The sequence below is a fragment of the Excalfactoria chinensis genome, chromosome 25 (assembly GCF_039878825.1).
Source record: "Excalfactoria chinensis isolate bCotChi1 chromosome 25, bCotChi1.hap2, whole genome shotgun sequence".
Taxonomy (NCBI): Eukaryota; Metazoa; Chordata; class Aves; order Galliformes; family Phasianidae; genus Excalfactoria; species Excalfactoria chinensis.
Window position 1 is genome coordinate 1,092,658 of NC_092849.1, and position 144,179 is coordinate 1,236,836.

The 144,179-nt window shown below is 41.6% G+C and overlaps 1 protein-coding gene across 4 annotated transcripts; it reads right to left on the reverse strand.

Annotated features, from left to right (window-relative positions):
• Nucleotides 1-3,754: 3,754 nt before the first annotated feature.
• On the reverse strand, nucleotides 3,755-96,199 carry UNC5D (unc-5 netrin receptor D). Of its 4 annotated transcripts, none has more exons than XM_072357004.1 (17): nucleotides 96,049-96,199; nucleotides 51,345-51,563; nucleotides 45,669-45,812; nucleotides 45,492-45,595; nucleotides 30,812-30,992; nucleotides 30,323-30,490; nucleotides 29,208-29,372; nucleotides 26,595-26,627; nucleotides 22,525-22,710; nucleotides 20,598-20,975; nucleotides 19,899-19,983; nucleotides 17,760-17,928; nucleotides 16,506-16,733; nucleotides 15,094-15,243; nucleotides 13,634-13,798; nucleotides 12,178-12,356; nucleotides 3,755-10,875 (listed from the first exon to the last, which is right to left on the reverse strand). In XM_072357004.1, exons 2-17 carry the CDS (start codon nucleotides 51,496-51,498, stop codon nucleotides 10,671-10,673), a joined length of 2,694 nt encoding a protein of 897 aa, XP_072213105.1. In that variant the 5' UTR covers nucleotides 51,499-51,563; nucleotides 96,049-96,199; the 3' UTR covers nucleotides 3,755-10,670. The 4 variants fall into 4 exon arrangements, with proteins under 4 accessions (XP_072213105.1, XP_072213102.1, XP_072213104.1 ...); XM_072357001.1 differs by lacking the exon at nucleotides 96,049-96,199 and adding an exon at nucleotides 95,786-95,996; XM_072357003.1 differs by lacking the exon at nucleotides 96,049-96,199 and adding an exon at nucleotides 95,449-95,550.
• Between the last annotated feature and the right edge of the window lie 47,980 nt (nucleotides 96,200-144,179).

Below are 144,179 nucleotides of genomic sequence, written 5' to 3' on the forward strand. Positions count from 1 at the left end.
AGGAATAAGAAGGAGGGAGAAGGCAGGTGAAGAATGGCGGAGTAAATCTCCAGATCTGTCACTTCATAATAAAATAACCTTCATGTTAAGATTTAATGAGCTGGTTCTCCACTAAAGAGGGATTAAAATGCTGTCATCCTGCGTATCCCAGGGATTTTTGATACAGTTTGCATCTGCATCCCAAGGCAAAATGGGGGTGTTGGGGGGCTGATATATGTCCAATTCCCAGTGTACAGCCCCTGTTTGTGTGATCAGCCTGGAACAGAAATGTGGTGTCTGCAGGCAGAGCAGAGCTCACGCTCTCCTTACGCTAATGGAGTAAGACTAGAAGACCTCAGTAAATGATGTTTTGTTTTTACATAATGCCACAAACCAGTGTTACATTTTTTTTCCCCTTATCATGAGAACTTCTCAGCTGCTGCATTCATGTCATTAATTACCACTCAGCCACCCTTCTCATTAATTCTGCAAAGTGGTGCTTGTAATGGGCATGAGTGAGAAGTGAGGGACAGCTCTCTGGATTTCTGGGGCAGTGGTGCTTCCAAAAGCACAAAGTTCCTGAAAGCTTTAATTAAAATGGGCTAAAGTGTATGGAAACAATGCCTTCCCCTCGTGCTGGGGGAGGAATGATGGCACACAGGCACCAACTCCAGCAGCATGGCAGTAGCTGGGGCTGCTTCCTTGTGGTTTTCTTCTCCATGAACAAAGATTTCTTTGGGACTGAGGCTTTGACCACTACTTGTGTTTGAGTCTGATAGTGGCTGCTGTTACTTATTAAAGCTGACAGGGGCAGGGGGGGAAAAGAACAAAAATATACTATGAGAAGATAGCCTTGAAGCTGAGGTTAATATTAGAGAGAGCCTCGACTCCATAAAATCAAACATCTTGCCAGGGAGAAGAGGGGGGAAAAATAACCAACCCACCCAAAAGCACAAGGCTGCTCAGCAGAGGACAGATTGGGATTTATTCTGTTCAGTTTCAATCAGCCCATGATGTTTGTCACCAGCAGTTCTCTCCATTGCTGCCTCCTGTTGCAACAGAAGGGTTTGAGGATTTGAGCAAGCAGCCAAATGGCCTTAAAACTAAACAAAAACATGCAGGGAGAGAACTCATTTCTCTCAGTTGTTTTTTTTCTCTATCCATCCAAAAGCTGCTCCTCCTGCAGTGGGTTTTGTATGAGCTCTGTTAGAGCTGTGAGAACATCTGCTGTGTGCGGAGGGATGTCACTGAGTGTGACCCATTCAGGTCTCTGTGCTGCTCCTTGCAGGTCCTGTTCTTGTTCCTAGTTCTGAGACAGAACGGGACTGAACTTGAGACAACTGTACAGAGTGTGCATTGAGCTGAATTGTGCTCCCATTCCTCAGGTGAGCTCTTGTTTGTTAGAAGGCCAGATGCTGGTCGTACTGTGTGCCCACCCCTCAAATAGCCTTTGTTCTATAGGAGGGTGTGAAAAGGGAAAGGAAGTCACAGTTGCTGGGTGTTTGTATTTCAGTTCAGACCTCCAGCTTCCTCCATCAATGCTTTTATACTTGAGCTTGTGAGCTGACATCCCACCCATGTTCTAAACAGGTATCTGTGAGCAGCACGTGTTTTAATAAGCCCTAGTCCTACAAAAATCCCCACTTATGTACCAGATGAGGGTGAATGAGAGTAATTATTTAACTCTAATTGCATCAGTTAAGATTACCTGTTAAGAAGACTCTGGCAGGTGGGAGATAGCAACTCTTGCTGGGTTCACAAGCCGGCTGTTCAGAAAAGTAGGAATTAGTTTCAGTCTGATAACAGATTTACCCAGTAACACTGAGGTTCTTTGCTAATCTGGCTTTGTCTGGAAGCAACAGGGGAGTGCTTGCACTTGCACAGTGTCCAAGGAAGCCACTTGTAGAAATATGAAGATCTGTGTGTGTATCTGTATATAAAATGAGGGCTCTGCACTGAAGGCTTTGTGCTGTAGGTGTAGATGGTGGGGGGGGATGGGAGGAAGGGAAAGCAGGCAGAGGAAAGCTATTTAGGCACTGTGCAGATAGGGGAGACAGGAGCATTTTTGGATACTGCCTCCAGCCTATATTCAATGTTTGGCAGTCAAGTTTCATTTGTAGAATGGGGCAGTAGGGGCAGTGCTTTAGGAACACGCAGCAGTTGATCCCTTGTATTCTTGTTCCTTCTCCCTCTATATTCTTTTTGGATGAAGCACCTCGCATGTCTCATGTTGTTGTGCTCAATAACCCAGGTCTTCTTTTCATGGATTGTTTAACAATGAGTATGGGAGTATCTGCAGCTCCATCAAACCAAGCGTGTCTGTTATTGACCCCACGGGTGCTACTGTAACTAACTGAATTTTCAACCTCATTAGAAAATGAAGGCACGAGAAGCAGAGTTTCTATCACGCCCTAAGAACCATTCTTTCTAGGTGCAATAGGCACTGGATTTAATTGTGAACAAAAGGTACCTGCAGAGCTCTCTTGCCAAAACCTTTCTATTTAGAAGTTGAGATGCAAAAAGGCTTTGGGTGTTATGAGGTGAACTTCACACAGTAACACACATCATTTCTCTGCAAACATAATTGATTTTGAGTAATTTTACAATGAACGTCTAAGGCAGTTAATAGGAGAGATGTAGTTTTCATAAAGGTGACCATTAGATTGTATGGTGTAGGTTGTCCCAAGGGATAAACAAAATGACTGTGATGGATTGTTTCAAATGTGTCTTGATTTGTAAAAGCTTGTCATAGCATTTCATGATGGTAAATATGTAGTAATGATATCTTTTATAACACTGCACTTAAGGTTTGTGCTGCATCCACATTCTCATTTTGTCAGGCTAATGTATTTGTAGATGATACTTAACTGTATGTGTTAATGTGGCAGCCATAGCTGGAGAGTGGATGGAATCAATCTAGAAGATAAGTTTACATTGCACCAAACACAATGCTGAGTTTTGTTTCTCCTTTTTGACTTCATGTAAACACAGCATCTGGTTACAATGACTGCAATAAGAACTGTAAGAGGGTACCTTCATTGCTGAGGCAATGAAGTAAAGCCAGCAGTGCCCAGCAATGCAGATGTCATGGTGGTTCAGTCTGAGGTTTTCACCTGGCAGGACCCAGTGCTGTTTTCCAACCATTTCCAGTCTTCCAAGATATCTAAAGTTATGAGTCTGTATAAGAAGGATTAATTGAGAAATGAGTTACCAGCTGGTGCTTCTCAGTGAAGGGCATTACAAACCAAAAGGTTACACTGACATAATAAACGGATGAGAACTCGTTGCTTTGTTTCCAGTGAGATGGGATTCGAGGCACAGTCACTGGTTGGGAGTAACAAAGGAGCATCTGTGTTTTGGAGGTTCTCCTATCCTGCACAAAACAGAATAGATGTTGGTTTTGGGTTGCCAAGGACAAAAACTTCCTTGCCCTGGATTAGAATGTGTGATTTAAGATAATCTGCTGCAACGCCTTCTTTAGTTGTCTGCACATATGCACAAGTTTGAAGTCAGAATGTAGTTTTGAGTTGTTTGGGTTGCAGCTCAGATGGATGTGAAAGCAAAAAGATGTTGTTGAATTGGTTCATTGCTGACAGCAGAGGGTAAACTTCAGTTCTAGTTGCACTCCTTGCAGTTTCTCTGGGCAGTGGTGCACAGCACCCAGCTTTCCATTGTAAGCTCCCATATGAAGCTCATTTACCAAACCAGTGATGCTCTTATGTCAGAACATCTTGTTTTATCACAGGAATCAATGCGCCACTCGGACCCTCATCTGAGATATCAGTAAAAGACTCTTTATTCATAAATAACTGATATGCAGTAATTTATGTCTGTACATTTATTTCCAAAAGGCCAAAGCCATACAATTTTTGCAAACTCTACATAAAACATCCAAACTGTCCATTATTACTTCTTCAGTACAATATAACACAGCTGTTTGGCATTACCAAATATATATATGTATATATATTTATATATGTACATGTGCTGAAAAAAGAAGCCAGTGCAGCCTTTTCCTAGGAGTCTTTCCCAAGTATTTTACTGTACAACATTCAGAATTTACATCGATAGAACAAGGCACAGAAAGTGTGGTATGAAGCCAAGGCCATGCTTTGTATTTAATGTTTTCTGTCTCTTTCCTACTCCTTCAGCTTCATACTAAAGAAAGCGTTCAAACCTCTGCTCCTTTTTCAGTTCTAAACACACTTAAACCATGGGGAGAAGTGGGGGAGGGAAGGATGCTCAGCAGACTGAGCGAAAGCCAACGTTTCAGAACCTGTTTGTCACAAAAATAGGGGAGCAGAAGAGAAAAGGGGTCTCATTACAGAGGAATATTATTAATACTGATGTATGTATTGATGCGGTTTGTGTTTGGGTCAAAGCATTTGCCCCTCATTTTGCCAGAAGGCTGGTCAGTAATTCTGGAAGTTGGAAATGCAATGGAAGATGCTGGGTTAGCTCTGGTCGTGTATCAGTCTCTACACACTGACCAGCATTCTGTTTTGCCTCCTCCAAATTAACAAACGGTTTGCTTTTGAAGCTCTTGTACCCATTTATAAACTGAGTTCAGCATTGCAGTGGGGTTGGATTTGAGTAGGAGGTGGGAGGAGGCAGCTGCATTTCCACAATCACGAGTTGTGTGATGGTGGTTGGCTGTTCCCAAATAGACACAAGTAGATGGATGCTGCATGCCCAGCGAGGCTCCTTGTTCTGCTTACTGATGTGCTGGGAGATGTCTGAGGGTCAGTAATGGCATCTATCTGCTTTGTAGATTGAAAGGGGAAAGGATGCATATGGATATATTCCTCCCAACCCCCCATAACTTCAGTGCACAAATGGGGGGAAACTGAAAGAACTGTTTGCAAAGATAATCACTGTAATTACAGTAACATTCCAAGTTTCATTAAGGGAATTACCAGGTCTTCTGATTTTAAACTGCAAAAACAAAGCTTCAGGCAGTTCTAAGTGAGGATTTGTTAGGAATCTCTCCTGTTCTCTGTATCAGGCACACCTGCTGTTAGATCCATGTCATCCCCCTCCTGCTGGATCAGAAAAAAACTTACACCAGGCTTGGTGCACAGCACCCTTAACTTCCTATTGTGCTACACGTTTCCCTTTGGGATTAGACAATAAGATTTATATACAGAGACCGGATAACACGGGGTGGGGGTTGACATCTGAAATCTGTAGAAGTACATTCTCAACCAAGGTTATCACACCGGGGCAGACAAACTAAGCAGCTGCTGACGAAACCACGGTTCTACGGTAGGTGAGTGGCTAATCTCATTAATTACAGGACACTACATTACAGATCAGGGATGGGCCGTCTAATCTCCCTATCCCTTAGCTACATTTTCACAAGTGAATTCAGCTCTAGTTACCCTGTAAGGCAAGAAGGCTGCCCATTGAACCCCGGCTCACCTGGATTCCCTTGTAAAGCACAAACCAGTTAGTCAACACAACTCGACAGCTTATTTAAAAGCAGCTCTGCAATAGCTTGAAAATTACAACACACCCCTACCCACCCGAGCCCCAGACAAGAAGCACTAGTAAAGTTTGTACTATTCACCTCTAATACAAAAAATAAGTGTCAAATTATTCCTAAAACACCTGTTTAACTTTTAGACAGAACAGTGAAAGTGGAGCCCAATAGGGTTTTCTCCTTGCAGCCATGAGTAAAACATTGGTTCTGTTGTCTGCATTGTGGGCACTGTTACTATCCAATGATTCTGTGAGTGATCCTTTAGTCTTACAGAGGTTGTTCTATTTGCCCGTGGTGGGAAAGAGATTTTTGGTACTGTATATGTAGGTAATGGGAGAGAAGGGCGAGGCTGTGATAGCAGAAAATGCTTTGTGGTCTTTGTCAGTGGATTGAGGGTTTCTGTTGTTGTTGCTGCAGTTCTTCCATACCTGTGCTATACTCCCACTGTTTATAGTACTGTGTTCATCCAGGAGCCCTGTAAGTTCTTGGCAGTTTTAGCTAGGCAATGATTATCTATGCAGGAGAGGATATCTGTGCGTTTTGCACACTGCTGTGGAACAGCTGCCAGCCTCTCCCCAGGCAGGAATGGTGCCAAGGGAATAATTTCCCCATATCACAGATGAACAACCCACAGAAAACACTTTTTCAGCAGGTTTACCACAAAAGAAGCTCTTGGCCAATAGCATCAACCATCTCTACTGCTGTGTAAGATGTGAGGGTTTCCTGCATAGAGCTCAGCATAGTAAAGGCTGGAAGGACAGACCTGCAGCTCATTCACAGTTGTTTAAGGACTTGGATATGGTTCCATTTTCATTCAGTCAATTACCATCTGAGATGGAATGCAGTCATTTACTTCAAGTCTGTGTTTCACAGGCTGAAATAAACTCAAACCCAGAGGATGATGAGAACTGCCCCAATGGTTTGTTGCTCATTTTTGCTTCACTGTATCCACACAATTTTTTCTAGAGGGAAATAATAGCTGGAATGTTTTAAAACCTACTCACAGAGATGTCTTCCAAGTGGCATGAAAGGAATGGACTGCAGGGCAGTGTTAAGGGGTGGGCTGGCCAGGAGCCCCTCCTTGTGTTCACAGCCTGCAAGACCTGGGGGGGGAGCAGCTGTTGCCAGGGATAAAAATAACAGCAATACTTCTCTGTACTTGAAGAGAATAGCATTGATATCTTTCCATCTGTTATAAAATGCCCAATAACAACATTTTTGTAGGAGTGCATGGTGGTTTTATGGCACTTGCTCTAGTAAGTGAAGTTAGGATGTCAACCCACAGAGTCTTGACTTTTTTCCTTTGTGGCTTAACGTATCTTAATGTAAACCACAGGGCTGCAAAAGTGCTGCAAAGCTGGAAACGAGCTTTGGGAAAGTGGAAAAAAACTGTTTAAAGTCATTAAAAATATATATAACTATTAGTCTTAAAGGGGTCACAGCATGGAAGTGTCTGGGAAGGCAATAAATAGAGCAGGTTGGTGCTGTGAAGCCAGCAGGGCTGTGTCACCATGGAAGCTCAGTGGCACCTCCAGTGTGCAGCACTACAGCTCTCTCTGCTGCCTTTTGGGTTGCAAGGAGGCTTCTGTTATTTTTCAGAGGTCATAATTTCTAAAATAGAGGAAAAGAATCAAATTTGGATTTTTGGAGGTTAAAAATACATTCCTGGAACATTAAGATTGTGAATCCTTGTCAACAAATCTATTTATATAACATTTGCATACTAACTTATTCTGAGGGAATACTGTATTGCAGAGCATCCTTGCAGCAGCCCTTGGTGGGGAGAAAAGCTTTGTTTTAGTGTAAAATAGAGAAAGCAAAGCACCATTTAACATCTCCTGTTGTATTGCTTCACTGTCTGTTAATGGTAACAAAACCCATTTGCAGCTGCCTTGTTTAAATGGTATCAGAGCCATTTCCCTTCAAATGTTAACTTTTCTCTCTCTCTAAAACTGGGACAGCACAGGAAGAAGGGAGGAGAACTGGTGCAAACTCTCTATAATTAAAGTGCTAAGTTTTATTAATATCATCCCATGACGCTAACATAAAACAACAGAAAGGGAGCATCTGAAAACAGCCATATCTGCAGCAGATATCTAAGATAGAAGAAATGCAAAGTTCCCAGGAGTGGGAGAAAAGGGAACAGAGAGCTCTAAAGTCTGACTTAAATACTTGTTGTCTGATTGCTGCCCACTACGACCAGCGTCATCAGGGAGAACAATTTCCTCTTTATGGGAAATGTTGGTGGTATGACATGCTTTTTGCCACCTCTTATGCTTATCTTTAAGCTACATGGGTTTTTCCTCACCATTCTATTTTCTGCATGTTCAGGCAATTGCATCCTCTCTGATGATGCATTAGCTGGAGTGATTGGCACAGCAAAGTCAGTTACTGTATCCCAGGAGTGCTGCACTCTCTTTGCAGGCGTTTCTTGTGGCTTTATGCTCCAGCAAGATCCTCATCCTCTGTGATTGATACCAAGTGTATGAATGGTGAGAAATGGAGGGTTTGAGGCTGCTCGCCTATCAGGTAGCAGCAGTGGAGTGACTGAAGAAGTCCTTTAATACTGAGCTCATTACTTAGACCACTTCCCTAAACTTTCAGCCCTGATCACAACTAGAGATACTATAAGATTAAAAGGATGTTTTGTATGATATAGTATGGTGGATCTATACAACACAGCAGTGCAGCCAGATCAATACAAAGTTAGAAGTGTAGGCTGGAAGTCCAGCTCCTGTTTCGAATTCCTTTCCAATGAGATAAATATTATTCTAGCATTTCTAGTCCATTTAAACAACTAAAGGTCATGAAAACAATACTAGGTTACAAGTCAGTTCTCAGTGTGTAGATTCACAAAAGGAAGATCAGCAGCAAAGAAGCTGCTTTGGCATAACTGAACAAAAGCCAGGAAACAGAACAACAGCTCTCTGTTGAGCAAAGCAAAATTGAAATCTTACCTTGGGGCCCAAAACTGAACAGCTTTTGTTCCAGCATTGTAAAAATGTGACATTTATTCCTTTCAGTACATAACTCAGAGGGGAGACTTTGTTGGGGTTGGATGTGGATTTTGGTATACAACCCTGATCCCTTCCATCTGCAGGTTGGAAGAAATCAGCCTGGACAAGTCTGGCGTCTCCCTGCTGTATAAGTACAGGACAGGCAGAGCTGGGTGGTTTCTCACATCTACCCCAGTCCAAGATGCAAGCATTGCATGTTTACTGAGTGATGCTATAAGGGCTGAGCTCTGCAGTGTTTGACCCCCATGTGTGGCTCAGCAGACTGGGACAGCAAGAGCAGGATCCACACAGAGCCCTGCAGAACACCACAGCATGCTGTGGCACTGCCAGGGGATGCACAGGGACTTTGCTGGGGTAGCAAGTGGGAGTTAGATTGAAAAAGCAGCAACCAAATTCAAACAGCATCTGAGGAGAAGCTGAGAACAAATTAACTGCTGGAGAGAGACTGTAGTGGGTTTCCCAGACAACTGCAGCTCACTAAAATTCCATTGCTTTTCTATGGATGCCATTCTCTATTTATTTATTTTTTTTATTCATGATGTTTTGTCCAATGAAAAATAAGTTTCTGGGGAGGAGGAATGGAAGTCACTACAAATATAATTCAAAGACAGAGCCGTGTGCTGCTGAGGGAAGTGACAGCTTGCTGCCAGCTTAGCTGGTATTTTTGTCTCAGTCTTACATATGCTTGCAGCAGTTATGGGTTCACATTGCAAACAGGAGCGCTGATGTCAGACTGCATGAAATCCTAACGTTAAAAAATGGTTGGGAAAGTCCAAGTGTTTGTAAGTCTGACTGCTCAGCCTGCCAAGCTGGGAAAGCCATGAAATTGGCCATTGAGGTCTATTGATTGTACTGATTTTGATTTATTGATTGTAATGATTTTGGATAACTATGGATTTCTCCACTAAGTACGTGCCCCGTTGTGCTGCTCGCAGCCTAATACAAGTACCATGGGTAATTCTCAAAGACTACATGAGTGCAAACACTGGTTGTATTTGGTTTGGTACCAGTTCTGCCGGGATGCTGACTCACAGTGACAGCTCTGTTTTGGTTCAGTTGAAGTAATAAATCATATTTGCATGAGATGGGTAAAAAGGGATGAGAATTCACCAGCTTTGTTCTGGATGTGGTGGTAAATAGGCCAAAAGTTATGCAGCCAGCTCTATCTCCTGCACAACATGCTATACATTAAATGAGGCCAATTTCTGGCAGCAATAGGTGGAGGTTATTCTGTTGGTCTGAACCTAAACCAGAATTAAGCTGTGCAGATTGAATTCGCCTCCAGCTTTCAGTTCAGTGTAAGCCTGCTAAAGCAGGGCTGGCAATCTCCTGCATTCTATTTGGTTGTTTAAGTCCACCCCCAAAGAAACAAGTTTTGACCTAGTGAAATTCTGCAAATGGAGAATTTTAGGGCATTGGTTACATGTTCTCACAAACATGGATTGCACAGAGAAGGGCTTCGTTCTGCTTTTGTTAACAGAACAGGCAGGAGAATCTGCAGCAAGGCTACATTCATTGAGTGACCGAGCTGGTAAAAGAAATTGTTTGGGTGACAACTGATATCTGTTAAATAGTTATACAAATCTATTCATTCCTCAAATCTCTGAACACGAGAAGGTCAGATTTTCAGCTGTCCTTTAGCTAAGTTATAGCAAATGCACAGAGACAACACAATGCTAGCAAATGGCATTTACATCCACTTTTCAGGTGTGTTAAGTTGGAAACACAGCACAAAGGGGACTCAGGGCCCCAAGAACACAAACCCTTACACCAAGATTAACCTCTAGTGGCTCTAAATATCCACTGCTTAGCACTAGGCATTGCATTTTAGTAGGCACTGTATTCTTCTTTAGCATCACTGTTTCCTAAATAGAGGATGTCATAATATTTACCTTGCACAGCTCTGTACCTCGCTCCTTCTTGCCCCTGGGAATGATTGATGTGCAGTCTTGTTTTTGAATCTGAACCATGAATTTTAAATGAAAGAGGGCTGTAGCACAGGGACAGCTTGTTTTCCTTATTACGGAGATGATTTTTAATAGGGCTTCTTCTGCTCCTCCGACTGAAAACGGCACTGTGGAGACATGTCTGCTTCCTTGGGCAGTGTGCAGAAACCCTTATTTCCTCCCTGCCAAAGAGATTTTCAGGTATGAAAGTCAGCTGGCCATCGGTTCTTCAGTGGAAAGGAAGGACTAAAGTCCATTCTGTCTGCTGTAGTTGAAGTCAGGCTCCTCCATCTCAGTTTCTGTTATGTCTGAGATTTTAGAGTGTGTCCTTCCTATTTCTTCCAGGGCACAGGCGAGGGAGTCGAGGTCGCCATCGTGTTGGTGTCGAGCTTCCCAGAGGTCCAGAATGACTGCAGATGGGCTGCTTTGTGTGGCAAAATAGGAGAGATTCCTGAGCGGGGTAGGGAAAGGTGGAACAGACTGGTTAGAATAAGAAACCTGCAGCAAGATCTAATTGGATGAATAGAGGGAATCCTAGTGGACAGCTGATGCGTGTGTGTGTGCAGTACAAGTCTAGCTTTGTAGAAGTCACTTATAGCTCCTGCCACTTTCAGAACTATGAAAGAATGAGGACTTAAAGCCAGAATGTCACTCCTGTCAAGTCAACAGAACAACAACTGTGGCAATAGCCCATTTTTTGATTATTATTCTTAAATAGATGGGGGAAAGATGATGATGATGATGTTAATAAATTGCGGGTAGATGAAAATTAGTCCAGTCATCATTTTTGCTCTACCCTCTAAATTTTATCCCTATCATTTCAGGTTAAACTGCTCGAGAATGTTCATTTTCTACCTCTGAATTTGATTTATAGAAATGCATGCTGCATCAACCAGCTGCAACCAAGGGAGAATCAGAAGTTAAAGAACTGTCATAAGCTCAGTCTTGCACAAACTGTTGTAATCTCTATTCTGCACTGTCCTTCAGTTTCCTGAGAAAGCAAAAACTCCTCAGGATTGAAAAGCATGACGGTGCATAGCAAACACTGGTAGATAAAGCACAGTGCTGTGACTCACTGCTGCCTGCCTGTAACTTATATTCTCTTCTTTGGTTCAGTTTTGGTTTATTGACAAGCCTGTGAAAAGGAATTTGTCAATAGGAAGTTGTTTTGCTTCATCCTCTGCACTCCTGGGCACACGCTTATGGAGATGGTGATAATCAGAACATCTTTCTGAGTCAAATGCCTTCCCCGATTCCATTTAGCCGAGTGGAAAATGCAAAGTAAGCAGTAAATGAGTTTTTATAGTGCCTTTCAGTTTTAATAATCATAACGTTATTGCTCCTAAGAGCGGAGCGTAACTTTCTTTGAAACATGCCTTTTCCTTAGAAAAATCTAACCCATGATTCAGTTTGGAGTGGAGCATCGGGGATGGCAGCCACACAACAGCTGCTCAGCTGCTGTGTTCACAAGTCCTGCACTGACCAACCCCCACTATTGTGGGTTCCAACCTGAGCTTAGGAGATGACAGCAGGTGGGATGGGTTTATTCAGAGTGGAAGGCAGGTCCTGTTTTCAGTCACTAGTAGGATATAAAAGAACGTACGAACTACAGCTTATCCTTGAGAGTAAGAAAGGCAATTACTATTTACGCATCCTTAATACCAGCAAATTAAAAAAGCCCCATAACAAAATAGCAGCAGATTATTCTTGTCGTGTATGTAAATGTTCACCTTTTAAAACTGCTTCCCATTACCTGCTGATGCTGTTTTTCTGTGCTAGCATCTGCCAGTCTTTGCCTTTGGCATTGGGTGTGTCGAATGTTGCGCAGATTCTTTGTCTGATGGAGTATGGGATTTTGAATGCTTTTGCACCCATCTGTGCGGGGAAGTTGCTGTCATCATGTGCAAAGAAAGCAATGGTTTCTCTTTCATTCTACACAGAAGATAAAAGCAGAGCAGTTTAGTGCAGCACTGGGTTCTGTGCTGATCTGGAGGTCTACAGGCAGCTCTCCATTGCAGAAACAGTACCATCAATGGTCCTGTTCAGGAGCCTGGAACTCAGACATGAGTTTTGCATGGCCCCTTAAGTACCAGAGTACTAGGAATGCATTCTTATGCAGGGATCAGCCTGCAAACAAGGCACGTCTACATAATATACATGTCTACATACATGTGCTGCTGCACCAAAGGCTGCGGAGAGAGAACACATCAAGCTGTGTCTGAGGTTCCACTGATAGCCTACATAAGCCTACAACACAGACACTTAAATTCTTTTAATTTTACTGCTTTTTCCACATCAAAAAGCTCTGTAGAATCCAGGTCCTTTTTGTAGACTGGGCCTGTTCTGTTCCTATGAAATTATACCAAGTCTTGTGTAACAGTCCCATTTCCATGCATTACTTGTTTCAGTGCAACGTGGCATAAATATTAAATAACAGTGATGCTATAGTCTCTTCATATAACATTTATGACACATTCCAAAAGTCATCCACGCACAGTAATAGTAGTGCTGCAGATATATCACAATGCCTGACTGTTCAAATTAAACCTGCAGAACAATGGTAGGTTTCATACCCTGCACTTGTGAGATAAGCTGCTGCTACCTGGTTAGTTTGCTGCAGTGAACTACTTGAATACTCAGTTGCTGATTATATGTATTTACAGTCTAATTATCCTCACTCCTTCCCTTGCTTTTTCAGAGCCATAGGAAAGCTCTCTGTGTCTGGCTGAGGATACAACTGTGACACTAAGGCCATGTGGAAAGGTAGGTCCCTCTGTTTTTACCTGAATTATCTTTGAGGTTAATTAAGATCTAAATTCAAGCAATCAGCAAAGATGCTCGCTAGCCCAAGAAAGGTAGCTGAAGTTCTTCTTACCATTGGAGGCATTGCCTGCTTGAACACCATTGCTATGGCTGTGGCCAAACAGCATCCAAGCAAGCTGCCCTTTATTTAAACTCTCAAGACACTCAAAAACTTTCCACAAGAAAAATATCAGCATCATCTCACATACAAATTATTTTTAGTGCTCTAGAATCTCAGTAAATGCTTCCTTTGATTTCTGCTAGAAATAGAACTGAATGCTCTGTGCTTGTTGCAGCATTAAACAAGGCATGAGAAATGCCAATGAGGTAGAAGGGGCAAAAACAGGGCACAGTTTGCCTCGTGCTACACAGCTTGAGGAAAAAATGAAAAGGAAAGGATGCTTCACCTCGAGGATGGATGTCTGGATCTGTAGGATTTGCTCGTGCCCCTTGACTTGCCGGACGCAGATCTTGCAGGACAGCTGTGTGGTTGCAGGAGTGTAACGCTCCAGGGAGAAGGCACAGTGCAGCGGCTTCTGGTTACTGCACCACACACGGGAGAACGGGACCTCCTGGGAGAGAAACAGCCCACCAGAATGGAGGAATAGGAGTGAGTTGTTGGATCCTCCAATAGGTGAAGATGCCAGAAAAACAGCTGCTGTTAACCCTGGGCAGTGCCTTTGGTCCTCACCATGCTCACCCCAAGCCCCTTCCTGCTCTACCAGCCCAGTTCTTAAGGGCTCCCCCTACTTGCAAACAAAGGCACTAACAATTTCTGTGGGCTTTGCCACCTGCCATGAACTTCTTTAATGCTGCACTTTTACATGTTGCTGATTTGTGTCTTCAGGCTTTGAAATGGATTTTGCTAATCTGAGAAATGATTAACATAAATCTTTCCTCATCGTAGTGCCTGACAATGGTTTCATTGCATCAGCAATTTCAGTTGTTCCAGACAACCCAAACTTAAAGTGGTGGTAAGTGGGAAAGAAATGAGTAAACACTGCAAGAAACCACAGCAAAAAAACATTTCACTGAGCCAGTACAAGCTGGCCAGCAGTTTCTGTTAAGAAACCATCATCTTCCTCAGCTGTCATTCAGATGATACTCGATTTTATAATGCAGATGTTTATTAGGCTTCAGTATCAGCATTGTGGCATTGTTCTGCTGGCAGTGAATCTGCACACCCTTCTCAGAAACCTCAAGTCCTTGCTGTGGCCAAAGCCTTCCTTAAAGCAAACGAGGCCCCAAAGCATTCACGGACTGAACAACAAATCAAAAGGCAGTGAAATACGGGGCTGTTTTTATAATATGACTTGAGGCAAAACCTGATTTGTTGCATTAATGGAAACCTTCCACGTCACTACATTGAAGATTTGTTTTTGCTAAAATTCAAGATGAAAGACATCTGTATTTTAAAACACCAGCTCACTCTATTTGCCAGCACTTGGCTTATAGGTTCCAGTAACCAATACATTCAGAAATTCATCTTATGTTTTTACTTATACTTTTCCACCTTCAACAGCCTCTCTAATTAACGTCTTACAGGAAAAACAATTTGCTCTTCATCAGATCTAAGAAAGTGCATGCTGTAATTGGAACTCATGACATTTAAATACTGACATATATCCTCTCATTTTCAGCCATATATTCCTAGTCGTATTGAAATTGGAATGACAAAGATATCAAGAACATTTTCAGTAGCAACAAATTATAACAAGCATATAGGCCTTCCTTAGGAAGTAATTTAAATAAGGAAAAGCACAAGCTTGCTTTCCATTAGAAGATACATGTTAAATATTCTTCATTTGAAATGTTTCATCCTGTTTTTGACAAAATCATAACACAATGCAATAAAATGGGCAACTACCTGACAGGCAGTGAATGGTTTGATCCTCCAAAGGAAAGGAGGGATATCAAGGACAGATATCTGGAGACTGAAGGTATTCCCTTTGAAATGCAGAAGTTTGGGTTCGTCCAGTAATTGTCCTCCTTGGATCCTTTCATCCAACACCACTTCCTGCAATGGCAGAGGAGAAAAGAATTCTTTACTATTAGAAACAAATACCAAATGTGCTGAAAATTCATCTTTGTGAAAGGAGCCGAGTCCATTTACAGCAGTGGAGTGTTTCTGTCACACAATGGGCACTGCCATTTGTGTTCCACCACAGGAGGTCCAGGGATGCCAAGGGCTCTATTGCTGTCCTTGATGCTACACCGGATTACTTTCTTGACTCCCTCAGTATCAATAACAACACACCTTCCCTAGGACTGCAGTAATTGAGGAGGAAACCACAGGGGTATTGCAGCTCATTAATGCTTGCCTTCATACTTCAGAGTTTCAAGTTGAGGGTGGGCTTTTCCACTGCAAGTAACTCTGATGGTTCTACTGAACGTCACAATAGTTTGAGAAACAAGATGATTTTTATCCAGCTCCAGAAATTGTAGAACATTATAAAATCATACACTAAACATTAACTAAAACCAAATCAAAACATAAAAATTATACTTCTTAGAATTTCATTTTTATGAAATGCTATAAAAATGCTACAGAATACTAAATGATTGCAGCTAGGGCTTATTCATAACTGATGCTGAGTCACTGAACTGTGAACATATGAGCCAGAGTTCCTTTTATACACTCAACAAATACCCGAAGAAGGAATTTGGGCCTCTGAACTTCAGGCAGGCACATCCAGGAAAATACTTCTAGCCCATGAATTGTGTGAATGATACAAAGGATATAGTTATAAAGCTATAGCAAATCTTTAACCATCCTTTCAGTGCCTTTGCTTTTATTAGAGCACAAAGATGTTAGCGTGTGCTCCGTTAAGATCTGTCTTCATTCTGCACAATAGGAAGAGGAAGCAAGAATTTGGTTACAACAGTCTCCATTTCAGCTCTCAAAAGAAAAACACTTTGTTAAAGCTTCTTGATTCACCATGGCTACAACAGCTCATGAATCTTATTGTTTTGCCTTGGAATGCCATGCAGCAAAGTGACACTAATTGAAATTTACACTTGGGGATTATTTATTTATTTTACTTTTTTAAAGGAGAAATGCACAATTATAACTAATTATAACTTAATTCTTATAAAAAATAAAAAGAGAACAATACAATCTCTTCCTTCTTGCTCATATTGTAAGAAGTGACTAATGACAGCTAAGGGTAATGACCATGATACGGACCGAACAGTTCTGAACTGTTGCTGTAGCCCTAGGAATAAAGGAATGTGAATATTCTGTGAGGAAAAAGAATCAAAACCAAGATAGCCACGTACCTGAAATGCACAAGGTGTGTTATCCATGCAATACACTCTCAGATTGTAATCCAGAGAATTGCAAGATAGGCAGCCAAAAACCGCTACTTTCAGCTGTCGGACGGCACACTCAGAAATGGGTTCTCCAATAAGTGCATAAGTTCCAAAGCTGTTTAAGAGAATGTGACAGGCATAAGGATCCAGCAGGCAGTAGCAGGAAGTAGTTTCCTCTTCCACAGACATCACTTCCTGCAAAATGAAATTCAAGTTAAAAAAACAACAACAAAACAAACACCAAAAAACAGACCTTGATAATAAGGTGTCATTTGTTTATTTATATTCAACTGGAATGCAAAGTCACTCCCAAGAGCCAGCTCCACATCCTTAAAACTCACATTGATCTCAGAATGAGGAAAGACTTGCATAGACTACCTATGCAAGTGAATAGTCTCTTATTGACTCAAGGCTAAATGGAGGTTTTCTAGCAATGCATTGTACAGAATTCAGTGCATACAGCATATAATAACAATAACAATGCCTAGGCAATTTTAGCTTCTTTTTTCAAGTGTTCTTGACTTTCTATCTAATTTTTTCCCAATGTCAAAGTAAGAAATTACTTTTGAAGATTGAAGTCAATAAGCAAACCTTAAACAATAGTAGGTATTTGACATCCTTTCAGAACATCCATTACAGTTGTTTGCCTTCATCAAAAAAACTACCTAACCCACTCTTTCGTATTTCATGCTTAGTTCTGCATTACAGCATCATTATAGATGAGGTATCTGAGCAATCTACAGCCTGGTGTTACACTCCTCATTAATTCTGGGCTGCTTGTAACTGACGCTGATGGAGCTGACAGCATACTGAATGAATTTTATGAGGAAAATGAAACTGAATTTGAAATGGTTTCAACAAGAGCCACAGCAATATGGTGGTTTACAGGAGAAAAAGGATAAAGTCAAGGTATCCACAAGTGTTTTAGCGACTGTTTGTTTTCTTTGCAATGCAAGGAATCAAACAGTTCCACCAGCAGCAGCACAATGAAGCGTTGACCCTTTTCTCTATCTTTTAGTTTAGCACTTGAACAGAGTTCAGCTACTTCAGAACAAAATGCAAAATCTGTTTGATTTCTGACTAGAGAAAAGATGTTTCCTTTGAAATGCCTGATTGTTCTGTCCCTTGTACCATCTTCAACCAACACTTGCATAATTAACAGCAATCATGTTTTCATTTAGTGTATATAACCTGTAAGTGGAAGCAGAAGCACGAACGTACCTCCCATTTTCCTTGCTGTGTCCTTTTCTTTAAGTGGATATTCCAGTGCTCTGAATTAACTTCTGCACAGTGCGGTATAGTCAAGGCAAACGGAGAGCTGACGGAGACATCCGAAGGGCCACAAGTCACTTCTGGTCCTAGGAGGACATCTGGGCTTTCTGGCTGTAGGCTGTAGGTAAATAATAACATCTTAGAACCTTTTTAATGAGTGAAAACGTATTCACTCTAATTGCAATACAAAGTTTAAATGTTTTAGTTAAAAATCCAAATAAGTGCTTTGTTCATCTGTTACAGAAAAGATGAGCAAGCCAACTAGAACACTAATTTTCATAAGGATTTGGTAGTAGGAAGTGAAACAGAACTATTGGGCCACATGTACTTAAATCATTGGCTGGCATTTTGGGTTCTGGTCTTTAAAATACATTTTGATTTGCTTCAACAAAATGAAATGCTGGAAACTACTCTATGCAAGTAAGTCTTGTGTTGTGCCCCAGCTGGTAGCGCTACCATCTAATTCTGCCTGCAGAGAATGTCATTAACAATATTTTCACAGTAGTGGAGACAATATTTCCCTATAGGAGATGTGAATACAGAGTTTTGGTTAAGTTGTGCCATTGGTGACAATTCCTATCAAAAACAGCACCAATTTTTCAAGGCTCAGGAATGAAATAAAACACTGCAGATATAAACAGCTCCCCCCATCACCTCTTCTCCTATCATTACACTGTTCAACATATATCTCATACCAAACTACTTCAACATCTGAACAAAGATTAGAATAAATGACAACTAAACCACTCCCAAATAACCTAAATCAGAACAACATGATCCTTGTTCTCTCCAACACATTCCATAGTGGCCTCAAATCCTTACAAGAAACATAGAAATCTCCATTCTTGTATGCTACTGTATTTTTAATGGTTATACATCTTCTGCTGGTGGGGTACAACACAGCTGTTCTCTCCCTCAGTTCAGATGGGCAAAAGATGTATCAAACATTGCCTCAACTGGAAGCAAAACAGTCTCCCTGTGATAATTTTCAGTTGGGTTTCCTACCTCCGTTTCTGCCCACGACAAAAAGGAAAGCAGTAGGCAAAATTTGCTGCTTGTATTTAATTAACCTATTTTAACTCACTTCTGCAGAACCATTGAAGATAAAACAGCTGTGGGTTTGGGGTTGTTTTTTTTTCCCCCTACTTCTTCCTTTCCTTTCACATATCTTAATATTCCACTGGGAGTGATAAAAAACCTATAGCAGCAGATGGGGACGGAATAGGAAAGTTCTCACAAAGGAACTCTGATATCAGAAGGAAGAAAAATTAAAATAGATTAAGTTTTGGAAAAGAGTTCCAAGCTTTAAAATTCATAGGCAGCTCTGGATGATTCACTTTGCTTTCTTCAATTGCATTTCTTAAAGTTTACCTCAAAACAAAACCAAACCAACACCAAAAAGCCACTACAAAACTAAAGCTGCACCACATCTAAAAATGAAGACCGTGTTCCACCAATCCTGGCAGCTAAGAGCCACTGGGATGTCAACATTTTTTTGTGGGAATGACTATCAAAAACCCCTAAAATAATCTGCTTCTTTGACGGTGCTTTTTCATAAAAGAAAAGGATTCATTCCCAAGTGTTTGATTTGGGGCCAAAATCCCTCAGCCTCCTAACACAGAATGAAGGCCACTGAAGTGATTGAAGCAGAATTGATGAAAACACTCACAGCTGCTGCTGGCAAGAGAATTTAAAGCCACGTATCTAACGGAGTACCTACTTGTAAGGGTATCTGGAAAGCAGCTAGCTTTCTTTTGTACGAATGACATTTACCACACACTTGAAGCACCAACAAAAATAAAATGGCCTGCATTCATCAAAAACCCATTTCTTCTTGTATTTGTTTTCTTTTCTCCTTCTTCTCTTTGAAGTACATACATACAATAGAGCTGAAGTGTGGAGAACCTTGGGAAGCCACCTCCATCAATGACATGAGCACACGGTATGTCATGGCAGAGAGGCCATACCAGCTCCACTGAAGACAGATATGCCATTCTTTTAGATAATCTTAACATGAAATCCATGAAATGAGCCACACTTCCACACATTCTGTGTGCTATTAATGTGGGCTTTTTACATATGTCTTACCTGGACTCTCTTGAGTTGATGGCAAGATAAATTTCCCATGAACTCTCTTCAGGAATTGCCCCATGTGGCACCAACAGACTGACTCCTACAACACAGCAAAGGCAGAACTTACCTGGATGTAAAGCTGAGTTTAAAGGGAACCCTGAATAAAGATTACTATCAGAATCTGTCAAACTGCTCATCTCAAGGCAAGAGTAAACCAGAAAGCCAGGAGCACAGTAATGAAACCCATGCTAGAGTTTTCCTATTTCTCCTGAGACACCTTAATTGTTACGAGCTGGAGACTTCAATCGTATTATTAAGTCTGACAGTGTTAACACAGTCAGGTGCTGATGTACGTAGACTGCTTTGAATTTGACCCCGTTATCTGAGACCCTGATCCAATAGCCATTTCCTTTCCAGGGAATGCTTCATTTGGATCAGGATCCAAGTGAGCTACAGCTTTGATTAATATAACTTTCATGCTTAAAGGCATCAAGAGAGGTGGTAATTTGTAGCAGTTCAAATAGGCATAATACCTCTTTACTCCTAATCCTAAGCTTTGTTTTGATCATAGTCACCCCTCCTGCGTGGGCAAGATGCTCTACTTCCCAGTATTTGCATTACAGAAACTCCTACTTTTTATGTATTTAATTTATAGTCAAGCAAAATGAGTTTCATGTAAAATTATGTTTCATTAATAAAAAAGGATCTACTCACCTGTGTTTGGAACCACTAAACGACCTCCCAGGTGTCCAAAGATGGCGGTCGTCTTCAGCTCATTTCTTGTTGAAATAGAAGACAGGTTCTGAATATACGCAGCCTTGTTTCTAGCCTGTATTGTTCCAAAGCCTCTCGCATTCCCATGGGGAAAAGTTCCAGAATGTGCCTTTCCGTGATATTCAGCCCTCTCTGTCACCCCTAAGGAAACCATGAACGAACTCTGAACTTTGACTTTGATGTCTGACAGCGGGTTAAACAGTGAAGACTCTGTCATTAGCTCCTTGTCCATTGGATCCTGCAGGCAGATTGGTCCACTGTATGTTCTGCTCACTGTCAAGTCAGGCTGCATGGATGAATTCAAAAGCAGGGAGTTACCTGGTGAAATGAAGTGGATCAGGCAGTTAGTTACTGTATTGTAGAGTGTGCAGTGAGGCTGAATAATGCACCTAGATAACACATCGCTGAAGAAATGATACTGTGGATAGGGAGCATTCCATCCGACTTACGTGGATCTTCATAAAGCACAGAGAAGTGCTTTATGAATTTGGAATCCTGGACTGCATTCCTAATCATGCAGTAATTCGAGTTACAATCCTGAAATGAATAAATCTCTTTGATTTTAACTATGTCCTTAGGTTACAAGAGCTGCATTTACATTGAGAAATGAAAAATAATAGATGTATGGGTTTAAGTATTCTAAGATCCATGACTCACATCTGATTCATGTATCGTGATTGGTGGTGTTGTGTTTTCTTTATTAAACAACACTGGAGCTGTTTACCTACTGTATGATAATCCATGCACACCTGTCTCAGTGCCCAATTAGCCCAGACCAAGTTCCAGCCTGCACTGTGCCACTAAGCATGCTGCAGCTAATTCCTCCCTCCTTAGTAATGTCTGGAGCTTAAATCACTCTGCACTCGAGAGCTGCCTGCAAATAAAAAGCCAGGCCTGTATTTCACTGTCACTTTCAGTGAACCATTAGATGCATTTGTAAATCCTAAACAGTACTCAGCTGCACTTTGATTTCCCCATCTATAAATTGGAGCTAGACAGGTAAGACTTAAGAGATCTAGCCAATGTGGATCTAATGCTAACTTGTTTGATGTACTCAGCACATACTGCAGCTCTGGGAAAAATAATTGTATATGGAGAGTAAAAGCTCTCCTCGCTCTATTCTATGCAATAGAAAAGTACTGAAGTAAGCACTGGAAATTTACATAACTGAGCTTTAATGCCTTGCATCAGACATCTCTTCTTGACCTCGCCAACATTTCCTTTTTGATTTGCTCTTCTTCCCTGGCAGCCTCATGCCTTAAAATCAAAGAGGGTGATGTTGAGACCCAGATGAAACTGTGCAGAAGATCTATCAGGACCTCAATCGCTGTATTTTGTACTTCAGGCAATTCCAACATGCATAAATCTATGAAAGAACTTCTGTTTTGTTTTGGATTTGGTTCTGTGTGCAGGCTTTTGTTTTTAATTACAACCCATAGGGTAGAACTTTTTGGTGAGCTTGCAGAAAAGGACAGCTTTGTGCTTGAAGGAAGGCTGGTTGAAAGTGGGACAAGACTAATACAGGGAGAAATATCACAGCTGTCCATCTAGGAGCATTCAAGCTCAAAAACTTCCTATAAGTCACAAACATTAGCACAGAATCTAATGACAGTATTTCTGAAGCGCTTAGAGCATGGTCAAGAAAGATTATATGCCCAAGTTGCTGTGACAAATCAGTAGCAGAGACTACATCACGGTTCAATCCCCCGATCCCACTCCATGTAGCAGATCTGCCCTTCCCTGGCTCCAGATGTGTCTGCTTAGCATTAGGCTGGAGTGCCCTCCTGCAGCCAGTCATCACATATGAGCTTAGTATCTCTTTGTAGCAGGGACTCTGGAGAGAAGAAAATGAAATCACAACACTAACCTTGTCTGACTGTTTTAAAATTAAATGTCTGGAAGCCTCCTGTCAGTGCAGATGAATCAATCACATCCACGCCGTACTCACTCTGACTCCGTCTGTAAAGGGTAACACCAACCACCAGCACAGCTACAGCAATGACTGCTGCTCCCAGGCCAGAGTACAGGGCAATGTCACTGGCTGTCTCTATATCTGAAGGAGAAAAAGCAGATACCGAGTCAGAAACACTCATGAAAATGCCTGGAGTGTTCCCAGCAGCGAGGATTGTATGCAGCCACAGACACATGGCCAGAGGAGTAAAGCTCAAGGCATAAACTTGGGACAGATCACAGCAGGATAGAATACTGAGGAGGTAAGCATTTGAAAGCATGAACAGATTTCCTGGTGCCTCATTCCATGTGGTAAGCTTATATTGATTTAGGAGTTGCATCGTGGTATTTGAGGTTTTCTTGAAGTGGGATAGTTGGACTCGTAGCAGCCAGAAGCAGAGTGCTTACTACTAAATACCTTCTCTCCTTAGCACACACTGCTAGCTCGGGCTGTGCACTCAGGTATGCCGTCCTCTCCCATTCTTGCCCAGTGGAGATCATTAAAGTATGGTAATGCAGCCCTTAGAGGGGAGAACGTGGAAGAACTGAAGCCGGGGAGAGTTGTTTTATGTACTGCAGGATTCTCATTCACTGATGGCTTCCAGGGACACGTAAGTTTCTTGTTTTCAATTCTAGAACTAATCCAGGATGTCATAAATCCTCTGAAAAAAACCCTTAGTGGAGATTTTCCCTCTTTATTTTTTGTGTGAGCTTTAGCTTAAGAGGGAACAATCCACTCTCTCAAAGCTTGGAGAATGGCTGACAATACCCTGCATATCTTGGTGGAATCCTGCTGTTGGAAATGAGCTGGAACCCAAAGCCTTTCCTCTGACCACATCCACACTTAAAGCTTACAGCCAACTTTCCTAAGACTTCAAACTTTTTACAGCAAAGAAGAGGGATTTCTTTATTTAAAAGAATGAATCCAAATAAAACCTGCAATATTATGCAATTGAATTATCCAGTCCTGCTGTTCTAGATCTACAGGGATTTAGGACCATGTACCATGAAATTAAACTACTTGGAAGTGTACATAGTGGGTCCTTCAACAGCTCCCTTAATGCCAAACTCCAGCTTAGAGGAAGAGATAATGTTGTACATTCACCCTGTGCATCACCTGCTATCTCATTCCACGTTGCTTCCTGCTATCAGGTGAGGTGCATGTTGGTACAAAACATGCATTTATAACAAATGACAGAGACAAAAAACAACCAGGAAAAACAGACTATTCAGTACCAGTGAATATATATGGCAGGAAGTCAAATTTAACATACGTAAATAATTAGTGAAACTGCTTAATAAATGGGAGGAGCCTTCTGTTGTGCATCCTTTTCTCTAGGAGTCAGAGAACTTTATTTTAGCTCAACTTTTAAAATGAACATGAAACCACAAACCACTGAAGTGAAGGAAATTATGACCTATGGGCAGCACTTGAAAAGCCGGTGTTTGTGGCTCACCAGTTTCCTACATAAACTACATGGCTGACAACAACGCAAAGCTGAACTTCCTGGGAAGGCACAGCAGCTGCCAAATGCAATCATCAAGTTCAACTGTACTCTAACACAAGTAAAAATGCCATATGAATTGCAGCAGCAAGGAAACCGAGTAGGAAAACACTGCTCTAAGTAGGCTGAGGCACATAGAGATGTGCTGTTCTCAAATAACCTTGTACTGAAAAACGTTCCAATTTTTAACATATTTGCAATCTGCTGAAAAGGAAAACGACAACAAAAAACATCACTGAGCTTTAGTTTGTGCAAATATCAGCTTCCAGGAGACATCCATCCACTGCGGCCTCTCACGACAAGTAATCACAACTGAGAAACCTTGGAAGTAAACAGCTCAGATCCAAATTCACAATTACAACACGCTTCTTTCCTAATGAATTACTGGGAAAAAGATATCTTTGTTTTTCCCCGCAGCATTTTGCACTTTTTAAATTGCAGAAAGTAAGCTTTTAGCTGGCAATGGAAACGTATCAGACTAACAAAGGGAGTTGCCTCTACTCTCTTATTTCAGATGGAAAATGTAAACGCAAGAAGAGCAGGACACAAAGGGAGACCCTGGAAATACCTCAAACCAAGACTACTTGAATCCCAATCCAGTGCTTCAGTCACACAGTGCTTTACCTCCATTTTATTCTCTAGCATCACGCACAGAAATTATTTATGTTTCTATCCCTCCAACTTTCTATTACCAATCTATTTTGTTGTTACAGGGAATTAACTGCGATACTCCACCACCAACTTGACCAATGATGGGTTAAAGAACTGCATCCTCCCAGCCCCGAGGAGGTGGTGACTGCTGCAAAGGGCTTCAACTTTCACACATTTCAGTTACAGGGCACATGTTTGTGGTAATCGCAGCCTATATTTCACTCCACCTCCTGACACTGTTAGACAACATTTATTGAAAGCACATTTGATGGTAATGAAGTTTCTATTAACTATGATTAAGTTTCCTACAGCACCTGAAGATAATTTAAGATGTGCAGGAGCAGAAAATGAAACATTTGGTTTAGTACATTAGGAAATGTAATTGATTAAATTATCTCATTTACAATAAGTGCTTTCCAGGAGATATGCAAAGCATGTATTTCCCCCGGTCTCCCATTAGAGTTTGCTAGGAGATGGGAAAGATTCTTTTGGCTTCCTATCCTCCCTTATTTTCCACCTCTCTTACTTTGGATGCCCCTTAGCAACTTGAAATCCATTGCTTCACACAGCTAGACCCTGAGAGTAAGAACCAAAAGTCAGAGCATAATGTAAAGGCTAGTTAGTAGAACAGGTTGTTTCTCAATTATCTTCATAATTGACTTTGATTTTGCATCAGCGATGATTCATGTAGTCTTAAATGAAGTTCCTGTTTCACTGAATAGCAGCAAGCTGTACGACATGTTTCTAACCCCACAGCTAAAGAAACCATTTAATTCTCCAAGGAACCTTATGTGCTAAAATCAATGCCATTAAGGTTCTGTTTTTTTTTAAATAAATCAGAAATTAAAGCAATTTAACTAATGCTCTTTCAAGATTCTCTAATTAAATGGGAACAGCACGGATATACAAAAATGTGTCAGTTGCATTCAACAGATGGGTTGGTGCGACCCAGCAGGAGGCAGCTCCAGGAACACAGACATGGGATGCACCTCTGATGAAATCCCAAATAATGGGATCCCTGTAGCAAACAAACAACTCATATACATCATAGAAGGATCTCTCTTTAAAGAACATGCAAACAATTGAACCCACTACATTGGATGCACAGGAGAAATGAGATTCTTCCACTAAGACCTTCAAAGGAGTAAAGCAAAAAATGTATTTATTAACCTATTTATTTACTAGTCAAAATTCAAAGCAATCTGGTTGAAAATTAAGCAGTGAGTAATCCTCAAAACGTTGTGTAAGGTTTATAAGAGAAAAGAAACAGCTTTAAAAGAGGACAGGCCTCATGGAGGTTGTGGCTTTGATGGAAGGGCGCCTTCTCTTTTAATGAAATCTTTCAATTAATCAATCCAAATCAAAGGCACAACTCTTATTTTAACTAAAATTCCACTGAAATTAATGGAAAACTGAGAAACAACGCAGGATAGGAGCTCCTGAAAAGCATTATACAAATGATAAGTAGTAAAGCACACAAACACCCTTCACCAGTGATAAATTGAGTGAGCAGAGCTAGTAGTGGAGACAGACTGGAACCAAGAAGGCCAAACTCCTATATTACCTTATTAGTTTCCCCCTAATCACAAGACCTCAAGAGATTGATGTGAAGATACGCAGGGCTCAGCAAGACACAAAATTACTGAAGAACAGTCACTCCTTTTATAGTTAGCCCAAAAGCTATGATCACCAGGCTGCTAAAAAGATGCTTTCAGTAGATATGAAAGCCTTTCATATAACCTTCAGCTGTATTCAGTTTCTAAACAAATAAAACAGAATGGCAGAGAAGATGAGAAAAATCATATTTACAAGAGGAAAGAAAATAACTTACTTTGGGATTTTATTTCATGAAGAGGTTTTTTATCTAGAGAAAGAAAGAGACAGAGAGAGAAAGAGAGAGAGAGAAAGTTGCACTTAATAAATTTACATGGAGCATATCTATTTCCTGCATCGCGTCTGTCTGGCTCTATAAATGAAACATTTTCTCTGTGTTAGCTGACAATATGAATATTTTACACTGTCCATATTTTTTTTCCCTTCATCTTCTTTTTCTAAATCTCTTGCAGGAAGTCCTTTTGCAGTCATTTCTCACTTGGTTAATTTGAGTATTTGTTAGCTTTTTTTTTTTTGGATGCTCTTATTTAGAACACAACGCGTCCAACAAGGAAGTTCAATACATGGAAATGGATCACTTGACAGTTCAGTTATGATTTCTTTGTATGCTTGATATATTAAAAAGTTAGTGGCATTTTGAAAATGTATTATCCTCAATACATCCAATATACTCATATTTGTGTCTCTATTAAATACACAAAACTATTGACCCCTACACGTGTATAAAAATAACACACAGAACCAATGCACTACTTGAATGTGTAAGCATGTATTTACAGATGTTAAATTAACTTTATCAAGCTGAGGTTTTACACCAGTAAAATGTGGACTGAGCTATCTGGATCCATCCATGACCAATCAAAAACCAAAGCAAGAATCAGGAAAAAAGCAACATTCCTGGGACTGAAAGGATGCCTTCTTTCTGTTACTCCCAGCCTCTCTGGCCAGGGACTGAAGAAGGGATAACCTGAGAATGCAGAGCCCCCAGTTTATGGCTGTTTCATTCATTGACTCCAGGTCAGAAAATTCATGCTGGGGATTAGAACTGAACTGTTCTGCATGTTCCGTACAGGGCCACATATCTCCAGCATCTTATGTTCTTCCCTTTACTTTCATTAGACTTCATCCTCGTTAACCAGAGGAATGTTTCATTTCTATTTTTGCCTCATGAAAGGAACAAAGTTAACAAGTTGTGCCTGATAAATAACCTCCCAGAGATTAGTTATCTGAAGCACTGCACTGCATTTCCTTTGCAATTCCCAGTGGGATGAAAAGCAGAGAAGGAAAGAAACGTATCGGAAGATGAGCAGGGGAAAAGAATTCAAAAAATAGGGTAATTGCATCAATTCCTATTAGCTGAGAAAGCAATTATGCTCCTAAAAATAATTTGACACCAGTATATGTATACAGCACGACCCATAAAGGAGGAATGGTATCATGCTCTAAGATGAAAGAAATGAGACATTTAATACTTCAATCTAATTGAATGCACATGGAAATTTCAGAGCCAGCTCGTTCTCTCTGCTACTGCCCAGCAAAAGGAGGAGCAACAGCTTCTGTGTCACAGGGCTTTGGCTTCCTCTTATGCTGTTCAAATCCCAGTGAAAGTCTGATGTGTATAAATACTGAGAAGGTTCTCAACACCAAATTACTGTGGATTGGTACCAGGCTTGTGAGTGGAACTCCAAGCACTATGTCCTTTTTCCTCTACCTGCAGTAACACGGATAGAGATTTGACCAGTGCGTGAAACCTTTGTTCACTCAAAAAGCTTCAGAGACTTTTGTCCTAAAATACTTGCTGAAAATTCACTTCTGAATCAGCATTAAATAGAAGAGCTGGTCCTTGAAAGAGAGCTGCCTAGCATAGCGCAGACCCACTGCACTTCTGTAACATCAGAGAGCAACTGGAGCTGATACTGAAGTTATAACACTGCAGAGGCTGACAGAGGGGCATTCCAAACCTGCCTGGATGAGCTCAGAAGCAGAGAAGCTGAGCTGGAGAAGCTGTCAGGAAAAGCCTGTGTTTCTGATACCATAGCAGTGCCCAGAGGCCTGGTCTGTATCTGAAACAAACTGTGCTACAAGGACTCAGGGAGTTTCAGTGACTGCTGCCACAGAATGAAGCCTGCTCTGTCAGGTAAAATGTAAATCATCCATCTCAGTGCTTAACAAGCATGGCTTTTCCTCAGGCCATATGCTCCTTTCAGGTTACCAGAATGAGCATAATGCCATATTTGTTCCTTTGCCCCTAAAGCATAAGCACAGCATAGCACAGGAACGCAGAATTGACATGCAACCACACAACATGCAAGGATATCACCCCCAAAGAAGAACAGGTGGTCTTCACCACCTTGCAGCATCATTAAGTCCTTCCTTGGAAGCATGACCTAAACAGGACCTCCTTTGATTAATGAGATGCCTTCCATAAACTTAAGAAGGGCAAATCCTGTTCCAGGGAATGAAGTAGCTGTGAAGTAGGTTTGCCTTTGTTTATTACTTGCAAGATACTGGAAGTCAACTTTGACCCAAACCAGCAGCTCTTGCACCAAAGCACATTCACACTGGTGCTTTGCCAATTTCCTTGCATGAACAAGTAGGGAGCTCAGGAGTACTTTCTATGAAATATGTTGCAGCAGATGGTCATAATTACACATCGCAGAAAACCTTTACTTGTATTTTCAGTCATCTGGTAATGAATAGGTAAAGTACATGCTACAAAATACAGCGAAACCACCCACAGGAGCTCTGCTGACACAGATGTGAGGCAGATCCACCACAGTACCCTCATTTTCTAACCGCGTTGGGCCACGGAGCACAAACTGTTACCCACCTTGAATGCAAAGCCCTTCGGTGCAGTTCTCTGACTCCTGGCTCAGGCCCTCGCAGTACTTTCCTCCATTTCGTGGAGCTGGTGCAATACATTCCCGAACCCTCAAATGCTCACACTCCGGGCTGCACACAGACCATTCACTCCACACCTCCCAGTTTCCATCCACTGAATGGAGAGGGGGGAAAAAAAAAGGCAAATGTTATTGCTTACCAAAGTGGTGTAGTCCCGACTTCCCTACAAAGAAAACTTGTTTTATATCTCCCCTCAGGTCACACCAAGTAGAACACAAGGCTGTATTTATTTCTCAAGAGTTGTACAGCATCAGATGTGAAGTTAAAATGCAGCATTACAGCAGTGTACCGCCTTGAACGGGCAATGTAGAAGCTTTTAGAATAGCACCAGTGTGCAATACTCTGCAAATGTAGTCAATTAAAACTGCAGGAGGAAACGTTTCTGGTGCCACCTACCTATTAGCTTCTAACGCTTCAATGCCAATTCTGCCTTAAAACAGGCGGATGCAAAGAGGTTGCACATTAACCTACCAGAGAAACGATGCTGACATTGACACAAAAAGCACAGCCAGCCTTGCACATCTCCAACTAAAACCCTGTGCAACATGATGGATCAGTGTGGTGCTTTGCTGGCCGATATGTGGCTGTGCCTGACCCTGTCTCTAAAGAGAAGAGATTCCAGAGTCTCCATTTTTTCCTCATGCAGAAGATTGAAGAAAACTCAAATTAACACAGAGACAAGTATAGAAAATATCATTATTTTAAATGCCAATTCAGAACACGTAACAGAAACTCCAAAGCTAGAAGGGAGATTTGCTAAAAGCCAAAGGGGCTGCTGCTATGACCAAAGGCAAACAAGATCTTCAAACCTGAATGCATACAATCCTACTAAATTTCCTTAGCAACACTTGTGAAGCAGAGATGCCAAAATTAGGTAAAGGCAGCTCTGTTCACTTGCAACAAATGCAAGTGTCTCTTTTTGTTTTGTTTCTTTTAACCTCAGTAGGCTTGTAAAAGCACAACAGTCTACCAAGCAGAAGGAAAAAAGGTCTAGCTGAAGTGTGCAATTTAAAGTGATTCCTTACAGGACTCTGCATGTCTCACCAGGGCAAAGAGAAGTGCAGGTGATCTTCTGCACAGACATTCCTTCGCAGAACGCCCCTCCATTGAGCGGGGCAGGGTTGGTGCAGGTCCGTGATCGCTTCTGCCAGCCCCGACCGCACCGTGCGTTGCAGTTGGACCACTCGGTCCATGATGACCAGCCGCCGTTAACTGTAACATAGAACTGTGGTTGAGGTGCTGCAAGGTGCTCTAAGAGACACTAAACAACAAATCTGCTCAGATCACTTCATTCATAAGCAGAATTAGCTCATTGGTATATGGGATGAGGACTCTTAGTACTGACTGGGAACCTTCCATCACAAACAGGAAAGTCATCATTCCAACCACTGTAACAAATAAATACAAGAGGAGTGAGATCAGCCATTTGATTTAGAACCAGTTGTGCGTTAAAAATACAACTGCAGGATGTAAAAGTACAGACTTCAAGATTTTCCATAATTATCAATATATGATGATTGCATTTCCACCAACCATAAACCACAACTGTAGCAGACATGCTCCTCCTCTTGGCAACAATGTTGGCAGCCATGCAGGTATAGTTCCCAGAGTCGGACAGACGCGCCTGACGGATGATCAGGTTGTGGTCTGCTCTGGTGTCAATGTTCTCATCCAGGTTGGAATCTATGGGCTCCTCATTCTTCAGCCATTCCACCTGGAAAGGGAGGGAGGGAGGTAGAAAACATAACGTGATGTATGAAAATATGGAAGCAGGAAGTCCACAAAGTTATTTTTCAATGACTTCATTAATAAATGGTACTTTACTCTTTATCATAAACAGCGGAATAGAAGTAAGGTAGGATGAGATTCCCAACAAGGCAGGCATTCACAAGGTCAAGGAAAGAAAACAGTCCTTAACTGAAGAGCCTGGAGCTAATTAGGAAAGACGCAGCAATTGAAATGCTGAATTGACAAATAAAGAAAGAGCAAAAAGAAAATGGCAGAGAGCTGGTTTAGACTCTTAAGGACATGGGTTATAAAGAAAAAGATACTATGTCTGTTCTACGTGGAAAAAAGGAAGGAAAGATGAGGAAGAAGAGGATGGGGAAAGAAGAGAACAGTTAATCACAGTTACCTTGCAGAACACAGCACTTCACATGTTCAATCCATTGGACAGTGATCAGTTAAACTTCATACTACATAAGCTCGATATCAATCTAAGCAGTGACATTCACCATTCAAATAATTCACAATTAAAGCTCACAAACTGCAAACACACTGACTCAATTTAAATAAACACTACTAAGAGAACATTAGCGTTTGTTTTCAAGGCACATAAATACCATGAAACACTGTGTACAATATACTGCAGCACATCTCTAGTTCACTAACCAGCACATTTCTGAGCAGACTCAGAACTGTCCACAAGGCATTGCTTTATTTGAAACATCTGAACCAAATATTGAAGGTAAGGTAAGCTGCTGTAACACAACTGAAAAATTAAAATAGAAGCAGAATCTACTGGAAGACTGAACAAATGTGACTCACTTCCATAGCTATTCCAGACCTGAAGGAGTTATGGCCGTACCCTGAAGTTGAATAAAAACACCCTTCAGATGAATAAATTCATTTGGGAACTTGCAGAAGGACCTGTAACTTTGTGGTAACGAGCTTACGGATTTGCTAGCTACAGACGTTCATTAGCACACTGTTCTGTGCAGATGGCCTCCAATTTGTAGACTGTCCCATTTATAAACAAATCAGCAAAAGCTGACCATCAAAGCCAATTAGAATTCAAGCCAGACAGCAGGTTTCCCTTCCAGTAGCATCAGCCATTTGGTAGCTGGGACCTGTCCACTGCTTCTCACATCTGGGGCAGCTCACATTGGGGGCTTCCCTTGACATGAGCTGGGCTTTGTGGTACTGTTGCCTTACACAGTGACACTGGGAGTAAATAAAGGGATTATTTTACTCACCTGTCAAAAGAAGCATGAGCTGAGTATGAGGCGTGTTACACATTTCAGGCAGAAAGCAGATTTTTGCTCAATATACTCTTTTCTCAACGTGCAATTAGGCAAAAAACACAACAAAACCAGAAAACTACCATCAGAGCTTCCAGTAAGCATGTAAGATGTTTGTTTCCAGTTCTATGTTCTTATAGAGCTTTTCCAGGAGAGAATGAATCCTGATCCATTCTGCAACGCTTGGTGGATGAAAAATGTTTACGTTAACGTAAAGCATTTAAAAGAATGATGTTAACCGTGAAGGGAGAACATTAAACAGACAGAATATAAACGTGGAGGCGTTGAGAGATGTGCGATCAAAAGCAATCTGTAAACAGGGGCATGCATTGCCTTTTGCTTCTTATCTGGAGGCCTGATGACACTGTGAATACACATCTCTAATTCCAGCACTCAAAAAGAAAAAGAGTGCTTCGACCTCAGCAGATGAATGCCTTCAAAGATGGAAAACCAAGAGATGAGAAAAATCTGATAACTGTAAAGGCCTGACGATGCCAGCAGGTTGCTGATACTTGCAGTGGTGCAGCCATTTCATCACACAAACATATGCAGAACCAACACACAAAATAATCAAGCAAAATAAAGGCAACAAAGGAAGTTACTGCATCTTCGTATTGAAATGAGGTACGTGGGCTGAACTACCAACCTGTCATCTCTGAACTGCAGACTTGGAACCCATTGGTATTTAACTTGCCTCAATTTTCCACCAGTGGAGGTCATACAGTTGCTCATAACATTCCAAAATACATTTCTTTCTAAGCATTAGCCTGTCTCGGGGCCTTACGTGTTTATATCTTGAACTAGACTTCAGGTGCCTGTCTATAACTGCTTATAAAAACATCTCTTTTTCTTTTTGCCTCCTGAAATAGATCTGCTCAGAACTCAAACACTGTCATCAATTAGTAACAAAGGCTAATCATGTAATGATCTACTGAAGAAGTGCAGGGGCAGATATGGATTAATTCAGCTACTGCGTATTGGGTGGCAGCAGATGAATTAGCATAATCATAAATTATTCTAATTACAGAAAGCAATTATCAAAGACCAGCTTACAGTCCTATAAAAATGAAATCAGTTAAGTACACCAAATCCCAGGTAGGTTACCATGGGAGTTAATGAAACCTTTCTTATTCCTGTATTTTTTCAAAAGTTAAGCTGATCACAACTCATCTGTATTTCTCTCTATTGCAGAGAGTACATAAAAGCCTGATAGCTCCACATCACAGGAACACTCAGGTTGCTGCAGGTGATGGGAGTCTTACTGCGCTATATGAAATATAAACACAGAATGTATATCATCCTCATTGATAGATATATCCGTACAGCTTCTATGGGAACACCTCTTTCCAGCTGCCTCCTAGCAAGTCCCAATGCTCTGGGGGTATCCATGAAACTATTGGTGGGAGCAGAACCACAGCTGAGTTTGAGACTGTAGGTTGCTCGCTCCTTTAAAGCTGCCCATCAGTGGGCTACAGCTGTGGCTTCTATGGGAGTATAACATTACACAGTTCTTATTTACATTAATAGAAACTGCTTGCTTTTGTTGTTGTTTCTAATACCCAACTTAACAGTTAAACCTTGGAGAAAAGGCAGTAGATGAGAAGCATCTCATGGCATGATTTGGTGCCTTAAGGCTTCTTCATCACCTGCTGCAATTGAAGCATCCCAAGAGCCAGCTGGCTGCCCATCACTGCATCTTCTCTTCTTTTTAGGGTATCTTGCTTGGGAATACAAAGAGACTTAACACCCAGAAGAAGCAATACAACTCAGGGATCTTTGGGCACACACGATAATTTTATAGGTCAGAAGACGAAAAACCTAAGTATTCCTGCCTGCAGATTATACTATCCTGCCCTTTAAACACAACATCTGACTTTCTCATGTGGTCAATAACCTGAGTACACATATATCAGACATAATATAGTTAGAATGTCAGCTCCTCTTGAAGAGAGAATCAATTGCTTTCTGTATGCTAGATAAATGCTTCATGATTTTAAGATGGGAAAAGGTCAACACCTGACTAAAGGCAGCACAAATGTTTTTTAGAGTGTAGACAGTTTACAGCTTTTCTTCAACAGGAGAATATAATGTGTTAGAAGTAAAGATGAATTCTTCTTTCCAAATAATTTTCTTTTAATAAAAAAGGTTTGCAATAGGTTCTCCTGCACATCAAGGTGAAGGGAAGGCCTGGAAGGCTTCCAACACTTTTCTTTGCTGACTCCAGAGCACACCTTGGGAGACTGCAGCACTAAGCTAGCATTGCTGTGGGTGAATATTCCTCCCCACAGTGATCAGCTCAGGCCTGTAGCTAGAAAAAACACTTTCTAACTTATCACTGATTTAGGTCTCATATTCCCAAACCTTTAAGAGCCTTACTAAAAATGGCTTTTACTGTGACCTTCAGTGTTTTATGGAAGGCAGTGAAATCCATTCCCTTCAAGACCGAGCTTGATCTAGCATGAAATTTATACTGCTAAAAATGCAAGTGTCTACCTTAGAAAACCTTCCTTGGCACTACAGTGAGAATGGATGAGGATAGACAGGGCAGTTTCTCTGCTAACAGTGATGCACTAAGATGGCAACAGATCTTTGATCTAGTTTGTTTTGCTTTCTACTTTAAAACTCACATAGATACAAAGGAGAAACCTCCCATCAGCATAAGCCATTGTGGGAGATTAATAACCACAAAAGCCCATTTGCAGGATCCAAGCAATTCACATCTACCTTCACGACCACATTCTATTTTATCAACACAATCAAAAAGCATTGATCTTCCTTGCAAGGAGCCTACCTGCAGAAACACACAGGCAGCAGCAGGTCAACTACCTGCTGAAGGTTTTTAAATTAATCCACCAAGAGAACACTGTTACCGGATCATTTAATCACAGTGCTGTCATGCTGTTCTGGTAAGCATATTTTTCCTTCATTAGGTTGAATATATAATCTCGTTACATGAATCTGACACACCGACCAACTCATAAATCAGCTTGCACTCTTGTTGGTAATGTGGCAACAGCACAGGAACCTTCTCTTTGAAGAGATGCTCTCAGTGGTTGCAAGAAACCTCAAGGGCAGTGTGCTGCTAATGCATTTCCTTTTGGCCTGTTTTGCTCCAGGTGCCTTGCAAAGAGGGTAAGCCTCAAACAAGCAAATGAAGTCCAGGGAGGCTGTCCTCCCATGCAGGCCAGACACCACTGCTGTCTTCTCTTGTGGAACCCACCCCCAGAGCCACATCTAATCTGCAATGAAGCAAACATTTCTCTTTGTGTGATTACAACCTCAACCAAAAACTGATATTGGTGAATAATCCAGGAGGGGGAAAAGGGCTCATGTGTCAGGGGGAGGTAAGAAAATAAACATCTATTTCATGTACGCTCTTGTGTAACTGTGATGCTAAAAATAACCAGCTTGTATGTGCTTCTCTACTTGTATTGCTAAAGACAAAGGTGAGCAATAGGTTGACTCAGACATGCTATTTTAAACCACTGTTAAGAACATACGTTGCTGAATGTACCATTGCTAATGATATCTTGTTTGATGGTTCAAAATAAAAGAATCAGAACTAGTAAGGCCAAAGCTTTTCTTTTTTCTAGATAACACAAAATCTAAGGACATATAGCAATCCACAGATGTTGTTTTACAAGCGTGATGCACAAAGTACGCGTTCCTCAGTGCTGTGATGTGGGATGCTTAAAAGGAAACAAAGAGCCCACAGCACTGATGCTGTGTTCACAATCACACTAAGCTTTTTTACCAGTCATTTTTGTAAGAGGTACCCTTCAGATACAACAACTTCCAGAATGTGATAACTGTGAGATATCTCTAAGAGAAACCCCTTTTTATCCACTAGTGAGCCCTCCTGGTTCTACAAGCTAAAGAACATATCTAAAACCCAACTCTCTCTATATGAAGAAATACCATTGTTAACAAACATGCTACTCATGCTGTGTCACTAAGCACAGCCAAGCAGACCTGCAACACAACTTACTATGTTAAATATACACCTATATGTTCAGAGTGGTAAAACATCGCTGGGACCTGTGATGTTATACAATATCAGTCTCACAATACTTCAGTGATACTCATTTCAGATGATAAAGTGACTAGCATGAGTATATTGCACCAGCAGAACCTGAATGGAGAGAACAATCGTTAGCTTAGACAAAAAGGTGTGTTGTGAGAAAGAAACACAACTAGAAAGCACAGTAACAAATGCAGCTGCTACTTTGAAGTCGTAAACCATTCAAGATACCTGCCAGGGGGAATTTTCTCATACCAGCTTAGCTGGATAGGTTGAATGTTTCAGCCTGCTAACAATCTTTTCACCTCTGAAACAGCACAACGTTCTGAGTACAGTAGCACGCAACATCTTATAGTCACTGTGTTGTTCTGCTTTCCTTTGATCTCATTGTGATAGACATCAAGGCTCAACTGCACTGGAACTACACACATCAACACATAACAAAAGGAAAACAATGTGTTTGCATTAGGACTGCATTCAGCACGTGTGTTAAGTGATGAGATTCAAGGAATAGAAATGCCTGGAAATACACAATTAGGAGATTTAGACAGAAACAGGGGAATGATCATTGGGGAACACACACATCTCCTTTGCTTGTGGAAGATGGATCAAAATATATGGGGGTTCCTGACTGCGGAGGGGAAGAGCTTCCTTTGATGTAAAAGGAAAATTCAGTTGCACAGTAGTCACAAAAAATAGGAAGGAAGAGCATCAGAGGCAGTGAAAACACTGCATGCACATGGGTTACACTTCATCACAAGACACGTTCTAGCAGATGATTTTTGAATCTGCACTGAAATGCAGTAGATATGGAAATATTCCACTCCAGAGGAATCTCACATTTTGCCTGCCCACCTCCCCCTTCCAATTACAGCACTAGTCACAACTGACAATAAACCAGCTGCTCTTGCTATGATTTTGAGAGTGCAATTTACCAAAATGGGCATTAATGTGAGTGGACGGAAAATTGCAAGTGCAGTCTGTTGTACTTCATGCAAGCTGTATCCACAACAGCATTATGTCCTAAATTCTAAGACAAGTTCTTGCAGCTATACCTCTTACCTGTTTCTGTAAGCATAAGAAGGTCTGGGAGACGCCCTCCTTCCAAGGGGCTCTTCCCTTCCCTGCTCTTCCTTTCACAGACATCCACTCCCTGAGCAAGAGATGCCATGCGAGTCCCAGTTGTCCATGTGAGATGGTCTTATCTTTGTAGATGTAGGTAAATAAAACACCAGTCGGGGGCAATAAGCATAGAAACAGGAGGGGGAATGGCTGTTTACAAGTGATAGGACGAGGGGGAATGGTTTTAAACTGAGACAGGGGAGGTTGAGGTTGGATCTTAGGAGGAGGTTGTTCACCCAGAGGGTAGTGACGCACTGGAACAGGTTGCCCAAGGAGGTTGTGGATGCCCCATCCCTGCAGGCTTTCAAGGCCAGGCTGGATGTGGCTCTGGGCAGCCTGGGCTGCTGGTTGGTGATGCAGCACATAGCAGAGGGTTTGAACAAGATGAGCATCGTGGCCCTTTTCAACCCAGGACATCCTATGATGATTCTAATAAGTCTTTTACCAAACAGGTCTGATCTTTCTGCTCACAGAAACATGCACTGTACTCAAGTTTCAAAATCCTTGTTAGGAATCTTTCAGACAGTTTTACCATTTATGATTATAAACATAATGATACAGCCTTATGTTCACGTCTAAACATTCAAATTGAACACATTTCTGAAAACAGTACCAGAAATATATTTACTGCTGCAAAACATTACCTCAAAAAAGAAAAGCCCCAGAGCGAAGGTCTTTAGAAAAAGGAATTACCTATTCAGAGGAACTCAATTCTGTTCAGGTCCTCTCACATTTCCCCCCCTCGTTCTAACATCTGTTTGCTTCAGCATTTCTGTTTCATGACCTCTGCCTGTTGCTCGTGGGCACACTGACATACTTAGAACACAAGTCAGACCTCAGAAGGAAAGAAAGCATGTTTTCTACAGGAGGAAAACACAGTACCAGCTCAGCTGCTTGCTTGAAATCCAGCACAGATACTCATTTTGGACAGCTATGAGAGCCTATAGAGATAAGCAGATCTTTTATGACAAGTAGCAATGCTCAACACATGAAAAGCATTCAGAGTTTCCCTACAAGAAGCTCAATTTTCTCTTAAGACTCAAGAGAAATGCTATTAACTCTGGTGCTTACAACAGAAGATGGTCAAAATCTCAAACCACACTGTATATGCAGAGGCCCAGCAGCCATCTCTGTGCAGCCCACACAGCACAGCCCCATCCGTTCCCTGGGCTACACCTTAACAGGATGCTGATCTGCGGGGTCAGCTGTGTGGAGCAGAAAAGTGGATAAGCATCAGAGGACAACAAGGCAAATGTTAGCAAAACGATTGAGTTAACAGTGTGGCTTCTCCATAACGTTTCAGGAGTTTGCAGTGTTCAAATAACATCCATTCCAACATTGAACTCAGTGACAAAACCTTTAAAAATGGAATTGTAACAAAGTAAATTGTGACTGACCTTTAAGTGTGGCTTCTCAGCCCTTCAGCCCCTCCAATTCCATCATTCTATGATTTGCAAACCCCAAAGGCTGCGATGCACTGAAACATCCACAGCCAACAAACCCCTCTATAACGTTTGCAATGGATTGAAGGAAAACCACCAGTATGCAAAACCACATCCTTTTTAATTCCCCACTTTTACAGAATAACAGTGAAATGTAAGGCTTTTCATTTTTACATACTGAGCAATAGCATTAAAGTGGTTCTTACAAGCGCTGATAATCAGAAGCCTTTTTTGCTTTTGAAAACTATCCTTTGTTTGAACATGGAAAGAGTGTGACTCCAGGCTCTGTGCATTACAACTGCTGTTGTAATACCTCAATCCATGATCTAGGTTACAGAATAATAATAATAATAATAAAAAAATCAACGTTCAGAGCATTGAAGATGAAGTGCTTCAGGGAAGAAAAAAGAAACACACCAAAAACTAGCAGAAAGATAACAAGGCAGCACTTGGCTCGCAGAGGTTGGGTGCTAAAGGGAAGGAATGAATACGGGACTTGAGCAAAGATGAAACAGCATATTAGGCAAACAGACCCTTTATTCTGTTTTTGTGTTGTCCGTGCATCTGTGGAACACAAAGGCTTAGAGAAGAGACTTTAATTGAGCAAGTGTTGTATAGAATAAGGGCCTGCAGTAGGAGGCCTATGAAGGACTGAACACAGATCAGTGTGCCGTGCATCACCCCCACTAACAGCACAGGTTTCCATCTCTGCCACAAGTAAAGTGCCATCCTAAAAACGTTGTTTTCTAAAACTTCCCCCTCCCATCTCCTGAAATTTATCAGCATTTTATGGTATAATTCATAAGCAGAAATTCCAGAGGGTATCTGTACCAAAACAAATCCTCCATTCAGAATCTGAAGGTCTCGCATCGATCAGCTGGCTTTGCAAACAAATTAGCAATAGGTTACATACACCTCATGGTATGTGTAGCATCTCGGAAGACCCTATTAGTGATTTGACTATCTTCCCTCCCTAGTTTGGAGTTCTGCTTCAGCCTGAAGATCTAAAGCTGAGACATCCATCCTGCAGAGCAGCAGTACGTGGGATGCACCCACTGAACCCTGTGTGTGTGTGTGTGTGTCTCCAGCACCTGCAGGGAAACACTCAGGAGCTCCGAAGTGTTGAAATCTATTTGTCACTGCTCACATTAAGAAATCAGGAATTTGCATAATTCCTTCATAAAGCAAAAAGAATTTGTTTCACCATTCTGAATACAACCATGCGTAATTTTGTCACGCCTAAGTTAAGTACTGAATTTCCTACTGCTCCCCATCATTTGATGATTTTAAGGAAATGGATGTTGGCAGTAGTTGCTGAAGTGAAATCAGTCTTTAAGAAGAGATGAATAATCACTGAGACACATCACGCATGTTGTGCTCAGTCTTAAACGTGAAACGTTTTTGGAGTCAAATGAAATGCACGTTTTGTTATTTGTAACCAACATGCCTTAAAAGAAAAGATTGATCTCTCAGACACAGGGTCGAAGATCTATAACAAACTACACGACGCGTGCTGTTTGCATTTAGTAATCATACTCTGTTCTGTGTAACTAGAAACAAGATTCATTGAAGACAATAATTCAGCAGCCTTTTTTGCCATAGTGTTTTACTACAATCCCATTATCCTGCCATATTACGTTTTACAGTATGCGTGCAAGTCCCATAAATACACAAAGCCTATGTAAAATAGGCAGCAATGACTCTCGCTGCTTTCTGAACTCTACAGCTTGTGAATTTGATGTGGGTTTCGCATTTGGTTGATGTGTTTGCAGCAGGACAGATGCTGCCCAGAAGAGATATTATTTTATATTTCCATTAAAAGCTCTAGCAGTAAATAAGCCATCAGAACTCATGCAGATATTCACTGGAACTTCTACAGCAGTCCATTAAAGTGTCAAAATCTGCGTTAAAAATTTGAAGAACTATCTGGATACAGCCCCATTTAAACCTTAAATATACATTTGGATATAAATGGTAAAGATATTGTAGAGTATTCTGCAGATCTCTGCAGGGCTCTCAAGACGAGTTCACACTCATCACCAACAGTTCAGCACAACAACAGATGCAGAAGGATCTGCAAGTCGTTGATACCCAAATATGAACTATTCAGAGATTTAATCTCACAAAGTATTCGCTTACTATAAAAGAGATTCGGAATAAATCTCAAGGCCAAATTCTGCTCCAATTGACTTTATCAGAGCTCCCCATCCAGCACTTCCAGTTGGGACTTGGCTCCCCAAGCTAACACCATATGCAACACAGAACCACAGCTCTGCCAGTTAGCAGCATAAGCACTGCAGCAATGCTCTGGCAAAGGTGAGCAGAATCCAGAAAGCAAAAGGGTTTGTTTGGTTTTCTTTATGTGAAAGCCTGCTGTTTAGAAATGCTGATCTCTAGTATCATGTTGGAAGACTCATTACTATTGTGCCCACACCCCAACACAGCCCCCTGACCATAACAGTGAAGAGAACTTAAAAACAGATGCCTGGAATGATTACTAGCAAAAACCAGCTACAAAGATATGTTTTAATTTGTTCCCACGCCCCAAATCCCACTCTCTTATGCACTGAGAAAGTAAAACATACAGAACAGAGATTTATCCTAAACTTCACTAAATGCATATTGACCAAGTCTTTTCCAGGCTCCAGTTCAACGACCATCACGGAGTGCAATGTCACCACCATCAAGAAGCAGACAGGAAAGAAATGCCATCAATGAACCAGAGAGGAGGCTGTAATTTATTCTGTTTGCTGACTCCAGGATCCTGTGGAAAGCACCAGAATCTATTAGTAATATTGATTCCAGATGCAGCCCAACTGGTACAGTCTTGCACAGAAGGACAGAATCAAGTTGTTCAATTCTTCATTATTTCACTTCTAAAGTAAATGAATGTGCTACTGGGAGGCACTGAGTCCAATGCTCAGTATGTTCTTAAAATTAATGAAAGAATATGGCAAGAGAAGAGGAAAACATTCAGGAATGACAGTTATGGATACTGACCAGCCAACATTATGGATGTGAAACCTTATCCAAGTTGCTTTATATAGTCACAACAGTAGGTATAAACAGATCACGTTAATAGTGTGGCTGTAATACACAGAAAGGAGCAGTAAACACGTTCTTCTTGAGGATGAGGGCTTAGCATCCATTTCAGAAACCTGCCTCTCCTTTGCTTTGCACTGATCTAAAGCCAAGACTTGTAAAACGAGAGCAATGGGGCTTAGGGACCTGGGTTTAACTCCTTTACATCTTCATAAACACACAAAGGGTTCTTTCTCACCAAACGTGGCAGCAGAGACCTGAGGCTGAGGTGGGTACCTGGCAGCTCCCAGAAACCACCAGCAGATGTGGGTTCATCAGCCTATCCAACTCCTGTGCTGCACCACAACTGCAGCACTGCACACACCCTGAGCTAAATGGAACCTCTGTTGCAGACAATTAATAAACACATCTATGGGGAGAATCTCTTGTGGGGATTGTGAGCCAGAGCTGTCTCTTCTCTGGGCCAACACTGCATCAATTGTGAAAGAAATGGCTCCGGTCCCATCCAGTCCGTGCCAGCAGAGATTGTTACATTTAAACCAACATTTGCCACAGCAGGGAACTATCAGATGCTCTACTTGAAAGGCCGGATTTTCTTTTTTTGTTTTGTTATTTAACTTGTAAATAAATAAATAAATGAGGTATTTATTTGGGTTGGTTGCTGATGCCTGCAAGCACAGCTGCTCACCAGCTCTGTTTTGCTTGCTATGCAAATGCATGAGAAGATGATTTCAAACCTTTCTGCAATATGCCTGGTGTCAGGATTTGGGTTTTCTTACTCATACTGCTGTGGCAATGTGCACAGAAGGCTGCACACTGCACTCAGCAACCTCCCAAAGCAGAACTTCCTTACGTTCCTCTACTTAAAAAGGAGCAAACTCTAGAGGTGAGCAACCTAGAAAAGGCAGCAGAGGCAGAAATACAGGCTGGTCTGTGGGGCTGACAGCAGCTACTTCTTGGGCCTGCACACTAACAGAAAGGTTGAGCATCCTAGTAGCAAGGTGCACTGATCTGGGTGCTCTAAAGAGCACAGAATGTGGTATTAATGCATGAATGTGCCTCCTGTGGCGCAGCGGTAGAATTCCCGTTTGCAACACCAGGGGGCCCGGGTTCGAATCCCCCCCTGTGGAGCAGGGGGTAGAAGTGCCGCTCTGCTACACAGAGGGCTCGAATCCCGGGAGTTGGACTCGATGATCTCTAAGGTCCCTTCCAACTCGCACAATACTATGATACTATGAATGTCCGTTAGTAGAAACAGTTGGGCACCTTCAATAGCAGTTCCATGCACGAGAGATGAACTTTGGCTCCATGAAGACAGTAATCACATTCTTGGAAAGAGAAAGCAGATTTAGTGAGATCCCTTTCTATATGTCTTTTACTTCAGACCCAGCTGACACAAGCAACTGCAATTTGCTGCTAAATGAGTCAAGACAGCACAGAGCATTTCTAAGCAGCATTAAATCCGGAGCTTGCCTCAGCAGGATTTGGAGCTCTTGATTCGTGCCTGTGTGACATTAAAGCTGAATTAGAATACTGCAATTCCTTATTTGTAATCCTCCTTGCTTGTTTGTTTTCCCTAATGTGTTATCTGTCTTAAAGACCATTTACAAGTGAACCGTGTGAACACACAGCATTGACGACGTTACATTGGCTCCTGTTAATAGTAAATTAATAAATAAGCCAGGTCTTATGTCATGTATAGTTTGGATACATTACAACCATAGAACCAAATCTTTAATCCATACTCTACTACCTCCTTTTTCATACACTGAAAGTAATAGTAATAAGAAACCTTAATCCAGATACTTTCACTGCTACCAATGATGAGATATTGAAGCCATATTAATTTTGGAACAGTGTAAAAGTAGAAATTTCTCTTAATAAAGCCAAACTTGATCTAAATGAATTCTCTCCGAAGTGCATCTCTGTGAGGTTTGGTCTTCATCACTCTCATCTCACCCCCAAAATAAAGAGAAAGATGTAATACTGAGGCACCATTGGCAGAAATGCTGCCCAGGAAGCTCTGCTATCAGCCATCACCACCCCAACTTCCTAATTCTTAAAGAGCTAATGACAGGATTTGGGAGATTAAGCCACAGCGTAGGACATTTTTATCCTTCAGTTTCACAATTCTACAGCACATTTAAGCAGCAGCAAAATAATTCCAGAAGTGAAGATTTATGTTGTTGATAATGGGGCAGGCTCACTGGAAATGATGGAGTTGAACTGAATTCCACCGCGAAGCATCTGTCCCTCACTGAGCTGCATGGTATGATTTGAGGTTTGGCTGCACCAGTCCTTCATCGCCATGGTCAGAAATAAATGGCTAGATTAATTTGTTCCTATGGCAGGCAGAGAACTGTGTGTTCTCTGGGGAAATAATGGCACTGCACTGTTGCGCTGGATGGATAGAATACAAACAATCTTCTCCAAAGGGTTCAAGGGACAGACATTGGCACAGTAACACAACTGGGGTGAGAGTCTCTTGTTCAATTTCCCCATACCACAGTTAGCATCTATTTTGCATCTACTGAATCCAACATGAGCCTCGTCCACAGTTACTTCAAGGCTGACCATCTAGGACTTCATCCAAGCTCTTCCACACCATTCACTTGTTGCCAGCCTGAGGTTTTACAGCATTCTATGTTTCTTGGTACCACACACACCCAACAATTATTAAGCAAATCTTATGGGCTCTCTCTGTTACTTCTTATCCACATACTTAACAGGGTAGGTTTCCCAATAACTTGAAAATACCAAATGAGTTTACAACATGGAGCTTACTGCCACAGACCAGAGCCATTACTCATTTGAGCACTTAATTATTTTCAGAAGACAGTTTACCTTGATGAGCAAAGAATTAGCCTTGAATCCTTTATGTGAAGCCTTTATATGAGATTTTATTCTCCAGAGCAAATACAACCTGTTACGATATACCGGCTTTATTAGTAGCAATAACAATTTTACCATCAGCATCAGTAAATCAGGGCTTTTTGAGAACTCTGCAATTTTCACCCATAGAAAAGCCTGAAATGCCAGTTTTTCATTCAATATCATTCCTCATTTTCCAGAAAGACAGATATTCTGCTTGATTGTTGACTGTAAAGCCAATATATCTAAAATTCTCAGTAAGAATTATACAGTGCTCATGATTTATTTTTCCTTAAATGGTCCAGTTCCAGCAAGGACAGCTTTCTGTGGACATTTAACCATGTATATGTTGAAACCCAGACAAATGCAGGTAATCAGCTCAGCAAACCATGCTTGAGTAGATATTCACCTATTTACTCAATAGGTAACAGGTGCCTGTTTACACACTGCTTGTTTCTTTGGATCTCAAAGAGCACACAAAGCATCTGAAAACTCTTTGCTCACCACCAAACATTGTATTTTTAGAAGCAGTAACAAAAGCAAAGCAACTCAAATCCCCCAAAATAGTCCATATGGAACAACACACATTGATCATCCCCACATAGAGCCCGGCTCACACACAGCCCCAACCTCTTGCAGATGGGAGCACTGCCATCAACACTGGGTCTGGTTGATGTCTCATGCAGGAAGCTCACCTCAGCAGCAGGGACACCCTCAGGGGGCCGGCAGTGCAGAACAATCATCCCTTCAATAGGAACCTCCTTCCCCTGGGGGTCTTGTTCAAAGTTTTTCCTTAAATCTGCGGAGTTGAATACAAGAATTCATTACAACTCCAACACATCCAAGAAGAGCAGAAGGTTTATTCTACTCACAAGCAATGCGGACGGACGCCTTCCTGCTCTTCGAGGTCCCCAGATGGCTCCATGCCACACACTGACACCAGTAATCTTCTGGCCCATGAAAGTCCTCCACCTGCTGCCTCGTCACATTGATGAACACCTCCCGAACCTTCAGGCCTGAAGGGGAAAGATATAGAAAATTAAGTGATACGAGCTGTCCTCCTTAGGCATAAAGCTGAGGTTAGCCGACGTTTTTCTTTTAATTAAACAATTCCATTTTTAATCAAGGCAAAGCTTTAATTACTTTGACAATAACATATTACCATTAATTAAATCCTAAAAGCTGAGTAGGTCATAATGCATCAAATGAAATGAATTACCCACCCACTGTGGCCTTTGCAAGAACATAACACTTCAGAAACCTTTTCTCTTGTGCCTTTTGTCACTCTGCATCCTATAACATACAGTGAAATTGTATTCCCATTTACCACACTCAGTGCACTTGAAACTCTTTCTGAAGTACCCTGGTGGGGCCCATCCATTACCCCAGTGAAGTCAAACAACCAGAACTATGCGTAAGTGATAGGAATTAAACAGGTTCATCTAAATAACTCTGAAAGGAATCCCATGGAATAATGAAGGCAAACCAGGAGTAACAATGGGAAAAGTCTCCTGCTGCCATCTCCAGAACTCCCCATACACAGCCAACATTCAGCAGCATTGCCCTTCAGAGCAGAAGATAACAAGAATGGAGGCTTTCTAAGCCAGACACCTTGTTTTACACACTTGCAATGTTTGTTATATCTGTATGTTAAATCTGTAACTACCTTTGTATGACAACGCTGGGGAGAGGAAATATAATCCAAATCACTGTTAAGAGGTATCAAGAATCACTTAGGAGAGCCAGTCAGAAAAACATTAATTTGAAAATTGAAGATATATATATAGATAGATAGATATAGATTTATATAGATAGATAGATATAGATTTATATATATATAGACAGATATAGATTGTTATATATATATATATATATAATATATATATATATAATGTCTACTACTTTCTTCCTTCTCTCCTTTGGTGCAGTCCCAAGGCACTTATTTCCCCTTCACTGGAAACGAATGAAAACTCAATCTTAAACTATTTCATGCCTGTGAATTTATAAAGCACCAAGAAGTTTCTAAACCTGAACTCCATCAAAATTGGCTTCCACTTAATCTCAGGCATCATTAACAAATGGCTGGGTTCTATGCTTTGGGAAGGCATCAGGAAGGAAGTCAGCCTGGTCCTCTGACAAACAAGAGTTGAGGCCACTGGGGATGCTCACTGGAGAGCAGTGGGGAAGGGCAGAGGAGCTTTAAGTGCTACAAAGCAGTACAACATTTTTGTTATGTTTCTAGCAATAGGCAAATTATTTCTTTTCATTTCTTGTCATATTTCCCAAGGACATCTTAAGGTACGGCCAAATCTCCAAGAGCTTCCTCAGTTGTCTTGAAGATCATTTTAGTAGCTCAAACATTTATCCACGTTATTACACTAAACACAGCTTTCCTGGTTGTTTCTGTTTGTGCTTTTGTTTTTACTATGTTGATGCACTTTTCAACAAAATTGTTTGCAAAAGTTTCCCTTTCTTTCCTGTAATGATGAAAACATCACTGGCAGAACCCAGCAGTTCTGTTGGAATCCCCCCCTCCCTGCTGACATGGGCTATAAGATGTACAATGAAACTGCACCATCCCAAAGTAAACACCCCAGGCTGCTCTGAGAGCAATGAATCCCCAAGTTTTCAGCCATACAACCTTCCTGTAGAGTGATGTTTATGGGTTGGTGACAAGAACAGCCACATTAAGTTCCATTAGAGACCCTTGGAGTCCTGGCGACATGACACAGCAGGTCCCAGTGGCTGAACATCTCTCATTCTGTCATGCTGGATAACACTGACAGACATATTTTACTGATACCGTACCCATGACAAATCAAGCTGCACACAATTCCTGGATGATTTCAAAGCTCCAGAGCCTCAAAAGCTCAAGTCTCCAAATCCAAGCTAATTTGTAGCCATGTCCAACGAGGTTACAACCCATCTACTTAAAGACTTCTTTGACAAGGATGAAAAACAATCAGTCCCTGACAAACAGTGACCTTTCTGAGATGGCTGTCTCCGGTCAGGGATCACTCACCCAGTGCTCAATTAGCTGATGCACACTGCTGTGCAGCCATGTACATCCCATCAGCCTGTGAGTCCGCACTGCCTACAAACAATGCTGCTCTATGCATTGCCTTGAAGGTGCAGTGGCCTGAACTTACTTACAGAGGTAAGAAGTTTACATGGCATCCTGCTGCAACCCAGTACCTCCCACGATCAGCTTATTCCCACCACAACCTCAAACAGCATCTTCCTGGGGAAAACCCACTCATCCCCTCACCAGCCATTAGCTCCTACCTCACTGACCGTTCCCCACCTGGTTATGATACACTCCATCTCTTCTCAGCACTCCCAATTTCTAAGATACTCAAGGAATTTTTGGAAGCAGTGAACAGAAATGAGGAGTTGAACTTCAAGTTATGCTGCTGCTGGTACAAGTGACAGAGCCTTTACTGATACCAACCTGGAAAATCATCATGGTATGGAAGAGCAGGAGCCATTTCTAGGCTCACTGATGCTGTTTAACACTGGACAGTCACCACTGAATAAAGCCATCTACAGATTTGGGTTTGTTAATGTAGAATGCTCTCCAGCCCAGCTCTTCCTTTCACAGACATGTTAATTAATATTAATTGATATATGTCAGCCTGAAGCAACACTTAACGAGCTTTGAATCAGGCAGCCAAACAGGGCATGATTTTGAGAGGTGCCGTGAGGAAGGGAGAAGCAGGACAGGAATTCAGCCCCTTGGACTCCCCTGCTTTGTCAACCTATGAAATGGATGCATCCGACATAACAGAATCAAGGTTGGAGGGGACCTCCAGAGGACATCCACGCTTTGGGGAAAGCTGTTTGTGTGTTGTCTATGGAGAAAGTACACCTATTTTCACTTATTTTAGAACCAACTGCAGAAAGCAAACCCACAGGGGAACAGAGGCATATATTCTTCATTTATCATCGCTGTATTTCACCAGCAGATATATTCACTCACCATCTGCGTCTCAAAAATGCCAGAGAAAACATTCATAGGAAATGACACAGAGGGAAAAAAAAATACCCAGGCAGATATAAACAGGCACATCATAAACAAGAACAACATTTTACCTGTAACTTGTATAACTCTAATAAGCACTGCAAGTCAACCCTTTAAATTATTGTGCAAATTATAACCATCATCTTTTGTTACACAGCACAGCCTTACAGAATATAAAATTATGACTGTGGTACTGAGATGCTAATAAGCTTTCTGCACCATTGGGTGGTTTAGCTGCAGATAGACTAATGTTGGCAGCAGATGAATAATTGCTCTCCATGTACTAAACATAACAGAGCTGCACAGAACTTCAGCATTTGTCAGCTTTATTTGTTTAAATGAGAAAAACGCTGACAGCAGTTATTGCTGTAATCCTTTTATTTATCAGACAAGGAAACTTGTGTTAGTTTAGTGGTCTGATCCTGCAGTAAGACCAAAGTTGAGATATTTGTAAACTAATTTGGAGGTGCAGTCCTCAACGTTCAGAAATTAAGAAAGAAAGAGAAGAAAAGCAGAAGGAAATACGTCAAACTATACCTATTATAATCTTATCACAGTAGGATCTATTAGCCCAGGCTCTTATTTTCTAAGCACACAGAGTGAACAAAGTTCCCCCGCTGCAATGCTTATGGAATGAACAAGAAAGGCAGACCATGCATCGCCATGCCCTTTTTGTAGCTCTGCTAAGGTAGAAGATGAAATAATTGAGTTTGTAACTGAGCAGTGGACCATGGCAGTGCATCCATCAGCCATGACACACGCTGCCTTACCTGCCCTGACCTCCTGCATCAGCAAAGCCACCAAAGCACAGACTGAGATGTAAACCATCAGCCCCATAGAACCCTTCGTAGACCCTCAGGCAGCCAGCTTGTGTCATCCCAACGTTTAACTACAAACCATACCGAGCTACAGAATTGATGCCCTTCCTCTCACATTGCTTCTATTCCTCAGGTTCACATATTGGCTCTTGTCACACGCACTCCATGCACAGCCTGGCTAAGAACTCACAGGCAGGGATTTGCAGAGATGTGCGTCTTCCTCACTTCTTTGTTTTTATTCTTCACTGCTATTCTACAATTCCTCTCCGGATTTCCATCACAAGTGGAAGGATGGAAAAGGGCAGCCCCATTTTCGTGCTGCATGACTTCCTTTTGGTGAACACACCGACACTCATTAACCAGAGGCACCACTTGTGCCATAAACTGAGTGCAGTTTCTCACAGATGGAGCCCACGCAGTGTGCAGAACATGGAGTGTTTGGTAGCAGAAATGTTTATTCCCCAGATTTGGCTCCAGAGATGAGAGGACTGTCAGAGTACTTGTTTATTCCCCTCAAAAAACCTCATGTCTGATGTTTATTGAAGGCAGAGGAAAGGTTCTGAAGCAGTCTGGGGATATGGATACACCCTGGGAGAGAACAGCATCCAGGCCTGTCCTTCACAGCTCACCCAACATAGCCATTCCTTGCACCTTCCTGCATGCTGAGGATCATCACGGCTGCTTTTAGAACACATTAACTATTGGGATCACGCCCGCGTGCAGACAGCAAACAATACTTTTAGTGCTAGCTCTGCCCTTGGGCTAAATTCAAATCTGCATCATTTATATTCCAGATCCCATTTGCTAAGCCTGTGCCTCCATGTCTCAAAACTCAATGTTACCGGGTGTTATTTAAAAGCAAAACAGAAAACCTACCACCTAATGTTGCTTCATCTTTTTTTATTCTATTATTAATCCAAGGCTTACAAAACATAATTGCAGTATTCACAAGACAGCTTTTCATTAACCATATGGAGGGAAAAACATTTAGGAACGACATTTCTTCTATATTGATTCAGCAGTGCCTTGAGAAGTAAAGGTTACGCCTATTAAATTCCTTTTGAAAAGGTAACTGTAGAAATTAGAACTCACCCAGATTAGCATTTACAAAAAGCTGTTAGGATGAAATTCCTTCAAGAATGTGTCACTTAAAGTGAATGCCAAACACCACTGTCACTTTAGGAGATGGTTCTTCCTTTTTTAAATGTGGAGGGTTTTTTTTTTCCCCTCTTAAAGAGGAATTTCTTGTATTGATGGAGAGGATGTTGTGCCTACGCTGCTATTTCCAACACGCGGAGTTGCCTAGCAATCGTGGAATTTAAAAAGAGGAGGAAAGCAATAACAAAACTGAATTGTGAAATTACAAGACAGCGCAGCATTAAATTGGTTTGCAATACTTATCAAGATGCTTCTAAATGAGAAAAGATAAAGGGTGTGCTGGAAGCATGATAAAAATCTGTTGATCGCTTTCAACTTTCTCCCTTCTTATTTCCCTTCCTTTAGTGAGACACTTTCACACAATAGATTCCTCCTGCTGAACTTTGTTACTTAGCAAACAACTATTCCTTCAGCTCAGTGCATCCTACAGCTCTCTGCCACAGAGCTGTGTTACACCCTCAGTTCTGTTTGTGCCTCTCACAATGCACTCTGCTATACACAGTGCTGACAGACACCACGTTGTCACACCTCCCCAAGGACACTGCCCTTACCTGTAGTCTCATCCATGCTTTCCTCCGACACGTGCTCGTTTTGGTGGACCCATTCACCGTTGCACTTGAAGAAAATCTGCATGGCTGGCATGGCTTTGCAGCGTAAGACGATGGGGTTGCTTTTGATAATGTAGGCATCATCTGGTTCCTCCATAAAGTGAGGCAGTGTTCCAGGAGCAGATGGGATGGACTCAGGAAGGGCTTCGCTGTTATCATTTCCTGAAAGGGGCAGAAAGGAAAACACATTTTATGTGTTGCTTTGTTTTTGGCTGCAAACCAAGCGTAAACCACCAAAAACGCGTATCTCATTAGAAACTACTTTTATTAAAGAACAACTTGGAGAATGCAATAGTTATCAGGACTGTGCTTTCCAAGGGTCTTGGCACACACCAAAACAAAACGATAATGGAAGAACTTCCAGGAAAATTAGAACATCAGAAAAAGTCATCATCCGTACTGCCAAGTCTTATAGATGGGCTCAGAAAGACTAAATGGGTCACCACAGATCATACAAGGTGTCCATGGAAGAAGGTGAACTAAACTTGATTCCCTTAAGCAGCATTCAGAGCTGTAACCACCAAAGCTCCCTTTCTTTTCAATGCTGACCTTCCTTCAAACAGCTGCTGCACATTTAAAAGGGTTCAGAGCGCTAACCATGGAGAAACATACTGATGTGAGCAGTGTTACTGCAGCACTCCAACAGTGACATAAGCAAACCGTGTTTCCAAGCCCACTCAGAGGAAATGTTCAACATTCTCCTGCACTGATCCCCCCTTCCTGCAGCCCTTGAAAGTGCTGTCGTTGTTGAAAAATGGCATCTGTAGGGCTAGAGCCTGCAGGGGATAAGGCTGCACCATGGGCAGGAGGATCCAAAGGCTTATTGCACGCCCTATTTTCTCTGCTTAGATGCAAACGCAGAAGCACTCAGGAACAATAAGAAGCATATGACATCAATTTGTAATAGGAATAACCCTGCTTAACACTCTGTACCTGTATTTGAAACTATATGCCGTGTACGTGGTGGGAAATGATTTTATTTCTGAGTAAGACCAAGAGACTTCCATTTTTCACAATGTTTTAAACTACATTTTTAGTGTACTTTATAAAATATTATCATAATTCTTAGCGTTTTACTACAGAACAGTTATGCCAATTTTCATCTTGTCAATCTTCAGTAATACGGCGTCCCTGCAGGCCTTATTAAATCCGTGCTTTATAGAATGACACTTTTGCTATTTCCTAAGAATTTGGAGAGGCACAGGAATCCCACGCTGCCATCAATTCTTTGAGTGCTTCACAAGGCAGCAATGACTTTGCGTGGGTTAGGGCTGGGTCAGAAGGGACCTCCAAGCCCACCACTTCCATCCATCCTCCATTGGGCTGCACAGGACCCCATCTGTGGCCTTGGGAGCCGCCAGGGATAGGAGGAATAGTGAAAGACTCTGGGAAGAATAGTGAACAACTTTACAGGGATCCCTTTGGTCAGAGAACTCTGAACAGCACACTGGGAGCCCCTACATTTGCTGTTTGGAGGGAGATACAAAGGATAAAACCTAAACTGTGCTGAAATGAAGGGCATAATTCTGCTCACAGGTGGGGTTGGGACTTAACAGCAACACACAGCCGTGGTATTATTGGGTTACTGACAAACACCTGCAAACAACAGACACCACTCGTTTACTACTTGTGCTTTTTTATTTAACACATCTTTCTTTTCTGTTTTCTTTCAACAGAACCCTCACTTGTTTTAACATTCATCTAAAGCCCATTGGAACTTTATGAGGGTTTTGATTTCAAGTTATTGCAGCTTTTAATTTATAACTGTCAGCCTTCAAGGTTCAGCCATACATACTCAAAGGAAGGCGGCTGTCCCACCACAACAGTGAATGACAGGACACAACTACCAAATGCAATCCCTGTGTGGCACTCATACTAATTAAGTAGTTCTGTATCATTTACCAGCGGTGCTGAATAAGTAATAATTGGATTCACTTTCAATGTATAGAGTTTAAAGAAAAATTATGCAGTGAGACTCATCAGCATGCATTGTTTGACTACTGACCGCTCTCTCTGTTTCCTGCTCTGTCAGTCTTTGCTAAATACCGTGTCCCTATAGACTTGAGTAAATCCATGTGGCAGAGGAAATAACAAAGGCATTAAAGGATTTCACACAGGCAACAAAATCTCATATTTCCATCAATGTCTGCGTGGCTGCCAAAAACCCCCCATTTCAGCGTACATGGCAAGGTCAGATGGTTAAAAGAATGAAGACAAATCACATTGAAGTTGCTTTTCCAACTAATGGCCCCAGTTTAGTTACAAAAACTGCTCCCCACTGAAGGAACGTGTCCAAAAGGGAGTCAGGCATTGCTTACAAACATGCCATGCAGCCACTGTGGGGTTTCCCATCTTAACAGCACACATTGGAAGTCACAAGAGCAAGGCATGTCTCATAGAGCCAACCTCAGGTGGCAGCATGTGAGACACTGAGCCTTCCTATGGATATAAAGTATAAACTTCCAGCAGCTGTACCATAATCCTCCCCCATCAAATATTTGGGCGACAGGTGGAAAATTGTTCTGCCAGCTGAAGGAAGACAAAATTCATCCCTCCTGGCAATTTTCTGCAATGAAAACTCCAAAAAAAAAACCAAAAACGAATGTGCAATAAGTTGTGGAAATAAATCTAAAATATTATCATACAAAAGCAATGTGCTCAAAATCTTTAGCTGCAAACAAACCTCGCTTATCTGAATTGTAAAGAATTCTATTTCTTTAGCATAGGACCGGATGCTAGGTTGGGTGCTTCCACTTGGAGCTTCATTTTACACCTATTTCTGTGTTGGGTTTTTTTCCCCATTTCACTCTGACAGCACTGTGGCTTCTTTGATCACTGCTTTTAAAGCATCACGAAGTCTGACAACAAATCTGGGCACGAAGCATTGGCAGTTTCAGTTTCCAAAAGGGTGAGAGGTCAGTCGACAAATGGATGTTGTGACTACAAGCCAGCAATGCAGCCAGCAGACCAGTGCCACTGACCCAAGTTCCCATTCTGTTAAAGCCATGCTAAGCTGCATGAGATACTTCTTTGTAGTTCAGAAGGTTTGGGATGACATCATGTCCTCGTGAGCAAAAAAGGAGAGTGAAAGTCAGGAACTGCGTTGTCTTCAACAAGATTAAAAACCAAGGCAAACATTTATTCATCTATTTGCTTTAACATTCCCTCCCTCTATGTAACCTACTCTACACCTTGAAAGCTGTTAAGGTTCAATTCTTTTTCCAGCAGTGATAAAACAGACACTAAGAGAAAGTCCTGTTGTACACAGAAGGTTATCTATGGGCTCAGGAATGGTGAGTGGAACTCTCAGGAGAACGACAGAACAACCTGCAGCACTTGGAAGCCAACTTTAATAATTCACTGCTTCGTGGTGAGAAAACCCACAAGAACTGCCTGTGTCTGCTGGAGGACGAGCCAACACCTTGATCTGAACCAGCCAACAAGAAACACGCGGGAACCCTTCCTTACATGATCCTATTTCTTACATTTCTCTGAACAATCCCCTCTTTCCCCCACTTCTCACCAAACAACGGTAACAGCACCGTAATCCAGATGCCTTTTCTCACAGAATCCATTTGAAAGAAACCCTACGATGTCAACAGCATTTTGCTGCAACAATAAAAGCCTCTGAAGTAGAGCTCTGTAAGTGAGCACAATGGCTTTCCCTGAGAAGAGTTTGTGTGCCAACGTGACCGAGGCCATCTCCTCAATCCTCGTTTATTCCATTTCTCTTTCCCTCGATCAGTCTGTTTCAGTAACATCTCTTTTCCCCATGAATTTCGTGTTCAGCTGACATCGTGCTGTCCCTCCATCCCTGCTGTTGCACGCAACTCATAGCAGTAACTTCCTAGAAACATTTTTAATGGGTGACGGGAGGGCAATGCATTTGTTTCCATCAATAACAATTAATACGTTGATGAAACATTAGTGGTCTTTTTAGTGCCAGAGATTAGTGTCACTCAATCACAATCCTTTATGTATTCTAAACCTATCAATGCTATACATATATATATGTATTTAAATGATATATTCCATTTATTAAAAATTAGGTGGATTACAAACTTGAGGAATCTTTCATACATTTAACATCCATATTCTTTTCTTTACGCATTAGCAAGGAATGCCAATCTTTAAAGGAAAAAAGCCACCCTAGCATTCTAAAGAGACAAATCAGTGACACAAATGCAATGTGTGAAGAACAGCAAACAAAAAGAAACAGAAAAAAACACAACTTTGAAAGGAAGTTGGTTAAAAATGTGGTAAAACCTGACTGTATGCATACAGAGAATCAAATGGATGAGGACAACTGCTGTGTATTTAGTTAGCAGTCAGCCTGAAAACACCACGGCCTCACCAGGGTGCTGAATGACCAAAACACACCTAAAACCTTCCTAGGAACAACACAGCTACAGTAACATGCTGACCAGACAGATGTCAGCTTCAGTGGCAATAGCATCAGTTACATAAACATTAAGAACTTCCTGGAAACACATTATACTTGTCAGTGGGTTGGAGGAGGTGGAGGGATACTTCATCTCACATCTCCAGATGGTGCCATAGGACCACCAGATGTGCCACACCTCCGGGCTCAGCAGATTGCACTGAAGGTTCAGGCTCTGCTGTTGCCTGGGATACTTGGCCTGTTTTAAGATAACAAGAAATACACTGTAAATAAATTAAACTGCATCATTTGGTTAGCTGATGTTACACATGCCTCATATCACTGCCAAGTGCAATGGTTGCCATCACAAAGTCAGTATTTATTTACAGCTCCTACACTATGGAACAGGTCTTTAAGGCAGCTGGAAAACTTCAGCACAGAAGCACATGACAAAGCAGAAGAGGGTGAAGGCAGGCTTCTCTGAAGAACCTTGCTTGGATTCTGACATGTGTGGATACCTCACATTTACCTTGAAAGCTACATATATTTCTTAGCAGTCTGGTCTTCTGCTCTAGGAACAGACTTCTCCCAAGTACAATTATTGACTTAACACAGCTGCTTATCAAGCCCTGGGTCAAAACGCAGCACCTGCTGATGTAGGCACTTGCAGCTCAGCGGCAGAGCAATAATAAATATAATAAACTTGTACCCAGTTCATAATCACACCTGTGGTACAACGCTCACTCTTAGCTGCAGCAGTATTTTATTTACTGAATGAGCCACCAGAGTTCCTTCCATGAACTCAGTTCACACATCCATTGTCATTAGTAAGGCTCAAGGTTTTGATGTGCCCAGCGGCCAATGCAGCTGCAGGAGGAGATGCTCACTGCAGAGCCATTGGCATTCTACTTCAAGAAGAACTTTGTTTTGTTTGCAAGTAATAAGCCTGTTGTACATTTGCTGGTAATATATTAAAAAGGGAGCAAATAAAACCCAAACGCACACCAAAACTGTTTTTCAAGCAACATATATTGCCTTTGAGACAGAAACAGAAGTATCAGAGAATCCCTATTTACTCAAGAGATCGAGATCTGAAGCAGGACTCAAAGCAAAAATCAACCTGTAGGCTGTAAACATTCACCATCAAGTCAAAGAGCTTTGAAATTCAAGTAAAAATTTAGTTTGGCCTTTGAACCTCACAAGGTCACGGTCTGATCCCAAGCACCAAACCATCAGTGCCCCGGGGATTCCAGTTTGCATGGGAACTGCAATAACCAGGGATGATAAGGATCCTGAAGGTTGTGCAGAGAGCAATGTAAGCATGCTGACTTGTATTCTGGTCAGAAATAGCTCTTATGCTTATAAGCTCTAATCATAGTATCACCTAAAATATCTTTCCCACTGGAAAAGTTGGCACTTTTCATTTATTTTCTTCTTTTGCCTTATACAGGAACCTTGCTGTGAATCAAACTCAAATATCAGTCACTGTCAGAGGTAAATTACAGTATGGCACATGACATTTAAATCACTCCTATCTGAATAGACATTATCACAATTCCAAATACAAAAGGAACTTCCCCCTCTCACCTATTCCTTTATTTGCCAAAGCTCATTACCAAATGCACAAGCAGAACAAAACATGAATCACTGGGCTTCTTTGGACTTAAAGATTCATTTTATAAATGTATAAACTAAATTAAAACCAGAAGTTTTAATTTAAATTAAAGCCTGAAGTGAAGCACAGTTATACTTCACTTGGGAAGAAAGTCAACGACAAGAGAAATAAGTCACGTTTCTTCCCTTGCCTTTACAAACAGTGCTGCTCTCAAGCTCTTCCCTAGCAAACATGACCTCTTAGAATCTACTTTATCCAAAACTGTACTAATAGTCATATCTACATGCAGTTACTCCATGTTAATTCCCATCCCTGTGGTTCTCACTGCATAAGCCAATGTTACTGCCAGTAATTCATCCCAAGAGAAGGGAAAGTGTATTTCTGCTCACAAATCACAAAGTTCCACAGGCCATGTAAAGGAAATAAGCAGAGAGTCTTCAGTACACAAACTGTTCCCCCTCCCCCTTTTTGGGTTGCGTTCTCCCTAAATATCAACTATGTCTCCTGTACTCTGAAATACTTCTGGAACAAATGGACCAAGACACAAGGAAGGAAGAGAGCTCTCTGAACTGCCCCATCTGCTCCTGAAATGATGTCGGATAAGACTGTTATGCCTATGATGAGACCTGAGTTCAGGTGACCTTAATTACCAAGACAACATGCAAGTATTCATTTGCAAAACCCGTGAACTATGAAAGCAAGAGCTTCTTTTCCTCCTGGCAGGCATTGAGACATTGCTGTCACGCATATCTTGAGGCATCCAATAGCCAAGAGTAGAGAAAACAGTGTAATTCTTAGCAACTGCCTTCTAAATCCCTAATGATCTAATTAAAAACTGGACTGAAGAACACTGTAGTTATTTTTGCTTCTTCGGATATCTCAAACCTAAGAAAATACCTAACATTAGGCATTGATAGACATCATTCTATCCGTAACATAGAGCACGCACTTCAGAACAGTGAGTTCAGATGAGAGCACTGCATTTCCTAATTCACATAAAGCACAATTAATATCACACATTAATTTTTCTTCGCAAGTGTTTTCATTCCTTGTCACACTTCACAACAAATTAAACGGAGCTCAATAGAGACACATTAAATTTAATTTGACTTTAAGGGTCCTGCCCATCCTAAACCATTCTGTGACTCTACTGTGCATTGGGCATTTCCAATATAACTGAGCTTATGAAGTATGCATTATCCCACGGCAGAGGAAAGATCCAATTAGTAGGTAGGTTCTGTGTAATTACAGAGACTCGAGTCTCAGGTGTTGTTTTTTTTTTTAATCTTTCTGTAAATACCAATCAAAGCAATGTGACATTTATATTAACAAATATTTTTATGACATATATGCAGTAACCGTATTTAAAATAATAAAGGAAAAAAACAGAAAGCCAGAGTGATGGGCACTTGTGCTCCTACAGAAAGGATATGCGTGAGTTGGCCATTAACCTTCTATCTGCTTTTTCAAGGTAAACCTCTGCTTCAAACACTTTATGAAACAGACATAAAACCAATTGCAACAGCTAAACGAAATAACCACAGAGGGAGAAGCAGGACAGGGAGATGGTAAAGTTAACGTGTTTTACAGCCTCTTGGTGTAATGGCACTGCAGAATGGGCAGTTTATTAACCCACCTGTCACATACTGGTCATTATTCATCTGCAGCAGCATCACCCCCGATGCTCTGCATGCAACCCTATCCACCCATGGAAGTACTGCTGCTTCAGAATTTGCATTACAGTTGAGATGAGAACCCCAAAGGACAACCTAGACACAAAAACACACTCATGTACTCCTGTGATCCCTCTTCAATTAAAGAAATGAATTCACCGAGTTGGGCATAAGAGGAAAGAAAAGATCAGAGAACACAAAGAGAAAGAAGAGACAAATTGCTGGAGGAGGAACACAGCACACAGTTATCGTTCAGATTTCAAAGTAGCGCATCAAGTTATCTGCACCCAATTGTGAAGTGAAAAAATACACAATATAATCTCAAAACCAGACTTGTTTTCCAAAGCCACATCTGCTGTAAGTGATAGATTCAGCAACATCTGGCAGTTTCTTAATGTCCCAAAGCAAATGGAACCCAATTAACCTGAAGCCTTCGCTCTTATTTGATGCTATATCAGCTTCACCTGGAGCTGAAAGCTTGGATCCCTGCACACCTCCTTCTGACTCCTAAGTATTATAGAACCTCATCTCTTGAGAAAGACAGCTTTAATATCCACGTGCTTCCTAAAAAAATGCAACCATGTAACAGATTGAAAACTGGTGAGGTTAAATGCCAAAGGAATAGCTTTCTTGACTCACCTTAACATCACTGTTTTCAAAGGATAATCCTACACTGCTCTGTTTTTTACTATTCTGCTGAAGATATCATGTGGTTTTTTTATTGGTTGATTTGAGTAAGCCTATAGTAAGGACACATTCTGCACATTTATGATTTCCTGCAAAGGAATATTTTCTACTTTAATACCTGAGTGAAATTCAAGGTATGATGGGGGCTATTTTCCTAACCTATAAAGCTTAAAGCTTGCAAAAGATCCTAATAAAAGAACCAACCTCCATAGGGTGTGTGTATGTGATTTAATAAGAAACAAACTTACGAAACATCATTCATACAGGATTGCAGAACACTGAGTCATACATAGAGGGGAAATGAAACAAGTGCAGAGGAAAACTTTATAGGTTGCAAAGGAAAAAGAAATATGCACTTATGATTATATAATGTGTTACTGTCGCTCCCTTTTAGAATTGCCATCCTAACATCCGTGTAACTAAAACTGAAATGGTAAGATATCTCAGCACCCTGTAATGTTGTACAGTGACAGACCTGTGAGGTATTTCAATTCATTTGTGTTACTGCAGCTCTTGTAAGACATTCTCTGTGCTAGAACGTGATAAGCTCCCTGCAGAGCCCTCTGCTTAATACAGCTGCAATTCTTCATTCTTTCTTTTCCTTCCAATCAAACACCTTTTCTTAAACCAGGGCAGAATCTAAGTCATCTGACATCTTACCTATACTGAGAACGTTCTTCACAGTGCCGATCTTAAAAGGTCCTTCAAAGGGAAGAACTGAAATACCATTCACCAACAGCCACTGTGCTGTGCAACACAAGCAAAACTGTTCCTGTAATAAGGAACAACCTGAGAGATGCCGAATCACAGAAATTCTAGGCAGCTCTGGAAAGGTGTCATCTCATGCCATGGGAGGATTCCTCATGCAGCTGCTTACCAATTGCTTAAATAGCTTTTTCCTAGCATTTTCCTTTACAGCAAATCAGTTCTCCCAACACTTTTGCTACCTGGCAGCTGCTGTCCTTCTGATCACCTGCCCGTTTGTGCAGCTGCTGCTGGGGGGAGAAACAAAGAACTCCAAACCAAAGCAAAAGAGGAATAAAAAACACACAAAAAAAAAGATCAATTTGGAAATACTGTCTCTCAAGAACCTCCTACACCAAACGCCCCTTCAGCTGACAAATTTGTGTAGCACAAAGATTTAATAATGTTCAAAACCTGACATTTTTCCATCTGAATCACATGCTACCTCATGAAAAATCTTTTCTACGCTCTCCTGCATGCTGCGTTTCAAGGAGAAAGGGCATTTTAAGCTTTTGTCATATTAAAGACCTGGAAAGACGTACAGCTGTTGGCTCTGCAGCAGTTGCTCATGCGAGAAATGCACACGTTGGGTGAGAATGGCAATCTCACTGTATTTGAATAGCTTATCCCATTACGTGCATCAGCTAAACCCTCTTGTCCTGAAATCTTTCTGCAAAGCACACCTTGAAGTAATAAACGCTCATCCCACTCTTCTCCTCTTCCACCCTTCAGACTAGTTAAGGTATTCACCAGTGTTAGGGTTTACCCTTGCGTGAATTCCATTGATTTTAACCTTGTCTGCCTAGGGGGTTTCCAAGCAATTTTACTAAATACTGCATTTTCTGATCTTCTGTTATACAGAATGCTTTACAAAGGAGCCTCAAGCAGACTGCACTTGAATGCAGGCTCTGGAACATAGACTGATGTTAAACCTTCCTGTGTTTGGGTAAGGAAGTGTAAAGCCCTGAGTGCTCCAGTATTCCTGAGAGCACCCCTCACTTAACCTCCACACAACAAGCTTCAGAATGGGACTTTTCATTTTTTTTAGAGGGATTTATTTGCTTTTTATTTTTCAGATTCCACAAGATTAGAACGTTATATGTTATTATTTAATTAACAACCAGTATCTCTTTTCTGCATTGACAAAAGAATCTTGATTTTTCAAGAGCCCAGGTGGAATAAATGATTCACAAAGATGTGAGTTTCTATAACGGCATCATCTCATACCACACATCCCATCTCCAAGGAGGGAGGAGGACAATCAGACCAAGAGCCCGCTCACATCAATACTGATGATGACAAAAGCTCACAGCATCAAATACCAAAATAAGTGCCCTCCAAACCAATAGGAATGTTCCTATTTGTAACAGGATATTCCCACACTGAGATAATAAAGCATTAAGAATGCCTGGCACACTAAATTAAACAACATCTTCTGCAATCTGATGAATAACAATAACACAAAGGTGACTGTGAGAGGTTCAGTTGGGTTTGGCTTTCAGCACAGACAGACTTCACCTTCACAGCTTTCTTCTTCAATGCATCATTTGACCTTCAAGATCTGACCCCAAACACCAGATGTCCCACACACAAAGGCCAACCACTATGGCAGCAGCAGGACTGGACCTGCTGCACATCTCAGAGTTAGCACAAGGTCAGTACGAAGGCTGTAGTGCAATTAACGCTATTGAAATAACAGCATGACTACTTTAAAAAGCAGAAATACGTTCCTACATTTCAAACTGCAGCCACATCCCTGAAGGGAAGTAAACTAAAGAGCTCGGAAACAACTCAATAGATCTTCTCTGTGGATTTTGGCTTCAAGTTATTCACAGATTACAGAAGCCACCATATTTTTCCCCTCCTGAGGTTACTGTATATATACCACCAGATAAATGCCAGAGAACAGCATTAAATACCCAGACATATGCGGTTTTCAGTTACAGCCAAAGAACTTGATCTGCTGCTTTACTGAGAAGTGAATGTCATCTCTTCATAGATGCTCAAGGAGCCAACAGAGCCTTGAGCTGCAGCCACTGATCCATTCCCCACCTGATCTCTATTTCTGGTCCAATAATACATGACACTCTTTAACTTACCCTCAAGTGGCTGCTAGGTATTAGGTCAAACAAGTCAAGTCACTCAGTAAAGCTCTGCAGTTTTTCATGCCAATGGGAGCTGGACCATTTCAAGTCTGCAATGGCAGCTGCTTAGTGGTGTGAGAAGCACCGCTGTTGTGTGTCATACAGTCTGCAAACAGAAGTACTGGACTCAATCAACAAGTCTGCAATGCAATGCAATCAACAAGTCTGCAATGCAATGCAATCAACAAGTCTGCAATGCAGACTTGTGCTGAATGCAGACTTGTGCTGAATGCAGTGTATTTTCACAATAGGCACATGTAATCCATAAAGAGAAACTTTACATGACAACAAACTGCAAGGAATTTTCTGCCTGGTGAGGGGAAGAGGGGTAAATGGCCGCACTGACACACTCACAACTCAGCAGCCTCTCTTAGAGCAAAAAGCTGCAATAACATCCCAGCAGGCTCCCATTTTTTTCCAGCGTGTCAAAAGCTATGGAGTATGATATTAAAATCCATCTCCTTTAAACTCCACAAACATGATATGTTAGCTGGATTTCTCTCTGTGAGGAGACGTGGTGCTTTAGCAGCTGTGATAAATGCTCACATTTGCTTAGCACTGTGATGGATAAGATACAGCTGACAGCTGCTCCCACTGAAGCCCTGTGCAGCTGTGGCTGCCATCTCTCACCTGCTGAGCCCTCCATGGGCAGGTAAAGCAACAACCTGGGGGTGACACAACACAAAGCAGAAAGCTGATCCAACAATATGCCCTTGATACATTCCTTTACCATTTAAAGCCATAACACATCATTTATTCCCTACAAAGATGATGTCTGTGCTCCTATTCGAGCCCTATCTAACCACAATCTGTCTAGAACCTTCTTTTCCTGACCCTGTGTGAACATCTAAAATAAATTTAACTGTTGACAGTGAAGTTGCATTTCCAATACTGCACTTGTATTGCTTTTAAGAAGCTGATCACATACAAGCATGTGCTAAGCCTTACAGCTTATGCTTAACTCATTGCCTTAGCATGGACAGTATGGACAACTGCACTGATGAAACAGACTCCCTGCAACCTGTCCATGCTGTGGCACCTCTTATAGATTGTTCTCTACCTTCTAAGTGCCAGCTGATCCCCTAAAGTCTCACATTGGTTGCTATTGCTGTAATGAGTAAAGGCTGTTAAGAAAAACACAGCACAGGTACATGAGCTAAGTCCAAAGGGATGACACAACAGCTGACCTCCAACAGATGTTTGTCCATCTGTCTCCTGATTCTCCCCCCATATCCCATCAGGGAGTGTGAGGCCATGTGGGGTTCAGCAGTTAGTTAAGAGCTCCCAGGCAGGAGCTGAGTGTGGTTCGTTCTGCACAACATGGGTAGCATAAGCAGGAAGGGGAACTGAAGGGAAGGGAGTGTTACACGAGCCTGATTGCAGCACTGCAGCCTTTTGGAGAAGTCATGACATTAAGGATTTTGTAATAGGAAGAACAAAACAAAACAGAGTACTGCTGAACGTGCTTGGCCAACTAGATAAAAACATGTAGCACCCAGAACTGAGCTATTGCTTGCAGTCAAATTCAACATCAGGAAGGAAGAAATAGCATCTCCTGGAAGCTGACAGCCTATAATTACCTTCATATAGTTAAGGATATATATCCACACACTGAACCTGGCATCTTGTGTTTAGGAGATGCTCACAAGGTGGTTTGGGGCTGCCCAGAGCCCTGTCAGTCACATTCACTAAGTCTTCCCCCTGCTTTGTATGAAAAGCAATAAGATGAGGAGAGTATTCAGGAACTGTGTTCAAATGTCTATGAACAATATTCTTTTCATATCTGCAAGATGATAAAAACCACTTGTTACTTCAGCGCTGTTTGAATCATCTTCTCCCCAAGAAAAGCAGCATTATTAATCTAGTATGTTTATCACAGCTCTGTGATTGAAAGGCTTTTTGTTCCAGGACTTGGAAGATGTATTTGTCAAGTCTGACAGCTCTGATGCAGCCTTGGAGTGAACATCAGCGTGTGAGGAGGAATTTATGAAGCCCTGAGCCCTAACAAGCAACTAGAAGCTTGGTGAGGTCTGATACTTGAACTGAGGAGGAGACAAACCAGGTATCTGGATAGAAACCCTTATTTCCATGTAGGAAAAAGACTTACTAGAAAGATGAAGTGCTGTGAAACAATGAAATGCCATGTTTAACATGGGCTTTACATACTTCATGCAGAAACTCACGTCTAAAATCCATCTATATATCTTTCACTTTAGAGCTTGAAAACTCAACAAGTAGAAATCTAATGTAAGAGATGAGGCGCAGTCTTTGCTCTTGCAGCGCAGTAAACTCAGTGGTGCTCCCTAAGGCTGAACTTAAACACGTGAGTTCAAACAAGCCCTCTATCTGACAAACCTGAGCACACGGCCGCAGTGCTGTAGTTTAAGGATCTTCTTCATCAAGAACTGTAAAACATGCTGAAAAATCAAACCAATGGGCCACTCCACGTCCAGAACAGTTCAATTAAATCAGCATCTGATCAAAAGCAAATGCAACCACTGAAGAAAAATGACTACGGATTCACAACATACAAAATGCAGCGCATGCATCCAAAGAAATGTTACACACTGAGTACTTTTAATAGATCAGATTCAAGTGATATCTGCTCTTTGGGTACATAACTATACATCACGTGCACAGAAATTATGCATCAGATCTCTTTGGTGTAAATTTGCACTGTTTCATTTTAGCGAAGAACTGAATACCCGAATCTTCTTACTGTCCACAAACACACTTGGAGATTTAAATATAATTGCCTTTAATACCAGACTTGACATTAAACCCAAAAGCTGACAGGACTCCATTATGTGACATCCACAAAGGTGAGAGCACAGCAGCAGAGATAGGAGCCACCCATGCTGTGCATCCAGCCAGACCTGGCCAACCTCCAGTTACACCACAGCTGTTCTGTCAATGTAAGAGGAATACATCAGAGAAGACTTATTTCTTTTGGAAAGCCGAGCAATCAGCTCATCCATCATCTTCCATCAGCAAGAACTTTTCTAAACAGAAGCAGAATAGGAGTCGATAAAATATGCTTAAATACCGCCCAGGCCTTTCCTTGCTGTGCTTTTAATTTGGTAAATAGATGCCTTCCATTGGGCAGCACCCTGGAGCCTTCGCTGTGACGTAGATTAAGTGCTCTGTGAGCATTGCGTTGCTGAATTGATCTCAAAGGTATAGCTAACTCTAACGGCCTTGAAATGCTGCCTTAAATCTCCCCGCTGCTTAATTCCAAACATTAAGAGAGGCACGTGGGGGTAAGGAAACTCTGGAGTTTCTTTTTATGGTTTTATTTAATCTCCTTGCTATACAAACAAGGGATGTGTGTTTTACAGGCAAGAAGCCAAAGTGTAATAATATATTTTAAAAAACCTGATAGAATATATTGTTAATTAAATTAAGTTTAGCCCCCAAAGACGTGTTTTGTCTCTTCTTCTGAGGCTTAATTAAGAATAATATTAAAAAACACCACCGTGAAATCAGCACGTATGAAAATAAGCAGCATGGGAAAGAAAAGCGGCTCTGGTAAAAGAGTTCTTACATCATTGTGAGGATGTGCCATTCTGGTCACCTTTTATTGCTTTTGTAAGTAACACATTCTACGTGGCAAATGCTTCTGTTTTTGTTATGTTGAAACTGTTTGCCCGCAAAACAAAAGAAAGCAGCACAAAGGGATGCACAAAGATCCCATTTGGTGCTGCCTTTGGTGTAGAAGAGCTCAGCATCACCTTCAAACCAATCAACCAACCCTAGAAACAATGAATTGCCATTGGGTAGCATCAGGTATAGGCACTGCTTGGAGCAAACCAGCAGTGAGTGTGGGCACAACCAACCTAAACTGGAGATATTCAGCCTAGCAAGTCATGGTTGCTGTGATGATAAAAGCTATGAAGATTTTGGTCCACTTGCTGCAGTCACAGTGGGGAAACATCAGAACTGAGCAGGAAAACACAGAGAGGCCCAGAAATTAACATGCAAAGTATTACAGAAGAAGTTGACTTTAACCTCCATCAGCCAAAACATGACAGCAGCCAGAGCCTCTCAAATAAAATGATTTCTTCGAATAAAGAAATGATGGAGGAGAAAGAAAGCTAAAAGAAAACGATTGCATTTCTCTTCCAATGTGAATTCAGCAAGCACGAATAAAAGGAAGATGCTGACAGCTGAGAGCTTATCTTCCAATAGATGCATGTGATTGTTTCAAATGCGATTTTGCACTTCAGGAGAAACAGAGGACATCATGCAAAGAAGTCAGCAACGGTGAATGCACATAACGAGTCAGTGAGGGATTTCTGTACTGAATTCATAGATTTAGATGGACGCCCTGCCAGCTTTTAGCACCAACTCATTCAGAGGCAGGCACAACAAAGCTGACAGCCACGAACTATTTGTGGAATCTTTTTCCCTGCCATTTAAATGACCTTTACCATTTTTACTAAGTCTTGCCTCCAATTCATGTCTGGTGTAATATTGAATAATTAACCACAGCACATGGACGCTTCACAAAAGCTCTTCGGGTGCCAGAATACCTCAGTGCATCTCAGGAGGGTGCATAAGACAAGTGCAGGTTTCCCTGTAGACCACAAGGGCTCACCCTAATACAAGGAGACCAGTGAGCAATTTGTACAGAGGACAGAGTGCACAGACGTGATGGAAGCCCCCTTATCTCCGCCACTTATTAAACAGCGATCACTGCACAAGCAAGAAGTAAATTTTGGATTTGGTTGCAAAGCTGGGTACAAAAGCAGATCTCTCCTGGTATTAACAGCATAACTCTAATCTATTCCTAGGGTAGAGATGGTTTATTTGCAAAGTTATAGCCCCGTTGTCACAGAAGGGGGTTTGCTATCAGCCACCAGGACTATACCCCCCAACAGAGCTCATACACTCCTGTAATAGAGCAAAGGGCACCAGACAGAATACCAAAGAGACCACATGGGGAAACAGCAGCGCTATCAAGGCACGGATTTATCTGAGACATTGCTACAGCTGAGTAGCATAACCCACCACAGTGTAAGCATTCTTACTATCACACTGCAGCTGCTTCTGGCCCTGTCAAGCAACGAGATAAGGATATCTTTCTAGAATTGAAGACCCAAAATGCAGAAGCGTCTTTGAAAACACACAACTGCTTCAGTTCTTTATACTGCTGGCAGATTTCATACATAAATTAGCTGATGTTATGGATGCTTCAAGAAAAACTTCTTTTTATTCCCCACATGCTTTGCTATTATGCTTAGTAATGCACTACACAAAGCATATGCATTGTCAAGCACCATAGGGAAAAGTAATAAAAGTATCAGTAGGGAAGTAGCAAAATGAGGGAAAAAAACTGTTCAGCAGTCTTTAATGAGGTCCTTCTGGTCTCCAGCCAAAGCCTTCAAGAGTAAGGCAGCGAGATTCCAATTAATCATAAATGAATAAATAAATCTGCAAATACAAAACTTGATCAAAACTCAGTTTCTCAAGGCAACAACACGCTGTTCCTGATACGAAAGCAGAACCTTGTTAACAAATCCTGTGCTCATTTTTGTTACTTTTCAGTTTGAACTCCAGATTTTTAATCAATCTTGTAGCACTTTGTTTGGAAGGGAGGCAGTCGCACTCACATCCACCCTTACGCCTGACTCAATGAGCATTGAACCATCACACCTCTGCTCCAAGGACAGCATTTTCACCCAAGCACAACTTCCTTCCATCTGGCAGTGGCATCTTCTATAGAGTGAGAGGTGTATATTTTGAAGACACGAAGAATAAAAAAAGGAATAATCCCATCTCCTGCCTGAGTGAGCTGCTGTGTCTTTATAACCTCGCTCACAAAACCTACTGAGCAGGCACTGACTGCTTTATAAAGGTCTTCAATATTGAAGTCAGGAGAACAGCTGAGGCTATAAAACCTGATCTGAAAGATCAGGTCAAAAAATGTAAGATGCACCTCTGCCCCTTCAGACACTGAGCACAGTGACTGTGAAATACACGTGTGCTTGTGGGGGAGCTGCTGAAAACACTGATCTGTTGAGGCTGCAATAGCTGGGACAGGAATGGGCTTTGCATCCCTCTCTGTTGGACTATTCCAGTCGAACCTATTCGATGTTATACAACCAATGAAATAGGAATTGAATGAGAGGGGGGAAAAAAGTATTCCAGGTGAGGAGAAGAGGAAATAAATTTGACTTCTAAACACTGCGGGTCAGTGTCCCAAGGCCTGACCTCACCTTGCATTGACATCATGGGGCTCTCTTTGCCATTCGTTTGTAATGTCATCTCAGAACCCTCCAATACACTGCCGTCTATCAGTGCTGGGCAGCTCAGCCCAAGCACCAGGGGTCAGATACAGCCACCAAATAGTTCTTGTCCTTAAAATAGGATTCACTGTTTTGTAGACAACACAAACAGCCCTGAGAAAACGCATAGCCTTGATTGGCAACTCAGGGTTGGGATGACAGATTTCCTCCCCACATGCACTCAAAGTTCTTTCCCTCCCACCACACCTCCACTCCTGCTGCTCCACAGAGCCTTCCTCTGCCTTGTTTGTCCTTCCACCCCATACAACTGTGCTATTCCCCCTCCTTGCTGTCCCCTGGAAAGCAATCACAGTACTTTTATCTCTTTCAAAAAGCAATATAATTCTTTTATTATCTCTTCCTTCTATAGTGATTTAAGGTGGAAAAACTAACCACGTTTGCTTTTAGAAGTTAGAAGGCTTGGCCTGATTTGTTTTTTAAAAGTCATATTTTATGGCAACTGTATTATCACTGTGAAACATCACCTCCTGCTGAGGACACACAGGTCATAAAGCCCTCCCAGCACCAGGATAAGAGCTGAGAGCTATTGAGTGGGGATGAGAGAAAGAATGGGAGCACAAGAGCGAAAAGCATGTAAGAGCTGCTGCTTCTGATATTCATTAGTCCAAAATGGAGACAAGCAAAGGTATTTTTCAAACTTCAGAAATATTTCCATCAGGAATGAAATAAACCACTCACTTGTGACATTGCACCCTGGGGCAGGTACAGGCTGTGATAGCAACTGTTCCCTTTAGGACAGTGCAGTCAGGGAGCAAACTGCACATAGCCAAATCCTACAGAGCTGCCTTCAAGTGCACTGACAGAGACCCTGAAAAGCAATGTGATAAATGGGGGAGCTGACAGCAGGACAGTTTGCTAGTTCCGTCCTCACATGCTCCTCCTTGGGGTTACCTATCAGTATCATCCTCCCATCAAAGCACAGAGACCTTCTGCAGCAGTACGGTGCAACCCAGTGGCTGCAGCCCTCCCATTCCATTAAGTACTGAATGTGCCCCCAAATGAGATGTGCTGCAGCCATCTGACTGCCAGCTCCGAGCCCGAGGCCTCCATCAGCTTCAGAACAGCCTTTGGACAGGGGCAAGGGCTGTCAGGTACCACTGAGCATCAAAGAAAGTAACTGTCATTTGGGAAAGCCAAATGCTTCCCAAAGCTGTTCCGACTGACGGCCCTGTAATTCACCATCACCTCCAAGTTGATCATTTCATTCCGTTTGCATGTTTCCAAATTACACAAGAATTGTGTTGTTTGCACTTTTAATCTGGTAACAGCTCTCTGGCAGCCCTGTGCATGCCATGGGGGAGGTCTCCTAATTTATGTAAAGTATTACAGAAAAATGATCTATATGACAGTTAGGAATAAAATACTAAATGCAAGTCATTACTCACTGAAGATAATTTGAGAGCATTTTGTCAGGGGACACATTAGATTACAGAGGATAAAAAGTAGGAATAGGTATTCACATATTTATTCATATTTGCATAATCAACTGAAGGAGGCAGTGGATGTTCTCTTGGGCCCAACTAGCACAGAATGAATTGAACAACAGTTTGGAAACTTTCTATTATTTTGCATGCTATCAACACGGTATCTTTTTCCTTCCAGGTCTTGCAAAGAGATGCAGCTCTTAGCCCAGAAATAAGTATGGCCCCTTGATTCAAGTGTTGCTTCCAACTAACAAATGATATGATGTAAGCTGGCTTACATAAAAGGAAAAAAGAAGTGCAACTTGGAATATCATAGGTGTTCCTACATGAGCATTCCTGCCACATCTCAGAGCAGTAGATGCAATTTAAGTAGGTCTGACACTTTGCTTTATCCAGAATAGCCACCATCCACCTCCCGGAAGGAGCACAGACAGCCTCAGCTGGGATGACATTCCCAGAGCTAATAAGAAGCCCAGCCAACAGATGGGAGATTAAAACAATTGTTCAAATCCAGCTTTGAGCGACTGGCTTTTGTGCATCACTTAAGATTTTAAGCGATAATTTTATTGTGATCAATCTGCACAGCAATCAGTTCAAGAGAAAGCAATAGCTGCATTATTTTGTGCATTAAAATTCCAGACAAATCTGAACTAAATTCCTCAGGATGGGCATTAGGAGAACGTTGTTGGATTCCACAGCCACAACCAACAGAGGGCAACAGGGCTGAGCATCAGGGATGCACAACGCCATGAGCTGGGGAGCACCAACCACTGTGCCAAACACTGCAGGTTGGAACTGGAGGTAAAGGACCATAATTCACGGAACACCTGATGGAATCACAAATGCAATTCAGAGCAAAGAAGCAGAAGTACCTCAGAAGCTGCTTCTTGCGCTGTCGTTTGAGCTTGGGGGTTTGTTTTGTTAACATGGATTATGTTAACAACATGCTGTAATTTTTTGTTCTTAAATGCAACATCCTGAACAGCAAGAAACGAGCGTCAAGATGTCAGTGAAATTACTTTGCTTCGTATTCTAACAACTGTTTAATTTTAAGCACACAGCATCCACATGAAATTTCCCCAACAATTGCATCAAAAAGGCTTCATATTCTTTAAAAGGCGACGGCAGAAGCGTTGGTTAAATGTTGTATGAAAGATTCATTGTAAATTAAAAATTCAAAAGTACTCAACAGATCCAAGAAGAGTTCAAAACCATCTGTTACCATAAATTACCTTTATTTCTTTATCTCAGCGTCGCCATATGCCATGGGACAGGAGCCCCTCAAAGCTGTGTTTAGGATCGGACAGCAATACTGAGCTCTCAGTGCAGCACAACACACATCTTGGCTTTGTGAAGAGGCCCAGGCCATGTTAGGGTTCTAACATGAGTTTGTATAATACACCATGTCTGTTCTACCACCACACGGCTATTTGTGCTTACTGCCATTTCAAAAACCTGAGGAAAGAAAGAATTGTCTCCCTTTAAAAGTCTCCATTTCATCACAGTATAAGTAAAGGCACTGCAGACAATCTAAACATCTTACCGTTACTTTCCTACAGCTCTCCTCCTTGCAACGTGATGAAGTAGGCATGATTGCTAATGTGCTCTGTTATGACACGAGCTGAGAAAATCATTTCCATTAATCTGAAGTGATTAAAGTTCATTTGCTCCTGTCTGCCACACACCAGAGAAGAATGTATAATACACCCAAAGTTGCTGTAACATCCTTTAACACACCTGTGCTCTGTTTGCTTTGTTTTAATGGTGCTATCAAGTTCATATATACTCACACGCTGATTTTCAAAGTAACTGAAATGTAAATGGTGATGATTCTCCTCTTTGGAGAAGCACAGACCAGCACATGTGTGACACATGGGCTGCTAGAAAGCTCCCAGCTGGGACAGCACCACACAGTACCAGGATAGGAGTGGGCACAGCACTGCATGGGGCTCCCTGGAGATGCAGGCAGCATTCCATAAGGAATGGGCAGTAACTCCAGCCAACAGAATACCTCCCACAGCACAACATTGTGACCCAAGAAAACCCCTCAGAGAACTTCTTACTTTTCGTTCACCTTGCCAAGACCCAGGAAACTTTCTAATATCCAAGCTGATATGCAGCCAATAAGGCTGGGTGTCCTGGGGTTCACTTACAGGTATGAATGGAAACCAATGCCAGGTTATCTGCATAGAGATGCCCATCCATTCTTGTTACCTTAAAAAAAAAAAACAGCAGTTCCTGCACTGTCACAGCTTCTTATTCCAAATTCGAATGGAAGATGTAACACTCCTTGCCAGAAGAAGCACCTATTGAGGCAGCAGGAAGACAAACACTACTGCACAGCCAGCTGCATGGAAACCTGCCTGTATGGAAGTCACCCTGTGGCAGCTGCCTGAATCCCTTCATGGAACAGGAGTGGTTCGAGGATTGCATTTATACCTTCACATCATACTGAGGGCACTGCTAAACACACAAGTTTCAGTTAGGTGATGTTTATGTTCATCATAAGTCCTCACAACAGACGCAGTGAGGGCAAAGGGGACTCAGAGACATAACCCTGCACCTCTAAACCTTTACACGACACCCATATCAGACATATACACCTGTTTGTCTTAGACAATCAATATGATGCATGCTTTATATTCCCTGTTTCTACTCAGGAGAACTTGAAATGGGCCTTCACAGAGCAGCCCCAACAGAACAAACACCAAACTGCTCTGCTAAATGTCTGAGTGGAATAGATTGGGCTCACTGCATTCTTAGTGCCAATAGGCAGCACAGCACACTGCTGCAGATACGAGCAAATAATGTCATTTCTTTGCAACAGAAAGCAGCCAGTTTTCCTTAAAAGGAAGATCTCAGTTGAATAGGAGGAAAAAACCCCCTTGATGCTGAGATCTATGCAACCTTGGAGGAGTTTCTTTTGAGATATGTGGTGGAAACATTGCCACAGTTCAACCCTGGAAACTCTTCTGTAGGGAACAGCTCTGCACTAATGGCCAAAGGGGGGTTAAGGTGACCCACAGTCACACCTACATCTGTTTCCTTCTCAAAATCCCACCCTATTTTTTTGTTAAACATATTTCTAATAAAGTTGAATGTACAACAGCTCCACCAAATGAGCTTTTTCAGCCCCCTAACACAATTTAAACATCACTTTTGCATGGTACAATTCTACTCCTGCATGAAAAGAGAGCCAAGGAAAAAAAAACACCCCGAAAATGTTAAAAATAAATTATTAAAACGCTTTGCAGATAATGCTGCTGCCTCAGTGCCAGGTAAGTGTTCACAGCAGATTCGATGCTGTAAACCCTTTTATGAGACTTCAGCACTTAGGAATGAAATTGTAAATGGGAAAGTGCAGATCGCTTTGATTTAGAAAATTGTTGCCATTAACCAGTTTACAAAGCATCTACTGTTTCAGCATCATTATCCCCAGTGTGTCAAACTAAGTGGTTTCACAATATTTAAAGCACTCCCAACTTCCTCATAAATATCATTTATATTCCACGTCTGCTATTCAGCGTACCGAGACACATCATTTACATTCCTCTGTAGTTACATAGCATGATTACCTGAACAGATATAGCCTTACCTGACATAAATAATGAGAAAACAAAAGGCCATGGCTGTTCAAAAGGTTTAATAACTCAGGTAGCATTAAGGCTTGTAATGCACTCTGTGTTTATAAGCATTAAGAATTTCTCAGTGCACAGAAAGTGTAGAAATGCTCAAACCTTTGGGTCACTGTGCTGTCTCCTACTTGTAGTTGTGTACATGTGAATATTCCATATGCCTCAGTGCACGGTCAGTGTTGTGCAATGGGTGTTTTTCACCTTTCTGGGAGGTTTAGTCAACATTTGTTGAAGGACAACTGAACACTTCCTCTAGTTAATTGTAGTACCACTGAATGTTGGTTTCTATCAAGCTGAGTATCAGGAGATGGTTCTGTGCATCAAACCATTGCAACTTCAATTGTCTGGATAAGCACACATCCTGGAATCATTTATTTGGGTGTATCTACATTTGTCCTTCAACATTTCCATCATTGATTTCAGTTTTTAAAGTCCCTTCCAAACCAAACCATTCTATGGTTCCATGAAATTCAGCACATTGTGGCCACATGCAGAGTGTTTCCCCACACTTTGGCATCTGAACATCAGCTGCTTCATGTCAGGTTTTCAATCAACATATTGGTAACTTGGATCAAAAGCAGCAGGTTAGTGCACCTCATATGCAGCACACAGGAGAACAGCTTCCAGGTACCCAAGGTTAAACCACTGAGAAGTTCTTGATGAGAAAGGCATGGAACTGCCCATGTCAGCATAGACAAGTGACATAGAAGGCAATGGCAGGGACAGAAAATGCCAACAAATTGACAGGCCCCTGCATATAGACACTCAGCTTCTCAGTATAGGCAAATGAACACTGTAAGCTGCAAAACGTATGTTCTAAGTGTACATTTATTCCTATGGAAATGGCTTTTTGCCAAGAAAATCTTGACACAGGTAAGACAAACGCCTCTAGAATGTATTAAAGAATCTACATGCATCAAATAAGGATAAACGATTGGCTCTCCAGGTGATTTCACAGGCTATTTTTTCATGAATTATGCTGCCAGTCTGATAATTCACTTTCACATGGAGACAAAGGGAAAGCAAAAAGGAAAAAACATAGAACAGGTGAGACAAGGTTCAAAAGTAAAGTGATTAGGGAATGCAGAGAAGTGCCATGATATCAATATAAACATTAGGGTTGGAAGGAACCCTAAAGAACACTCAGCTCTATCTCCCTTGCCACAAACAGGGCCAGCCTTACACAGTGAGGCTGCTCAAAGCCCCACCAACCCATAATTGAGCACTTCCAGTGGGGAATGGGACATCCCTATCTTCTCTGGGCAGCCTGTCCAGTGCCTTCCCATGAAACACGTATCCATCCACTCCCAAGCGATGCTGCTAACCCTGTCAGCATCCAGCTCCTTTTTCCCTTCCATTTCTTTCTACTCAGTTTGACTTTGCCAGAAGCAAAATCAACTCAGTAAGCAGCTGCAGAAAAACAAGGAAATTTATCTCCTTTTATTTCTTTGGAAGAAGACATCAAAAAGAAATCCAGCAGCGTTATACGTTTGAGGGGAGAAACACATCTTTCTGCAAAGATGTGCATCTTCTATCATTTGGCAGAGCTGCAGCCATTCAAAACCTATGATTCTAAACAGAAAACTCAATTGTGATGATGTCCCAAGGCGGTTTCAATTTACAATTAAACCCCTCTGTATAGTAACAGTTAGTTTCATTGCATTGCTGATGCAAATTGCTGTATGTTGCTTTGTTTCGAGGGTGAGTTCTTCCTGTTCCTGCCTACCTGCCTGTGTTTTTTTTTCACCCTACCACCCTCTGCCCCAAGGGGCTTCATAGAAATTCTTCTCCTATTTTTCTGTATAGCAACAGCTTAGGAATAGCTTGTTTTAAACCCAGTGCTATAAAGGCATTTATGAAATCAATGAAGATTCTTACATTTACCCAACAACAGCATAGAAACTGCAACCTCTGCTCAAGTGTAGCACAGTGCTCTACTTTGAAGCATTCACAGCACACATCTTCCCATCCCCTGAATACGTCTGTGTGCGACAACAATGCAGCCTACGAGACAGAAATTGTAGGACTTGAATTCAATGGCCACTACTGTGTATTGCTTCACAGAAACCTGGGCTTAAAAGAAAGCAATCAGCATGAAGCACTGACATAGCAACAGCAGACAGAATTTTTTCTGGTTCAAGGAGAAACTTATATTCTATATTCTGTGAAAGGTGTGGAAACTTCTTTCCAGCTTACGTTAGACAGACATCAGATTTTCATGGCTGCAATCAACACCCAGGGATTCTAAGAAAACCTTGCCTTCCAATTAGCTGTCTCGAATGACATGGGTCAGCCTTTAAGTGCTCTCATGTGCTCTCACTTGTTCTTAACAGGAACCGCCGGATGTTTAATAGGTCTTGCGGAAAAAAAAAAGCAAACAACCATCTGATAGCACTTGTCTTATTCAAAAAAAAATCACTTACAGTGATGTATTCATTGATCCTATCACCTCTCACTTTCCCTTGCTCAAAACCCAGCTGGAATAGGGAAAAACCATCCTACTTGTGAATAAATATCAGAAGATTTAACCAAAGTAAAGACATACAGAAGAAAGCAAAAGAGGACCTAGATATCCTAAATCCTACTTCTTAATCACTGCTGTGTTAGCCAATAGAGGTCAGCACCTTTGGCAGTATACACCCATGCAACCCCACCAGTTTTAGCAAAACAGTGAGAAATTACAGATGCTGAAAATATCACTCAGTTATTTGATCTTGAGCACCTTTCTGAAGGTCATGTTTTAATAGGTAGACATGGAGCTATCATTCACCTTTATGTAAATACAAGAACTACTAAAGCACAACCCAAAGAATAAAGCACAATGAAATGCCAAAAATGACCGTAAGCAGTTCCCTCCACGCATCTCTTCCTTCAAAACCAACCACGCTGCAAAGACATTATTTCCATCAGAAATGGATTACAGTGTGATTTTGGTCACTCCTCATTGATCAACCCCTCCTTACTGACCCACCCCAGCCATGCCATACAAACAGAGCTCATGCAGTATATTCAGAGGGTGCTTCATCAAAAGCCAAATGCAAGCCAGCAACGCTCGATATTAATATATTCATCAGCAAATTCTTTTGCACAGACTCTGCGTTTTTTTCCTTTTTTTGATCCTCCAATATTAAAGATGCTTTGTGCTTCAAAGACATTAAGTCAAGGGCTTTGTTCCTAGGCTTCTAACAAACCTTTACTGAGAGAGCGCTATAACACAGCGCATCACATACCAGAATGAAGTCTTAATGCTTCAACAGTGCGGTGGTGGGACTTGTTTATTTTTCCTGTTTTGTGTTGTTTTTAATATCACTCTCAATTAAAAGAGCTCAAAAATCTAAGCTTGGACTGACATCGGACTTCAGAAACATTGCCAACGAAGCCACTGTTTCATGCACCTTCCCCTAGAAGATTATTTAAAGTTTTTAGTTATAATTTGAGTAAATAATAATTGAGGAGATCAACAAGCACTCATACTTGTCTTTATTCTGAGAGATCAATCAGCATGTATAAATTAGACAAGAAAACAAAGGTGGACACAGAGACAAAGATTCAAGACTAGCTGCTGCCTTCCCTATTGCCAGAACCAGCTCCAGCATTGATCTCGACCTGAGCAATTGATTCATACCACAGACAAAATGAAAGGCACCTGGAAGCCCTCAGATCCCAAATACTCAGCCTGTCTTCTTTATATTTGTATATTCAAAGTTGTGTTTCTCTTCCTCTTACCAGCTCACAACGTACCACTATTTAGAACAGCAAGATTTAGAGAGAGAGAAAGAAAAGAAGAACGGCTTAAAGGAAAAAGCAACTGCAGAAAACAGTGAAGGAACAACACATACCAACCCATGTTCTGCTCCCTCTGGCTAAAAGCTTTATGGGATGACACTGCACCACACTTCAGCAATAATTTTTAAGCACACTTATCACTTCATCCCCATTTTGTATAATAAAGTCAAAGAAAATAAGAGAGAAAGCTGAAGCATCAGCACAATGAACAAGTCACAGGTCACATCAAGTTCAATTTCAGAGGCTTTTATACTGGAGCCTGCAGCACAATCACTGTATGGGAATCACAACTCCAACAATCCCTTCTCCCAGGCACATTTCCCATCTTCAAAACACAGGTCATACAGAACTCATCTGGGCCTTTTCCTTCACAACACACCGAGCTTGAAAAACTATTTCAGATTAGATCTTAATGGAATTACACTGCTTTAGTTACTGCTGAAGCAATGAATGCAGTCATCCTGGGTTACTCCCAGGTGGTGCTGTGCAGGTCCTGGGCTGCCATCTGCTATAAGGGCCTCAGGGTACCATCCAAACAAAGTCAAGCTCCCAAAGCTCTGTGCTGCATCTAGATGGCTTCAATGACTACATACCACCATGCAATTGCAGTCTTTTCTCCTTATAGCTTCAAAATGAACGATGATGTCATGTATTTTGTTGCACAAAAAGAGTCATCTTTTGCTTTGAGTATTTTTGACTCAAACTAACATTTATTGCATTGATACTCCAAAACAGCTCCGGAATTCTAAGGCTCCTATTCAGGAAGGATATATATATAAAACAGGATTCCTGAAAGCTGTTTGTGGAGTTATGGAAGCAGAACTTCATGCCCTGCTAAGCAGAACAGTCACAGCAATGCACCATAGGAAAAGTACGGTTGTTTTTCTGATCCTATAGTGCTGCTTCAAATAGTGCAGATTATTATTATCATATATTCTAAATAACTGCTCATGCACAAGCTCTTAGTTGTCATCCTGGCAACAACCTGAACATCACTGGCCAGGGAAAGCCCCACTTACAAGAGCTTTAAACATGGAGCATGCCCTCAGTAATGGAGATTTTACAGTGCATTTGGAAATAACTTGAGCTCCTGTTGAAGGCTCTGAGTGTAACCCCACGCACAGCCCTCTGTAGCTGCTGCTAAATAAAGCACACAGAACTTCTTTAAAAAAGATTGCCAAAAATTGCCAGATTTTCAGCTTCCTAAACATTTCCCTCTCATCAGTCTCCTGAGAGTCTGACCACGTGCATCCTTTGGGACAGCTTCCAAGAGCTTTACATTGAATAAAGAAGAGTGGAAACCAATATCACGTAGACTTGTATGAAGCTGCAAAAAAAACCACGCAGTTGCTGCCAACACCTCCAAAACGTTTTAACAAAACATGCATTTAAGCAAACCCTTCAGCAGAGCTGTTTGGAGCCCAACTCCCTGCCACGCTGCTCTCGGAAGGAGATTTGTCACTGAGCTGAGTGATGGCACACGCCGGGAAGATTTACCTCGCTCAGATTAATCGAGTCACACAACGGCAAAACTTCTGCCTGAGGTCTTTGTCAAATCTACAGAAGCAGATCCAAATCGCAGCGCAACGTTTTAATCAAGTGACATATGGCTCCTTCTACCTCTATATTTCAATGCTACGCTGTGAAACACCCTTCTTGCAAAGATTTCTTTTTTAAGAATTCTCTAAAATACCACGTGTGTATCGCTAAAAAGAGAGAAAATGGAGCTGTGTGAGGAAAAAAAAGCAACACACTTCGTTTAACAGAGCAAAAAACAAAGCATTGCTCTGCTTGCTTTCACATTTGCATCTCGAAGTCTTAACGCTGCAGTGGTTCTGTATCGCTGGTAGAACCACACCAGAAAGGCAAAGCCAGGAGGCAGTTTGGAAAGAGCTCTTCAAGATGACACCCACAGAACAGCCCCTTTGCTTTATCCTGATGGGTTAAATCTAATCTTTCTATTTTATGGTTGTTTAACCATTCTATACCCTCTCTCCCCATCAGGGATGGCTGCTTTCAGCCCTTGGTTTCAGCACACAGCAGCGCAGATGGGGCGCAGAGCTCCTGAAGCACTGCAGAACATGAGGTCTCAGTGCTGGAGCAGCTCTTTGGCCACCTTCAATGACTCAGGATTGCTACAGACATCAGAAGCAGCAGCCAGGAGTGTCTCTGCCCAGTCAGTGCAGACAAAATTACCACAGTAGGGAAAATCTGCTTAGAGCAAAACTCCTACAGTGACTAAAGCAAGCTTGGTTGGGATAAGCAGCAAACCCCAAAGCCCTGCACTGCCATATACAGCCACTCCTTGTCACTCAGCTATTATGGAAGTAGGAACATCAGGGCCCAGACGGGCTCAGATATTGCTTAACCTGCCATTTAGAACTCTTTTGTCACACATCAGCATTTCTGCTTTCAAGGAAGAAAAGAGCACCGCTCTGAAAATACATTTTTAAAAGACAGATCTGAATGGCACAGCTGTCAGCAGAGTTGTGTTTTCACAGACATGGAAGTGCCATCCACACCTCCTTGCAGCACTGCAGGCAGAGCTGTGATGGGTGCCTCAGCACCTCGGGGTGCCAGCAGACAGGGAGGGCGAGCTGCTAAATACAACGCAGCTATGGGACTGTTGGGATCTCCCACGTGTCTCCAAAAAAAGGTTTTGGCACTCATTGTTTAACAGCAGTGACTGACGTGACCTCAGTAAACAATCTGCTTCTAATTAACAGTTATGCTTAAAAGAGCAACTACACTATCAAATCAGGACATAAGGTTAAGTGCACTGATGGAGCAGCCTGGTACCAGACAGTCACACCCTCTGATGTGCCATCATGGTGTATGTTTATACTGGGGAAGCAACCAATTATTCCCAACTTCAGATAATCTGCTAAAAGCCCTTTCTAATTACATATTACAACAGCTCCTATCCTGAATTCTTATACAGCATCCTACATCCAATTCCACACAATGATTCAAGAGCGCTGTAAAGGGATTCAGAGGTCATATGGATGCTGAATGAAACAATCCCTCATCATCATCAGACAGTGCTCACCAGTACACATCAGGTTAAAGTTGTTTGATCAAGAATGTCCTGTGGACAGAGAGTAAATGCCTGCATAGCCAACAGGAGAAGTTCCTGCCATCCCTAAGTGACAGCAAATGCTTTGGGCAGGCAAAGCACAGTGACATATTTGACAGTTGGCATCATGGTTAAGCAGCTTGAATATTTTTCCAAGCCTTTGAGAGAAGGTTACAGAGTAGAGGTCATGGTTTATAAAATTCATTGACAGCAGTAATTTGTCTAAAAAGAACCCAACTTAATTCACATGCAATTAAATCATTATTTAAATGGAAAACAACAGAACTATGCTCTTTCAGCAAATGCTTCTGTAATTTACTGCTGGGACCAAATACTCATCCTTCCACTTTCCCGGTGCTCAATGGGATGACCCGTAATCATGTACCAGAGGCAGGATCTGGTACCAGTCAGGGTCTATCAGAACCCCAAAGATCCCTTGCAGAGCTGCTCTCCTTTCAGGAGGAGGAGGCAGCTGCCACAGCCTCCAACTGTTCATCTGCTCAGAATGAGTTCAGAACTTTAAGGTAAGAAGTAATGAGGCTGGAATCTGTGCCATTACACCATGCAAAGTCAGCACCTATCCCCAGGGACTGGGGATGTCATTGGAGGGAGGAAAGAAAACAGAACAGCGTCCTGAAAGAGGGTCAAAGCAGCAGATATAGAGCTTCAATTGGCTGTGTCCCTAAGCACACATCCCTAGCAAGGCAGGGTTGAACATTTAATAGCTGTTCCGCTGCTTCCTGTGCCACACTCAGCTGATAAACTCACACTCTAAGAACTCGGTCCCAGTCAGCACTCCCAGCACTCACATCATGGCCCACCCTGCACATGGATTCCCCATCACTTCTAATAAGAGCCCCTTCTCTCCAAAATGCTCCCTTGTTCAATCTGACACAGCCAATTTACAGGGCCAGGAGTTTTTCTGTTCTCACAAGGAGGACCTGAAGGGGAAGAAATACAGCACTGGACCTTCCCAGAAACCACCTTCAATGAATCAAACATATTTCAGTGGCTTCCAGAGCATCCTGCTGCAAATGATCCTAATAACTTTCTTTTGTTCACGACTGAGTGCGTTACCCCAGCAGGATCCCAGGCGCAGCACTGCAAGACTAATTGGTTTTTACCATGTATATAATAGAAAAGCTTATAATGTTTTCAGTCATAACTTGAGTAGGATTAAAATAAAGTAAATAGGCCTGAGAAGTCAGTGCTGCGGATGTAATTTAGGAGAGGTTATTTTTATACTTTAATGCAATTTAATATATTAAACTAAAACAGTGCCTTTGAGATGGACCACAACACTCCAACTTTAACAGCTTCCTAAGTTTGAAGGATAACACACTGGAGCTTTGCTGGATGCCGTTATCATTTTTAAAGTCATTCACATTTCGGTTTTGATCTATTTTATGTTCCTTGGCACAGATGAAGTTATTACAAAACTAACGTCAATCGCCTGCATCACAGCAGATTTTTTTTTTTTCCTTTGGACCCACAAACGTAATTATCCTCCCACGGAAAAGAAAGGAAAACGAAGAGAGGGCTTCTACTGCTGACAGACACTGCCCTACATTTTTAACACAGGGAGAAGAAGGTGCTGTCAAACATGCAAATCATTTCCAAGCAAACACCTTCCCCAGGGGCCGTGTTTACAACAGCTAAAGCAGGAACGGGGAGCGCAGCAACTTTTTGTTTTCATGTTAGCAGGAAACAAGGCAGCATCAAAGCAGATCTCTGGTGAGGCTGCAGCGCACAAAGTCAACACCGTGGCAATTTTTGCTGCCAATCAAAGGATTTCCTCTGGATTTCACAAGCTCTGCAAGCCAGACCTCCTCGTGAGTAGATCGGCGCTCCTCCCTTGAGAAAGGCAAACTAATAGCCTTTGTTTTAATGTGAGAAAGGCAAAGAGAACCAAAGACAAGGATAGATATCACATACTAACGAAGCACGAAAGCATACTTTTTGTTTAAAAAGTTGTTCGTCTGACCATTTGTCCTCTTTCTGTATTATAGCAATTAGAAACATCCTGCTTCACTTGTTTGAAATTATCTACAGGGCCAACAAACAGGGCAACCAAAAGACATGGCTTCAGATCACATAAAGGTGCAGAATTCACATGAGAAATATCAGTGCAGAGCAACTGGCTGCTACCAGCACACATCCCTTACTATCAAGGATGAACAGAGGTGTTCACTAAGCTACCCTCGCCTTCCAGAAACAGGAAAGAGGATCCTGTACTCTGAACCCTATGAGTCACTACTAGAACTCCAGGTAATGCCCTTCCCCACAGCATCACCAGAGCTCACATCACCTTTCTAAATGCCACAGAGGGGATGGTGGCCCATAGCATCTGGTCTGTAACAGCTACTGTCTCCTGTCTGTTCATTAAATGCAAAAAGAGTAGACTTAAATGGTTCATGTATTTGGATCCACAGCAATGAGTGCAGACCATGAGTTACAGGAGAAATCCCACAGGGCAGAAGAGCTGAGTCCTCCCTTTGGGTTTAGAAGACAACACAGTTAAGGAGAACTGTACATTCTGCAGGTCCTTTCTGTGGTTTAAATGAAGTGAGGCGCATAAGAGTGAAGAGATCTAAGGCTGCAACACAAAGTCTGGCCAGGACAGCTAATAAACAAGCCCCAAACTTCTCACATACTGTCCTTTCTAGAGCACATCAGGCATAAAGTTTATGCAGTTGTCTGAAAGTGGCCCTAGTTCAAAGGAAAACCTATTGAGAAAAGTCAATCACTGCCAGTCACAGCACTGTGCAGCATACAGGAACCTGCTCCATTGCCAGCATCTTCTGATCATGCTCATGTCCACACAACCACCACTTGCATCACTCACAACCCACTCCAAGTCAGCTCTAAAGCAGCTGCCCAAGAGATGGAGTGATTTCAAGAATAAGATTTGAGGGAATTACACGCATCCTTTCTCCCCTGAGGCACTCAAATCCTGTCCCAAAAGCTTGTGGTGGGAAAAGAGCTTGAAAAAGAGAAACCAGAGGCTCATTTTGCAGAGCCACAGGAATCATGCTGGTCAGAAATCGCTGATCAGAAATTGAACTCATGCTTCTGGATCATCTTTTAATGCCTTGAAGCATCCATCCCAACAGACTGGAAGTCTTTAGCACTGTTTGCTTTCCATCTTAACTCTACTCACTTCAGCTTGTGGACTATAATACTCCCACTCACCGTATCAGATACATCACAGCACACCAGATGCATTTAGCCTTTAATCTAGCTCTTCTCTAGGCAGCAAGCCTACACGAACTCCAATGCCATTTAGAATTGCTCAGATAACTCCAACACTGGTGAAGTCCATTTGTGATGATAAAACCATTAAGCAGTTGTCAAGACAGATTTGAGAGGAGATGGAAGTTTAAGGTTCTAAAAAGTGTTTTTCAGCCTTTTACAAAAAAACTGGAGAATTTGAGAGACAAAGATATTCTTTTGAAGTTTCTTTTAAAGATACAGGCATTGAAACACGACGTTCATATTCCTGATAAGCAATAATTCATCGGCTCAGAGCATTACTAAGAATTCCCCAAACCTCGTGTGAGCTGGCACCAGTTTGTGTATTAGTCTGGCTGAGGAGGACAAAGAACTGATGGGGGTACCCATAGGTGAAAGGCAGCTACCTATTTAGGTCATCTGTTCTGCTTGCTTTCAAGAGCTCAATTATTTTTGGTAAAACACTATGTAGTTTATCAGTGTGCCTAGGAGGCTTCACCGTTACACTTGGTAACATCTGGGGCTAAATTGAAGGCAAAAGAGGACAAAACACACACTGGGTGTAGTAAGCACAGGGCAGCATCCTGTCTCCTGCCCAGCATTATAGGAACCAATGCACAAGGATGGTAAGGAAACCACCCTGACCATGGCATGAATGTCATTTCAGCACACAGGAGCTCAGCTCTTTCCAAGTTTCTGTAGCCTTTGCTCCAGATAGCAATTATTTTTAGGAAGAGAATGTAGTAACATGGCAGATATTTATAGATAATGCCTTTCAGAATACAGCACAAAACAGTAATTACTCTCACCTATCTTCTCATCACAGCCTGAATTCTATCTAGAACAGTGCCCTGCAACTCTCAACACCAGAAGCACCTCACTGCACCTCATCACACACAGCTAAACCACAGCTAAAAGTGAATGCTGAACGAGATGCTGATATAGCATTAAAGAGAATAAGAAATTACCACATAACATAACCTCCTTGTGATATCAATGGAAATTACTTTTCCACCAAGTTCTCTGATAAAGGAGAAAAGCAGAAAAATGGTTTCTGAACGAAATGCCATGCATGAACAGTCAGATGTAAGGTCATTGTGACAGACTCAAGTGAACCTGTTATGGATTCAGTCAGTGCAACGCAGCCAAACTCATGCAATGAACCTAGAGGGAATGGTCAAAACTCGGGATGAAATAACGCAGAATGAGGTGCAATAATTCAGAGTATTTCATCTTCTCACATGGCTGGGATTCCAGAGGGGGTGCTCAGCAACACAGGGCAAAACTGTATTCTAGTTCATGCATAGAACTGGGATACAAGAACTTCTCCCACATTTCCATAGAGTAGCACTCCTTGTCCACCAAATATAAAATACAACAATTCTTGCTGACCCTGGTGATGCATATTCTGGAGTTGTTTATGTCTTGGTACATAAAGCTGAGTATGTGAATTCCGTCTTTTATTTCTTTGTCAGCTGGATTTCTTCTGCAACTAATTAGGAGTTAGAGAACTCTGCCGATGGGAGAGCCAGCAGCTATGGCAGCCTGACTCTCCCTTCACTAGGATTTGTCTTTTTGAAATATAACAAGGTCATTCTTACAAGATGCAAATAAATTGGGGGGAAGGAGGAGGGACCCCCGAGCAGTGAGATACTCCAGGTTATTAACTGCTATAAAGTGACAGAAAGGAGGTGGCACCATTCAAACCCCACACCTTTGCTCATTAGTCATTGCTGTGGCAGAGCTAAACCAACTGTTCTGCGTTTGGCCGAGTGCATTGTGTGCTAGGAGCACTTTCAGGCTACCAGAAACTGAGGTCTTTTATGCTCTCGTGTTTGTATTACAAGCACAGGTCTACAGGAACATAGTGGTGTTTTTGCCGTTTCCCTTTCATAACAGATAAGCAATGTGCAGCGTTTCCTTACACCATAAATAAGTGCCTACTGCTTTTACTTAACACTTGCTTTCAATTTCCCACCAACAGCTGCCCATGGAACCAATTCCCGAGCCTCCTCTCTGAATGCCACATAGAATACACAGCCACAAATGCTTCATGAGCCTCCCTCCAAAACACAAATACAAATCAAAAAGAACTGGAATACAAGTCAATACTTGCTAAAATAACTTGCCCCCCCTGTTCCATTTCCACTGTGCTTGAAGTGGAGGCTCAGGCAAGTAGCTTACAGTGATCTACTGTTAGAGTAATAGTCCAAGGGGGCAGCCACACCACCCACACTTTCAATGCTTCATCAGCCCCACAGCTTCCCAGTTCATTCAAGAAGGGCAACAAAATGCATTTCTTTATTAGCATAAGGATTTGTTGGCTGTTATTCGTTGGGAAGTTAGGAGTGACCCAACCAGCATACAGCTTGCCCAAACTGCTGGGGAATCAGATCAGTTTTGTTTTGCTTTTTACCCCTGCACTGCTAACAAATAAGGGAGATGCACAAGGAAGGAGTTGAGACATGGGGGAATTCATCACACTTTTCTTGAGCTCAGGCAAGCCATAAAGGCTGTCACAGAGCTCTGCATGTCCCACTGAAGGTGGTCCAAATTCTCCTGTGTAAGCTGAACCCAACAAACTGAAAAGCCACGTCAGAGCAGATCCAGATGCACTGATTTTAGGTTACGAGGCAGAAATCTGCTAAGAGAAGGCTAAATGGGATTTCTGTGTAAATGCTAATTTCTCTTTGCAACTAAGCAGATTGTGTATTCTCACAGCAGCATCTCAGTTACTACTTCAAGCATGGAAAGTAGACACTGAATTAGGGATAGCAGCTACTGACTGTAAACTCGGGATTGCTCACTGTAGCAGACACACAAATTTAACTTAACAATGAGGAGCCTATGAGGAGAAACATTACAACCAAGAATCGTGTCTATCATTTGAAAAAACAACAAAAAAGATTAGAAATACAACTGTACTGTATGCAACGATGCTATAAATTCAACTACATGTATTGTCTCAAATGTCAGTACTGAAAACTCAAACCTCTTTTGGAAACATCTCAGAAGCAACATACAGCAATTGAACAATTGACTATTTCTCTATCCTCTTCTGACTGCTAAACTGAACGTAGGAAGCACGTAGGCAGCCAATACAACTACCTGTGAAGACTTAACGGACCCCTGATGTGATGAAATGGCATTTGCATAGTCACCTCATTATAGGCTTCTCTTTATTAAAACAATTTACTTTCTGATGTTACCGAAAAATGTGTAGTGTCAGACCAGTGGGACAGGTTACCAAGACAGTAATAACCTCCAGAGATTTGCTGATCTCCAGCAGAAATTGTTTAATGACAACCTAGAGGTTAAAATCTGTTTTCATAAACACAGCACATCATCTCGGTGCTCTGAATAGGAACCTATTCATGGAACAGTCTCAGTCTTTATTAACACTGGATCTGTTTTACTGCAAACCATTGAGATGAGATTTTAAGCAGCCATCAAGAGGATTTCTCCTACTGCTTTCCACAATGGTAGGAGATTTAAAATATACAGAAGTGCAAGAAGAACAGCTTGGGCTTGAAATAAGTTTCACAGCTGACGACAGACATGAATTTGAAGCTACTTGCTGCATCAGCCTAGCCCATGAGAAGCATCACAAGCCATTACCACACATCATCGTCATCAGCTAAATCTTAATTGTGAGCTTTCTGCATGAAGAAATACAGCCTGCTTGCAGGACATTGGAGTCTAAATCAGGAAGAGTACGGCTAAGCTGCTCTAGGAACACTGGTGCATTTTGTTCTCCCCAACTTTCAGATATCTTTGCAGCTGGAACACCTCTAATGAATGCCCACACAAAGCTTGGCCCCATCTAAAGCCATCAGAAACCAACGCAGAGCTCAGGGGCCTCATGTTTTGATCAAAGTTGATTCCTATTGATCTCATTTGAGGTCGAGTCAGGTGTCTTGTCTACCCTTCTGTTTTCTTCTGCACATATGAAGCAAAATAAAACCAAAAACCATCAGGAAGCAAATTGCAGTCCTCCATTTACAAGGCAGTCTTCTTGGCTGGACACATCACACTTTATTCTGGGAGCAGCTGCCTCAAAGCAGTTACTGGGGTTGTGGGGTTTTGTTTTATTCACAGCTGTGATAGAAATCCTGCACTGAAAAAAGAAATCCCTTCTTCTAATTCCCTTCATAACAATCTCCTGTGTTATTGAAGTCTCTTCCTATCTTCCCACTATGAAAAATGGTGCAGCTCCGTAGAAAATATTTTATACCTTTAATAAAGCATTTTAAATGTGGAGCTTTCACACGATTAAAAACATCTTGGTGTGAGCTGGTAACATTCTGTGGGGGGTTTTTATGGTGTATATTCCCAAGGAAAGTAAAGGTTAAAAATATGAAGCAACATCAGGCCCAGCTCTATTTCCCCACTCACAGCTTCTCCTACTTTCTCATGTTAAGCTGCTTTAGAGGTTAAACATGACAGGCTCAGATGATGGAATATTGCAGGCTGCATGACAGTGCAGCCAAACACAAGGGGACCACAGCTTGTTATTTGTTTCTATCACAAGAAGTGTATCCTTTGTCCCTACAGGACCAAGGGGACTTTAACTATAAATGACATTCCAAAGGCACAAAAATCTCTCAAGAACAGCCCTGCCAAGTTGTTAGTGGTTATGATCTCATTTACGAGGCTGCAGGATGGCCAGATACCACTGCACTGACCAGCTTCAGCACTCTGAATCCAGCTGTGAAACATTAATTATTGCTTTTATCTATATAAGAGGCTCTCAGGTACAATTCTCAATGTCCTACCACATCTCCCCCCTCCTACAGTATTCCATTACTGATGGACCAGCGAAGGGGTCTTACTCTGACAAGCAGAACAAGTGGCAAACATGATGCGGACACCTTTCACTGCAGTACGTCTGACCATTGGACTGCAGGACCTTTGTGAGGGCATTACTGCAGTTACTGAAGTCAAATCCTACAGCCTGGGCTCCATCTAGAGTCAGGAAGTTTCTCTGCCATGTACTCCTCTCCCTCCCACCCACAGCTTGTTGGGGGCGGTGGAAGGAAGACACAATTGCTCCCTTTCTAATTCTTAAAGGTAACAAATGATGTCACACTTATTTGTCTCCAAAAGGACCACTAAAACACCTTGGGAATAAGATTCCCCATCCTTGGGGTCTTCCCCTACACACAGTAAGCAGCAGGTCTGCATCAATCCTTTTGATACCCATCATAAGGGCAATGCTATTTGTTTTGCCATTCCTCAGGAAAGGAGAAGTCAGCTCCAACTGTTAGGTCCCATTTAGCACGACTCGTATCTGAAAACGCCCCATAATCTTGATTGAGAATTAAAGATGCTCTCATTAAGGTGAAGTTCCCGAGCTCAAAACAAGTCATGCACCACATTACTAACTCACATTCAAATCAAAATAGAGCAGGAGTATTTAAGTCGTAGTCTAAATTAGATCTGTAAAAATCTTCACAGAAATAGGCAAGTCAAGTGGCAGAGTTATCTGTGGAAAAAAATCTATTAGCAGTAATGGAATGATAATCCTCTCAGATTCATTGATGCTGACAGATTAAATACTCTAAATTCATCTTTTATTTTGTTAGCTCATTTGACACAAAATAAGTCCTACGTTTTTAATGTAGTGGGAGCTGAGGGAGTTCGGCTGTTACTGTGGCAAATTTGGTATTAACAGAAGCCTTTAGGTACAGCCATAAGCTGTTACCAAATGACAGCTGGAGGAAAATGACTTGTTTCTTCTCTTAACACAGCACCACTGCTTCTTAGAAACTAAACTAACATCACTGAAGTTGCTCCTATCAGGAAAAGCTGAAGAACTAGGACTGACAACAAAAGGAATGGAGGAGTAAGTACCTTTTTCTCACAATACGTGGTTAAATAACAGGGTGACACATGCAGCCAACCTCCTCGTGTCAGGATGGTGCATCTCTGGAGCAGCTCCATGCAGCCCCTCCTCGCTTCTGCCTCAAGGAATGAGCACAGATGGACAAAGCAGGCAGAAACAGGAGACAGATCTGCAGCATCCCAACGTGAGTGGCCTCATTTAGCACAAGTTACACCACGTTACTCGAGGTTGGATCTATAAATGTGACATGACTCCGTTGTATATAATGATCAATAGGGGTGGTGGGTTTTTATTTCCACTTTTGTTTATTCCTTAAACCTTTTTTCAGCTACTTTTCCTCTTACAAATAGGAAACTACCAGTCATTTGCCTATGAACCATATCGAGCAGCTCATAAAGTCTTTAAAAAACACATAAACATCAAGGAAAAATAATTAAATTTCAGAACAAGAAAGCTACTTTGATGTATGGGTATTTCTCCAGGATCACTTAGCTCTAAGAATCACAAGATGAACACAGCACACAGAGCTTCACTGGGACACAGTAAGAACATGCACCACCCAGCGTCCTGCAGCCGCTTCTCGTTGAGCTGCACAACAGCTGTGACAGGGAAAGCACTGCAAGCTGCAACCCAGCATCACTCTTCTACTCTGAGCAAACAGCCCATGTTCTCTACAGCCAAGTTAGAATATAAAAAAGTTCCAACTCGAGCCCATTGTTCTCTATGTCAGCAGCAGCAAATATCTCGCAATAAATCAATGGCAGCAAATACCTCGGAATTGGAAGCTGAAATTAATATTTCAAAGGGTAATGGCTTACCACGGACCCTCAGTGGTTTTAAATCTGGCACAGAACACAGCTAACCTGAAGCATTTGTCACCATAAAAGTCACAGACACATCTGTTGAACTGCAGATCAGATGCAGTTTTATATGACAGATGAATTCAATTAATAGAGCAAATTTGTTTTCCTGTAATGCAATCTATTATTGGGAGCATTGTAAGCATGGAAGCCATGTTGTGAGTAACCATTCAGCACTTATAGGACAACTCCATGTTTGCTCCTTTCATATCCATTGTCTGCCAGGACTCGAGCAGTTTAATTCCACGTGCAGAAACACTGTCAGAAGAAACATCAGAGAGCCACAGAAGCATTTATTGCTGGGAAAAAATAGATATACATCCTACTTGGAGTAACTGCCCATTCAGCATAAAGGTAGGAGCAGGTGTGCTGTGTGTCCCGTGCTTCCTGACAGCTGCAAAGCTTGGACATTTTGCACAGGAATGGTAATAAAAAAAAGCTTCTGATTTTCAAGTTTTCCTATTGTTACAACAGGCACCGATATAAGGAACAACAAGAACAAAACTCACCCACCATCACTACTTCCTACTGCACTCATTTTGATTACACTGCTCATCTGCAGACATACTCAATAGGTTTCATCTACAGATATGCCGTGCTCTTTTATTGCACCATTTTAATGTAGAGAAGCATCCAATGCACCTTCAAAGTATTGAAGGCACCTACAAACACACACCTGAACCCATTGGGGGCTCTGGGAGCTGCCCATCACCCCAACAGATGGAACTACACCACAGTGAGCACTTCTTTATTACTGCTGTTCTTGGTGCTTAAAAAAAGGCCTCATAAAGGAGTTGGGAAAGGAGAGATGGACAAAAAGCACAAACCAAAATGATGGAGGTAGAATTTCGAGGCTGGCATTACCAAACCACCTACGTAAGTTAGAAGCTACCGATGCCTACTTGGCAGGATGCTCTCCAGTGTGGTTTATGGACCACGTATGCTATAACCAAGTATTACAAAATGGCATACATACAAATATTCATGTTATAAGGTGAGGTGCTGGGATACAGTGTGGCAATTAAGGATCTTTAAAAGTAGAAACTGGAAAAACTAAACCATTCCATAGAAATGAAGCTGACCATCTGCTTCACTGCAACAGCGGCAGCTGCTGAAAACAACAGAAACAGCAGCCTCTGGTGTTAACATTCTGCTCCTTCCCTCTGACTCCACCTTTCCCCAGAAAGCAGGACTGAAAATACAGAGAACATACATCAGATGGCCCTGCGGGATCCTTTGCACCATAAGTAATTTTCCATCTAGGCTCGTATCAGGCTGTTGATGTTTGCATTCTGTAATTCGCTGTGAAACCACCATCAGATTAGCTTCTCTTCTTCGTTGCTTACAATTCATCCTGATACAGGGTCCCCTGCCTCTGTGAAGATGGACGTTTTCTTTCATAGTTTGGAAAGCTCATTTCATCCTCGTAGAGCTCGAACTTCACCCTCTGCATCAGAACAGAGAGGAACTGCACAGCTCTACAGCGTGGATAAGAAGCACATGTATACAATGAGAAGTCAGGGAGAAGCAGCACAGCAACACACTGCTCTGCAGTGAACGGGTGCCCTCCTATCTTCCCAAAAATGAATTATCACCAGGAGTTGCACACATCTGAAGGGAAGCTCATGATGGAGATGTGTGCACCACACTTCCAACGTGGGGATGATGTGTGCAACCCCTCAGCTTTCTATCTGAGCAGCATTTGGCACCAACATCGGCTCCTGTGCTGATCCACAGGATGCAGGAAATGCAGTGCGCTCTGAGCAACGCAGTAATATGCCCAAGTACCATCAGAGAACAAATTAAAACAATCCTAATAAGGATCAGTGATCCACAGTGGGTCTAAAGTCAATCTTACACTCAGTAGAAACGCTTCTCCTATCCCACTTTATCTCATGAATTACATTACAAGAGATGAGCACAGCAATAGATGCAGAGAAGAGCAGGACTAACTGGAAGCCAACTCTACACTGAACAGTGACTTAGAAAAATACATGCACTGATGCTATCAGTCCCAAAGTACAAGCAGTGATGGCAGCATTAAAATGCTGCTTTCTGAGCCCCCAGGCTTCCCCATCTCTCAAACCTTCCATTCTCCTGCAATACAAACAAAGCAAGACCTCAGCACAAGCAAAACAAGCTCGTATCTTCACGGAGATGAGAGTGAAGCAACAAAGTACTCAGTAACCACAGCCCCAAGTCAAAGAAGTTTCTTCCCTGGGCAGCTGAGAAGTAGATGCAAACATTGGCAGAGAAACGAAGGTGTGGTGAGCAGAACAGTTCAGAGCAGAGATGGGATTTGTTGTTTATATGAATGCCTTTTCCTCACACAGTGAAACTATGTGATCTGAACACAGTCAATACAGTCATACAATACAGTCATACAATTGAGGTGTACAGCCTCAATTGTTTAGCCCGCATCAGTTAATATTTCACCTCTCCACTTTGCTGAGTTCCTGATGACATTTGTACTTTAAGATCACATAAATCCACACGCTGACAGTGTCTGTTCAATTGAGGTCGGCACGTGAGAAATATTCCAGGTGGTAAACTGGCAAACGTAGTAATAAATAATCAAACTGCTTTACACTCAGCAGGGCACGAGGAGCAGAGAATGAGAACTGGAGACAAACTAATGCAACACCAGCTGTAACACACCTCCTCTCAGATGCAGAAATCAGGACACAAAAAGCCTCCCTGCTCCCTGAATGCAGCACAGCAAATCGACATCGCTCTGCAAATAAAGCATCAGCAGTGGCTCTCGCACTGCTCTAAGCTGGTGACAATGAAGTACACTGCAAATATGGAGAGAATCTAGATACACAAATGAAATTCCAAGCTCATTCGTAATGAAGCAAACACAAGCTCATCTAATTTGCACAAGGATGGCATTAAATTCCAGACTAAAGGTACAACCAGGACACAACTTGCCCATCAGTCCTGTCTCTGCCATTGGATTCAGTTCAGCATCAATAGAATTGGCTGCTTTTATTTTCCTAATGCGTTATTCCTCTAAGAGCTTTGTTGTCCAGAACCTGGTTTGTCTGCTGGGTTCTCAGATCAGAGCAAAGCCTTTAATTCACAGCTCTCTGGACCGCGCATTTTGGGTGATATGAAGAAAGAAGAAGAAAAAAAAGAAAGGCAAATAAGAAAAATCCCCAAATTCCAAACTAAGACACCCGCTCCTATGGCTCACTGCTCAGCCGTGCCCTGCGCTTAGTGGAGCATTTATCCTAATAAAACCAGAAGTGAGATGCAGAGGCTGCCAAGCAGTGCGGTGACTGCACGGGTACCGCTGCAACAAGAGAAGGAAAATCCCTAAATGGTGCTTATTTACAACATGATGCACACAGATGTAGGAACACGATGAAACATGTAGCTTTAGGCTTTAATATCGAGCTGCGGAGCACTACCGGCTTTCACATTTTAGAGACATCTTTATTTGGACACACGCAGCCCAAAATTAGTTTCAATATATCAATGAGATAAAAATATTTGCAACTTCCATCTCATTTTCCAGTTCCCACAGTGCCCATGTGTTGTTTGCTGTAACATAAAAGCCCAAAGCTATTCTCAGACATTCATTCCAACAGACAAATGCAGCGTGAAGGTTATCTACAATCATTTCATTTTTCTTTAAACTCAGTTCAAGACTGAATCCTGGAATGCCATTTGTTTCAGAGGAGGCTTTAAGACAACTTCATCCGCCAAACCCTTCCAGCTCAGCGGGTCGGTGATTGGGGTTCACTGCTTCAGCCAAAGCCACAACCAAACACAGCACATCACGGCTCAGAGCCCACAGCCACCAACTGATCCCAAAGATACCCCGTGCTTTCTCATAACAACACTCAAACCAAACCATCCTATTTCAGCCTGAAACATCCTATAGGAAATTTTAGTTAAACGACTAAAACTCCTTAACAGCAACAACCCTGCTATACCCCACATGGTTGGCAGTGATGCATCTGGGGCTCACAGGGCCCAATCCCAACCACACATCCCAATGTGAGATCCACCCCAGAGTTCTGCCAGATGCATTCAGCAAAGCACGACTTCTGAGCAGATTTAAATACACACACCAACCCTTGCGGTCACAAATACCTTTTGAAAGAAATACTAAGTAATATCAGCCTTCACCCACTCTCATCGTTCAGTTCACACTTCTATAAGGGGTGCTTTTGCCCAGCAGCCACCTGTGGCCCAGCCCCGTGCCGGACCCACGGGTTGTGTCCTATAGATACAGCAAATGGAGGCACAGCCCCAGTGGGCACGCGGGGAGAAACCTCCGTAGAGGTACCGAGAGAGCCGTCAGAGAGAGGGATCTGCTCGGATCTACAAAGGCTGCTGCGGGATCGCTCTGTAAAACCGCAACAGCAGGAGGGAACACTGTGCAGCCCGCAGCGCCAGGGTCCAGCGATGCGTGGTGCCCGACCCCGAGGGAGCTCACCGCCAGGCTGGAGGTGGGGACGGACCCCGACATCGCACGTACATCACTAACACCGCGTGTACGCGCACCCAAGCTCAGGCACTCGCATTGTCTGCCAGGTGTTGGAATCTCTCGCTGCCAGAACAGGCCACGATCTCGCAGCCCCATCATTTCGGGACGGCTCTGCCACTCCCCGCGACCGCAGCGGTTACCCCAGCGCTGTCCGCAGCTCCGCACACGCCGCATTCCCGAGGATGTTCCGCAGTGCCGAGCTGCGTCCCCCCCCGGCGCCCGTTTCCCTCCCGCAGGGCTGCATTCCCTCTACCCCAACAAGGGGCACATCCGCTTCCCCTCCCACCGCGATCCCGTCGGGTTCTGAAGGGAGGGGTGTAGGGGGGTGGGTGTAGATTTCTTTCTTTTTTTTAAATAAAATAAAATAAAACCAACAAAACGACGGGGCAGGGGGGCTGTTCGCACAGAGGAGCAACCGGTGCTCGGTGCTCCTGCTGCAAACTTGCCGGGGAAGGATGGGCTGGGGGTCCCGCTTACCTCTCAGCGCTGCCGCGCGGCCGCACAGCCCCAGGAACAGCAGCAGCTCCAGGCGCGGGGCGCAGCCGCCCCTCTCAGCCCCTCCGCCCATGCTGGCCCCGCAACTCCGCTCCTTCCCCGACCGGAGCTGAGGCTGAAAACCTCCGCCGGAGCCGCAGGTGGAGATAGAAGTCGCTTTCCGGGCTATATTTTTTTTCCTCCTCCTGTTTTCCTCCCCTCCCCTCGCCCCCCCCCCCCCCTCCCCCGCCGCTCCCCGCACGCACTGAGCCGGAGCTGTGCCCGTGGCCCCGCGCTGCCGCCGCTCCTCCCGCCGACTGCCGCCGAGGCGCCGCGCGCTCCCGCATCCCTAATGAGCCGCCCCTCCCCCACCGCTAATTAGCAGCACGTGGGGCGGGGCCAGGTGCGTTGGGCAACGCGCGGAGCCCCCCCACAGCGCTCCGGTGGTCGGGGCTGAGCGGGGGGTGGAGGGGGTTGGAGCGCATCCTGCCTCTCCTCCCCCCCCCCCCCAACCCCACTCTCCTTAGCAAAGCACCCGCCCTTAACAGGTGCGCGGGGAGCAGCACGGTGGGCAGCGCCTCAGCCCGAAGCAAACAGCGTTTGTGCCAGCTTTAGGAACGGTGCCTGGCCCTGGGAGCAAGCGAGCTTCTCCTTGCCGCGGGGGGCACTGTTGTACGCACCCTCCTCCTCCCCCTGGCTCGCTCAAACCACCTATTTCGGTACAGAAGAGAGGGGCCAACAAGCCCAGGTGTGCTCAGGTACAGCCGCTCTGCCCTGCCTTCCTTGAGCAGCAAGAGGTGCAAAGCGGCGTGCCGGCTGCACGCAGAGCAGGTGGGGGGGAGGAGGACCAAAGATTTCGGGCTCGTTTCAGGACTCGGTGCAGCCGCGGGGAGCGGCGGTGGCACAAAAGGAGGTGTGCAGAGCACAGCGATGCTAACGCAGCGCTCACCGTGAGGCTCGTACACAACTAGAGGTACAAGTAAAGGGACTGGATTCATACCATCGTGACTCTGAATCCTATTTGAGGAAGCCGAGCATGGCGCGCTCCAGGTCAATGCATCACAACGTTGCATCAGTGAGCAAAAGACAAAATCTAAGATAATCTATTTGTTCTTCATTTTCCATCCTTTTGGAGATAAGCCCTATTTGCATTAGGCAACAGGAGCACAGGAAGAAGGGACTGTATTCCCTTCTTCATTTTCGAATTCATCTATTAACCTCACACTACTCCACCTGCATCACATGCTAAGGGTGCTCAGAAATCCCTGACCAGTGAGTTTTGGAGAAGCGCAATGGGATTAGTTACATGGGCTTAAAATGAAGGCTTGTCAATTGGTCCTGCAGGTGAGCTTTGTACTGCTTTCAGGTGGAAACAAATAAGTAAAGCAAAAGGAATTTGTAAACAGAATTTTAAGAGGAAAAAAAAATAAAAATCATTATCTGAGAACATCACATCAGAAGATCTCTTATTCCTTTTCTGTCATGTGTTTGCCAGACCACAATGAAGAGCAGAGTGGTGAAGGCTGAGAGCGAATGCATGAAAGATACATTTTCTTCTACAGCCTAGGGTCATCTCCATGGCCAATGGGCTCCAAACAATAACAAACAACATCACAAAGGAACACAGCAATGGTTATGCACATGACAGCATCTCCTATACTTCTTTAAAGCCTTTGCATGTCGACAGCACAGCCCTACCTCCAAGGACAAACACAGTACAGCCACATGCTCTTGAGTTCAGCTCACAGACTGCTTGTCCCTCCATGCCACTGAGTCAGGGTTTGGTACTTTGGATTAAAATATTGAGTTCTCAGTTTATAGAACTATTAGGAGGGGGAAGAAGAGACCATAATCAAAGAAAGGCAGCAGCTGGTAACTTCAATCAGAGCACTTGACACACAAAGATGCAAAGTGTGCTACAGAAAACCTCAGTGTGGAGAACGCAGCAACCTCTGATCTGGTGAAACTGAGCTGCAGGTGAAACCATGCGTTCTTTAAGCACTGATGTGCACTGGAAGTACAGCACCTTACAGAAACAAAGCTCTAAATCTCCTCTGGCAGCCCAATGAGCCACCTCTGTTAGAAATATAGTTGCAATTCACAGTGAGGTTTAACCAGAGGGAAGTTGGAGGGGAAGGGAGGATCTGACTTTTGATATCAAGGAGTGAGCAAGAAGGAAAGGTGCGTCTGGAGTTCAGCCAGAGGGGATTCAATGGCATTACTGGGGGAAGTGGGAGAAACACTAATGGAGAAGCTGAGAATGCTGGAAGGAAGAAGTCTGTTCATCCCTTGCATTTCAGTGGTTAAGCTCGGCAGTAATATTTGTTTTCTAGCACAGTCCATATTTCACATCTGGCTTCCCACACTTTCAAGAAACTGAAAGTCTGAACTTTGACGCTTCTGCTGACCAAGAAAAACAAAAAGCAAAAAGGAACAAAGCAAAGGAACCCTCCTGAATGATTCCATCCACACAGACAGCACGAAAGCACTGTCCAGAAGGACAGAATCCACAGCCATGAGTTCTGCCACCACACTCAGTGTGGTTTTTCCACACCTTTACAGCTCAGGTTGCACCTCATACCTCACCATGGAGGCAACTGTTGAAGAGTCCATGGATTTCTAGCCTTCAACCACATAAACTTATTAAACAACTGCAAAGGAAGGTTTTCTCCCTGGTATAAGTCAATACCCCAATAATTTCCAATAAACCATACAACTACAGCCTGAAGGAAAAAATTAACAACTCCTCCTCCACAGCAGCAGCTCAGCAAAACGTTCCAGCTGAGTTTGCAAAGGTGCTCCCATCCCTCTCTCCCTCTCCCCAAACACAGCACAGACATTTGCAGCAAGTGATGACACTTTATTTGATGTACAGCCCTGGAGGAGCCCACGGGTGATCTGAGTTAAGTCAGAATTCACATCATCTGGGGTCAGACAATAGGCTGAGGGTGGGGGGGTCACTGCTGGAATGCTCTCAGAAATAGGTGGAAAGAACGTGGCCTCATTTTGCAGCCCTTGCAACTAAAAAACATTCCATATTCAAATGCCACCTCAGGTATAAGCGTACAACTGTATGCATAATGGATGTAATGATACAAGGAGAATAAATGCACCCAACCCATTGATGTACTTCACAAAGAACATTACACATGCACCAGTTGGCTCTAATGCAAATATTCACACCTGTACAACAGGTAAATAATTCATGAACAGGCAAGAACTGCCAACTGTAACAACAAATCACTAATGAAATTACAGTAAGCACTCTGAATGGGCTCTGCTGTAACCACACAGAAGCCAATAAAAGCCCTATTTACTCTCTGTATATTTAGTTGCTTATCCTTCCCCTTCTCTCACACACAACAGTCCTCCAAACAAAATCAGATCTGAAAATTGATGAAGATAAAAGCTCGAAAAGAATGCTATGCTTTGCCTCAGCACCTACTGCTTCTCTCAGGCAGTTCCAGGGCAGGTGAACCAATAGGAGGTAACAGCTGAGTGCAGCATTCCATGAGACACGAATATGTAGAAACACAGCTGAAATCCATCCTGATCCTTTGGCTTCAAGTTTCTGTTTGACTCTATCAGCAGCTCTACAGAACTTTCTCATCCCAATTCAGGGATTCATATGGGTGAGGAGCTTTGGACCACTTGATAATCAAAGGCAGCCCCACAACCCAACCCTGCTTGATCAGCACATAGTTAAGCCAGCAATGAAAACAACAGCTGGGTGCTCCTTCTGCCCAACCATTTCTCCATCTCTACAACAAGGGCTGGCTCAAAAAGCTCTTCCTGTGCACTTAACACCCTCTCTGCAACGTGCAATTTCACTGCATGCATCTTGCAGGCAAATGGCTGGGGTTTATTACAGGCAGAGAGAGTAGCTGCAAGACAAGGGCATGGCATTTCTACTGCTCATAACATGGGAATTAACAGGTCAGCTGAGTTTCATCATCTTCCTTTCCTCTTGTGTAACATCTCTCGCTCCTCTGCATAAGGTCAGGATTTCAGTGCTACATGTCCTTTAGTAATAGACCCATACTTGATCTAATACTGGAAGAGCAACAACATTTAGCAGCAAGATGCAATACTGGATCCAACCACATGGTAATTAGAAACAATCCCTAACAGAGTAGGTATAGGATCTGCTAAACTGGTATAAAAGCATGACCTACGTGCATGATGGTAATTAATCTGCCAGTCACAGCCTGCATGCAAACCTGCTGTCAATAGTCTCATTTTTGGTTGTGCTTTAGAGCCTCTTCAGCAGCATTCCAGGAGCTGCAAATCCATGGGCTAAAAGTATGTGGCACTGAGCCCCAGGTTTGTAATCCCTGTACATCACTGCTCATACTGGATTTGCAGCTCTGTGCATTAGGACATCTAGTGGCTAAATAATTTACTGTATGTACACACATACCTGAATACACCATTCTGATCCCTTGCCTGGAAGCCCAAATCTACTTTTCCAAAGCTTTCTGAGAGAATCTCAGGATTGCTGTATGATTGTGCTCTATGATACAACCCCAACTCATAGCTCAATGGAGTGCTCTCAAGTGCGAGTATAAAGAAAGTGGCAGGCACACATATCAATTTCTACTTCATCTTTCATCAAGACACCAGAGCAGCGTGCTTACCTCTGCTTCATAGTGCAGCCTTACTCTTTACAGTGCACTTATTTTCCTTATTCTATGCTTCCAGTAACTTAAAATGATAATACTTACAATGCTGTAACACAATGGAAAACACAGCAACGAGAGCAGAGCAGCAAAGTCCCATGCAGCAGCAAGTGAGGATTTGCTCAGACTCAGCAACCATAGGCACAGAAATAAAGGAAAGAAGCTGCTTACCATCAGAAGGCCTCAGGTACACAAGGAGCTCCAGCAAAATCCCCTTGCCTCCACTGCCAGCCCTTAAATGAGGGCTGGGAAGGGGTGTATCCTGGCTCCAGCCCTTCAGGTCAATCAGGTGCATTGCATTGCATGCAGCTGAGCTTGCCTGGGTTGGCCCTGCCTTCCCACCAGGTGCTCCATCCCTGCTTCAGGCCATAACTCAGCATTTCTGCTATAATACTGCTCTCACGCTTTGGCATTTTGTTTCAACATTAATAAAAATCCTTTCATTCCAAAGAATAAACATCAGCATTCTCACTGATGGGGAAAAAAATACATCTTGGAAAGCCCACAATGGTTCTTTAAATGGTTCCATCCCACTTCCTTACAGTGGAGTCACCATTTGAGTTGCCAAAAGCCATTATTTCTGATGAGTTAAAATCTATATTTGCCAATCGATTAATCTAAGATGTGATACAATGGAACTATTTGCATTTTCCTGTACTTATGTATTCAAAAATTAATAAGTAAATACTGAAGAACATCATCAGAATATGAGAATATTAACACTGTGGATTCACGTGCTGGGGGGGGTGGGGATGAACATCTGAACTTCATTAATAGATGTGAAGATTGTAAGAAATAGGTATTTGGAAAATGTCATAATCTTAATACCTAATTCACTCTTTGAGACATAATATGGAGAAATCAGTTGCACCTGAAGAGTTACCTGCAGCATTTCCCTCGACTGGGCAAAGAATTCCTATTTCAGCATTAACTGCTGTTATTTCTGTGCCCTTTTAGATTTCTCCATCAAAATTAATAAATCAAATCCCTCCTACATTCCCTTGTCACACATCCAGGCCTTTCTGCTGTGACTGCTGCTGGGTTACAGGCAGACAGCCTGCTCCAACCTCTGTAGGAAGAGCTCAGACTGCAAATAGAAAGTGTCCATCACCTACCTGTACTCCCCATCCCTTACAGTCACTCACTAAATATCTATTCCAGATTTAGCATCTTGGCTCAGATCTTCCTCTCTGAACTTTTACTTGGGCTGGGAGGGGCAAGACAAGAAACAGATGATGTAAGGATGAGACATGCTTGAATTAGAATGCATGCTTGGAGAACAAACAAAGGCATTCAAAAGCAGCAGGGCAGCAGACAAGCAATTCCAGTCTCTCAGCCATTTGCAATTTGTGGTTAAGCAAAAAGGAAAAAGGGTACGCATTCAAGTCAAGGGACTTTGCATATCAACTTCTTTAGAACACTGTAATGCTGCTGTCCAGAGCGCAGAGCAGCTCAGAGCTGGAGGGGGAGGTGCTGCTGTCTGAAGGCAGGGATACAGTTATACAGTTAGAGGGATGGGAGTCGTCCCACGAGCCTGCTTCTGCTCTGCCTTTGCAGGAACAAAGATTGTGAATGGTGTGAGCTACTTCAGCCTCAGTCAGAGGTGCTGTAGCTCTCAAAACTCTGTTACTGAGCCAGTCTGGAACCTTCTCATCAAATGGGAAGTTATTGCCACTTTTTTCATCCAAACTTACGCAGCACTGGAAAGTTAAATTCACAGATTACTTCCTGGGGCAATTAGTCAGAGATGCTGATGGATGCTCGGTGACTGTACATGATAGTAGCTCTGTAATGAGATATGGATGGATACAATCACAGGTCCTAAGACAATGGAAACCCATATAGGAACTTTATAACTGGAGAGTAGCAAAAAAAAAGATAAAACCAGAACAGCTCGGAAACTTTTTAATATGGAACCTGAGAAACAAAACCAACATCTGCTAACTAGCAAGATGGGAGGCTGATGCTCTGCTCTGATGAGGTGGTCTGAGCTTTAGCCCAAACGTTGCCACATGCTTCCTGCACTCTGGGAAGGATATTGAAGCAGGCACCAGGCATTTGCATTGCAAACATGTTTGCCTTGATTAGGGACACTTCACCCTGCTTTGATTTGCTGAATGCATTGGACTAATCATACATACACTGTTCCCTTCTCTCCATTTTGCTAACTGATGCACCAAAGCCTCACAGTGAGTCATGAGAGATTATTTTTGCCCTAATTAAGTACAATTTTGACAGGACTGGAAATACGCAGGTGTCACGTTATTAAGTTACCTAATTATGCCTTTGAAATGGTCAGATAATAATAACTCTTCAGTAACGAGAGGAAAAGAGGAAGAGAACTCTTTGCATTATTATTTTCATCTTAATCTCCGGCAGAAAAGCAGAGGGTGACCACCCAGTAACTACTGCTCTGAATTACTCATAATTACCAACACAATGTGAAACTCAACTGTTCGATGATCTCAGGTGTGAATGAAAGACAACAGCAGTTCCTCAACCATTAAAGCGTCATTTCAGCAACAAAGCAGAGGAACAATAGGAGCGAACTCGGGTGCAAGTTATATCATTTTCTGAGAAATGCCGGTTGACATTCATCAATCAAACACCAAACAACGAGATAAACTCTTCTCCCCACTTCGTGTGATTAAGCGGCAAAGAGCTGAGTTATTGACAGCTCCCACCGTTCTCCTGACACAAATTTGCCAACCTCTTGCCACCCCCTGATAACCCCACCATTAGGAGATGGCTGTACCTGTTTCTGCACCCCTGGTGATGCTTCTCAGGCTGCATAAAGGCAGAGCAGCCTCCTGTGCTCTGCTCTGGTGACTGCAGCAGAGAAGCATGAACTCTGATCAGTCATTGCCAGGTGGAGGTCAAATGTAGCAGAGAAACGATGCCCTGTGACATGTCCTGCTGCGGTGCTAACCAGGAGCTGCTGTGATACACAAGGCTAGCCAGGAAGATTTTGCCTTATTCCAACTCAGTTACATCCGTGAAGATGGAGGAGCAGCTTGTGTGGATGCAATGGAGGAAGGATGGCAGATAACAGCCATCCACTCACGTCTACAATCACTCGAATATTTTGAAGAGAAGCTCAAGAATCTCAGAGTCGTTGATTAAAAAAAAAGAAAAGAACTAAGTATCTCAGACAACTGTAATTTAAAGAGCACATCAAAGGATCTGTATAACTCCACCAAGAGATGAACAAGCGCTCCGTGGCAGCGATGAGGCAGTTGTTGCAAAAGACAAGAGACTTAAAGGAACTGGCTACGGCTGAGCAAGGGATGCGATTGTGAAGGGAGAGATAAGAGCTACAAAAACATTGCAACCAATTCCTGCACTGTGGGGAGATTCCAGCAAGACGAGCAGTTCAGACATTAGCTTTACCCATTCTGAATGAGAGCATGCCCTCTGCTAATAGACACAGACTGCTCAACCACTGATTTGTATGTTTCAGTTTCATGCTCTCATATACTCATAATAAAAGAAAGTGATACTCATTGATTTAATGGGCTGTTTTGCCACTGTTCGCATTTTCAACCCAGCCCAACATTCCTTGCCTCTCATGCACGATGCTCTGAATACTGTTAGGAAGAACAGCACCTTGATGCTCCAGCTAACAAACCTGTCACGTGGTTTCAGCCCAATTCCTCTTGGATTCACTTCACTACGTTCGGGTAATTTAGCTTAAAGTGGAGGTGAATCCCACTGTATATCCCCTATCAGCCAGGAGTGTTTAGAGGCTGCTTAATGCGCTTTCTTTTTATTTTCAGCAGGTGTGGACAAGAGGAAACCACTAACCTATACTTGCATTTGATAATAACCAGCACAAAGTTTAGTGTTACAACCTGCAGCATCAGAAACGCAGCCTATAGGAAAGAATGGAGAAAAGAGCCTGTTCAGCATTTCAATAATCCCTTTACTATCAAGAAAAACATAGCTTCTTTCTCAGATGAATTAACCTATTTCACCTGTCAAGAACAAGCCCTATAAATGCTTTACCAAGGTTTGACACAAACATTACAGTGAAAATTGAGAAAAGGAGTTGGCTGCACGGAATTAAGTAACCTCTCCTGCAAACAGCACCAAGCACCAGCTGCTTTTTCACCACCTCCAAAAGGTTCCTTACGTTTGTATTACTGCGGCATCACCTGGCAGATTGAAGCACAAATGGGACCCCCGGTGTGATAAGAGCAGTCTTCATACACAGTATGGGTACAAATGCTCCCAAGTGACAGCCAGCCCAGCTGAGCCCATCCCTGCAGTGTGCAGATCCAACGGTCTGCTCAGAGTGCTACAACAGAACCCTGCTGATGAGAACACTGCATTATCCACACCAGGAGCAGCTCGTGTAAATAGGACCTCTCCTGGGGGGGGGGGGGGGGGGGGGGGGGGGCTTTGTCTTGAAGTGGAATCAAATTCATGCCAAATGACCATAACGAAGCACTGAGACACAGGCAAGGCAGTTCCAAATACAGTGCTGTGCTGATGGGAGCAGTCACGGTCAGTCCAATTAACCCCCGGGTTAATGAACCACCAGACCCCATCACTGCTTTCAGGTAGACCCTCACCCCCATCCCCGGCCACTGTTGTCTCTCTGCAGCGGGCCCCGCAGTTCCAGTTGTGTGCAGTAGAGGGAAGCAGCAAGCACCGTAACAGTGACAGCCAGCCGACTGTCATGCACTAAGGACTTAATTATGTTCTCAAACAAAATACAATGAACTCTGTCATAAGTAATCACACAAGAGACCATGAAGTCGGTAGCTCAGTCGAAGTGGCCCTTCTATGCAAGGTAAAGGAAAGTTTTCTATGGCTACAGGGGGAAGAGCAACCACTGAACATGGACAAGTGGAACTCAGGATTATTGTATCTTTGTATTTTTTGACTGTTTGGCTTTATTTATCAAGACCTGAGTTCATATGTTGATGTTTTACATGGAATCTTACTCAAAACAGTTTCCTCTGATCTTCAAGGCATCTTGAGGATTCAGTTGCCACTGTGTTGCATGGAAATTGTCAGCTGCTGGCAGAGAGCATAGGAGGAAATATTTTGCTTTCAATATATCTGAAGTACTTCACACAGATCCTGTGTTCTATCTGGATGTGATTTCCCATAGCACAGGAGTTCGGCACTGCTTAAAACTCAGATTCAGTGTTATTTGGTGCAGCACTTACCATGGAGCTTTTCCTTTCAGTCTCCAGGCTCTGTGCTTGGAGTTCTTTCTGCCACACAAATAGCTGAAGTCCACAATTCCTTGATCAGACTATAAAGAAAGTTTATGAGAAAGTGAGGCAGAATAGGACAGAGCCCACAACAATAATTATGGTGTTATTAAAAGCACACATCACACGATACGAACCTACACGGCTTTGAAATACAGATTTTGTCTTTCCTCAGTGCTTAAGATAAAATAAAATTAATTGCTGTTTCAAGAAAGAACTAAAGGTTAAAGGATAGTAATTACCAATTATTTAAAGGGTAGTTGTAATGAACTGCAATAAAAGGATGTCATACTTTTAAGCCAGGTACTATATTTTCTAATGGGGAGTGTGACACTAGGCTAATATTACCGCTTCAATTAGAAGCAAGCTGTGACTTCCTAGAAAGTTCCCACTGTAACAGGGAGTCTGTGGTGCTTCAGTTCACAGCATTTAAACACAGACATCATAGGGAACACAGGAATTTTGTAGAATAAAGCATAAACCCTTTTCTTTCAGTGTTGTGTAAAGGAAAAGTGCGTTGCAAGTGACAACGACACTTACAGATCAATAGAGCACGTTGTGGATGACATCATATCCTCAAAGCCAACCATCCTATCAGGCATTCAGAACATGGCACCCAGCAAGGGGAAAAAAAATCATAAAGTCAAGAAAAGAATCACAATGGATGATTTTCTTTTCCTCTGGTTTCAAAGCCAGCGATGACAGGTTATAAAACACTTCTGTTCAGCTTTTAAAAGCTACAAAATACATAGAAGGGATAAAACAAAGAAAAGCACAAAAATTAATGAGAAAATTTCCCTCTTTCTGAAGGTTTTTAATGGGGGGAATTCAATAATTCAGGAATTCTGTCTTCAGCCTTGCTGAATAAGAGTAATTCTTTTCCCTTAAGTCAGCTGATCTCTTTTCATCCATTGTCATCCCTTGTTATTTAGGCCATCCTGTAACTCTCCTTGATTGTGTTACCACATTAAGAGAATGAAATTCCCATTTAGAAGATGCTTAGTACTTGAAAACTCTGGGTATGTTAACTTGCTTCAAGGTAGATGCCTGCTTTGATGTATTGCTGTGCCACAGTTGTACCTTCAAAGGGAAAGAACTTCCAGAAGTAGAAGTTAGTGACGTGCAACTTGAAAATGAGCCTTAACTTCAAGTTCTGCATAAGGGCATGGTCTCCTCTGCTGCCCCTTAGAAAGCTGGGGTGTGATAATTCAACCTGTTCTTAGAGGGAATTCTCACTGGAAAACATCCCCTTTCACCAGCCATTGCCATTATCAGTACCTGAATATGTCCTACAGCCACCACTACAATGTGATTTCCTGGTGATCTTTGATGGAGAGGCTGAGGGAGAACAGGCTATTGTCAATATGAAACTGAATTGGTGAGTAGGAACAGGGACTGCAGAGAGTTCCTAAGATGGCAGATGGAAGAGAAAGCAAAGCTCTGCAAACAGCAGATTTTTTTTTGATAGCCAGCCTTTAATACAGATAAGGCAGGACTCGCTATCCCTTCCCTGATTGCTCTACCAGGGAGCAGCACAGAGATAAGGAACCTGGCTGGCTGGGGGCTACTATTGATCTGCAAATTCTGATACATGAACTTTGAAGTTGGAGCTTTGACTCCACATGGGGCATAGAAGAGTGTGTTCAGAGAGCTGCCAAAAGCTTCTCATCTACGTAAGCACTCAGCACCAGCACTAATCTGATGCAAGATACTGAAGAACTGGCTTCAAGTTATAAACTTCCTTGGGTAATGTGCACTGTATAGTGGAGAGGAGATGCTTCCCTACAGTAAAAGTTGTTTCTCAGGGCCAGGCCAGGCTTCAGTCTTTCATGAACTCTGAATTGCCAAGCTGTTGAACTACGTGAAGGGGATGTTTGCATTTTCTATACCAGCCCTTTATCTGAAGAATTCTGCTCACAGCACTCAGATCTCTTGTGATAGCTTGCCCAGGCCTGACCCAAATCCTCTCTCAAACAGAAGTCATTGTATTGTTGTAATGAACCCTGATCATCTTTGAATCCCGCATTGCAAAACCTGAGGTTTCCACACAGGGATTCCCAAGACTAATGACCAAAAAGCAAGGCACAATCCCTTCTATTTCAGTTTTAGCCTGTTTGAGGACCTCCCAGCAATGTCCATAGGTACTGTTCATCTTCAACAGACAGCTTACCTTGGAACTCCCAAGTTCAGTTACTCCAGCCAGCAGATGATTAATATGTCATCAAAATAGTTCTCTACCTTTTCTCTGGCACAAGATGAAAGACATTTATTACCTTGTCCTTTTCCAGTCTGATGTTACAGAGATGCCAGACTAGGAAATCTAACCTCTGCTGTTCCATATTGTCATTTTAATTAAAGCCATATCCTGTAAAATGCTATATGCTGCTGAAACCCTGATAAGATCCTATTATCAGAAAGGAGCAAATTCGTGATGCTATCTGGGCCAGCCCATGATTATCTGCCAGAACAAAAGGAATGTTATTAAACAAACTCCGTTAGATCACAGTGGGAGGATAGAATGAAAATCCTGCTCCAGTGAAATCCCTTATCTCTCTGGGGTCACACCTGCAGCAAGCAGTTGCAGCTCTGTGCTGAAAGTGGGAGCAGAGAAAAAGAGGAGCTGCTCAGTCCTGTTGGACTGTGGAAAGTTTTCTTCCTTTTCTACAATTCATTACCAGGAGAAATATAAACTTTCATATGAATTAACTCCTGGGAGATGATAGTTTCTTAAATATATTTTCCCAAAACCTCATTACAAAGCAAAGTGCCTGTGTTTGCTTTCCTAAACCCAGCCATTATTTTTTAGGACATAAGGAAGGAGTTACAACATACCTCTAAGTTTTAACGATCTTTTGTGAAACAAAAGCAAGAAAAGAGAACTGGCACACAGCGGTTTCTTTACCTTGACTTCATTCTTTCTCTCCTTTGAGTGAGCCAGATAGAATCAGTCCCCTCGAGGTAGATCTCACCCTTGTGCAGCCAGAACAAACACTCAGCAGTCCTACACTAGGCAGGAAGCTGTGTCACAGCTTTGAAGTCCACCAGGTTCCTCAGTTCTACAGGCATCGAAAGCAACCTTTCAATTTTTCAGCTAGTTCCATTGCACCGTTACGTGCTTCTGCTCTTCCAAGCAAGTACTGAGTTAATGCAAGAGAATAAGTCAGGACACCTATCCTATCCCAGAGAGCTACCCAGCTTCTCTGACTTCACTATTACCAACAGGCCCTGAATCAGAGAAGATCAAATTGTAGTCTGATTATCTTTCTTATATTTAGTTATTGGTAGCACACAAGAAGCAAGAATAGCCCTACCATGCTATGCGGTTATTACTTAACTACCCTCCTCTGCTTGGGACCCTAAACAAAGCACTTAAACTACTTTGGGAATGGAGTTACTTAGGGGTCCTATGCAGATGATCACAAACTGCTCAAGCTTCATTAGATACTGTTCATCAGACGAGCTGCGTTAACTCCCATGTCCGTGCTCTTTCCTGCTATGAGAATGTGCTATTTTAACACTGCCAGGTGGCTTAATGCAGACAGCTGGCTCTACTTAACTACTGCAACGACTAGAAAGCACCTGTGGGCCCTTAGCATAGCTCAGCTGGAAAACAGTATTTCCCTGTGCTTGTGGTGTTACTGCAAATCCTGTTTGCCTATCCTAACAGAAGGGGAAAGGATTCCCCTTTCCTGGGAATGCAGCCCTTCCTACTAAATTTTTGGGAATTGGACATAGCAGCAATAGCAGTTCAATTAGCAATAAAGAGCCAGAAATAAGGTGAAGGACTTCAGACCCTGTAATGGAAACTGTTGATCACAGCCTGAACCTCTGATTAACCATCTGAGGCAAGTGATGAGTCAGCTGTGGGAGCAAAGGTGAAGATCATTCAGCTGTGCTCCCAGAATGGGGTGGAGCTCGACTCTACCTCTCCTAGATCCCATTTAAGGGCTGACCACCACTAATGTAGTATTTCTTTCTGGAGATTGCTGCTTAGTGGAGTTCTTTTTGTGAGCCTTGACATTGGTGAGCACCCTTCTTGGCTAAGGCTTCAGAGCTGGTGAGTCCTTTTTCTTAGATACCTTCTGGTTATCTATTTCCAGCTATATTTGTATTATTCCAACTATATGCTATACTTGTATTGTTTCAACCATACAGACCCCAAATGAGGCTTAAACTGAAGATGTAAGAGAGAATACATCTTTCTGGTCAGGTGCTCGACTCAGTGCATCGCTGGCAGCTCTAAGATGTATTGCTTTATCTCCTAAAAAACATGAAAGAAAAGTCTCTAAAAGGATTTGGCAGCTGATAAAATAAATATTCAAAATGCACTAAAGAACAGTAGCAGGTGTGTTACGTAAATTCCTCAGAACTTAATGAACCGGTCTTTAAAAAAATAGTTTTATCTTCTTCATCCATATGCATTATGATAGGAGAACAAATGCAGATACAATTTAAAAGGGGTCCTGGTTTTGTTTGATGTGTTTTCATGCTGCAATAAAGCCTGATGCTGCAGTCCTGCCCAGTGGGCTTCCCACTGCTCTGTGCTGTAGCAGCTGCACCTATCACTGGAGGGAAGGGGGATGTGCAAAGTGTTCTGTCACAGGCGTTTTGCACCTCCTGCAAGCAAGATCTAGAAAGTCTCACAGAAAGAAGTCCTGCTGTCTTCATTTAACTAGGTTGCATCCTAACTCCAGAGCTTGGCTTTGACATTGTCTGCGTGTGAGTGAAGAACTTTGCTTCCTGGCTCCTTTGCTTAATGGCTCTGTGCTGGGCTTCCTGCTAAGGGCATGATGCTCTCCTGACGTTTTTTGATGTTTGAGGAAATAAGAAACAGCTTCAAATTAACAAACTGTGAAAGTATCGCTGCTGTCTTGCAGCTGGCCCTGCCTATCCTTAGAGCTGAGGCAGCAAGAGTCTTCTTTTGAACTGATAGTTTGGATTGCAATGAATATTCCAAGGGAATTTTAATGTATATTAGATGTACAGACATCACTGTTTCCCTCCTGAAAGTTCAGTGATGAAATGGAAAAATGGCTTTTGAATTTCATCCAGGAGTATTTGTACACAGTAGTTAATAGCATTTGTTCTCTATACTTTAAGTGGGAAGCAAGGAGCTATTACAGTGATGTGATTCTGGTTGCAGGGATGTGGTAATTACTAAAAATCTGCTGCTGAGGGGCTGAAGAAGCCTTGCAGATTTATTTTAGTTAAATCATTTGCCATCCTTCCTAAAATTGATTTTGATCTAAATAGATTTTTTGTTCACAGACTCTTAGCTTGGATCTCTCCATTCACTGATATATGATGCTATTTGACCACTTTAACCTTTACTTCTATGTGATCTAAACAGTGCATGCTTTCCAGTATCTGTCTTCTAGAAATGGATGCTACCCTTCTACAAGTATATTTTTCCTACTACCTTGGGCTTCAAGCTCCAAATACACAACTCTACTTCACCCATTTGAGTATTCGGGCTTCTGCCATTAACAGATAAGCATTTCATTCTTAATGAGCAGGGAGAGAAGACAGGAAAGTCTTCAGACTAACTGGCAACATCAGTATTTTGTGGGCTTCCCAAATCAGCCCAAAATATGTGAAATACTCTTTGCAAGAGCAGGCAGCTGAATTCAGAGGTAGGCAGAAACACATGGAGTAGCTCTTTGGCAGCACACAGAGTCTTGCTTCCAGTAACTTCTTACAGCTACAGCGTTTCTTTGGTCCTCACTCCTAAATTTGTGTAGTAGAGAAAACATTAAAAAAAAGGTCACAGAAAGTATTTTCTCCAGTTTTAGTTTTGGGTTAAGTTCTACCTCATACTATTATTGAAACTGAATTTCACTGTTGCCTTTCAATTAGCTTTGGTCACATCTTTCTTTTTCAAAGACCTTCAACGAGATCTTAATGCCTACCCAAGCTTCAAACACTTCTGCATATTAAACTTCAACTGCTACAGAAGGAATTCTGCTTGAACTCTGCTCTAAAAACACAATGAATCGCCTTCAATGTAGAATTAAAAAAGTATAAATTACTCAAACAAAAGAAGGTGAAAACACAGACAGAAGAAAATGAGACTACATGCAGTATAATTAGCTGGAATGTTCAGAACAATATCCCCTCTTTCAAAAAATACCAAGGGACCTCAGCAACTTCGACCATCTGCTTTTGCTGTTGCAGTTGGCATGTGTGCACCTGGCTTAGAAAGCTAAATAAGATACAAATTAACATGTATATCAGTAATAAGATCTATGGAGAATTGTATTTGTAGAAGGTGGAAATAAAGAGTTAATGGAGAAGAAAAGGCTGGATGGGGATTCTTTTTCCTTCTAACCCTTTAACCAACCAACTCTAAGAGAGGGATCTGCATGCAGGCAGTTGCTCCTTTCAGCCAACAGCTCATCCTGTTAACGGGGGGGATAGTCTCATTGGATGGCTCATCCACAGAGCTGACATTTCCTAACGTGGAACACTGTGTCACTTGCACATGGTGGCAGTAAAACAAGAAGCTCGGAAGCAATGACAATCTGCCAGCTTGAGTGTGGGAAAGACAAGACTTTGTTTCTTCCCCTCCACCAAAACCATCAAAGCTGCTCTTAGCTCACATGGTGGATTCCCCCAGGTGAAATGCAGATGGACAGAGAACTGTACAAATCATAGCCAGCCTAACACACAATTACCTGCTGTGAGGACCAGAAGCAGCCCAGATAATTCAAAGCTACTTACCAATTCCACTACCAAAAATAAATAATTAAAGCATAAGCTGCTCCAATTCATTACTGTTTATTCATCCTTTGAGTGTACTACACACAGCTGTTAAATGGCTAATAAATTCTTCCCATTGCAGTGAGCAGTCCTCAGATTTAGAAGGACTGCCTTGGCTATTTTTTTGGCAACACCTGATGGCAAGCCATTCTGCACATGGGAGCAGAGGAAGAGCTGCTTTGGACTGGACTCATGATACAACATCCTGTTTGCTTTTGCATACCAGGTATTTTTAAGCTTACTGGAGAGGTACTGTAAGAACTACAAACTGAGGAAAACCTGCTATCGCCTTGAGAGTTGTGTATGCCAAGGAATGTGAATGCCCATTGTTATATTGAAAAGAAAGGCACAGATCTGAATACGGTTCTACAGTACACAGAGTGAAAAAGTCCCTCTGATCAACAGAAGAGTGTAAGAAAGCAAAGAATTGAGGGGTTTGTTTGGAACTTTTAAATAGACTCTCTACTAAGAAAGGGGGAACAAATGTCCCACAGACCAAGGGCTTTGGAACAGGCTATTTTCTTTTAGAAAAGGCTTTGTGCCCTCATGGCATCCCCTTTTAGGGTCAGTAATAAGTAAGTAGTGGGTGAGAGGCCCCATCATTTCTGGACAGGAACACACGGCTACTATCATAGCATCAAAGGCTGCTTATTTTCTACCTGATCACAGCAAGTGTTGTTTTTGGAGAGGAAAAATAAAGAGCATCCTCTGCTGCTGAATCCAGGCACTCAGTGTGTTGGCAACAGTGGATCCGCTGCATTTGGGCACAACAATTGCTGCAGCAGACTTCTTTACAAACACCCTTCAGTTTTCTGTTGAATACAAATGCAGACCCCGTCTGCTCCAGCACTCAGATCCCTCACCCAGATAACCCGCTCACTCCTTTCTCTCTGTCTCTATCACTCCATCAGTTTTGGTCAGCAATGAACCAACAGAATTAGAAGTGCTGGAGGCTTCCCTCAGCAGGGCTGTCAGAGCTGCTGTTTTGAGCTTGTGGACATGGCAGCAGGGCATTTTTAGAACACTTTTATGTGTGCCCTCCTGGTGAAAAACAAATTGCTTTCAATATTGTCACTTAGAGGTTAGTTGTCATCTAGCTGTATGTTCAGAAACCTCCTTAACACTTCATCTTCTCAACACCTTTTGTGGTCATCACAGATACAGTGCAGAAGAATACCAAGCTGAAAAGCAATGCTCACATGGATACAGGATGCAGCAAGATGGGCAGTGCTGTCATGTTTCATTATTGCCCATCCTCTGCTTATCTCATATTAGTCTTTGTTACGCATCAAAAATTACCTTCTAAATAGTAATTTTGTATTCTTTGAAAGATACATTTCATCAGATGGTGTGTGAGGAAGCTACTTGGGAAGACAAGAACTTCTTGTGTGAGAGGTGTGACACCATCACGATTAAAAAGGCTGCAATACAGAAGACAAGGAGTAAAAACAAAAGGTCGATTTTTCTCTGTGTATTTCCCTGTAATTCCAGTATGAATTAGATGCCATCAAATGCACTTTTTGTTTAGAACTGGAGATAGGATGGGGAAGTGATGAAATGCAGGGAAAATGCATAATTGTGTTTGTGAACCAAGACCATAGGATGTGGGTTTATATGTTTATATATAGTCGATCATTGGGTGTCTCCATCATTACTGTGTCCCATATATCAGCCATTGGAGTCACAGCATTCTTATCAGACGTTTTGTTTACTCGGACATGGATACAGGTTGTCTTTTAATTGTCTTTTTCCTTTCTGTATGACTTAAGCTTTTAATGCATATTAGAAGCTCAACACAACACAAAGACTTGAGCTTACTGACACAGACACTTAAATATTTGTGTAAGCAAAGTCTAATTACGTCTAAGGAGGGAAGCTTATCAAGGGGAGAAGAGAACCAGAGCGGCCCATTAACATTGCTAAACGGTACCAATAGCCAAGATTTAGAAAACATGGGTGAGAAAAAACTGGATAGTTGCACTTGATATTATTACCACCACAATCGAGAGTCTGAAAGCAGGAACAGATGTTCTGAAAAAGTATCAGTTTTATTCACTAATTTGAATGTGACTCTCTCTGGAGGGAAATTCACCAGCTCACTCAGTCTCTCCACACCAGTTGGTTATTTAGTGAAGGAGATGACATCCAGTTCTCACAAAATCTCATCTTGTGGCTGCTAAGGCAGCTCTTGATATGGATAGCTGCAAAGGGTGTGACAGCTTTAAAGGCAAAACAGAAACCCTTATCCTCGTCCCTAGAATAAGTAATACCCAAACCCTGCATTGATTTCTGTGAGAGACCACATTAATTCTGTCTGGTACCTCATCCCAAAATAGCCCGGCGTTCTGGCACTCTCACAGCACCGGAGATAGCATGCCCTGCTCATTCACACTCCCAGCAAGCACCATGTGTTTCATTTAAGACTCTTAAATGAAACAGTAAGCCCTTCACAAAATGTAGTTATTCTTGCAAGTTAGGAGGGCACAAAAACTAAGTGGGGTTAAACACAGCCATGTGGTGAGCACGGTACTTATGTCAGTGCAAATCAGAGGAGGCTCCACTGATTCCTGTGGAACTAAGCACTCAGTGCTCGTGGCAAAGCAGAAAGAGGAAAGAACACCAACAAATTCAGACAATGGAAAACTGTCATCAGTGTCAGGTTAATGCAAGTTGGGACAAACACTGCCGGCATTCATCAATTCAACTTCCAAAGCTTTGTGTTTCTAGTAGCATTATTAGCAGTTTTCTTTCCCACCGACAGTCAAAGGTTCAGGGCATCGGGTGAGCAGGATCTCAGTTATGTCAGCATTAAATTTGAGGTGAAGTCAGATCACATTCTGAGTTCACTTCAATTCGTATTTTTCCTGGACTCACTGTAAGAATCAATACAGACTGTTTATAATTTAGGTGCAAATGTAAATGTCCAAAGCTCAGTGATCTCTGCAGCACAAAAAGTCTGAGGTACCTGGAAGTTCTTCTATTACTTGAGTTCTGTGTGGAAGGCAAGCAAATTATCTTTATTAATATTCTCACAAGCTGTACTTTTCTAATGAACCTCTTAGGAAAAAAGAAAGTAGAGGGTAGGCATTTTTAACAGAGAATCTTTAAAACTATCAAAGTCTGCTGCAAACTGAATCTTGGGGTTTCCCTTTAAGTACTCATTAGTGCGGTGAGCCCTTAATTACTGAGCACCCAATTTTAATAGAGCCCAATCATAAGGTGTTAATCATGTAAGTAAGACTGGATGCCAACCATCCATTCACTTACCATCAAACTACATATTTTGATGTTCAAGAAAGAGACAAGTTGCCAAAACCCAACTACTGCCAAGGCCCGAAAATCACAATTCCCTCCTAATTGAAACTTCAGAATTCAAGAATTCATTTAGCTTGAGCTGATAAGACAAAGTGAAAGAGTTGCATGGCTAGAAATAACCAGCATGAAGATTCAGCTATCAGGGATTTCAGTTTTCAGTGCCTACATAGATATGAAATATATGATGTAACACATATATATGGTAAAAATCTTCAACCTTGATGCATCAATGCTCAATGTTTTGCTCACCTAATATTGCCTTTTGCACAAGAGCATTTTGTGCAAGAAAGATTTTAATTTTCCATTGAATGCAAACGTGTTGGTACACAAACTGATAACGAGAAGCAGAAAACTGAGGGAGCAAAACCAGTTTCCTCCACACATGTCCTAATCCCTTTCTTTTCATTCCCTTTCTCCCAGAATAATTTGTCTTCTCTCTGTTCCGTGCCACTGCGATTCACATAAAGCAGCACTGCTCAGGGTCCACAGCAGAGAGAAATGCAGCCTATGGGTTTTTTTTGAGATGCCTATTTGGGGTCGTTAGCTGTGCCTGTCCTGCAGACACATGCTCAGAAACTAAATGAGATGACGCATATTTCTCCGTTGTCAATATAGCAAAGTTCTACGAGGCAGCTTTTGATAGCAGGCAATCTCATTCATAAATTTTTCAGTAGCTATCATCAGAATTAAAAGCAGTGTAGAATAAGATCAGAGAGGCACGATAGCTTGGGACCTTTTTCCTGGACAGTATAAGGGAAAAATCCCACTGGAAATGCTTCTGACATCAGCAGGCATTTTAATTACCATCAGTGTCTGTAGCATATTAAAAATACTGTATGAGCAACAGTGCTTAACAGCCCGAAAAAAAAGACATTTTCCCAGGGTTATAACTTTGGATTATAAATTACAACCATCATAGGAGTTAACATGCCATAAGCCAGTGAAGACATTTATATATCATATGGAGCTGGTGATGAGCCAAGAGTTTGTTTCTTATATGTAATCAACAGTTCTTTTAAACAAAGGCTAAATTCTTCACAGAAAGCAGGTTTCTTTTGAGGTGTTCAGCATGGTTCCACTTGTTACTTATTAGATCTGTTAAATGATGGGAATATGGTCAGAGGATGCACCAGTTCTATTATAGGTCCACCAACAAGACAAACTTCCCACTGAATCAAAGCAGAGAAGCAGGTCAGAGTCGGGCTGTAGTTGCGTCTCAGCTGGGCAGGAGTCAGACCAACACACTCCCAGTCACACAACCAAGACAAGGACTGCAGCCAGCAATTAAAGTTCAACTACTGGAAGCTGTGAGCAATACAGCAGTGGGTCCTGGATAAAAGCAGTCAAGCCAAACAGCTTCCTGGCTTCTTTCAGCTGGGAGCATATCGCAGGTGTAAGAGCACAGGCAAGCTCTGAGGAGTCATCTCATACCATTGATCTAGAAATATCTGCCTAATTTCAATTTAACAGCACAGAAAGACGTGAAACTTTATACTGAAAAACATCTGAAAAGATCAAGTACTGAAAACCCCCTGGTGAACAAAACCATTTACTAGGAAAAAACCCAAATATTCCAAATACATAACCCAACAAAGAATCTGTGTCAGGTTGGACATTCTACCTATTACAGAACACAGAAATCTTATAGTTAAATTCCTTTTGGCTTGTACAGCTTTGCCTCTATAACTTTTAAACCCCTGAAAGAACATAAAGTTAAAATTTTAATGGCATTTCAGCAGAACCTCTTTGAATTTTGTATTAGATCACAATTTAGCCTCCGGTAAAGCCTTTAGAAATAAAAAATTCTCATACGTAAAAACGTAATAATCATACAGGAGCCTTCCAAAGTCAGCATCAAATAGAATAAAACATATTTTATTAATGATACAATTCACAAAATTACTAGTCCTGCCACTCTCTGCCCACAAGAGATACTTCCTCTGCCGTATTATATTGCATACACATTAGCTACTGGTGTTTGTTCTGTATGATTTAACCTCCTGATTGCCTTGAATGTTTGATGAACTAGCATACTTTCACTAATGATTAAAGAGTCTTTGGCCATAATAAGGACATTCTAGTCAAGAGTCTGTACTGCAGAGTCAGTTAGAGATCATTCTTCAAGATCAGCTTTCATTTGGACTAATGTAGAGTCGAAGCTTAAGCCAGCTCTGGTGAGAAGCTTCTGGTCTCAGCTGAACCTGTTGGTGTGCAGAGCAGAACACCTGGTACTGAGCCTCCCTGGGCCAAATATCCTAACCTTAATCACAGGGCTGTTATCTTTCAGTAAGTAATGGGAGCGTTCAGAGTCACAGAAGAACATTATGAATCAAACAGAACATTTTCAGAGAGCAAACATTCTCCTTTAAAGGTTCATAGTGACAGTGTTGTTCAAACTTGTAAATTCACATAAATTCAATACAACCAGTAGCGAAACCAATGTATCAAATTTTGTTTCTCAAGTACAAAAGTGAAAAAAGTAAGTAGTGTCTAGGTTAAATGCTGGATCCACTAAAACCAACTTAGTTTTTGTTGTATTGTGTTAAGGAAACCAGGATTAAACTCCATTTAATGAGAAATAAATTAAGGTTACGTTAATTATGTTATTACTGCAGAATTTGTCAGCCCTAATCAAGGACATAGCCTCTTATTGCAGGGAGAAGATGCTGAATGAAGACAAAAGACATGATATATATAATGATATTTGTCATTTCATAACCTTCTTATATTGAGTGAAAGGCATTTTGTTAATAATTGTTCAGTATAATTTTCAGCTTGACTGTAGTTGAAGGTCCTATATTCTTTACATTGAGTTAACTATACCTTACAATAAATTATTGGCAATTGTAAAAGGCTTTTAGATTTAGACCTAGAAAAGGAACAACAGCTACTTACTGACTAAAGCAGAGAGGTTTCTATAGATGCTGGCCAGGTCAAAAATGGCATCTTGAAGACTGCAGCCATTTGGAGTTTTCTTTGCCCAAATGTAAAGGGCCAACCTCCAGAAAAGCAACCTGCAACAAAAATCTGTGTTAGTGCAAAGCAATAAAAGCCACAAAGTCTTACACTTATGCCAAAATGAGTGATTACCTATGCCATACAACATTCTGTATCACCCACTCTCTTTCTTATGAACTTATGTCCTCTACTTTACTGTTATTCAAAGGGACTCCATCCAATGGCAAACATATTGGCATCGTTTCTTTCAGTCTTTGGACAGGAATTGGCAGTTGTCATTGCCATTGGGAAACATTTATGTACTGAGGGGTGGCATCATTGTGACCCAATGCAAGAGATCTGGATTCTAGTCCAGGTTTTGCTACTAATCGTTCTATGTCTCTGTGTGCCACAGCTTCCCAGTCCATAAAGCAGCATGAGATCTGCCAACCTCCATTGTCAAGTGCTATGTGTAAGTTTATGGAACAGCATCAGTAAATATTATTACGTTGTTAATAAGGTCCATATGTTCTTATGTTACTGTTTGGTATCTATTTTCAACCCTGGAAGCTGCATGATGATAGAAAAAAAAAGCTACATAAAACAATACAAGATGGTATTCCATAGTAATACATTCTTCTCTTTATCTATTCCTTTTCTCTTTTGTTTTGAGCACTAAACAGACTGTTATCCTGCCTTCTTTTCTGAGCTTTTCTTTAAAATGTTCCCTCTTTAGACTATTTATGTGATTTTGAGATGTGCAAAACTCAAAACAAAGGCCAAAATGCTTCTTAGTAATTCACATTTCTGTTAAAATATTCTATGAAGGCTGACTGACTGATATGAAGGATCAGGAAAATCTGTAATGCAATAATCACATTGTAATGTCTTCAGTAATTGACATACTCTTAGCATGGTTTCTCCTTGCAAGTAGCAACAACAATAAAGAGCTGTGTAAGAATAATTCACATTGATGATGAAATATTAAGCTCTTATATAAATATATTTCATAGAAAAAAATGCATATATGCAGAAAATGGCTGAAACTCTTTCCTTGTCAAACAGCTCCAGTGTTACTAAGCAGTGATGTCTGCCTGCTGTCTGGCTTCTGACAGGAGAGCACAGCCTCCTCAGCCCGGATTGTTTTACCAGGGAAATGGATCTTGTGTGCTACTCTGCTTCAGCAGAACTGACTTTCTCTATATTGGATACTGTCCATGCCAAGATTTATCATTTAATTATAACTAGGAACATTGACTAAATCCCAGTTGCTTGGGGAAATTACTTAACAGAAATGCTGGATTCTCAATAAAACATTGGAAACTTATTGCTTAAACATCATCTCAGGGGCTCCCCCTCCTCCCTTGGCTTTCTGTTTTCCTAGCAGAAAACAGGCACTAATTACATGGAGCACAACTCATTGCAGAGGAAGTCAGAGAAACATGTTAAGAACACATGAGAAGGCAAACATTAGAAAGCTCTCTATAACACCTCAGATTATCAAAAATGGAGATCATTTGCCACACTTTGCCAGCTGTTTTTCTTTACCATCCATACCTCCCATAATTTCTGATCATAGCAAGGCAGTCCTTTGCCACTGAGGACCATTTGAAATAGCAGCTTGAAATGTGAGAGTGTATTTTCCATTCCTCACCTTCTGCACCGCTGTAAAACAATTGTCACTGTCCCAAAGAGGCGGCACTTAGTATTCTGATTGTTTTAGGATGTAGCCAACATAATTAGAAAAGAAAAAGACACATTTACTAACATTTGTACAGAGAAACTCGAATTTGAAAGAATAAGGAAGTCTTTTCTTTCCCCCATGAATGCTTACAAAGCAGCAATTACATACAATTACAGTGTATAATATCTCTTACATTGTCTAACTTTTCAGACAACAGATCCTACTAGTTTGCAAAACGTGCTACAGAAAAACATTAAAGGAGCTATAAATTACAAGAAAAGAATTTATTACAGAAAATATGCCAAAACCACAATTAAGATAACTTATTAATTTAAAGCATGGCTGCAACCAGGACAGCACAAAGAAACCCTGCTATTAAATATTCATCCCTATGTTCTTGCATCTCAGAGCTGCAGAGTCAAAGGACCCGCTTCAAAAACATCACCTGATAGATGAGAATCATAGTCTGTATCTTCCAACACCCTACTTTGGGAAGACCCCTGGAGGTCACCCTATGTAACCCCCTGCTCAAAGCAGGACCAAAATGTGAAGCCCACAGGATGATCATTCAAAATTCTAGATGATAGCATAATTTGCACTCAAAATATGACAGTTCGCAAGACTTTTATGCTTCTTTTTCTTGTAGACTCTAATATCAAAGAAGAAATCAGGGTCCATTGTTAAAAGGTTTAAGTGGCTCCTCTGAGAACTGCAGTCACTGAATGTATGAAACAAACAAATTGACAAGAATTTAAGGCTAAGAAAAAGAATGTAAGACAGTTATACAGAGTGTAAGGAAGTAATTCGGGATCCTCCAAATCTTCACAGTGTTAGAGTGAAGGGACATGAAGACACAGAAGAGCCATTGTGAAATTGGAAATACCATACAGACTTATTGCACTGATATTCCATGTGCGTGCTCCACATGCTCCACACCTCACCAATAATGTTTCTATGAAAGGCAAGGCCACATGTTGGCAAGTCTCTACTATTAGGGCTGCAGGAGCACTTCCAAGCAGCTGGGGCTCTTGATGACTAAGAAGGTTTGGCTGAAGAAATCATGTTCCTTTTAACTTTATTGTGATAATGTAATTTAGCTCAAGAAAGATTACTATTGAAAGCCTTACAGTAAATAGGAGGCAATTCACAAATACAATTCATTTACCATCAAACACATGCCTCAGCAGGCAATCTTGCTTGCTTGCTGGAAGTACTCCCTTCTCTAGTGATAGCTTTACTTGTTTCTCTAAGCCTTATGTAATGAAAAATAAAATGCATTTACTCTTTGGAAAAGAGAGAAAAATCAGTGGGTGGAATAAACAGCCCAGTCTAACAGCCAGAGGTACATTTACTTTGCTGTTTTAGCAGGCCAAGAAGAGACTTTCAGATGAGAAGACACGTGAAGCAAATGAGCCTACATTCCATTTCTCCCTTTGTCTTACTGAAAAACAAATCAGAAATTCAAGTCATATTGAGGAAAAAAGTTCATTGACTTCAATTACAAATCTCTAATGTTAGACCCTGCTTTCACAAGCTGCCTTGTGTGTGGCAGACCCTAATCCTTCATTCAGAGGAGCTCTGCAAGGTCAAAGGCATAGATGAGATTACAAGGTCAGGGCTCTTGGAGAGCTGAGTCTGAAAGGCAGTCAATTTGAAGCAGATGGTTCTGTGTACAGACCAAGCAAGATAAAGGGCACTATTGGAATATAAATGATTATTATTATTCAGCTAAACAGATGGGTAGGTCTTCGTAGGATCGGGGCCACTTGTAAAACATTTTGGAATTTTAGAGTTGTAAAACCTGAATTTAGTATGATAGAATGGAAAACTAAACACCTTCTGAAAGTACAAAAGTACAGGGAAGTGTTCTTCTTCAAATAGGTTATTAAATAACAAAGGTAGTAGAAAGGAAGGTAAAAATAATACTTATTATACTGAAAAAAGTACACGTTCATTTCCATTTTGATCCTCCTGATGGACCATGAAGTTTGCCATCCAGCACAGCTTTTACATGTAAACTGCCATGATTCGCATCCTGGCACTTGTCAGAAATTAGTTTGACAACTTCCTTTCCATTCCAGAATGCTGTACTGATATTCACACTTAATTCATTGCTCACAGCGTCTACCAGAGAAGATTTAACACACACAAGAAATGAACACTGCTGCTATTTAAATAAGAAAAGGAAACCTAAATGTGGCAATGTAACGCATTGACTAATTATTAGCTGACACGATCCACCATTAATACAATGTCACTTCAGTTGCGTTACCTTTTCTCTCTATGGAGTAGAAAAGCGATCCCAGTTTGGAGGCACTGAAGTGATTCCATTCTCCACTCACCTCTACGTGCAGCTGAGAAACTGTAAGAGACCTTACATGTATTTCCCTCAACACAGTCAGAGCCCATCCCAGATACACAAGACACGGGCCTATGAGAATCTTTTATAAGACAGAGCAGGCAGTGTTACAGAAACCAATGCAATTCATTATTTATAACATCCAGTGGCGTGGCTCAGCACAATGATTTTAATCATCTAATTAGCTATTCTTCTACTTCCCCTTTAGTTTTTTCCCCACATCTTTCATACTCCGAGAACCACTGCAGTAGTTCAAGTCAGAGCAGCAATGAAAAGATGATGTAGTCAAGCTGATAAGTAGGGGCAAACCTGAGTCTAAAACCATGCTTTCAATAAAGGACAAAGCTTTTCACCCATTATTTTCATCTCTGAGCTACAAAATGAAGTCTCTTTTGCTGTTCGGCTAATCCTTACTCTGTCTTGGAGAAGAGAGATGTTTTTGTCACTTCCTCGTGCTGATAAGACTTGTATCAAAGTTGTGGGGGAATGAATTGCAATTTTTCAATTTAAGAGACTGCTAATATCAGCCGGAGTCTTGGTTAAACAAATCCCTTGTGAAAGAAGAGATAAGGTGCAACCTATTTGTGCATTAAATAGAAGATTTGTTTCCTGTGGTAGATGCCTCAAATAAATATATTAACATTACTCCCAGCGCTCATTGATAATAGCTCACTAAATAGAGCAATTAATGCGATATCCAGCCAATTAGATTGAAAAATACTGTTCACTTTGGTCTGTGCTTAATGTTGATGACGAGCTGACAAAGACGTCTCAACACTATCTCTTAAGCATTTACTTGATCTTCACACCATAATGTGCTGCTGCTGGTGTCTGTCAGGTTTGGGTCCTGTCTACATTAACAGAGAGATGCAGAACCCCTGTATGGTGTAGTGCTCACCGTATCCACTCTATTTTACAATGGAATTCACACTGCTGTCCATTTGCTAGATTGCTCTTGTCTTAAGTCTATATTTATACTGGAGTTAGCTGGAGTTGAGATGTACCAGTCCCTGCCACACTTTAGTTACAAGCTGGCTGGTCCTCAGCTCTAAGGTTTGTCATATAACCTTGTGCACTCATCTGGATAAAAGGACTTTGATCCTCACGGAGCAGAACTCACAGGCATTCAATTTCACACCTCTGATACAAACACAGAAGAGCAGCAACAGCCAAGCTGCTATCTTCTTCTGGGGAATGTGATTAGGTTTTTCCATAAGGGCTTCTCAGAGGAACGATGAGCTGAAGAAAAGAAGTTGTAATGATATTAATACTTCAGTTGATGAGCTTGTAAAACTGCTGAATGAATCTTAGGAAAGATGGACGAAGGTTTCATGGCGCACTTAAAGAGCACTAGCTAAAAAAACATCTGCTAAATAAAAACATTCAGCAGCATACAGAGCTCTAGTGTAAGAAACAGCATAAGTGGGGGGTGAAAAATCAATGTCTTTCATGGATCACTGTGGAGTTAAGGTCATCTTTTGTAAAAGTTGGCTTTGAATCCTAATAAGATATTATGTACTTATATTTTAATTATCACGTGGAATGCATTAGACAGGACTTTGAGGTCACAAAAGAGTCAGGAGCTTGAGTGCACCTTTGCTTGGAAGAGAAAGGAAAAAGTTCATTCTTTATATGACCTAAAAACTGTGGAATCTGTTGCTGCCACAGTGATGCATTAAGTTTCTTTCTATGGTTATGGCACTCAGATGACTTAGATTTTGTTCAGGCTGACTCATGATAGTGACCTCAGACTGCTTGAGTACATCCACACTGGAGCTCCTTCATCATTCAATTTCCTAACAGCAGTGCCTTATAGGAATCATCTCCAGCAGTCTTCCTCTCCAGACATACCACCAGATATAGGCTACAGAAATAGCAACCTCACACTCCAGTATTTCACAGCAACTTAAGCTCAGATGGAACTGTGACCAGGCAGTGTTAGACTAAGAGGTTTCCAGTGGAGGATATCAATGGATGGGACTTAAAAGAAAGCAGAAAGGAAAGGAGGAAAAACAGGGCTTTACAAATCCTCTTCTCCGTGCTGTCACTCATTGGACTGCTCAGAGCACAACAGATCACAGTTTTGATGGTGAGTTACTGCAGATCCCAACACCTTCACACTTCGCAGGTCTTCAGATTCAGAACTTTGTTACTTAAACCATCTAAAGAGCTGAACGTAATTGAAGTGAGGTAGTAATTAAATTCCTTAGCATTGCATGCAAGTGTAATGTGTTAATAAAAAAGTAATTGCACCTTCATTGTTTCAGCAGGTTTGGTTTAATTACATGGCAGTTATATTTCTCTCTGTACTTATTCACTCTCAGCGAGGGCTCTCCTTACCATCTGCTGATATTTAATTAATATATGCTAAATGTCCTACTATATTATTAAATCTCATTTAGAAGTGTCCTCAGTATCTCAGTATAGGTCTGCCTATATTGCAGGAGAACGAGCAGGGACACTGCCTTGTATTTAAATAATTCAGATAAAAGAAGACTCATTAATGAAAGAAAGGTGTTATCTTTCCCTCTAGAAATGAGCAAAAGGAGAGGACAGAAATGTAATGAAAACCTGGAGATTTCCCAGAGGTAAAATTTATCTAAAAATCCTTATATACTACCAGATCTGCCAATCCTTCTGGCGGATGCAAGGCCATTACTAATCGTAATATTTGTAATGCTCTACATCACAGGGCAAAGCAACAGACTGAAAGTGGGGTTTGTGAATCAAGCTGGGGAAAATCTTCCCACGTAGCAAAAGGTCTGCACTTGGGCGTAACATGAAGCAAGGCAGCCAGTATAAAGTGTGTATTTCTCAAGATCACTTCCATGACAGCTTTATTTTTCCCCTTTGCAAAATATCACCAAGGAGATTTTCCATATATTATTGCATAACTCAGCATCTCGGTTAAAAATATCACTTCATATGAAAAAATAGATAAAAAAAAAATAGTAAGGTGTAAACGTGACAGAATCAGGATAAAATCATACGTCTCAGAAATAAACACAATGGCCAAGATTTTCAAAGCAGTCTGTGGGTGAGAGGAAGAAAAGGGGGGGGAAATTAGAAAAGCTTCTAATCAGACTGATGAAAAATGGGAATCTGAAGTAAATTCATGTCAGTGCTTCCACTATCTCCTCACAAAGTCTTGGTTCTGAGGCAGAGGTCCAGCTGAGTCCAACAGAACCATGATTTCATATGTCTAAACCCTGAGCAATAATGGTTTGTTTTTTCAGTCACCCAAGCGAGGAGGTTAATTTGTCATTACCAGCTAAGACCACGACACAGTTCTGACCAGCGCAGTGGCTCCTTGCCTTGTGCACAGTGCTGGAAGGGAACTGAATGGAGGATGTGGGAACCAGCCTGTCATTCAGTTTTCTAAGAAAAATAATAAGGAAAAAGCTTTCACAAAATTCTACTTTAAATCCTAAAAAATCTCAAAGTCAAAACCAACAATCGACCTGCTGCACAGTTTCCCTTTGGGTCAATGTTTTACAAACAGTGGAAGAATTACGAGTACAAACACGTTAACTTACACTGTTATCCAAAAATTCATTTTATAACTTCAAAAATACCAACTACAGCTTTTTTATTAACTGCAGGGTTTCCCCATATCCTTTTGCCAAAGCTGGTGTGCAGCATTTGTCATGCTGAACACAAAAAGCAAGTGCTCATAACCATCAGATATCATCTTGTACATGAAAACAATTAAGAGGGGTTGAAGCTGCCTCTACTTGCATTTCACAGCTCTGATGCAGAAGTCATTGAGATGAATAGAGAAATTTCCACTGACTTCAGAAGGATCTCTGTATAAATAAATAGAATTCCCAATGCTTCGTTTCCCATTGAATGATTACAATTTTAATAAGTCATACATTTAAAAAGGAAAGATGTAGAATTTTAATAAGCAACTTTGCTCAGTGCAACTTACGAAGAATGTAATTAGATATATCTATTAATAGCCGAACTACAAAGTAGTGACAAACTAAATGTCCATTCACATCATGGTAGTTCCCTACTTAAAGGCTATTCCCTACTTAAAGTGATCTTCAAATGGCCACAACAGAACTGAATTCAGTTTTGTTTGCATTTTAGCCAAACAGCAGTGGCTCTAAAAGCTCAACCATGCAAATGCTGCTTAACCTTACATGGATATTTATAGTCTTACCTCTGCAGAATTCTCTCTAAACAGGTTTTGAAGCAGCTTCCACACTCCTGAGGCAAATTACAAATGAAATCCATGAAGAATTGGCAAGCAGCTTCCTACAACTCTGAACAACTAATTGTATTACAATACCTTTCAGATGGCTTACCCAAAATAATCTCTCTGATATTCAAGGAGTCGAGACTTGGTAGAATTCCCCTGTTGAGCTTCTCTTGATATGCTCTGGGAGTCTCCTACATTGCACATTAATGCCGGAAACAGTTGTTGGTTTTTGCACTGCTTAATTTATTACTTTGTTTTACTTACGCACCTCCTACTCTCTAGTAGAACAGAACTGTTTCGTTTACAGATGTAAACCCTGGGTATTGGTGGCTGCTACAATCAATACATGTGCATTAATGCTAGCACAAGGGTGACTTGGTATATAGAAACAAAGGCATAATTAAAATGTAACTCCTGCTTATATTGCAAAGTTCTCCTCAGAAACAGTAGACATAAATAATTGAGAAACAGTAGGCTGGCACTGTTTTTAAGCCACTGAGAAAAGATTCAGACTTTGATTCTTGCTGTTGCTACAGATGAGTAAATAGCCCGGGAGCACAGAGTTGAAAGGGATAAAATTAAAAAGTACCAAGAAAAGCCTTATTCCATCACTAACAGCGATGCAGATATTTCAGGAAATATGTTCTCCTGCTGTTTACTGACTTAGCCCACAGAACAAGCTATGAGAGATCGGCAGCCTTTAACACCTTGCGGAGTTACAGCATCTGATCCAAGACAGCTTTGTGCATCTTGTGCCAATTCCACCTGAAGTTTGAGTACTGCAAGAACCCAAAAGACAATCTGCATTTCTCAGCACTGCCCAGCATGCACGTATGACCAAGGGCTGATGGTCTTCACTTTGGATACATCTCAGCTGTGATCACAGCAAATGCCACAAACAGGTTTTGATGACTGTAGGATCCATACGGCAGATAATCATACAGCGAAGGTGATTTTTGTAGGTATTAATTACAGCAACAAAACTCAAGGGAAGTAAAAGTGGAACATAAAAACAATCACATCTAACAAGGCATTTCAGATATATCTGTGGGGTTGCAATGCATATTTATTACTGGTTGCATAACTTTTTATTGCTATTTTTGACAAACGTCTTCATTTATCTGAAATCTACATAAATGCTGCTGGGGTGATCTAATACCACTAATAAAGCTATTTGATTTATTATTTTCCTTTATGAATATAAATAAGAACAGAGAGCTAAAAGGACAAAGGGTGAACACACTATCAGAAAACTGCCATTTGCCATTCCTTCAGTATACAGCCACTACCTCTCAGTTAAGATCAGGAGAACACCAAGCATTCATCCACATATACAAACTTAAAAGACATCCCCTGCCCCCAGTGTATCTTCCAGTCCTCTACAACAGCACAGAGCTGTTGTCTCAGACACGTTTCTTTGCTGCTGTCTTTTTCATGTGTTATTCTACATAAAGTGCTTTGCTATTCCTCTCAGTTCTTCCTATTTTTTCCTTTTTATTTCTATTTCTGATGAATGACTTTGTCCAGCAAACTCTGCCCTGTGGCTCTTCTACACTACCCTGATTAGATCCTCCAAGTACTCCTGGCAGAAAGCAGATAGGAAGAGTTTTTGGCTTTTTCCTTTTCTCCAACACCAGTTTTGCTCACAAGCCTGAAATTTAATTCCTAAATAGTGCCAAGATACTCTTGGATATTCAGATATCAGCAGCGCTCCTCTTGTTACATGGAAAAGTATTGATAGAACAATGTAAAGCCACTATGCATCTTATTAAAAAGTCATTTTCATCGTGGAGCTTTGCCAATCTTCAGCACCTTTCAGAAGGTGAGGACTAACATAGATTTGTTTTTGATCACATTCCATTGTGTTAGACTTAAACCAGAGTATTTCCATTCACTGTTTGCTTTGGTAACACCCTGTCACATAGATCTATTGCTATTAGGTTTGGATTCTGCTTACTCCCCTTCAGCTACTCTTCCATCTCCCCAAGAGGTGCAAAACTATCTTATCCTATTCTATAGTTCTGGTTGCACAATTTGTTTGTGTTAAGAAGATTTGTGTTAGCAGCGATTCCCCAGTAATGTTGTTTCAAAACTGGGGCACTGTGCACCATGAAGAAAGAAGATGTGTTCATGTTAAATAAAACACATAGAACAGTTCCCAAAATAATAACATTTCACAGACTTTCTTACCCATTTTCATAAGTATCATTGGTTTTGAGTGAACACTTAAAAATATCTTGATTCAATTATCTAATGTGAATGAAGAGATGAAGATTAGCAGCTGATTAAAATGCTTACAGAAAACAGTTATGATTAAGTGAAGTAATCCTCCAAGAAACCAAAAGCTGTATCAGATATATTTTGCTATGGAGACTGCACCCAAGCACTCAGCAAAGCTTCTTACACCGTTTTGTCAAGAGCCCAGATTTATTTTGGAATCCAATGGGATCTGACCTGCGCTCAAGCAAAATGATAGTCCAAAGAACAAAATAAGACCTATTCCCCAGTTCTTTCCTTCACTATTTAATAACAGAGAGGAGACATTCGAAAGGATGTGCAGCTGCATTTGAGATGCAGGATTTTCCATAAGTTTATTTTATTAATTAATCTTACTCACTGACTCACTGAGCATCTGCCCTACATGCTGCCCTACTCCTGCCTTAACAGCAGTTTCATAAAGTTATTCCAAATTGCACATTTTATACTGTCCTTTCCCTGTATTTTCTTCATTACTCCGAGCAGGCAGAGAGAGATTCTGTAGCGTGCCCCACGATGGGAATATTTCCCTGCGGCTCACTTTCCTAATTGGGATATTATTTCAGGAGGGCAGATTACAGAAGGCCGCATTCTGACCACAGGAAAGGCAGCTTCATTCCTACTTGCAGCTCAGTTACAGACTGACTGGCAGTTCAATGTCTGGCACCTGTTCTGAATTCCGTGGCATTACTCTGATTCCCAGGTTTCAGAGGTGTTTGCTTTAGAAACACTTAGGATGGCTTAAGGCATCTTATCTTCGAACCTGAACTGACACAACAAGATGCAGGAGCCCCCTTCATGCATTTCAGGGTCATACAAATGAACCTAAAATGCTGATGGAAGTGGTTTTAACTCATTTGGATGATTTTGTGCTGATCTGTGGGCACTGCTGTGTTGGCTGATGCACAGAATGAAGGCAGAAACACCCAGCTGGCAGCCAGCAATGAGCCACCAGTACACAAATACCTGCAACTGCTCTGCAGAGCTCTGAAAAAGAACATGTCCATTCACTCAGGAAACAGTGACTATAAAATCCCTCACTTGCATATCCTTACATTAATTCTGAGGTCCCAGTTAAGACTGAATGCCACAATGCCACACACTTCCACTCTACTGTAGTATTTTGGCCTCCAGACTCACCCACCCTGAACTATTACTTTTTTTGTCTGAACAAACTGTATTTTTTTACAGAAAGGTGGAAATTCAATATTTCTACCATCTTTTCCCAGCCACGACAGTCCTGATCTTCCCTCCTTTCTGCTGCCTCACTTCCTATGAAAATAACGTTCCCTTAAGATGTTATAATGAGGCTTTCATTTTAAGAAACCTGGCACCTCTGTAGATTTCCCCCTTCTGAAGATTCTTTTAAAAACTATTATAAATTTTGATAGAAAAATTTATTCCTACTAAATAACTCTCTAATTCTTCATACTTCCTTTCAGATATTTGTTCTTAGTTAAGTTCCATGTGACTCTTGCACAGGAGTGAGTTTGGTTTTAATTTGGCATCTACAACACAAGCCTCCCTGCATAAGATGCCAGTTCGAATCCATCGTCTTTTATTAAGCCCAGCCAAAGCCCTAAAGAGCTTGTAAGTGCACCAATGGGACCCTGGAGGAATGGGACAATGTTATTTGAATATAATTCAGAGAGTCAGACAATCAGCCTCTCTGTCACTGGGCAAACCATTTAGCTGTGAGTGATGCTCATGAACAGCAATAATTTAATTGTGTGCTGAAATCCACGCTTTCAATGTTCCAGTCCTTCTGATTTGAACTACTATGAGTTGGGGCTGCAGCCAAAGCAAGAAACATTCTGGATTTCTTTGCGTGGCTGAATGTCAGAATAACTCAGAACAAGGAAGGTGCTGTAGGCAGTGCTCAGGGTAGAAAGCTCGGTCTAAACAAAGAAGGATTTGTTTTTGTAGGAATGTTTTGCAGTTCTTGCAGTAAGTGGTCAGCCTCATTCAGGGCTCTCTCAGTAATATTGCCAGTGATCATCTGTGTGCTGACACTAAGCATCAAACTCTAGGAAAACAAAACTGTTGAGAGCATTACAAAAAGTGACACGAGACCTCCAGTCTCCATTAAGAACCGAATTTGAAGAACAGATGTCAGGTACTTGAAGACTTCAGACTACGAGTGACACCACAATAGTCATCATCTATATGACATTGCCTTTCGTGTTTGACAGCATAATAGATGCCACGATAACAGATGTCCAGGCAAGGAAATCACAGTTAGAGAAAACTGAGAATATTTGGACTCCGATGAAAGAAATAAAATATGTCAAGACGTCAATGTAAGCAAATACTTTGACACGAAGAATTTGCATGATAAAATGGAAGAGTTAGTTCTTCGTCAGAAGAATCTGCTTTAGGAGAACAAGAATGCATGAGAAGGAAATTAGAGAAAAATTAGAAAGAAGAAATTAGAAGAAAATTAGAGAAGATCTACAGATTACAGTATCACATCAGTTACTGTGAGCCCCTTAGCATGGGGATATGAAGAAACAAAAGAAGTATGAGCGCACCTCTAAAATATGTTCAATGAATTCTATGTAGTAAATAGAAATGCCGTGGTCTGTGGGTCCCTCCCCCTCTTGTCACCAAACCTAGGCCAAACCAGGCTAAACGGTGACAATAAGTAAAGTTTGAAGAAAAAAATGTAGTGAAACTGTTGCTGCATTATCTGAAGAAGCTGTGAAGAGAACACAACCAGCACGTTGGCTTTGGAAGGCACGTCGTCATGAAAAGACACTGTTCAGGTAATCCCTTTGTTGAACACCCCATGCAGTTTGAAAACTACTTGTTTCCTGTCTACCTCTTATTCTCTCTGCGGGTCTTGGTGGACAGGATGTACAGCTGGGGTTTCATAGTCCGGTTTGGAGACTGTGAATGTCCTCACAGAACTTATCTGAAATGCAGCGCTATTAAATGAACCTTTCGGAATTGATTTTAATGCACTTTGGAGGATGCTTTTTACATTAAACTTATTGAACTGTGCCTAATATCTTCACTCAGTTGCATTACAAGGTAGCAGCGTACCCATCTGTGCTGAATCCCGGGATCAAGGCCCTGGTTTATAAGATTCTTCCAGTCCTTGCTACCCCATGTAGAACCAATAGCATTCACAAAGCTAGCGTGGCACTTATCCCTTTTTATATTGCAAATTAAATAGACATGCTTCACTGCTGTAGCTCAACAAACTGAAGTGAAAATTCACCCTTGAATGTATAAATCAATTTTGCTATATATTTTGCTCCTAGATGCTGGGCTACGACACTGACAAACACGGTGTTGCTTGACAAGTATCTTATAGAAAAGGGGAAGGATAAAATATGGTAGAGCGGGTAGAGGGGAAAAGTAGATACAATTCCTCTGTGTTTTCATTTACAAGCTGTTTACTAAAACATCTAACATCTCCAGCATGCTCTGGTGATTGGCATTATCTGCAATATGCTCATAGCAGCTGGGAAGGGATGGCGCTTTCCCTTCAACCCCTCCCCATTTCTATTTTCTTTTAGATGGCAAGAAAATGTCTTCCCTTTCAAAGAGTATTAAACATCAGTAATGTAAGGGAGCAGAAAGACTAGCGGGCTGCCCATTCATTCCCTATGAATCATCCTGCAATTTCTTAGTTTGACAACTGTGCCTCATATATTTTAATATCAGTTTTGAAAGAAGAAAGCAAGTCAATTCATTCCTTAACAGCTCCCTGTAATTTCAGCTCGCTCTTTACTTATGTATGAAACCGACTTGGGTGGAAAAGGTTAGAGGTAGATGAATTTCAAGTTTCAGAGCTCGGGAAAAGCCAATAAAATGTGCAATAATCTTAATGTTTGGGCTTCACTGAGCTGCAAACACCTTTTATATTAACTGATAAAACACCACAAATGTTGCAACAGATGCTTTGAGTTTTAGGAGATTTCCTGAACTCCTTTGCAAACTCAGTTACCCAGCATTTTTCTTTCTGACGAGTAGATTGGCAATCTGTACCCATTAGATCATAACATCCATATTCCTGCAGCACTCAGAACATTCAATTGACGTTCAGTATTATTGTTCTACATGCATAAAAACACAGTTAGTACAATTTGTTTGCTGAAAGACGCATATCTTGAGTCACAAACAAAGAGCAAAAGGCAGGAATAAGCTGGAAGTTCTTTGGGCATAATCCCTTTCTCTATGTTTATGCTTGCAGGTACTCACTTCTCTCTATTAGTTGGGTAGATATATAGGACCTGATCTCCTGCTGACATAAGCCAGCATCACTCAGTTACACTCAATACAATTACATCTGTTTGCTCCTGGAGAATACCTGGGGCTATACTTCCCAGGCATTGAGCTAGCAATGCGTGTGTTTACCCAGCTATAATGGCACAGTTCTTCCTGATTATCATTTCTCAATTTTATTTAAGCCATAATGAATTTGGCACAATATTTTGTTATTCTTCTTTCCAAAAGTTCAAACAAAAGCTTCCAGCCATTGTGTGGCTGAGCACACAATTGTGAGGGATAAAGAGAGGTTGTTCTGATTTCCCTGCTCTCCATAGCAGACTAATGTCATTAGGATTAAATGAACCAGAAGCTTCGTTTCTCCTACTTGCCTGCACTTGTGCCATCATCTTGTGCATTTTGTGTTCCTGCATCAGGCTGGTCTCATTGTATCATCTAAAGTAATGTTTATCATCTGCAAGGTCATTCCTTGCTTTGAATTTTCATGCACATGCACAGTTAAAAATATCTAATGTGGGGTGAAGATACTCCGCTCCTTTCCTCTCCTTCCTACCCATCACCTCCCACTACTACTTTATGTGCCACATACAGCAGCAATGGGTCTGAAGTACAACACTGCCAATCCGTGCACCATGAGGCTTTTCAATGGATCATAAATAATGCTATAAAAACAAGAAAAATAGCTTCCAGGAAGAGAGAAGGGGGAGTTATTGAGTTGGTGGAGATGCAGAGATTCTCTCTCTTGTAAGCTGCCAACCACACTTCTCTGCCCATAAAGTAGGACATAACAAAAATATCAAACATGCCTGATAGAATGGGCAGTCTATTTTCATTCCCTACTTAAATAAACTATTCAAAAATTAGAAAACATGCACGAGTTGTTCCTCACACTGCAGGACTTCTGCAAACGTATCAGAAGAGGAAAATTAGCAGTATTAAATACTACCTCCTAAGTAGCCTGAGGCCATTGATTGCCAAGCTACTAGCAATTCAGTTCAGTGCCTGCAAGAGAGCTATCAATCACAAAAACACTTGCTTTTGTATCTGTGCTAAAATCCATATACTTCCACTCTATTTTCTGTTTTATTATATCTGAAGCCATACTTCCATAGATCATCTGGATGTCTTTAATGCAGCCATCATCATTTCATGAGATGAAATTACATATATAAAAACTCTACTCAGACTGCATGTCTACTATGGTTATCTTACACACAGATTTACCCGGTAGGACAAAACTGAAGAGTCCCACCAGGCTGAAATTCTCTCCTTTCCACTTTTCTTCTTTCTCTCCCCACTAGAACCAGCTGGGCTGTATCCCTCCTATCATGTCATGTGGTCCAATGGTAGCAGAGCACTTCATCACATTACCCTTCCCCACTTCAGACGTGGGGTGCAGCCATTCTTATCAACTGTTGTTGTTGCATCAGGCAAAATCTGATGGAGAGATTTTGTGTCCTCCATTCCTGGACAGAATATGCATTTCAAGGTTTCTTCAATGTACTTCTAATTCTTATGGCTTCAGATAAGTACTTGAAAACACTGCCTGAGTACTACCAGTCACAATCTAGAAAGCAAGAACTTACCACTTGAATCAAACCCACGAAGTTTATAACCTGTCACTTTACAATATCAGAGCTTGGTCAATATTTTAAGCATTATTACTTCAAATTAAGGGCTACTATTTAAATGCAATTTGACTTAGATCAGCCAATTCAGTAAATAATAACAGATAATTGTCTCTGTCACTCCTTCTCCTGTGATTTTTAATCTGAGTTCATAAGGGAAAGTTCCATACGGCAGTTCTTTCATCCTTCATGACGGGGAAGGTGCTCAGAAGGATTATGTGGTGTCTGAAGAGATTGCTAATATCTGTGTTTTAGGGAACAGGAACCTTCAAACAATGCATCAATTTGGAGCTGTCTGCAGACAGGCACAACTGTAATTCATCATTTACTTTCTCAGGAAGAAAGAGTTTTCAGCAAAGACAATTATGGATGAGCACAAGCAGCTGGTAATTGGGGTTAAAGATTGTGCAGGTAATTCATTACCTACAAATCCCTCTCCATAGATGATTACAATTGGAGGTATGAGAAATACTCTTGACCCCTGAATTTATTGGATCTTCGTTTTGCATTCAGAAGAGAAGGTCTATTTAGGGGGTACATTTATACACGTAAAGTACTGTAAAGTACTTTGGGACGGAAACAGAACTCGAGACTCTCGGTTTGGGATTTTTAGCAGCAAGGCACTGTGCCTTCTTACACTTCATGTACCGAGCAAAGCTACAGTGAGTTGTCCCTTTAATTTTACTATCTTTCCTGTGCTACATTTTGCATGAATGTGCATTTTGTGGGTTTAATGCATTTTGGCAAAGCTCGTTTCTCCCAGTGATGACGACTGAAGCTGAGAATCAGGAATGAGCACCGCTGATAAAATACTCTTTCTGCTGCTGTATATTGTTGGGATGCTGCATCTGGCCTGAGTAAATGGCAGTCATTATAGCTGGTGCACCAAGATAATGATATGCTGCAGCCAATTATGTCATTCACTTGCTCTCTAGCCAATTAGCTCTCCCTGCCCCTGTCTAGCTGGCTCCAGTGAGGACTGCTGCCAAGACCGAGCAGAAAAATTCTTTAGCCTTGGAGAATATGCATAATGCAGTTTTAGTCAATTTCCAGCCAGCTTCAGGAATCTCAGGGTACAGACAGATGACCACAAGCAACAAGAACACTTTTTTAGGTGGGAAATCACTAGTTGAAGCGCATTTCATTTAAAATTTTCTATGTTTTTAAAGGTAATTTGGTGCTATGAAGTGTCAGATTCTTTCTTACATTAAGGCACCATTATTTTTCATACCTATATCCAAAAAATGGACGTATTTCTTTTAGTCACTACGTATGATCTAGACACATTGTTAATGACCAGTCCTTGCTACTACGATCATTATATCTCCTGCAGGGGTGGTTGGTAGTGCATGCATTTACTGAGCTGTTTACTGCCATTGAAAACCTCAGCACCTAACTCAGTTAGGCATCACTTCACAGTACTGCTGCTGCACAAAAGTAGCAATAGCAACATACGTACAGAGAAAAAAGAGAGATGAGTAATTGAGGTGGATAGAAAATTATGAAGAGATTAGCAAGATCACAGCAAGAGCAATAATTTCTGTCACTAATATTGAGAAGTTTCTCAGGCAAAAGGATTAACAGGAGCTGCTTGCTTTCCTGTCAGTGTTCTCTTCAGCAGGGTACTGTCTTAAAAAAGGCACACAGACACAAAAATTAACCAGCAGTTGAAAGTTATGTGCAATACATCTTTTTAAACTAATCAAAACTTCGCCATTCTAACAATATGTTAAACCACTTCAAGTCTGTCTAGAGTCAATAGTAATTACAGAAATTAATCACGGTTGCCAATCATGCAGATCCAACCCAGGGTGCCTCTTATTGCAAGACTGCAGTTTGCCAGCCTTGATTTATTTCTGTAGGACACCAACCCCTTGGCAGCTGGGAGTGAGACTGCTTAGAAGATTGGACAAGAGGCGTTCCATGTGTTAGGAAATGATTCAGTCAGGTGGCTTGATTTGGCTTTCCAAACAGGCACCGGGACCATTTTCAGATTCTGATTTTCTGCAGCTCGGGGGAGGATGCCAACAGGTCCTCTTAACCAACTACGGTGCTCAGAATAACCTTCAGTGCTTCTTCACTACACAGCAGATGTTAAATGAATGCCTCAAGTTACAGGAATTTCATTAAACGTGAGAATCACACCTCTCTCTTATCAATACAAGCTGTGCCAGAAAAAAAAAGAAGACAAGTCTCCCCAAGGGAAAATTCAGTCCCTGCTTGGCCAGGGCTTTATTCCTCCCTTGACTTTCCCTTCAGTCTTCAGGCCACATACAGCACGAGTAGATACTGTGAAACTCATCTCTGAGCACTCATAAGGAAGAAAGGATGGAAATGAGAGATGAAGATATGGGCAAAGCCACTTAAAAGAAACTAGAGCACCTCCCTAGAAACTTTCCTTTCACGTTTCCAAAAGCAGTGCCCTTGAGTTTAAGTTTCTGTAGCTCCCGCATTTTCACTCGGGGCTCAGTAACCTTAACTTTATCTGCTGATTTATGTACCACAAGCTGGATTCTGACCCAGTGCCAGCTTTACACTTCTGTACACTGACATGTGGTGTGAATGTCTGTGCTTAACGCTGACAGGAAAAACACTGGGGCACGGGGACTGAGAAGCCAAAGCAAAGGGAGCTGAAGGGTATTTGGGTATGTTTTGGGTATTTTGGGGCTCTGGCTAATATTAAGGGGAAAATAGAATGAATTTCTCTTTCAACTTCCACATTAGTCGTCAAAAAACAAAATAAATGCTTCCAAATTGATCTGTATGAATATTTCCACTGAAACAGTGTAAACATAAAAACATTTTTTCTGCGGATGATCATTAAGCTGTTGAAGCATATTTCAGTGGGATATTTTTGATGTGCAAACAGCTTCCCAACCAAGCAACATCTTGGGGAAATTTCTCCTTATTTTTTTACAGAATTTTCAGAAATGGAAACAAAATCATGAAACTGCTCAGCTTTGGAATGAATGGGAATCAAAGTTTCCTATGCTGCTGAAAATACCCTTTGATAATGTTAAGATTCATGGACTCGGACTCAAAGGCTGAAAGGCAGCAGCACGGCCATCTGAATGGGTGTGTGCAGTACCAAAGGTCACAAGATCCTCAGTAATTTCTGTTTCTAGCTCAAAAGCACAATATGAGCTTAACTATTTCTTAGAAAGATATGAAGTCTTCATTTAAGAAACTATAAGTACTGGGTAGTTGACCTTGGCCCTGTTATGAAGCTTCATCTTTGGGGTCTGAACTCCCATCTTCATTTCTTTTTTCTTTTAATAAATTAAAGGTACATTTTAAGTAGTTTTTGATCATTTGCCCTCCTGTGTAATTAGATGCACAGACTGTAACATCATGGTTTCTGTAGTCTTCCCCTCAGCCCTCAGTGTTTACAAGTTTTATCTGACTTTATGCCACTAACGGCTCTGGACCTTCTAAGGTCCTGCTGCAATTAGCTGTAAATGGCTGTGAATGAGACACGCAGAGCAATGTGCTTAATGACTAACCTTCCACGGGCTCATAAAATATTTAGCAACTCAGTATTGCTTCAAGTAGTTATATTAATCAAAGTCAGCACATCTGTGCGCACACACACAACAAATAGTAAAAGGGGGAAAGAGCTCAGTGAAAAGATTATTTCCCATTTGTACCACTGCCTCTTTCTAACTTTCAAGATGTGTTTGAGGAGAGAGTGATGCAGGGTGTAGATTTTCACTGCCTTTTTAATCTCCTTTTCCTGAAGCCTACATGCGTTCTGCAATTAATGCAGATAAAGAAGGGCTGGCTGTGAGACTCCCTTAAAGAATACAACCATTTCCATGCAGCACTCCTATGTCTTAGGATATCTTCCTCAAGTGTACACTAGCACTAGCTATCTTACAACAAAGGAGTGTGTTCAATTCATATAAAATGGTATAGAATGGTACAAATGGCAATAATCACATCCTTTCATACAAAAATCAGAACATCATGAAAAAAAACAACAATAGCAACACTTGCTTAGTAATATCTTATGTTGTCTGTCCTGTTTGGTAGAGATTGAGAATTAATGAGAGGGATTTTTTATTTGTGAATATTATTTCATGAATTCAGGATATAAATTTAGTCCAAAGTCTTTTTCTCAGGGAAATTCTGTGTAAGCAGCATCTTCTCAGTTCCTGTTTGGTTGCTGCCTCTTCTGTAGAACAGGCTGGCATGATTAATCCAAACAAGAGGGATTAATTGGACAACCTTCTGTGTCCTGAAAGCAGCTCAGGGAATTGGCAAACTATTATCTGCTCAGATCCTCTATTTCATCACATGAATCACCCTGCCTTGAGCATCACTCTATATAAAGCGAAAATGGAGAGGCTGCAAAGTGTCTCTCCTTTTTATTTATTGTGAGCACTTCTCAAAATATGTATCCACTTTATTATTTTTCCCCTTCCAGTCCAATTATTCCATGTTCTCAGAGCTGATTTTTCTTTGTAATTCACTTATTTTTAATTGGTGTGGAGTTCTGAGCTGCACCAGTTTTATAGAAGTGAAATATCTGAAGAGCAGTTGAACTGTGTCTCTTTACGCCTCTGCAATTTCTCTTACTTCAGAAAGAAAATGTGCTTACTGCCACCGATCAGTGGATGTGGAATGCCTTAAAATTGCTGGGACGAAACCAAATGTCATTTGTTACCCATTTTCTTAAGCGAGGAGGTTAAATTCTGATGTTCGTTATCCAAATTTGGAGCAATTCCAGTTCTAGCATTTTGACCACAGTTTTTTCCAATTTTTGCATGTGTGTGGGTGCATGTTTATACTCAGTCACTAAAGGTCAACAGCTTTCTGATGTTAAAACTACTTAATTTTTTGTTTATGATGCGTTTGCAAGGATTCAGTGCTCCAACTCTTGTTAATGGCTGCCGCTAGGAAGACCTCATACAGTACTTCAGCTTTACTCTGGTACAATTGATATGTAAAGTTTAGTTACCCCTTTCACCCCTTCAGTTCTACTCCTCCTAAAACTTACTGTTTGAGATTCTCAGTTGCAGTCCAAAAAGGTTTGCTCCACTGTCCAAAGAAAATTAGTTGGAATCATTCTGCGTATTTTACGGGGCATTATATCTGGCACTTAATCACATTCCAGTCACCAGAAATCCCATTTAGCCTTCTGGATTCCTTTTCCTCAGTACGTGAAGATATAGGCAATAGTATTATCTGCAAAGTGCATATTGTGTACATTAATCCAACTGCCAATGCTGCAAGAGGGTCAACTGCTTCAGAGAGAGCAAAGAATAAAGCAGTACACCATGGGCACAATTCTTTGGATTGCCAGCTCTATGCAATAGATCACAGGGGATTTTCTGTAACTACCTTGAAAAAGATACTGAACGGGAGGCAAGAGTCCATTACTGGCAGAAGAAAAGGCCTGTCAGAAAACCCCAGGCAGCAAGGATGTAGCTAAGATCAGTACAAGAGAAAGTTTCTGCAATCCATCAAGAGAACTGTGTGCAGGTGACCCACGAATCACCTCACACCATTGTACTTTGCAGCAGGCAGTCCTTGTTGGAATTGCCCCTCTGGGCAATGAAAGCACTCTAAGTGACACCTGCGAATTTGCCCTTTACTGCTGCAAACCCAAGCTGTTAAATATCACGCTCTTTTGGCTGTGATTTACTCTATTTATGGCCCTCCCTCCGCCCAACCTTTCCTCATCACAAGGGATCAATTCTGGACATACAACAAAAGGCAACAATGGTTTTAATAAAAAACAGAAGGACAGGAAAGATTGATTTAGCCAATGAAGATATGCTGTACCAATGAAGGAAAAGAAAGTGGGCAGACAAGAAAGAATAATAACAATAAAAAAGCACATTGGTGGCATTACTAACCCACAGGCACATCTACAGTAGATGAAATCAACTGCTTTCTTAATATCCCTTGTTTGTGCTCTCTTCAACAACTATTCTAATTTAAAGGTGAGTATCTAAAAATGTTCCTTGTCTTTATTTGACAAGAAACTACTTCAAGGAAGATGTAGAGTCCTGTAAGACCTATAAGTCTTGATGTAGAAAAGTTAATTTCTCTCGTGACCTTGTGAAAGTCTACCTTAACTTTTGTGTTATTCTGCCTTAGCTAAAAGGAGGAGAGTAAACAATTTCAGGCTTCTCAATGTACTGTCAAAATAAGGTCCACTCAGAACTCCTTTGAGAGTATTCAGAAAATATGGCCACTGAAATCTTCTTCAAGAAAGAGAAAAATGGGCTGTATCTGAACATACAGTTATTACCAATGAATATTACTATAAAAATTTACAAATCCTTTTCTCTTAGAACCTTACAGCTCAGTTTACATAATGGTTCAGTAAACATAAACTTCAAATGCATACACATATCTATCAGAAAACCCCCATCAGAATTCCAGTAGTGGAACTGATATTACAGTACAAATATGGTCAGTAGGAGAGGGCAGTAAAACAGATTACCATATATAACTGTCTCTCAGAAACCAATTTGCCTTTTATTATGCTCCTGAATGAAATTATTACATGATCTATGAAATATTGAGCCCCGTGATTATTCAGGACAGAAAGGCATGATGCTGTACCATTCATATATATATATATATATATATATATATATATATATATATATATATATGTTACTGTCTCCTTACTTACTGTTACACTTTGCATATTGGGAGTACAGAAGATTGCAGTACTCATCTCTACTACTCTGATTAAGTTATTGCTTATAGGACTATGGACATCACTGTAGTAGCCACAGTCCGAATCATTTGCTCATTCTCAAGGTGTGAATTTCTAACAGACAAAGAACACACACTCCTTTACTACCTTGAACTAAGCATTTCAGGTGGTACATATTGGAAATGATTTTGATCAACAGAACAACAAACTCATTGCAGAAAATCATGTAGACAGAGGTCTGTGTTCATACCTGCCTGGAGGCATAAGGTCCAACATGACTGTACATTGATCTACAGTGAAGCTCAAATACACCACTACCCTCAGCCAAGGGATGAGGCACTCAGAAGCTTTAAGACCCAGTTCCAGCCTATCTGCAGCTTTGATAAATACTGCAAGCAACATATCTTTCTGGTTAAGCAAATTCACTCCTGCACTGTTGTAGGGATGGAACTGGATGAAATCTGAACTATTTCACATAATAATAATAATTTAATGTATAACATGACTTCTGAGTGCTCAGACAAACCTTATGTGAAATTTCATTTTATAAGGTGGGAACATCATGAGATATATGTTACTGTTAACAAACTGATAAGAATTACCTGTGAAATGGACTCATTTTAGCCACTACTTGCTCATAAGTCCTGCAAAACATGCAAGGATGTTTTCGTTTTGCCATGTCTATCAGGTAGCTCATTGGGGTCACGCTGTCCTATCTCCTGTGCCAGGATTCAGCCACCTTGCCATTCGTAATCATCTGCAAAAGCAAAACATGTTCTCAAGTTAAATAAATCTTTAACAGCCAGAGTCAGCCATGTCGTCTTAATGTGCACACAACTACGACTCTGTCTCTCAAAAAGTGGTGCTAGAAAACCATCAAGAAGTGTATAAGTCAGTCTTGGAATTTGCTGCCATTCATGTGAAACAAATGTGTTCCTCTGCACCCTCAACAGCAACGTAGTTTTCAAAATAGCCCATGGCAAAATTTTCAAGAAAAATTAAACTAACTACCACACAAAGCTGCCTTTGGCAGGAGGCTTTTGATTTCATGTCTTTAAAGAAACATTATACTCCATGGAAGAGAAAGAAGAAATACCTGCCAAAAGAAAGTATCCTTGTTCCTTCCTTGTGAGTCCCACATGTATGAACAAATTCATCAAAGTCTACATCTTAGTAAAGAATTTCATCAACCCTTAAGAGGACATTTTTATAATAAGAAGAATAATAAATAAGAACGGGTTTATTTTATCTTTTTTATTTATCTGGTTACTGCACAGAAGCAGAAAGGTTCAAAGGTTTCAGCAACAGAATCTTAAATGTCTTTTATGCAGTTCATATTCTTGTGGACTTGAATTTATAATGAAAAAGAGTGGAATGCTGGCTTATTGGGTAGTATGGATGGCATCCCTTTCTTCTGCAAAGAGGAAGTAAAGCTAAGCTGAGTCTTGACTGGTACCTAAGAATGATGTTTGCTCTCTTAACAAATACAGATTTTGTCCAGTTGGAGCAAGGATATAGGATGTATATTTGTGCATATAACAAAAACATTATCATCTTCAAGTTTCTGAAAAATATTCTTAATTAACATCATTTGAAGCATTAAAATAACCATAATAAATTAAACCTAAGTTAAGGCACAGCGCTTCGTTTATTTGAGCAGTGTCTGTTACCAGAGATAGAGACATAATATTTTCCTGTCCATCTTCTGGTGAGATTCAAATCATTCTCTTATTCGTACACTGAAACATTATAGTCATTCCAGTGGAAATAGTAGAACATTCCAGATTCATTTCACTGAATTTGAAGGCAAACGTGGCCCTTAAGCATGCATCAATCTTGTGTAGAAATTATTTTAATGAAATACAATATATTGTAATGCCACGTACTCTACAATATAGAACTCCAGAATGGGAGAGCAGGATGGGAAATATAGAATTAATGCTATAACTGGAGAACTTAAATGAAGTGTGAATTGGCCACTACATTACTTTTATTTGGGTGGATGTTGTACAACTATCTCGATCTCTCTGTTACCCACCTACAAAGTAGTACAAACTCTGAAGGACTCAAAGCCTTTTTAGAAATTCAATTTGTGTAAAGCAAAGTAGAAAAGCTTTAAAAAAACCCAACCCTTGCTATTCAAAGCATGAATGCCCCTTCAACCTAGTATTTCTATTGAATTTACAGACTCTTCTTATGAATACATGTCGGGCACTCTGGCATGCTGCTAGGTTAAGGGTTCTCCCATCTATTGATCTCAGTACAATAAGAAGTAATCAGAGCTACTGAAATTTGATTTTTATGTGATGGAAATGTGCTGAATCATAGCTTATTGTTACAGCTGTATGTTTCAGAAACATTTATGAAATGGGTAGGAAGAGGGATAAATCAAATCATATTCAATGCATGTAGGATAAATGTCTTTAGAAGGCACTG

Excerpts from the sequence above, each read along its gene's own strand:
- UNC5D (XM_072357001.1), bottom strand. The coding sequence starts at position 95,876 with ATGGGCGGAGGGGCTGAGAGGGGCGGCTGCGCCCCGCGCCTGGAGCTG. Across the intron at positions 45,813-51,344 it reads AAGCATGGATGAGACTACAG|GCCTGAAGGTTCGGGAGGTG; the intron begins GTAAGGGCAGTG and ends TTTCCCCTTCAG. Across the intron at positions 45,596-45,668 it reads GGCGTCCGTCCGCATTGCTT|ATTTAAGGAAAAACTTTGAA; the intron begins GTGAGTAGAATA and ends TCAACTCCGCAG.